This window comes from Echiichthys vipera (genome assembly GCF_963691815.1).
Source record: "Echiichthys vipera genome assembly, chromosome: 11".
Taxonomy (NCBI): domain Eukaryota; kingdom Metazoa; phylum Chordata; class Actinopteri; order Perciformes; family Trachinidae; genus Echiichthys; species Echiichthys vipera.
In genome coordinates, this window is record NC_139836.1 from 9390485 (window position 1) to 9526831 (window position 136347).

The 136347-nt window shown below is 40.7% G+C and overlaps 1 protein-coding gene across 1 annotated transcript; it reads right to left on the reverse strand.

The window, feature by feature from the left end:
- Positions 1 to 25374: 25374 nt before the first annotated feature.
- Positions 25375 to 117089, reverse strand: dntt (deoxynucleotidyltransferase, terminal; the record flags this gene model as incomplete). Its single annotated transcript, XM_083923493.1, has 11 exons — positions 25375 to 25461; positions 55464 to 55547; positions 55893 to 56141; positions 69965 to 70067; positions 78016 to 78148; positions 81192 to 81315; positions 81520 to 81591; positions 86310 to 86480; positions 105713 to 105814; positions 108723 to 108897; positions 116896 to 117089. 11 exons carry the CDS (start codon positions 117087 to 117089, stop codon positions 25375 to 25377), a joined length of 1494 nt encoding a protein of 497 aa, XP_083779619.1.
- Between the last annotated feature and the right edge of the window lie 19258 nt (positions 117090 to 136347).

A 136347-nucleotide genomic window follows, 5' to 3' on the forward strand; every position in this document is an offset into this window, starting at 1 on the left:
TGCCCAGGGCTAATCCTTTGCAAAAAGCAACCTAGAAATGAACCTTTATATCATTATTATTATTATTATTATTATTATTTACAGAGTTGTGTCGTAGCACAATAATACTTGAGACAACATTATTTACCAGTCCACTGTGTTGCTCTCCAATAGTTTTGTTTTTACTCTCGTGTGAAACTTTCATCATTCTTGCTCTGCAGATATGATTTGTGTTCTTACTCCTCACAATCGTTCAGTCTTCATCAGACGAACAGTCAGCATGGAAATGGAGCTGATGAGAATGGGACCAAAATGACTGTTTGATTAATGTAATTATTTCTTTTAACATACTTTGCTCATCATGAAATCGACAGATTAAGCTAATCTTAACCGCTGATTGAATGTAATGGAAACTAATGATATCCAGAGAAGTGCTTATCTTTATTCACTGTGTAATCTTAACCTAATGTTTAATAATTGCATCATTACATGCCATCTGTTATTGCTAATGAAAATCAAGAGGGGTTTTAAATTCTTAGTTGAAATCATTTGCACTATAACTAACTCCCTTATAATTCCCCAAAAGCCCTTACTTGATACAGCTCTTTTCAGATAGGATTAGTTTAACAGGTAGAGGCGTGTTGATGTAATCATTACCATGACTGCAATTTCAGTCCCCTCTGAATCTGCCACGGCTGTAATTTTCATGTGCTGCTCATGCCCGCACCACTTAAATGTCTGTCCCCTTTTACTCTCTTCAGAATATCCAGTGCAAATAACCTGAGTCCATTTCCGACATCTCTGAGATTATTGCCAAATATTGGGTCATTTCCTTTGGGAAAGCACTCATTCTGTATGCTCGTGGACCATCTGCTCAAACTGCAATTGGCAGCAGGGTTCAGCCCAAAGAGAGAGCTGATCCAAAGTCTCAACTCTGGTTTGGCCGTGACTTTCCTCTGCTCGTCTTCCCCTGCAAGTTGGACATTTGATTGTAGTGGGTTAGCAGCTTAAGTCTGGCTAGTCTCGTATTGCCAGACCTCCACAGTTTTCCACAGAAAAGTCTGGCTGCACAAGTTAACATTCTGGGAGAGGGGAAAAGACGTTTTGGCATCTTAATCGTCTTGAGTGGTGCTAAGCCCCGGACGCAGGGATTCTGCCCTTGCAAAATATCAATTCAGCCGGCATCAAAATAGATAACTATATAAAAATACAGTGGAATAACAGTGTCTTGTTTTTTGTGATAGCCATGAAAAATATTGGTATTCCATGTAGTCTCCATGTGTGAGAGTTGTGCGGAGGCAATCCCAGCCTATATTTTTTTTTTTCAGTATTTCAAATATAGCACGTTTAAACAGCTGAGATTTTATTTTTCAATTTGTTTTATTAATTTTGTTACACTCGAGCTGACTCTCAGAAGAAACAAAATTACTACGGGGGTTTTAATGACTGTAGACAGCAATTTGATCAGATAAATTCAAAGCAAACAGGGGACTTTTAAGAGGTTTGAGGCTATTTTATCTCACAATGTTTGCTGCACAATGTACAATGTAACTTCAGTAAAGAGATGTCCTTGTTATCAAAAATACCATGACCTGCCATCTTCTCGCCTTCATTTCAGCTGTAATGAAGAGTCCCAGACGTATCCTAACAAATGGCTGTGGACAGCTTAATGCCTGTCAGATTGGAGCCAAAGACGTAATTATTTTACTTACAGAGCATATTGCCATTATAATTGAAGTCATAATAGACAATGACTTTCCTGTCACACATTAAGATCAGATAAATACAGTGAGAGACAGCATTGAAGTGTTTGGTGTTAATCATGTTTATTACTACCTCTTCTGGGAGGTAGGTGTCAGCTACAACAGAATTATAGTCATTTTTCTTATTTCAGACAAGAAAATGTAGTTCATTTAGTGATAAGGTTTAGATTATGTATGATGACCTCATAATAGTCTGCATCGTTTCCCCTGTCCTGTATGTCAAAAGTAATGGATTTGATCTTTTTGTTGTTGTTTAGGATTTGATTAGGTGCTTGCTGCCAACAAAAGTGATCCAGGCAGCAGTATAAATGTAATTTTTAGGAGACATGTTTTTTTGATCATGGATATAGCCAGTAATAATAAAGTTCCCCTAATCAAATGTGGCTACACCAATCTTCAGATGTGATTTTGCTTTTTGCAGGTTATTAAATTGTTTTACAGCAAAACAGGAAACAAGAGAAGACCATTTGATTCATCTTTTATCACAGACTAAGCTAAATTTCTCATAGTGGTTGAAGATGGCGGCTAGACTGCTCATTGTTAATCCAAAAGGACAAAAAGAATACACAATGCAGGGACTTAAGAGAGCTAGGGGCAGCATCTTCTTCAGGACAGGAAGCAATGAAGTTCATGTAAAGGCAACACAAGTCACAAGAGACACCACTAGCCTTGTATTTATTTGTTCATTATACCATACGTAATCTCATATGTATTAGAGTTATGATACACAATTTCCGCTGTGGCTATACAACTGCTGACTAGCATGTTTTTTAAATAACCAAGGCACTTCACACCTATTTTGTGTTAAAAAAAAAAAAAAAAAAGAACTGTGAGCAAATTTAGAAAACAGTAACCACTGTGTTAGAAGAGAAGATTTCAACTGTGTGGACCATGTATCGAGTGTGGACTGGTGGCTGGAGAGGTGCCAGTTCATCTCCTGGGCACTGCTGAGGTGCTGTTGAGCAAGGCACCGAACCCTAACTGCTCGGGCTCCGGTCACTGGCAGCCCCCTCGCTCTAACATCTCTCCTTAATTGCATGTATAGGTCCTGTCTGTGCATGTGTGTATTTCGGGCCTGTGTGTGTAACATGATTAATAATAAGAGTGAAAAAATTCTATTTCCCCGTTGCGGGATAAATAAAGTAATTCTTCTTCTTCTTCTTCTTCAATGTTTTCTTCTATAGGATTCAAAAATGAACAGGAAGTGTAGAGGCCACAGCTTTGAATGACTTCAGCACATCTGCGCCCACAGGACATCACTAGTTTCTCACTCTGCTCTGGTTTGATCTTGGTCCATTCTGACTCAGTCTCTTCCACAGTTCACTAACTGTAGTGGGTTTCTTAGCCTTCACTTTGTTGCCAAGGATTTTCCAGAGATTCTCTATGGGGTTTAGATCTGGATGGAAAGCAAGGGCCTCTACACTTCCTATTCGTTTTTGAATCCTATAGCCCAAAGAAAACATTGTGTAAATCTTCTCTTCTGACAAAATTGTTACTTTTCTTTAATTTTGCTCACTGCTTTTTTCAAAAAAACTTTCATTTTTTTTCACAAAATCATGTGTAATGTAATAACTTTTATATTTTTTACATATCTATATCTATTATATATATATAAATATATGCCTATCTAACTAGTTATGATAATCCTGGCCTGCTCTCTTCTATGTGTTCGTATTTAAAAGATGGCTGTTATCATATGGTGCAATTTCATGGTGCAGTTCATGTATTTTGAAGTAGAAAAAGTTCATTATTTGTGTAACATAATTTACACAATAAGTAAAATTAACATTTTCCTCCAGTGTTTATTAATGTAATCTAGTCTATACCCTCAGTACCTAAATGATAAAAGGGACATAAAATAAAATCTTTAATTTCTATACTAGAACACATTCAAAAATACATATATGCATAAATAAATAACTTGATTATTCAAAATAAACTAGTTAAAGAAAAACAGGAAAATGTAAAATAAAAAAAAAACACATCATGTACATTTCCTGCATCTGTCATATATGTCCAGAAATGTACCGTCAATATGACGTCCAACTTTTATCATGGTGGGACGTACAAATAGTGGACCTAGTTTGGAGGGCTAATAGATGACCAGAATTGGTCATGCGCCGACAGACCAAATATAAACATGATGTCTGAAATGCTCTGTTTTAACACTTGTCTCTTTAAGAAAAGGCCCAGCCTGATTGGTCAGCTTTTCAGGGTCTTCCATATCCCTGCTCCATCATTGCAGCGGGGGAAGGACTAATGATCGCAAAAAACATGGAAATCCCACTTTTTACAATATGTGACTTTTAACTTTTTCAATCTTGTTGGACGCCTGATAGAATAGTCCTGACGGTCCACATTTTACTGCCACTTATAATATCACTGAGCCCAGTGACGTGCAGTGAGGGTTGGGGTTGGGGAGGCACTGACTCACAAGTCAGATTTACAAACATACAGTAGAATGCCAATAGGATAGGATGAGAGAATAGGAGAGAATAGGAGATAATAGGATGCTGAAAACCATTTTAAAACACCAGTGCCACTGTATATTGCAGTATGTCTTACCTTTACTTGTAAATGACTTCTTGCTTTGACTGAAAGTCCAGCTTTGGAAAATGTCTTAGTATATTTATTATTTTCAGGGCGAGAAATGACACCTTGTCGCTAAGCTCTACAGCGTCGCACAGCACACTTGTGTTTACTTTTTGCACACAGGTTAGAGTTCACCGTGACCTGCGGGCTATCAGGCTGCTCACTATCGCCGCCTGCCTTGAGGCAGAGGTACTGCCTGCCTCAAGCCAAGCATTTTCCCTGTGGATTTATGTCTTATCAATAAGATGCAAATATTACACACATACGTAAAATACATTACTGAACACCATGGAAGGGAAGACGTATACTTTTATTACATAAAAGTGTCCTCAACCATCATATTGGAAACATACACAGAAATGGGAACAAGCACGCGCCGTTTGCACGCGCTCAATCCAGTTTGTGAGCGCAATCTGGAGGGAGGCACGGCTGTCCGGGCCTCACCTCTCGTCTCCGAAGAGACTCCGTTTATTTAAGCAGGAAATACAGAATTTTCTGCAATTTTTACTATAAAAATGGTCAAAATACATTAAGAACCACACCAAAATCATAGTCCAGAGGACAAATATTAATACTTGTGTTATTTTATTATTTTGTTTCTTTTTCCTCTCATGATGACAGGGGAGGCACAGCCTCACCTGCCTCCCCTGACTGCACGTCACTGACTGAGCCAAATGTTTTTAGAACATCCAGTTATAGGATCAACTTTTCGGACCAGGATTTATATAGTTTCTCCTTTAAACCGTGTGACGTGCGAGTCAACACAAAGCAAAGTCAGCATCCTCCTGTGTCCCAGACACTTTTGTAATGACCCTGTGTTTTTTTCATACCCATTTTGTGCCATTTCATGTGTAATTGTTAAACACTATAGCAGCAGAACAGGCAAGACATCAAGCTGCACAGCGAGTATAAAAAAAAAAGAAATGCTTGAGTGGAGCAGAGATTTGGCAAGCTATTGGCCAACTAATGGGGTCAGGGCACACATGTCCCCGGCTAGACATGGACAGGACACAGCAGCCACTTAGTTGTTATCATACAAGACAAGACAAAACATCAGATCAACAGCAGGACTATAACAGATATTGGGTGAAAATGTTATTCCACAGTGCTGTTCCATTCTGCATTCTTTATTGGTAGATTATTATTAGATTGAGTTATGAACTGACCTTCATGTTATTAAACGATATTGACGGTTCTCCCTGGTAATATAAGGGCTTATTTATCCAGAGCAGTGTGCACACTGGGAGGAGCAGAGGTGTGGGCGTAATCTGGATAAATATTTGACTTGCCGAGTTTACACTGTTTACTGAGAATTATGAGTTTGAGAGACCAAACACTTAATTCATCACTCTACCTCTCAGTGGGCTCTCTTATTTCATAAACAGGGCCATGTAAACACACCTCTGCATTCCCAAGTCAAAGCGTGAGCCTGCAGGGGTGTGAATGTGTTTGGATGAGACAGTAATGTGGGAGGGGTTTGATTAAGATATGAGGAGCAGATATGTGTCATTCAGTAGCACAGGCACTACAGCAGTATTAATTGGCAACATGCAGTCCCACGGGAATCAGACCGCAGTGACTCACTAGATGTGATTTGATTTTCCAACTGTCAAAAAAAATATTTGTATCTTCTAACCAAACAAGTACAGGCGCAATTTATCTGCATCACCTACATGATTATCACAACTACTGTTGTTGCAAATGTGCCATGTGTCAAAGATCTCACAGCTTAGGTGAAAGTTATAATGATGTGATTAGAGTGTAACCTTACAGACTTCATAGTAAGAAAGTCACCTCAGCACCTATGCTCTGATTCTAAGTGTGTTTTCTCTGGCATAATATAATATTTGACTTAACTGAAGTAATTTTGATTGTATATTTGAAAAATTATATATCACATAAATAGTTAAAATCTGCATTAGAGGAGTTATTTTTATCACCTCCATCATTGCAGCGGCAATGCAATGTAAAAACTTTATCAGTCATTATTCAGCCTAGGGTACTAAGGGGGTCAGGAGTCATATGCATGTGTGAATATTTTTCAACTCATTTAAGAAATAAAAAGAAATTACAAGTTGCTCCTAATGACTGAGGGATTTCTTCCCTCATTTTAATTGTATGGGCATTTTGTGAACTTGAACTCACTGCCCATTAACTTCTGACCCTAGCAATAGGTCATTATCATTTATTTCAGAAGAATTAAAATCCAAACCACTGAGCATGATACGTTTTTCAAGGGTCAGATCGCCATATTAAAAAATGTATCACTGAGAAAGATAGATATATAAAATAAAGAGAAATAAAGACTTACCCCCCTCATTCCGCTGCCTTACATGGACCCCACCTATCTTTGAATTCAGCCTTCATTTTGATCTCAATTACACATTTAGTGACTGTATTTTGCATGGACACTACTGCAGCGATAAAATGTGTCCGCAGACAGACAGACATTATGTAAAAACCAGGCAAATCCTCTGTGGTAGTTCCTGCTTCAGTAGGTGTTTCCTGGAACATATTTTTCATGATGACACACCAATACAAACACAGACACGCACACACACACATACACACCTACTCACAATGTGAAATCAATACAGCTGGTAACATTAAAAAGCTCACAAGGAATTTACTGCAAACATTACAGCAGCACTAATCAATATTTATATTGACAATGGATCGGATTTTGTAACTATGTGTAATGTGAAAGTGTTGTCAGTGGTGATGAACCTTTAGAGAATTCTCACCAAACTTTGAAACTCCTGCAGCAGGCAGCTGTTTGTAGCAACAACAAAAAAAAAAGTATCAGGCTGACAGAGTTGACTGACAAAGCTCATGCACATAGTGGAACATTAAGATGCTAAACTCTCTCGGGAGCTGAAGTAGAGCGAAAAGATGAACAAATGAATGCTAATGTTGCTCTGTGTCTGCCGGATATGTGAATAGACAACTGTTTCATATCAGTTAGTCATATCAACTCTATAAGGCTGTAATATATTAAAGCTGAGACAGCAAGGCTGAGTGGTTAGAGCAGTCACCCCGTGCAAAGAGGCTGAAGTTCCTCGAGGCAGCGGCCGCAGGTCTGAGTCGAACCTTTGCTGCATGTTTCCCCCTCTCTCTCTCACCCCATTTCCTGTCTGTCCTATCTAATAAAGATTGATTGTATTCCTAATGCCTTCTTTATCCATTTTGAAATTTAGAGTTTCTTCTAGTCAGATAAATTAGTTATATGGTAAGGATGTCCTCTTACCTTTTCTTTGCTGACAGTTTCGGCTGCACTCCAGTCTTCCTCAGAGCTGCTGTTTTCTTCTGGGTATGACGTGCTTTATGAAAACAGCTGACGTGTCCTAAGTGTTTTGTACTGTTCTAGTCTTTCTGTGACTATGTGTAAAGTGACGTCTACAGGTGTTTTTGTTAATAATGATATAACGTCATGTGATTTTCATCCTTCTCCACAGTTATGTTGTTGATTTCTTGTCATAGAAATAAGGAGGCGTGAGGGCAACACCATGAACAGGGATGAGGGGGCATACTTGCTCCCACACACCTGGGACACCATACTCTGCCAGCGGCACCAGGGCAAGGAACGTGCACAACAGGGTCCGGAAACTTTAAGGTTAAAAAAAAAAGGTTGGGATAGCTACACTTGTACTTGCCACTACATTGTGGCCAAATAAGCAATTCATTCAAAATGTGTCAGATGTTATCTAATTTAGAGTGACCGTATTTGATGCTTCCTCAATTCCCTTGTAGTTAACTGCTTAAACTGACCATCCCGACATAAAAAACAACCTCATTCAGTAAGTTTATTTTGCATGCAGCTCATGATATTTACATTTATTAGTAGGCGACAACCTCTATTGGCAAACGAGGACGCAATTATATACATATATATGTATATATAGAGCATATAGTATACTGTATATATACTGTATGCTGTTTATGACTCTGTCCAAAATGATTAGAAATGTGTTGCTGGCATCAAATTCTATATTAGGATATAATTTGCAAAATCCATAAAATTGTTATGTTTCAACATTTGAAATGTTGTCTTTGTACTGTTATTATTAGATTGGTTTAGTCTATAAAACAATATAAAACACATAAAAAGTGTTGGTGCGGCAGAAACATTTATAGGCTTGTATGAAAACCACACCCAAAAAAATCTTGAATATTAGAATACAACATAAAAGGATCAAGATAATCAAATTAATCTGTTTAAATCTATAACATAACAATGAAAGTGTATATATACTGTATATGTTAAATAGCAAAAAGCCATCTTGAACATATGAACAGGATCAATTTTGTTTCTAACTACTTGCTTTTGACGGCAGAGCATTTCAGTCTCTTTTTTACACTCAGACAATAAGACAGGAGAGTCTAGTAAATAAATTGTAAACAGTCCATAAGAGAACTCGGTACTTAATAAAAAAATTGACTGCGGGAAGATTTATACAGAGGGAGATGAAGGTAAAGTAAAACTTTAATCTCATATCTTGTTACTTGAAATGCATTCATATAATATGATATGATATGACATTCTATTTAACGCTTAGGGTTAGGCATCAAGATGACTTTGTTAGAAGTTGTGGTGTGGTTTTGTACTTCTGGAACAAAAACACTGTCGGGACACAAACACCGATCCCCCTGGTGAATGCTCCCTACACAGAATTTGGAAGTCTTCAGCCATTTTCAAATGTGAACCCCGGACAATATCAGGAGAATCGGGTCCAGAGATAGTCCAGGGTTTCTTATTTGTCAGGTGATTTGGGCCCTTACAGACAGAAGTTCCCAAATCTCGTTGTCCCTACAGTGAGACAATTTAACTGCCGTCTTTGTGTAAATCACCTTTCTTCTTCACCTTCAATAAGTTTGTTTCGCTCCGCTGTTGTTGCGGACGCATATATAAACGTCATCAAGGCGCCCATTCAACTCTGTGAATACACCAGAGAATTAGTGACTGTATTCACACGAGTCCACACGGAGATTACCCGTACTTTGTACTAGGAAGATGGCAGGGTAAACTCTGTTTGTTGTCCAGTATTGGATATTTGCTTTCACACATATATCAGCTGATTTCTGTCTTTAATCCAGGCGTGATTTCTACAGTAATAAAAATGTGGATTATACAAGAATTGCAGTGCATTACTTTTCCTAGTTATATATACAAACAGTGAATGAGGACAGCCTTATTTAACAAGCCTTGTAGTAAACAGTGCGGGTTCATCGTTGATGGGCATGATGTTGTAGGAAAATAGGGCTCAGTTGTGGCTTCATGATTATTTCCACTACCCTGTTTATTAAGAAAAAATGTGATAGAAGAAGCATTAGCTAATTAGCTTTGAAAATATGCCTGTTTAACACGACTGATATACTGATGTACTGATCTCCACCTCTGATAAAATGTTCCCAGAACTGTGTGCAACAATAAAAAAGAGACCATTTTTCATTAGCTGTGGGTATTGACTGTGTAGGCCTGTCTTCAAACATGATCAATAATAGCAATGTATAATGTCTGCTCTCCACCACACTTAATAATAAGCCTCAAACAGCCAAATTCTCATTGTGTTTGGCTTTGAAAGAATAACAAGGTTGTTAATTACAAAGGTTTCATTAATTAATATCCCTTCTCGCCCATCAATGGATGAGTAATTCTTGGTAATGGAACATGCTCCGCTCGCATAATCGATCAGGGTTCATGGAAGTGATGAAAGAATATCTGGCTGATATCATAGAAATTAATTGAAGGACAATCACAAGGTGATAATGAGCTCCTGCCTTTTTCAGACATCTTAACTTGATGAAGTAGAAACAGAGATAACAGGAAAAGGGACAGGAAAAAAATCATGCATCAACAGTTGCAAATTTTTGCAAAAACAGCAGTAAATCTACACAACAAAAGCCTCCCGAGAAGCTTGATGTACGGAAATCTACTGTATGTGGGCAGCTTGCTTCCAGCCCACACCCTGCTTGTGGACAGATTTATAATGACTCATTTGATATGTAGCCAGAGGTAATTATACATATGGCAGATAATACATGCTGTACCTTCAGATAAAACCTCTACCACACATGCTAAGTGAGGCATATTTCGGTGTATTCAAACAAGAATTGCACTTGTGTGTTATTTTTAAGTCCATAAAAAACATTATTTTTTGGCTTCCATGCGGCAACTGTCTTCAGTTAAGGGGAAGATGTCATTCTGATCATCTAATCCCCAAAGCCTCCTCTTCTATATGCCACTCCTGCCTATCTCTGTGACTGAGGCAGACACCAGCGGAGGGCCAGATGGTGTGTGTTACACTTGTTTTGCTGTCTTGCGACTGTTATTTATACACCACAGAGGAAGCAGCAGCGGACCCCCTAGACGAAAGCTTTTGTTTCGGAGCTTAAAGAGGAGAGGGGCGAGGAATGAGTAGAAGACGAAAACAAATGTCCCTATTAGATTATCACCTCAGCCCCTGTGGAAGAACTCTCTCCTCCTGTCTTTAGTGTGTATAAGCTCTGCTCGCGTGGGTGTGTGCGCCCAGCTGCCAGGAAACAGAAAACAGCAGTCTGATATCTCAATATCACTGGTATTAGCCCTGGAAAGAGGCTATGGATCATTTTAATGCCACCTCGTGTACAGGAAGCCCCGAGTAGCAGATCGATGATACATGTCCCCCGGCCATCCATGACACCCACCAACCACACACACACACACACACACACACACACACACACACACACACACACACACACACACACACACATCCCTCAAACCAGCCCTGCATTCCTGCTTTTTTACTCTGTCACGCACACACACACATAGCCCTCCCCTACCCACTCAATAAACTGTGTGAAAAAGCAATATCTCTCTTGAAGGCAAAGGAATATGATTAAAGCTTTCGTGCTGCGGCTATCATCCCATGAGGTGTTAACAGCGGGCAGAATGAAGCAAAGTGAATTACCTCCAGCTGTCACCCTGTAGCCTGCAGACCCAGAGACAAGGGCCTGTAATGTTCAAAGCATTGTTGAAGCTAGATAGAAGTAAAGAAAAGCATTTTGTGGCTTTGTAAAAGAAACCATGTTATTGCAGTGAAAAGTTTATGCCATTATATTCGCTGTCTCCACTGAGAAGTTACGGAGATTGATAATAATGCTTTTTTATTGACATTGAAAAGTAGCCATAACCACCTACACCAATGCTGAATAGTGGAACATTTCACAGTTCTCAAACAATGACTAGTGTTTTCATTCACATTACAGTCATCCCCATTTTGCCTTTTTTGATCACTGTTGAGCTACTGTTAAAAAGAACAGAGTCTTCCAGTGGCTAGAATAGCATAATCTCTCCCATTCCTGGTATGCTTTTAATGTGAAGGTGGCAGCAGGCTTATTAAGGTAATCCAGATGTCACTCTTCTGAGCTGTTTTTCAGATCCTTCTGGGGGATCCTGGGGTGTTCCCAAGCCAGATGAGATATACTCTCCAGTTAGTCCTTCCTTGGGGACTCCTACAGTACCAGTTGGGCATGCCTGGAGAACCTCCAAAAGAAGGACCACAAGCTCTTGACCCTATCTCTGAGGCTGAGCCCAGCCACCATACGAAGGCAACTGATTTTGACCGCTTGTAACCTTGATATCATTTTCTACCCAGTCACTACCCAATGCTCACGACCGTAGGTAAGGTTTGGTTCTGGTAAGTCCAAAGCTTTGCCTTCCTGCTCAGCTCCCTTTTCACCACAGCAGGCCAGTACAATGCCAGCATTACTGCTGGCACATAACCAATACACCTCACCACCTTGGTCTCATATTACGTTTTACCTCCGGAAACTTGAACGCAGATCTGATGATACAACCACAAAGCTGTTTATCGATCTTGGGCCTACAGTAAGGGGTTCTGGTAACAAGTACACTTGAATGACTTTATTATCAAACATAATGTTTGTTATGGCCTATTGTTGACTAGTACAACATCCTCCATATGTAGAGGTGTGCCCACGTATAGCTAGCTGGTACCCCTCCACCTCCTGCATTAGCTCTGGTTTCTTCTCCATCAGAGAGACATCATCATCTAGAATCAGTCTGCAATGCGAGGGGCCAGAACTCCCAAAGTTACTGCCTGCTGGATGGCTGACAATGCACCCAATGTCTATCGCTAAGGATTGTGGACCCAAAGGGTGGTGGCTCCATTTAGTTCTCTCACACTGTGATTGTCCAGGTCCAATGGATTAAGGCCACCAGTCACTCACCAGAAAGTTTCTGTCTCAGGTCTGACTCCATGGGAGGAGGTACTAAAGGTTTTCTTGGTTGATTTCTTCTGAGGTCTGTGATTCCCTCTTTCTGAATCTGGCCCCTCCCTTGGGAGACCCTAGCACATTTATCCGTAATGTTCTATATAAATCTAACTGCCTTGCCACGTCAAGTACGGTGGTCCTTTGGGATGGTTAACTCAAATTATTTTCTCATTTACCAAGTGGTATCCAGCCATGCTGACAATTTCATATTGTGTTTCTTAGTAATCACAGCATTTAAAATCACTGTTAAGAAATTTGCTAAAACAATCTCCCAATGACCACAATTAAGGCATCAATCTCTCAAATGAATATCTCAAAACCTGGGCCAATAAGACCAAAGGTATTTTTTGTATTTTGTATCTATTCTGGTACTGTTTTGTCAGGAGCGGTAATTTTATGACACAATGATTTCCATTCTCTTTGCTTGGCTGATTGTCATCATCCTGGGTAGGAGTTTAACAATAAGTCTGTAAGATCTGGGTGTAAAGGAAAGTGTAAATTATTAGTCCTGCCATTCCACAGATATCTGTCTCTCATGCCTTCTGTGGTGTGTTGCGTTGTTCAATATCCATGTGAATAAAAAAGACAGCAATTTAAGGGAAAACAATTAGTAATTTCCAATTTACCATTTACTCTTTTTATCTCATCCCTGATGGGTTTTCTTGCTATTTCCAGAGTGGGGTGGAAACATTGCAGACAGTGGGATTGGTAATAAACACTTAATTGTCATTAGAAAAATGTTCACTATGTCCTCTTGAAAACCAAGGATTCTGTTATCGTTTAAAGATAACATTATGGCTCACTATCAAACAAAATTTCTGCTCTAGCTGCTACGCTAATCGGTATAGCAGCAACAGGATGAGAGGAGACTCGGGCACAAAGAAAGAAAATGAGATGGAATGAGAGGAGTAAAGTGTGAGAGAGTGATTGCAGCCAGCTGTCTGATCCCTGTCAGTCTCTCTGTTTGATTGCAGGCCTGTGACTGTGCCTTTGATCTGCTTTTTTTAAGTCACTGGACAATGAAATGGTTTACTCTGGGATCAGTACTGAAATGTAGCAGATCGGTGTCTTGTCAAACCTCAGGAAGCATTAGCATTAACAGCAGTAGTTAGGCAGTGGTCGTCATTTAGAACGAATTGTCGACTACCCCCCCAGCCAGGCTAACGTTACTTACATGTTCAAGGTGCTAGGTCATGTTCGTTGTGGGCGAGTGATAGACAAAGTTTCTCTTGTAACGTGTGCAGGTGACCTTCTTGGGGGTTATCCTTGTTGTTTTCAAAGTGATCCCACATTTTAGATGTCTTTCCCAACATGATTATTACTATTAATTAATTGTCTAACCGCAATGTTGAAGGAACCTGGACCTGCCATTTTACAAAAGAAAAACACTGACAGTGAGTGAGTTTCACAGCTTCCTGTATCAGGCCCTTCAACTTAAAAGCCCTCCAGCCTTTAAAGCCCCTGAACACCCACACAAGTGTTTTCAGTTAATCCGGTTGATTAGACCTCTTCTGAGGACTCTGATTGATTGACATCGTCATGAGTCTCCTGTTAGCCTTGTTTTACCTGTTAAGGTGGGACAAAGTACTCCTTTATCATTCTTAGTGGTAGACGGACAGTTATGACCTCATAAATTCCCATCAAATTCTCATCAAAGCCACGCCCACCTTCAACCCAAGCAGAGGTCTAATGAGCTAGAATCACTAAAAACGCCTGTGTGGGTGTTAAGGGGATTTAAGGCCCAATACTAGCAGCCAGTCACATAGATTGTCACTTAATTTAGACACGGCTCCAAATGTTCTTTTTGTTTTTTTCCTGCGACCAATGGACCAATGAAATTTTGCTCCGCTAATGATTTTTTGGTTGACCAGTGCTTGGTCGACTACTTGGGGGCAGCCCTAGTAGGAAGAAATCAATACAGCGTCCATTACAGTGAGCTCCCGTGTGAATGGAAAGTCAGTGTGTTGATAAACTAAGTCAAATAAATTAGGACAGGGACTCATTTTGTTCCAGACTGACAATTAAAGATGTCTTGGGATTAACCAAGTGATAACATCCATCTCTTCTTTTACATCCATTTAACAGGAGCAATCATCTTGATTGACACAATGAGTGCCTATGGGGGGGGTGGGGGGTTATTATACACCAGCATAACTGGACTTTTCAGCTACAGCTACAGTGTTTCTCAAATGAAAGACGAATAAGAGTGTCCCAAATCAGGACTTGAGTAGTATTGTGTTCACACTATGACAGTGACAGAGTATTATCAAAAATTGCTTCCTGTTTTAAATTTAAATTTCAAATGTAGGGTTGTGTTCCACATTTGTATGTTGTTAGGTTTTCAGGGATGTCTGTATTATTAAGTGCCAAGTCAGATGTATCATCAACATTGAGGGGGACCATTTGGCTTGATCCAACACTAAAGGGCGCTGGGGGGAGACGTATTTAGAAACTTAGCAGCTAAACTGACCATTTTAAAGCATTTCAAAACAAAATTGTAGGTGATTTAAAGTGTCATTCCGGTGCAAACAGCCGGACGTGGCTAACACTAATTAGCTCAGGGTAGTACAGTGAAGGCATTAAAACAACTTTTTTAACCACTAATACTGCACAAAATAACACAGAACCATGAGTCCCTACACATAAAACGAAGCACCAACAGCGTAGTTAGCTAACCTGGAGTTCATTAAAAGAGTGTTTCAAAAGACACGCCCATTCAAGTTGTTTACCAAATCCAACCCAAAAGGAAGGAACCCATTGGTGGAGACAACTTTGCATCCTCAAGTGGCACTGATGGTGCTACTGCAAAAACAGCTAGATAAGTTTTACTTTCTGTTTTCCTCAGAACTAACATTACCAACAACATAGGACACACCGCATTTGTTTACAAACAAACTGTAACGGAGAAAGTGATAATATATTTTCTGTCATTGAATTTTATATGAACATGTAGAACGAGCTAGTTAGGCTGACCATCCAGTCAGGATCCATCGATAGCAACATGGCTACCACTGGCAGACTGGACACTGTCCAAAGCAAGACCCCAATTTTTAAGAATCCCAATTTGAACCAAAAACCCTTATCCCAATGCTCTGATAAAGGCACAATGAAACCAATCCAAACGTCGATGGTTTAATTTTTCCATAGCCATAACACTGTGCAATCAAAAGTTACTTCATATTGATAAGGTTAAAACAGAAAAGTTATCCATTGGAACTTTTACATAAGGGGATTAGCAGACAGCTTTTAAACAGAATATCTAGAGGAAAAGTCCACATCACCTCTCTTCCCCCATGAGGTCTTTCTATCAATTTAAACTACAAAACAGATTGTCACTGCCTTCCAAAACAACACATATGAGTGTGTTTTGATCTGGTGACCCTATAGTCAGGAAAATATTGTAAAAATGCATGACCATTACAAATATGGCATATTTGGATCCTTCACAGATGGTTAAGGTTAAATTTTTGCTACTACTAGATTCACACCCACGGATAATTATCACTCAACTCTGCAGTTTCCCACAGCTCTACGAAGTGGTTTAGTGTCATACAGCTAATTGTGTCGGTTTTACGGCCAGCAATATTAATGTCTAGGTTCACTGCTACCGCTCTCATCAGCTCTGCTTCCAGGCGAAGCAGGCAGCTGTTTTCAGTGACAAAGCTCCAAAGACACACTATACTCAGCCAGTCCAGCACCAAACAACAGAATAACAGTTAGCAGCTAGCTGGTGAATGTATAGTGGAACATTAAAGAGACAGATATGTCCTTCAGGGGGTGATTGTTGCAAGCAACAAATATACCTTGTTTTAAGTGTTTGACCAAACAAGTATTGCTTTTTAAATACTTTTTTTCAGGACTCCATCAATCTTACCATTTCGCTATAAAGAGGAGATGGAGATTGTACAGCAGCAGTTTTTTATCATGATCAATTTGCACTTTTAAGCTTATGTAGTCGAAATGGGTCGAAATTATGCAATTATAACAGTGGAAATAGACTATAATAGAAATACTTTATTGATCCCAAGCTGGGGAATTGTAGTGTAACAGCAGCATTACACACAGACACATTAAAAAAGTAATATAAAAATACAATATAAAAGATACCTAAAAATAAAATGTATAAATAAGCGAAGAAAATTGCTAATTGTAGTGCAAATGTATACATATAATAATCTAAGGTGCAGTGGACGGATTATGAGACAAACATAAGGTGCTTCCGATTGTATTGTTCTGAAAAGTTGAACTGTTATTGTACAGTGTGATGCATGTGGCAGCAAAGATTTCCTGTATCTGTCCCTTCGACAGTGAGCCCCTTCTCACACAGGCTGCTCCAGCTCCGCTGTCTGACCACTGTGTGATGGAGAGGGTGCTTATCATTGTCTATGATGGATAACAGTTTGTTCAGCGTTCTCCTCTCTACCACGGACTCAAAAGACTCCAGCCTGAGACCAAGTACAGAGCCAGCCTTCTTGATGATTTTATCTGTTGTCTGTTGGTGTCACTGGCTCTGATGCTGCTGCCCCAAAACACAGCAGCAAAGAAAATGGTGCTGGAAACAACAAGATCTCCAACATCTGCTGCACACATTGAAGGATCTCAGCTTCCTCAGGAAATAGAGTCTGCTCATCACCTTCTTGTACACAGCCTTGGTGTTAGATTTCCAGTCCAGTCTGTTGTTGATCACCACTCCCAAGTATTTGTAGTCCTCCACCTCCTCCACCACCTCCTACCTGATCCGTAGAGGCTATGAAGGCACCCTCTTCTTTCTGCCCAAGTCGATCACCATCTCTCTGGTCTTGTTGACGTTCAGCTTCAGGTGATTCTGGTCGGACCACTCTACAAAGTTGTCTACCAGTGTCCTGTACTCACCCTCATCCCCTCCCCTTACATACCTGACAACAGCTGAGTCGTCAGAAAACTTCTGCAGGTGACATGACTCAGTGTTGTACTGAAAGTCAGTGTTGTAAAAGAGGAAGAGGAAGGGAGAAAGCACAGTTCCCTGTGGAGCTCCTGTATTGATCGAATGAAACTGAGTTTTACATTAATGAGGAAACCAAAGATGTTTCAATTATGTGTCCAACAGTATTCAATCAAATTTCACACCTGCTCTCACTCCATGGAGCAAAATGTCAAATTAACTGAGTCGTCTTGACAATGGTTTACAGGGATTACCCTAAGAATGATGATTTGTTGATGTTAAAACTTTATCCAACCATCTTCAACTAACAACAAATGTAAGATGTAATACAAACTAAGAAAACGGTAATGTGACATTCCAAACAAGGCTTCACTGTTGAGAAAGGTGTGTGCTTATCCAAAAAGTCTAAAGGTAAGACTTTACTAGACTGTCAAAGAGTAGAAGACCGACTGTAGAAGAGCGATGGATGATGGATTTTTGCTCAATCCATCCAAATGGCATGTATTTTGGCCTTTGAGAGTGGCCAGACGAAGGTGTTTATGCAACGTGAAATGAGGTGACGCCTAAAAATACATGGGGGTCAAGGGGGGTGCTGAGCGAGGTTAAATGGTTGGCCCCCCATTCAGAGAACCACAGCATGAACAGGGAACCTCATTAGCAGCCTGATATGGAAGTAGGTCCATCTGGAATTGCAGGCAGAGGAACTGGTAAGACCGGGACTCAAAGAGAGACAGAAGGGTCATAAATAGCTCAAAGATGAACAGACTTATCACAAGACACAGACACACACACACAAACACACACACACACACACACACACACACACACACACACACACACACACACACACACACACACACACACACACACAGAATCAAACAAAAAAGAAGATATGGAGAAGCACACACACAGATGATCACTGTTAAATTCAGAAGAAATGTCAAAGCTATATAAGGAATCAGACACATTTACACCATCACAGACCCACAACCACGAACGCATTGTCAGATCTTTAAACAATTTCCACCTGGGATTATTAAAGTATTTCTGATTCTGATTCTGATTCTGAATCTGATCTACTATATTTTAAGCGCTTGTTGCATCTTTAATTGTTGCTAAAGAGCCAGGGTATTAGTTCCCCATATTTTTACAGCTTATTTATTGCTTGATGTAAAAATGCAGACTGGCACATAACTTTGCTAATGGGTCTTATCATTGGATCAGGACAGATGTCTGTGTTTCAATTTGTACGGATGCATGTAAATGTCCATAGGATGATAGTAAATGTGAATGCTGTGTATGCAGTACGTTGGAATGTTACTGAGTGGTCATGTTTGTATTGGGGATGCAAACACTTAAGCAAACATCTCTTATTGTGGTGGGTTTGTATGCATTGCCTGAAGGGTTACTCCAGTTATTAAATACTGCACTTCATTAAGTTGGGGGACTCTGGATCCTACATTTCCCATAATCCATTATGTAATGTATAAGTAGATTTTCATAAGGCCCTCAATCATGGGAAAACGTTAAACTTTCTAGCTAATTGACCCGTTTGTAGGCCTGTGTAATGGCAGGCTGTCCTCATTCTCTGTTCGTATATATGCCAATGAAAATGAATGCACTCTAATTTGTATACATATCTATACGGAGCAAAGAATGAATGTTATAAGAGCACCAACATCCATGGGTCTGAAAAAACAGGACTTTGACCGGGGGGACTAGAGCTTGTTTCCTTGAAGTACTTAACCAGAACCTTAATGTAACCAGGCACGTCACGGTAGATTTGGTGCCTAAACATAATGGCTACATTGGCCAACTAGCATCGTTAAATTCATACAAACCCATTGATTAGAATCTGTCGATGTGTCGAAAATGTGTCATGATACAGGGGTAACAATTCAATATATTGTGATATACAGTTATTGCCATATTGTAATCAAGTTGGTGTATTATGATTCTTTAAATCTTTAGTTCATCATATCAGTAATAGTATAAAGAACACACGACCATCTGAAAACAGTGTTAGAGTAGAGTGGAAGAGCTAAATGGTTAGATATAGATATATATCTAAGAGATATATTTCAACTCTGCTATCTAGTCTGGGATTTAAAAAGCACAAAACAAACCACTGCTTGTCCAGCCTGTTCTTCCTCTCAGGGTGTCTAATACCGCCATTTTGTTTCGGTCCTCTGCCTTTGCCTTTTGGGCTTTCTACTGTAAACCCATCCGCAGTGTATTAGTGTATTAGTGTATTAGCCGCTCAGTGCAAGAACTACAGGATTAAGAGCACCACACTGTGTCCTGTTCATGTCATGTGTACCATTATTTTCATACAACCCTACCAAACACGCTTTACAGTGCTAAATACAATATCATATTGCTAAGATATCATAAAAATTGTTGTGCAGAAGTTTTCGTAAGATATCCTACAAACCTGTTGATGAGAATATGCTGCATTAGCACAGACTTTACTATAAAGAAAACTGTGCTCTCATTCAGAGATAAACAGATCAGATTCTCTCCCCGTGCCTATAAAGCGGAGGGACGAGTGAAGTGTGGTGACATGTTGCACCAGATGGCTCATCTCCTCCTTCTCATCATCCTCCTCCACTCTTCCTCTGCCACCTGTGGAGGATGACACTGTCTGAAACAGTCTGCCCTCCCCGAAATCAAGGATGCAGGTCATTTATCATGAAAGGAGCAGGTCACCTCAAATTAAAGTTTGTTGTGCAAGTGCATGATTCCTCTTGTGTGCATCACTCCGTACTTGTCAGACTAAATGAGTCTGAAAGTCACAGTGACACAAATGGGAGTTTGTCTTCGCGAGCAAATTATCTCTAAGATCCATTTTGAACATCTCGACTGATTGCATAGATCTTCAATTTCAGTTCTTACTTACTTTCAGGCTAATTCGAAGGGCTTGTGTTTTGGAGAAACTCAATCAATGGGAATTAAACTCCAGTTACTGTATAACCTTTATTTTGCACTCATATGTATTCAATATAAAAGTGTTTATTTACTTTGTATATGTAAGAAATGTCAGCTCTTTTAAATATGACTAAATGTGATTTGAACAAAAGAAGATCTATGCAGAACTTCTAGGTGACAATGTTAGGATGAGAACCTTTTAAAAGATCCTTTTAAGCCTTTTTTTCTATTTATGCGGACGTCTGGCCGTGCAGTGTCTTCTCTTCACTCTCTTTTGTTTCAGAGCCGACCAAAGCCATGCATCGGCTTCACTTCTCTCCGGCTGAGTTGACGTCGTGACAGGCCTTGAGAGGCAAGGATACACAGTGTCCTTATTCTGTCACCTCCCCCCATTGGCTTTGACTGGCCTCAACACATGCATTCAAGCCCTTACAGCACAGCAAATAAATCACTGTCTCCTGATAGAATACAAGAGAAAGTTTGCTCAAGGAGCTCAGCACAGACACTATCAGTGTTTGGTCCCAATCTATTTTGGTCGTCTCAATTTCAGTCGCTGAATGTCTGACATGAAAGGATAGACATGCCAGTGGATCACACTGTGATGAACACTTTGCTGTATTCATGGTTTTGGATAATAATCAAACTGATCTGGATTTAATTCACAGATGCTCGCTCTAACTTCGGAGGAATGTGTACACACTGTTAGTCACACTAATTACACACTTAACTCATTCATTGTTCATCATGACCTTTTCTCACGTAACTTTGAGAGGAAAGTGACACTTTATGTCCTGCCTTCAGATCATCTCTGGAGAGGCATTGTGGCTGATGCATGTTCCCCCGGGTACATGTGTCCTCCTCAAAGAGCCTCCCATTAATCTTTGAGCACTTCCTATCAATGCAAACCGTGCCCATATCATTGGCTCTCTCAATCAACCTCATAATATCTGCGGTGACAAATTGACAGAGCTGCAGAATGACCTTATGTCATTTTACATTGCCATGTATCCATGGATGAATTATGAGACAATGGGTTCAGTGGTCTCTCTGTGGTCATTTTGCATCTCTTTTTGGGCATTTCTTTGTCTCTTTGTAATCGTTTTCCAGTACCTTTGATGACTTTTTGTGTATCTTTGTAGTCATTTTGGGGTTTATTTTGCATCTCATTGTTGTCATTTGGCATCTGTTCTTTAATTTAGCATCTGATAGTGGTTGTTTTGCTCCTCTTTTTGGTCATTTCTTAGTCTTTTGTAGTTGTTTTGCACCTCTTCATAGTTATGCATCTCCTTGTGTTCATCGTCAATTTGCATCTCTTTCTGGTCATTTCTTTGTCTCTTTATAGACAATTTTTTTTTCTCTTTGTGATCATTTCGCATTTCTATGATCATTTTGCCTCTCTACCATGTATTTGTGATTGTTTTGCATTGCTTTGCAGTCATTTTGTATATCCTTGTGTTGTGATTTTGCATCTCTTTTCCGTTGTTTTGCATCTCTTGTAGTCATTTCTTGTGTTTGTGGTCGTTTTGTGTCACTTCAGTTGTTTGGCTGACTTTCCAGTGAGAAATGTTAAGTCAATTTAAACAGAGTCTCAGATCCAGGGCTTCTGTGCCAGAAAGTAATCCATCCATGACTGTACCATAGTGCACATGCTTGTTAAAAGGTCAGGAGGGAGGCTGCAATGTTGCAGGACCCAGAATGAATGAGACCTGCCTGGTATATAACATCAAGGTGTCAATATAAAGCACCTGTGCCATGATGGATCTGGCTATGTTAAAAGGATAGGTGTCAGACTGCAATGATTGAAGGATTTTGGTGCTGGAATGTCACTGAGAGAAAACTTGGGTTTGGAAATGATTGCATAGGTAGAAATGAAAACTGATTGGATGGCAAAATGCATTTTTGTCAGCAAATCAAGCACCTTCATGCAAATTCCTGCAAGTAATTTTCCATATATTCACACATCTGTCACCTCATTCAGACCTCAGACATCAAGCATGCAAAAATAGTGTGAGTGCGAGGAGCCAAATGCAGTGATTTGCATAGAAAATGGCCACATGTGATTGGCTGAAAGTGAAGACTAAACAAATAAGTTAGATCTGGGGCTTTAGAGTTGGATATAAGCAAAAAAACATTTCTCTGGGCGAGACTGAAATTAGAAGAGTAATGAGTTGATAGAATCTGTCAAGTCATTTCTCCTCCAAATATTTAGTCTGTGTAGAACAACAACAAGTATGCCGAATCTAATAACTGGATGGAACTCCTTTGTAACTTTGTTTTTTGCTTTAATCATATGATAATAAAACTCAGTGGGCTGTTTAACTGAAAGAAAACAACAATGTAGGTAAATAAATGGTGTGTTGCAAGTGGGAAGGTTTGGTTTTAACTTTGGTAGGAATATTTATTGTCAGACAATAAAACATGCACAGTTGTGTACTTTTCTCTTTCACATACACACTCTTAAGGAGCATGCACTGCTGTTTTCCATATGTATTACCTAAAACAGGATGTTTTTTTCTCTAATCTTAAATATATTTAATATTTTACTTTCTATGTATGAATATAAGCCTAAAATAAGTAGTTAATATTTGGATATCATAGTTTTTCAAAAGAAATGTTAACATTCATGTAAAATAAGCAGTAAATAATGTGCTACTGTTTAAATCAATGATGTGCTTTGTCCTCTCTTTCTGTCTGCTCATTTGGAATTTGTGTAACACAACTCAAGCGATTACCCAACAATAGTAGATTCAAGTTAAAATTAGCTCCACCTTGCATAAGTATTAACAATCCAATAATCTAATGTATATTAACACTCACACTAAATCAAGAGTACTTTTACTTTGAATACCATAAGTACATTTTGCTGATAATACTTCTGTAGGACTTTTACTTGTATATGAGTATTTACATTGTGGTGATCTTCCACAAGTTGAGGGGTTGCCCGATCATCAGGTTATACCCTGTTTCATTCTTTAAGTGTCCATCAAAATAGCCCACTTTTTGCAGAAAATACCCCTCTGCATAGACCTTACCGGTAACACTAAGAGAATGACAAGAGCGATTTGTAGGAACGCATCCTTAGTGTCAAAACCTAACCTTTATGTATGGTTTGTTGATTGATCCTTAACACGGGAAGTAAAAGTCTGTGATGAGTCTTAAAATCCATGCACATGCTTTCCAAATTCATTGTGGTACTGTTGAAATGCTTCAGTATAATCAGATGCATTGTTAGGCATTTACAGCTATCGCCTACAGTTTAGTCAGAAACAGTTACTAAGAGAAAAGATGGTCTCACACACCAAAATCATAAGAGGGTGCTAGAGCAGATAGTGTAACTTAATTATTTGCTTCTCATCTTTGCAAACAGTTTAAAGCTCCCTAAGACCAAAATAACAATGTGTGAATTCTTAAATTGAGGGCTATAGCCTTTTAATCCCTCTACACTGGTGAATATTTAATATGGAAGTAGAAAAAGATCCCATTCGCACTAGGAAAACAATGAGGAAAAAGAGAGCAGGACAAATGCAATTTTATTGAGGTCAGCTTGATTTTTTTTTTTTTGGGGGGGGGGTAAGAATCCATCTATTTTTCTTTAAAATGGAAACATTAGATAACCCAGGAGACCATGGTGCCAGAGCTTCGTTCATCTGGTTAACACTCCAACTGAGAACCTTTAGAGTTTGTTCTGTGTCGGTGAGAGTGAGAGAGCACAGCGGGAGAGAAAGAAAGACTGAGACCAAAAGGGTAGAAAAAAAGGAAAGGTGGTGGGAGGAGGCCCGGGTCAAGTCCGGACTGTTCTACTTAAAGGTCTTTAAATAGGGTGATTCACTAGAATGCCTGGCTTTCATCTGTCTCTGCTCTTGTTGAGGCACCATGGGAGAAACTGGGGGCTGAGCATCATGGGAAAGTGGGTTGGGGTGTGGACTGCAGGTCAGGTCAAATCACCATCAGAGGAACAAGTCAGACTCACCCAAATTGCCAACAGGGATCAAGAATGTTTCTTTATTAGTGAATCATTGTCCTACAGGACCACCGTACAGAAAAATAAGGACACAAACCTTTATTAGTAAATATCATACATAAAACATAAGCCAAAGTCAAACCAATAAGATAACGGATGCCTTATGCACTGGAGCCAGAGTTGCTTGAATGCCAATACCTATTCATGTGGCTAGTGGACTCATTTACCTTCCGTCTGAATTCTTCATGATTTCCCGGTGCAGCTGATTGCCTCTAATTTTAGCTGAGCATCTGGGGAAGGGGATCCATTGTGGGACAAGAGCAGAGACTGTGGGTCTTTGGATTACCGAAGGCAGCTAGATGATCTCCAGTGGACATAGGCTTAAATGCAGGCTAATGACGACGTTGAACGCTCCTCTATCTGAAGCTCATTACCCGCCTCTCAATTCCCCAGAGACCGGGCTCAGCATCACGTTGAGCACTTTCCTGCCAGGAGGAGGGTGATTACAACATTTTGTTTAACAAAAGCTCCCTTCCCCCTTGCTTTTCTCATCATTTCCTGTCTTCTCCCTCACCCTCCCTTCCTCTCAGTGGTCACCCCCTTCCCTCTCATTTCTTTCAGATTCCCTCTCTCCTGCACCTCGCAGGCACCCAGGCGATTCATACTCATACTGATTTGTCTTTGTGTCCTTCCTATGATTACAACACTTAGAGACATGAATGGTATTGAGAGTGTTTATTCGCTAACAGACAACAGTGAATAAGCCTCATTATGAATCATACCAGTCCACAAAATAACAACAACAACCACAATGGAGGTAACAACGAAACAAAACTGTATGGAAATCAAAAGCTGTTTGAAAGTGAATCACAGGAGAGCTGCAGAATGGCAAGCAGATGGGATAAACACTGATGTACGCACAGGGTATCATCCAGCCAGGGAGGAGCGGAGGCCTAGGCATTTCTCTGCCAGGGCTCGATGTACTCGAGACCCAGATGGGCAAAGATGTCCTTTTCCGTCGTAGCTGCCAGGAATTCTTTCTAGAGAGAGGACAAACAAACAGAAAGTCAGTGACTTGTGCAGGAATTTGTCTCGGTCACACCAGTGCGAAGCCATAAATCCACAGTTTCAAGCTTCACTATTCCTGAACATGTTCGTGTCTTGTACTCGCAGCCTTGACTATGCTTGAATTTGGACTCTTATCTCCACTGCAAGCTGTCAATATCAATTTAGGATTTTATTCACCCAGTTTGTGCCAAGGCTCAAACATGCAGTGACTGAGCAGATTTACATTTGACCACCCATCTCCAACCCATAAACACTCTAACCTTGCTCTAAGTGATTACACTCTTCAGCAGATGAGTATTTTCTCTGACAAATTACGACAGGGCTATTAACTGCTGGCTGTCCACCAACGCCATGTGATAGTTTATGTCTCTATAGGAGCTGTGACGAGGCCTGACTCACCTTGAGAGCGAGACAGCCTGGGGAGAGAGGGCTGTGATTCTGACACATCCTGCCTTCAAGTGCTAAACTGGACTTGACACGCTGCGAAGAGATGGTAGAAAAAACCAAGAGTATGTCGGCTCCCACTGCCAGCCCAAGGCAGAGATAACTGAGAGCAACGAGTTGACAGTCAGGAGAGGTAAAAACACTACAAGGCACGTCTCCCAACATACTGGCTTGTTATTTATAATGCAAATGACAGGTTAGCCATGCAGCAGGAAGGTTTTGGTGAGCACTGCATGAAGCCCTGCTCATATCACAGATCTTCTTAACCACTTTATTTGGAAGTAAAAGTGATAGCACTTGAGAAAGTCCATAAAAAATCTCCCATTGAACAGGGAAATAGTGTGAATACAACTATGGAAGTGCAGTAAGTCAATGTTGAATCAGAGTCAGTGATCTAAACTGTGATGGTTTACAATGGCCTGCTTGGGTGATCATTTCATGTTCATCATGTTCACCTTTGTTTTGGCTTTGGTTTCCAAATAACTCTGGCTAACCTAGGGGTTGTTAACTCTTTTAACAACTGGCTGTTTTAGCTTACACCAGTATTGATTTAGAAGATTTTAATTTAAACAAACGTCTGTTAAGTCACCATCACCAAATGAGGTAACATAACAGTTATTGATGGCCCGCTAATGAAAGCCCTTGTATTTGCAGTATTACAAACTGGGTGTCTGTGGAGACAGTGCAGAGATGAATCACAAGCAATGACGCGCTTTTTCGTGTGTCATGGCCCTTGGCACTAAAGGGTGATGATGCGTGGGGCTACCCAGTGTGTTGACAAGTGATGCCAAGGGGTTACAAAGTGTCCCTATGTAATGAGTTGGGATGAGTAAAGTGAGATCAAAAAATATTGCTTAGGTGCAGACAAAACAAAGGTCTTTGAGCTTGTTAGTTTAAGGTACTAATGTCAGTGGTACTATACATGTTGTGGAACAAGTTGTTTTTTTTTTAAACACATTTCAGTTTTGTCATGTCTGTGTCCATGCCATGTTCTGTCCAGGGACATATCATCGCTCTTTCAGAAAAAACAGTGTACGGTTACTGAAATGGTATTATATTTGAGTAAAACCATCCAGAGGCCCATTATGTGGTCCACCACTGCCTGTGTTTTTCATTATGCTCATAACCGTGAACCCATTTATTGCTCTCACCACTCAAAACATATGAAATGCAGACAGATCGCTGCAATTTATGATGTGGCAAGCTATACTGTATTAAACACACACAGGTGATAAAAAGTGGAGGCAGGGAGGGAGGGAGGAGGAATTAAAGAAAACAGAAAAGAAAAGAGACTGCTGGAGATGTGATTTGAAATAAATCCCCATTTCCAGCAACACATAGCAGGGCTTATTGTTCAGAGGAAACAGAGAGCAACACAGGAGAAAACAGGGAACAGACAAGATTCTCAAATTTACCAATTTAGCCATTATCCTGGATCCAGACTAAAGCCTTTTTCTGCTGCACTGTCCACTTTCCTCAATTCCTACAATCCGTACATGCCCTCAGGGAGACACTGCTTTATTTACTTAGCACAACACAGTGAGGGAAAATCCAAGCCTTATATACCTCTGAGTTCTCCCCTTTAGGCAAACACAGAGAAACTATACTTGAAATGGTAAAAGCAGCGGTTTGGTATATCAAAGGAGCTTAGAGTTTAAGAACAAAGCAGCGGATAATTAGAAGGGGAGGTTATCTATCTGAGACACCCAGGTTCTCAGTGACTGGCAAGCCATCAGCACCACAAGCCAGAATGGAAGCTGTGTGTGTTAATGTGAGCCAGTGTCCTTGACTTAATAAGCCGCTAATCAGCTACATGTTTCTCTGTCCGTCGCGTAATGACATCCCTTGTGGATGTGAACACATATCAGTTCCTGCAAAACATCTGCCCCTTCTCTGCTGCCCGTCATCCTCTCTCTGCCACCCGGCCCACTGCTTGATGGATCGAGCTGATGGACATGGCTGCCTGCCCGGCTCCGGCCTGACTCAACTGACACATCAAAGTGAGAGAGGGAGACAGAGAGACAAAGAGAAACCGTGGATCGCTGTTCAACACTATCCTGCCAGCAAGCATATGAAGGACAGAAACACGGAGGATGCTCGATGACAACCCAAATGAGCATAACCACTGAAATACAGTATGTAATAATAATAATTATCAGGCCAGTTATATACATATGGCTGACCTGATGGCTGAATATGTGCATTATAAAAAAGGACAGACGAATGAATGGGCAAATTAACTATAAAGACCAGAAACATGTAAAGCTGGGCATTTTAACATAGGGGTCTATGGAAATAACTTTTGAAGCCAGTCTCAAGTGATCATTCAAGGAACTGGAGGTTTGGCTTCTTTTTTTAATTTTGTATAGCCCTGGAAGCTGTAGCTTGGTTGCATCTGATGACCATGATAACGGTTTACATCAACCTCAATCAGCAGAAGTCTATTTCGTTTATGAAAGATTGGCATAGTGGATGGCTTTAAATACTAAAATACCCGTTTTCCTCAGCCACTGTTGCTTTGCAGAAAACAAATGAGGCAGGGAGCAGAGCTTTAGAAAACGTACTTTTTGCCATGCAGCCAAAGTGGCTGAATTCATACTTAATCTGAAAGAGGGATTTATATTCTCAAACCTGGAGACAGAAAGAAAAAAATATGTGATGAATTATAAAGCCTGCAGACTTGTTACAGTGTCCGACAGAGAGTGATATCTTTGGAAAAACTGCAGGACAAAGAAAAAAGAAGACTGCTTTGAGCTAAAGGTCAAGTGGAGTATGTATGCAAACACAACTTAAAATCCATGCAAATTCACTCACAGCAACTATCTGGTCGTAAAATGTATCTGAAAAAAAGCCTCAGTACGTGTGCACTGAGCAGTCATCTCACTAAGGGTACTGACTGTCTACTTGGCCACATGTAGCAGCAATGACTGTGTTTCTAGACCTAGAGTATTGAGGCATACTGAAGGACAGATGCACATAAAGCTTTCAAATCATTCTCATTTTTCATGAGTCTAGGTATATTATGTTTGATGACATCAACCTTCATATAAAGAGTCCAGGGTACACTTCCAATAAATAAAGCAGACTCAAAGGGAGAAATGAATGTGATGTTTTTTTCACCTGAATTTCTGGTTAGTAAATCAGCTAATGTTCTTAGTCTCCTTTTTTATTTCGACTTTATTCTTCTAACTGACAGTTAGATATAGATTTCTGCCAAGAGATCAAGAAGAAATATCCTTTGATTGCCTTTAAGTTAATTTGTCTTTATTGTAGCACACAGAAAAGGGCTGACAGGGGCAGAAAAAGTGGAAATTCGATTATGCCCCTGTGTCTTCCTCCTGCAACGATCTACCGCAAACCCACACTTCCCCTGTGCTCCGGTCTGTGAGAGCTCAGTTCACAGGACAGCCGGAGCAACGAGAGAGGGCACAGACACCTCACTAATCACACCAGCAATTAGTGCAAGCATCATAAAGCACTGTGGCCTATAAAACAGCTATTGAGTTTAGTGTTATCGCCATTACCTATCCGTCACCAGCTTGCTAATCAGCCCTTGCACTGGGCAGATAGGCAGATGGGTAACAAATAATAAATTCCTAATCAGAAACAATGGAATCCTCACTTGACATCCCTGGTGTTATGGCTCTTTGCTCCTGTGGAGGAGTAAACATTTGCAAATCAAAGTTATTTAGTTGATTAGGCTGCCCAAAGGTAATGAACAGATGCAGCAAAGAGTCTGAGAGAAGTGTCATAAAAGCTCTATGTTTCCCCACTGTCCTTGCGATATTGCTAACGTAGAACTTCTAATTTTATTTCCCATTTGCATATCATTGTCATTGAGTAAAGGAAGCAGAATGAGGCAATGACAATTTCCGACATATTTGTTCAGTATGTTAGGATGCCCGTAAGAGCCGTGGCAAAACCGCTTCTTGCTTATCATGAATTCATTTGTTCACACTTTAAAAGTTATTTTTGTTTGCGACACACATATATATTTATATTAAATCCAGTGGTTTTAAACTTCAATAGAAGCCTTCAAATTTTCTCAAGTATCTGTCTTACTCACTCTACATCCACAATACCGATGTTAGCACTATACTGTGTATACATTATGGTACAAAGTCATGTCACACAAGTTGACAGGCTTGAGAGGAAGAGCCAACCGAAGGATTTTTCTAAATTTAGTTCTGATACCGTTTTACCTACCAGAGTCTCAGATCATCTTGTGTACCACTTAATTCACAAAAAAACAAGTACTCTACTGTCAATTTATGGCCATGCTGGGTTCCTGACTCATTTTTAAAAAATACAGAAAAAAGTAGGGACAAATCACAGGAATGGGCGGCACACTGAACTGCAGGCTGCTGAGACTAGTGTCAAGCTGGGGCAAGTGGGAGTGTATTTACCTGCAACCACCAGGAGCCCTCATCCCGTTATGTTTATTTTTTCTACGTCAGTGGACTAATTGCCTAATCTTCAGGGGTCTTTAGACAGCGATGGAAACGCAGATAGCAATGAGTCTGAAGGAAGCGTTTATTTCCATTAAAAGTTGTTGTCTTGGACTTAAAGTCGGTGGAAACACAGCATAAGTCAGTGCAATTTCTCCCTGCAACTTCAAAACAGGAAAAGTATTTCACGCAATCAAAATCAAGAATCAAGTTGTTAGCAAATTATTATTGTAGTTACACATTAAAACGGATCATGAATCTAGTTATTTTCTATATTTTCAGATTAAAGTTCAATTTACAGTAACAGCAGCTGAAAATACTCTCTGTGCTGAATTTGAGTAGTTTGACCTTTTGTCTCATGGGGTCGACTCAGTATGTATACACAATGAAAAAAAAATGATAATCTTCAACCTTTTCACATCTGTAACTACAGTGAAGATGACACAGCAACAAATATGTTAATTACCGAAGTTAAGTTAGAGCAGTAAATCTTCCATTATTTTATTTTTTTACAAACAGATATAAAAACAACGTATTCATTTAAAGGCATTAGTTTAGTTTTGATCCAAAGAGGACAGGTACTGAAATGTCCCTTTTTAAGTGGATACCTGCTTAATATTCCCCCAACATACAGAGTGTCAACTTGGGCAATTCTCCTTGCAAGATTTGTATTTGTTGCCCTCACCCTATAAATTTGCATTTATTAGCCAATCATCTTCCTGAAGTTCATCACTGAAGTTTGGAGGCATCGTGTGATGGCTGTCTGCTGCAGTCGTATGAAGTTCTCTCTGATCTGTGGAGCCTGTAATTGTAGCTCGACTCTTCCTCACATGGACCCAAAACAGAACACTCTTCTAATGATAACAATAAATTAACTTTCTCTGCTCCGCTGAAGCCCATAAATAATTAATTGGTTTGTTGAAGAGGGGCTGGTTTTGCATGACCAATTTGCTTCCTGCTCCAGACAATGTGATCGGATGCTACTGCCTCAGCACTCCTCTCATTCTGCTCAATTAAAACGGCAAACTGGCAAAATATGAGCTTTGTTTTGGATGTTTAACGACACATTCTTTTGTACTAATATGAGCTAGGATCTTCCCAGTCATATGATCAGTCACACCACAGGAAAAGCAGCAGCTCATGGGATTGGGCAGCAATATGCTATACCTGAAGGCTAGATTTGCAGGCTGTAACCAGAAAAGAATTCAGCAACAAATGAGTTTAAGGGCGTCTGCACACCAGCATTGTTTAGTCCTGTTGGGCTGAACCCTGGAGCATTTATCCTATCGGTGTGGTTCATTTGGGTCGCTGTGAACGCCAGACTAGAACTCAATTCAACCGCCCTCTGGTCCACCTCGAAGGAGCGGTCTGGGACGACTCTCAAGTGAATTCTGGAGTGGTTAATTTCTCTGAACACCATTTGTCTTTTAAACTTGTTCAACCCATAGAAATAGAAAAAACATTCCCATTTAAATCAATGGAGCAGGATGTTCAGAGGGGTGGTCGTTTGTACGTGTACTGTTCCACGGCAAAGAACTTGTGGAAAATAGTTTGTTTTCGCTGCCACCAGTATTCTGACCTATGGCCCCCACTGACGTGTGTTGTCACCATTACACTAACAACAATCAGCATTTAGTCTTGAACTTGTCAGATGACCACATCAAACAGCTTAATTTCCGTTCTATGCAAGAATATATTTTTATGTTAGAAATAGAAGCCATTACATGTTAAGAATATTGTCATTGACATGTTGCATATAATGCAGAAAACCGTGTCTATCTGCAGTGTGTACCTGCTTTCATGCAAGCTGGGCAAGGGACACTCTGCCTATTATAAAATAAAAGAATACATTATATTACATTAAAGAAAAAAATTTCTTTGTGATTACAATGCAAGAAATAGTTGTTTGAAATGAATTGTTGATTTAAAATTATAAGCTAAGTAACCTTTTCCCCCCAAAGCTGTCAAAAACTATTTCAAAGTGTTTTGAGACTGAAAAACGTCTACATTTAAACTTTCAATTGTCAGAGGGGGCGACGGCTGACTGCGCTCAAAAAAATATCATCAAAACATCTGTGCCTCCACTGTCAGTGAAAGTGTTCAGTTTGATCCTGCAGTACATAAATCAGCCAGCGTACTTATCTATAAGAGCTCTCAGGATTCTATTTATGTGACAGTGCATTGGTGGGCTTTGTGTCGGCCTTTTTTGCCGGATGCACCTGGCTTATTTTCCTTGATGGCAGTCATTTTGTATTTTGATAACTCACTGTGATGGTGAATGTCCCACAGGGGAACCAAAGCCACAATATATTGTGTGTCAGTAATAATCAAGTCCTGCTGGGTAATTTTCTGGACTGTGTGTGTGTACAGAGTGACTCGGTCAGTTTCATGGCAGAGGAAGCAGTCCTTTTCACTGCTTTTTCAAGCAGTGGACATATCAAGAGATCCTAAAACTTTAAAATAAAACCAAATGTTTTTATTCTAATACTTTATCCTTCATGCCTTTGCTGGAATTGTTATCACCCAACACAGAACTGCTAATATGCCTAATGAGTTAAAAGGCTGACAAATACCACTCTTCTTCTCCATCATTGAACAGTTTCCTACATTGGAAAACAATTCTCTCATGTTTTCAAATGTGCTATCCCCTCACACGGCAGTTTAATCTAAGGTTTCATATATTTAATCAGGGTCCAGTTAGAAGAGGCTTTTGTGACAGAGAATCTTTTGTGGATTTTTGCTCTGAACTGTTCTCTCCATCACCAAATGGTCAGACGTTGTCGCTCAGAACATACTGCTTTTTAAAGTAGGGCAAATAAGTGGATTCACTGCAGCTTCTTATCTATCTTTAGTTCACTAGAAGCCTACATTCAGTCAGTTGCTGGTGTAACCTGTTACTATTAATTCAGTACAATACCAGCCCCATTCATCCAATGCCCGGGAGGCAGTCTCAGATACTGATCTTCGTCAGAGGTGGAAAGGTTAACAGAAGTAATTTGTAACAACTCGAGCAAGCAATTCAATATTCGTTCAGGCTAAATAATGAAATGCTGGTAGCGAAACGTTTAGTGAAACTTTTAACTGTTCATAGCCACTCCACCAAGTGCGAAAAGGGCAGCCATGTCAAAGATTTGTCTCCAGTGCCTTATATTTATGTTAATGTAACACAAAGCAGTGGTTAGTTTGTGACTTTTTTCATCAAAGTCACAAAAAACAGTAAAATTATTTAAGAATGTCTGCAAAAAGTGAGCTAAAGTACAAAAATCAAGTTTTCCAATTGAACTGAAAATATTAAATTGACTTCTGTTTCGTGTAAACATTAAGCATAGTTGTACAGTGTAAATAAACGTGATTCTTGAGTTTTCTACTTAGTTTTTCTAATTCCCTGCTCATCACATAGCTCAATTGTGGCAGGCTCTGGAAAAGATTGTGGTTTAGGTTAAAATAAGTAAGTTTGTTATGTAATTAAGATTCACTTTCACATGGGAGGGAACATGAACAAGACACAAACCACGGCTTCAAGGCTGACATTCTTCCCAGAGAATGTCCTCAGTTTGGCCTCAATATGACCATGATTTGTGACTGTGTGGTTGCATTCAGATACATTCTTTAGAAAGGCACCTTTTCCATATACAAAAAGCTAGGCCTAAACAAGAACTGTTTATAGCATAGAGTAATCTGAGCTGACACCAGTTCTTAAGTGGAGTCACTGATTTGTTTAGTAACAATGATGATTCAGTATGGTCAGTTTAACAAGTCTGTGGTAGAGATTTGTTTGTACTGAACAAATCTTGGGAGATGACCTGCATGAGGTACTGGATTCTGGTATTCTACGGTGAAACCAACCATGTCTTTTGGAGGGCACAACAGCACAGAGACCACAAGATAAGCGGCAACCACCCCAATGATTGTTCAGTCGAGTGTCCCTTTTAATAAATCATGGCGTAAACTGAAACGAGAGCCCTGGTCGGATGGGTGCCTGTGCCACCGCAAGGGCTGTGTCAATTAATGTTACATGACAAGGGGACACGACCCAACACAGGGCATTTCCTGAAACCTTCTGCCATTCACTTTTATCAATAATGGAGTGGAATATGTCTCCTGAGTGAGCCGACCCCCTGGTTCAGCCCCCATCTCCAATCACCCATCTTTCTTATTATATCCCTTCCTTTGTCCTCTCGTTCCTTAGCAAGTTCACAAAGTCATCTCATTGCTTCTCTTTACACTGTATTTCCAAAAAAGATTGCAGGTTGCAGGAGGATAATTGCCTGCTGATTTTACTGATGTAAAAAGCAGGCTCGCTAGAATGTGCAAATACATCCTGTCCTTTATTTTCACCCATTGCTTGTAGCAGACACTGTGTGGGTGGGTGGGAGGCTGGAGAAGTTGAGGTACAGGTGACAAGGGGTTCTTGAAAATTCAAGTACAGTATGCGAATGGATCATTTTCATGCAATTATCCCAAATTACCCCTGTCTTTCTCCTGGTCACGTCCATCACTCTGCCCCCCCCCCCCCCCCCCACCCCCCATTAATTCCCCTTTAATTCAAGTCTATTTTTCAACAGTTCCACATTCCCTCCTCTATCATTACCCCCCTCCTGTCAGGCAATAGCTGTCAATATGATTTATCTTTGATTCTAACTGATGTAGTTTTCCCACTGTGAAGGCTGATTAGATGACCATCCTGCTGATACAGCCTCGTCAGGGATAACAGTCTCCGGGAATGGCAACAAAACCTTCCTGTCTCTTTCCTTCTCTTCATGTGTCACTTAGTCACTCTACCTCTATCTTTCTCTCCCCGGTTTCCCCTTTGCACATTTCCACATCAAGCATCACACGATAGCCTCTTAAAGCTGCACTAGGCAACATTTTTATAGGAAAGTAAACTTGTCCTGTCAACATACATCACAAATTGCAGCTAAAATAAATATGTCCCCTTCCCTGGGATGTTGTAGAGTTACCCTATTTGCCCCAGAAAAATTGTGTTGTCAGGCATTGAGTGTATCTTATATGAAAACAGAAAGTGATGAACTGAAACATAAGACTAAAGTACAAACTATCTGCCAAACAGCAGTGAGACGCACTGATTCCACAGAAAGTGGAAGTCAGCACATTTTTCTTTTGCCAGTTCCATCCCTTTGCTATCCTTTAGCATGAAGCATCACATGCTACCAGTTCACTGATGTTTTTTTACATGAAACTGTTACAGTATATAAACCATTATGTAGCTTCCCAAATGCAGCTTTATTATTGTTTATTTATTAATTGCATTTGGTTTTTTTGCAGTACCATGTAGGTGTATGTTCACAAATGGTTTTTTTTTTATCATTTATTTCTTACTGCTACTCTGTTTTGGGGTAATTCATTATTACTGAGGAGCCTGATGGAAAATAAAAAATGTGGAACCTTCTTAATCACAACTTAATGTACAGTAAATGAGGCTGCTTTACTATAATATGTGAAATGGAAAAGAATCTCAAAAGAAATGAAAACTATTTTCATCGTACCAGTAAATCAATCTGTAAACCAAATGCTGGTGAAGCATTAAACTGGCTCTGTACCTCTGATTTTGTACACCATCACTGCAGCAGCCCTTCCACTTCCCACTCCCCAATCATTCCCATTAAAGTCCCTTAATTGTTTCTCTGACCTCAATCACTCAGTCACGTGGCAACTGTAACCTGAAATAAATGTCCATATTTGCATTTTTCACCTGTCACGGGGGTGTCATTACTTGGGTGGTTAGAGCGAGCAGGCTGCTTGTTCAAGGGAAGGGAGGACAAAAGAAGAGCGCTCACATATTTTGGCTCATGAACATCTTGATTTTGTTTTAACGACTATGCCATCACATGGAAGGACATCTTGCTTGAGATTTTCTAAACTAAAATGTTGCAAGTAATGCTAAGGTTTTGTATCTGTTCTGCACTGCAGCAAACACCTTCACAATGAGTGCTGTCACTGTATAATCCATCATACGCACATGCTGATTTACCTGTCTGCATCATTCCACTCGGCTTCCGTCTTAAAGTCAAAGCCTTTCAAGACCAACTCGGGGACATAGCAGAGAAAATGTCCAAACTGGCGTGATCAAAGCAAATCCCCGAAGTGAAAAAAATCCTTGAACCCCTTTTTGACTGGCAGAAGAAAAAGAAAAAAAAGATGGAAATATGTGCAGGCTTTTATGGCGAACTAGCAAACTCCTGTCTTTGTAATGCTGAGTGGCAGCTCCCTCAGAGGAGAACAGGGTTCTTAATCAGAATATATGCAAGAAGACACTCAGACCTGTAACATGGCTATGGCATTAACATGGACAGAGAACCGACTTTCCAGTCATGCGATTCTGATTACAGCACCTGCACACAGACTGGAAGCAAATGAATCAGTGAAAGATAACAAGCAGGCCAAAGTGCATCAATACATGATCAAACCAGGAGGTTTCCATCGTGTTTAAGGATTGTATGAGCATGAGATGAATGCCAAAGTAGGGGTTTCCTCCTATCTCTATTACCAGATAGTGCCTTTAAACACGGAATTTATATTGTTCCAATGGAACTGCTCTCTTTGCAAGAACACAAATATCTAATTTGCATTTGGTAATCTGGGTTTGGATATACAGTAATATCCTGATAATTAGCAATCTGATGGATTTATCATGATCTGTATTTTATCAGTATTAATTAAACCTTTTCTTGGCTGAGCTCTGCACAAGGCAGATGCAAAGGTGCAGGAGTGACAAAAAAGAAAAACAATTTCATATACAAAGCCCATCTCAAATACTTTTCCTTTTCCATGGAGGAGATAGTTTTTTAAACAGGATTTCAGCAATTTGCAAACTAATCCATTATACTTACTACCTTTACCTTTTTTTCTGAGTGGGAGAAAATATAATTTTCTCGGATGTGATTTTGAAATCTCATTGTACCATGGTCATTACAATGACACAATTACACACAATAACAAAGTAAAGAAGCCAGTCCGTTCTCCAAACCATTCTTGCTCATCTGTGGAATGCCCAATAAGGGTATATGATAAGCACTCAGTGAAAAAGAAAGAAACCGTTTTCAGTACCACTTTTGGCCCTGACATATACTGCCACACACCATGGCAGTGTAAGGGAATAAGAGTTATTGTTTAAACCGGTCAAATTCACTCCAGGGTGTGCAATGGGATTTACATCATGGGATTGTGGTGGCCAGGTCAAAGTGATTTTTGTATCCCACATCTGTGTTGTGATGTTATCTTGATTCTTATGAGCTGAGTCACCCGAAATCTACCATGTTCATCGTCCAAAGGCGACCAGGCACAAAACCAACTATCACAGAACCTGCTATCTTCAAAAAGCCAAGCTCTGCAGTATTGTGTTACTGAGACTCCCATTTCTGTCCCACATGTTTGTATCTGTTAGATTAAATTGGTAAATGTAAAGGTGCCCTCACTTGTTTGCAGGGTTGAGTGTTGACACTAAGTATATATATCTAAAACAAGAATGAAGCTGGTTTTAAATAGACCATGTCAGGAGGATCAGGTGCGGACATTGTCTGAACTACAGTAAGTGTGTCATGAGCATGTAGGAGGCATGCATGACAGGGATTATACCGTGGTAACGGAGCCTTAATATGTTAAAAGACAACTGAGATGCTTGTAGTTCCTTAAATTTGTCGGCCCTTAGCGGTGGAAGTTCCCGAACCTTGTCGCTTATTCAGTTAGACATTTTAATTGACATCTTCATGTATATAGCCCTTCTTGTTCAACCTCTGATGATGTTTTTTTTTCATGGTATAATACACGGCAACTTGCTCGCTTGAATTCTCAGCACAATGAGCGGCTCTATTCACACATGGGTTCAATCGGAGATTACATGGACTTTGTTTCAGGGAATTGACAGAGTAATCTCTGTTTGATGTCAGGTTCTCATTTAAGGGGCCCACTGCTCCTCTGCCTTTTGGTCAGCACTAGCTTGTTCCTCCTAAATGCTCACTGCAGGTGGACTGACCTTTAAGGTGGACCAGCTATTCTCATTTTAGTGAAAAGCTTCTCCTTCAAGATTTGCTCAGCTGAACTCAGTATGTGCGGTCCTGACAACCAGAGATTAGGATTGCTTATTGTTGTTGGACAGATATGTTTTTTAATTATTTTGTTATTTATAAAAAAATAACTGCACCAAATTATTAAGAGTAGTATTCATAAGAGTATCAAAAAGTATCGGTATTAAAAAAAAATGTAGGAACTGCCATTTTAGGTACTTCTTATTACACTAATGTTTGTTCAAGTGTTTATTTTTTAATACATTTTATATATGTTAGTTATGTGATGTTGCAATAGGGTGAAACGTCATGAATGACAGCTGTGATTGACTCGTGGCGGGTGTCTTCGATACTTACTGATCACAACTGCACAGACTTTGGTTGCAAAATTACAACATGGTGTTGCCATGGTATTTTGGCTTTACTGCTGTACAGTGGGAGGAAGTGAAAACATCCTGCATCCTTATGGTTGAACAACCGTCCATTTTAAACTAACTGTAGCATTCTATCATTAAGTAGCAAAGCAAAAAAACAACTAAAGAAGGTCACGTCAACAGAAGCGAATCCGGCTTGAGCGGGCAATTGTCTCAGCAGTAAATCCAAAGAGTGCTTCCTGCTCTTGCTGCGCGACAAAAAGCTACTGGTTTTCTTACTTATTTTCCTTCCACAAATTATGACAGCAAAGATTTTACTGCTGGCCTAGCTCCATGCTTGTTTTGAGTTTTCTCACCACCGTTTGTAAGAATGCACATGTTTGCAATATTTACGATGGTCCAATTTTCCAAATCCTATTTGCAAATCCAAATTAATCTTGTAATCTGTAATTTCCCATCCTTATCTCACTGCTGGTAGGAGCGTCTCTTGGAACGTACGACAAGGTTTTATGAGAGAAATCTCGAGCCGGCGGCCTGTAAATATGAGCTATGTTCAGATTCTTTAAATCCTGTAGTCTGATCCCAGCTTAAAAAGCAACTCCTCATCCAGCTGAGCTCTGCGCCAAGATGGCTTCATGCAGTAATTTTTCCTGGACAGCGCTGTCACATCACTGTCCAATGTTTCTGTGAGTTTCACGTTGACTCCAGGGATGTTAATTGCCCATTTTAATGATATAGGGCCAGGAATAAGGGACATAGTGAGTGTGTTATTACCTGAGAGGACGTTTCTACCTGTTGTGATGACATTGATACCCATAGTGATGACATTTCTATCTGTTGTGATAATGTTTGCACCCACAGTGACAACTATTCTACCCACGGTGAGGATGTTTCCAGCCATGATGATGGCATTACTACATTACATTACGATGGAAATTACGTTTATTTATTTTCTAAACAGTGATCCATGATCCAGAACAGATGATTTAACTTGGATTGGAGCAGAGAAGAAATTAGCAGTTAAGTTGTATGGTAGTAAATGTACAGTGTAGGTTTCAGTTTGTCCCTGAATAACTATCGAAACATTGTAAACAAGCAGATGAACAAAGACAAGCACACTACAAAGCTTGTTCAATCTACCACCGTATACCTCCCCATTTAAATTACACTGTTTAGTTCTAAAACTATGTTCCCTCAAAAAAACACTTTGATGCACAACACTTCTGGTCACATCTGATCACTTCTAAAGGTGACTTACATGTCTGAACAGATTCCATTCACAATGTTTTATGTAAACATTTACACTTCACATTTGCTGTTTATGTCTAACCTTCATATTGCAATTTCTTGACCAATTGATAAACAGCTTAAAGCGAAAGAGAGTACAATCCAATACTGAGTGTGAAATCACCCACAAACAAACCCCACATAGGATATAGCAAAATAGACAATCCACAAACCAGACAAAGCCTAGAGGAAGGAAGGAAAGAAAAAAAGCTAATCAATTTCTGTTACTGAAAATAGAACACCCAATGTAGCAATTACCAGTGTAATGTTGCTGGAACACTCCCACAACAATAATAAACAGTGATGATGATTCCACTTGTACTCCACTTGTAGTGAGCTTAATTAAATGCTAAATCTTGTTCGTACCCATGTAAGACATCTGCAAAAATAACTTCCTTATCTGTCTTCAGCCCTCCTCCATGTGAATATTATGAAGACAGAGCAGAAACAGCTGTATTCTTATTTACAAAGTCAATTCTTGCACTCGTTGCTATTATTCAAACAGGAATAATTCATGTTCTTTTCTTGCCTATTACTGTGCTTAAGATTTGTAATGGAAACAGAAATGGTAATATAGTAGGATGAAATTGCTGCATGCTTTTAATTGGTATCGGATCATATTTGTGAATGTATAATCACAGGCAGGGGGTGATGGTTAGGGATGTTACCTTCATTGTGAACCTGTAATTCTCATTTCTTCTTCATATTATGTCTAATAAATAGGTGTTTTCACTATTGCATTAAAGACAACTGGTTTGACTTGGGTTGAAAGCTTATAACCACACACTGAATGCACTGGATAAACCTCTGACCATAAAGACAAAGAAAAAACATCACAATTTATCCCTCATCATTCACACTATTCATTTACCACTGTTAATTAGAATTCATAAGAACAGACATGCCACTAAGGTCAGGAAGAAACGTTTGTAAATGTGAATGGTAAGTGAACAACCTTCCCCCACTGACTCCACACATCGCTCCATTTAAAGAAAGGCTACTTTCCCAGCTCACCCAGCCCGCCACCAGGATGTTCGGAGGACAAAGGCCTTTCTCGGCTAACTTGTCTATCACAACGAACGCTCAGGTATGTGTGTGTCTTACAGCATGTGACACCCTGAGGGTCCATGTGCCACCATCCGCTAAATTAAACCTCTCCTCCCCTTCCTGTGCTCGCTGAGAGGGACCTCTTTCCAGGCGGCTCCCATTCTCCCCGCTAACTGTGTGAGCACCAGCCAGCCAGCCAGTCAGCTGTGGGAGCGTTGGAAACCACCGCTCCCCAAAGCCCAATGCAATTGCCCTGTTATTGTCCACTCATCCACTGCTCAGAGGGTGGGGGGTCGAAAGAGCTGTGAGCACTCTACATTCAAGATATCGTAATTTGACAGTGAGCTTCATATTAAATTCTGCTGTTACCCCGGTGGACCGGCAGAGAGAGAGGAAATAGTGGTGGAGCACATTTTAGAAATGGAGAACTATCTTTTAAATGAATAATTTAGTGCTTGTCAGGGGAAACTGGGAAAGAAATCTTCAGAAGGATGTATGTGTTTTTAAAGGTTAAAACGAATCTCCTATTATGTTGGTATCTATCTGAAATCTATTTGAATTTATATTTTCTTAATTTAAAGCCACTGAGTGTAGTTTTTTTATGTGATTAGTATCAGTATGTATATATATATATATATATATTTGCTGTTTTTTCGGTAAAATCCCCCCAGTGAACATACTTACTATATACACATGCTGCTTTCAGCCCAGATAACACCTAACTCGAACTGCTATGAATAAAATTAAATTAAACATTTCAACAGTTTTTTTGAGACATAAAGAACCTTATGATGGAAAATTCAAGGGATCTTATATTTCTTCATTCATTTTAACATTTAATGCAATTTTGAGGTTGTTAGATGAGAACAATATAAATATGATTAATTCAAAATAATATTGCATTCAATCTGTTTTGGTCAGGGCCTGTATAAATCAAACTGTTAAAAGTGAATTAAAAGAACAGTAAATGAATAATCATTTACTATTACTTCTATTTAGAAAATAAAAGCTATTTATCCCATTTCTCATGACTTGAAATGTTAAATTAAAGAGGGCTCTTACATTAGCGAACAGTTGATGACTTCAGAACAGAAAAACATTGTACAAAAAACAATAAGTCATGAAGAAGCAATATGTAAGAGTCAGAAAAGTGGTATTAGCCTATTATTTGCATTTGAACACTTCATATGATGTTTCTAGTGCTCCTCCCTCTTAGTCTATGAGTCGACAAATCCGTTGTTTTGGTCTTAGTCGATTAAGATTTCTTAAATCAGTTAGTCATTGTTGTGCTTCAGTCATTCTGAATGACTTATTTCCAAGTAACTTATGAGTAAATTCGGGCAAACACAAGATTTAAAGTGTTTCTGTTGCGTGACTCTTTGTGGAGAAACTCATATCTGTTAATTAAATCAACTAATCGATTAGTCAACAAAATCGTACGTAAGTGTTAGTCGACCAATATATTTTTTTAGACAACTCTAGATGTTACGTCACTTTTTCCTTTGCATTTACCAGGGGTGCAAACAACAACGATGAAGACCACTTGGGTTTTACTTGCAATCACTTTTTATATCTTCATTGTCTGCACTTGTCATTGGGGTATTCAATTGTTTTATTAGATATTATTAACTGATATAACACAGGCAGATTGCTGTATTATGGATAACATTTGGTTACTTGAACTCCACATTAGAGTGTGGTGTAGAGCTGTGTCAGGTAGAGAGAATATGAATCTCATATCAGTAACTGTGCTTCAGGACCAAAGCCAGGACATCTATGCTCGCTGCCTTTTGACCAGAACCTCATTAATCACACTCCCACAGATGACATAGAGTAATGACCCTCTGAAAAAGACACATACTAGTACACACACTCCCACACACAGTATATAACACACGTTATGCAGACAGCATGTGAAAGTATGCATACAAATTACAATGAATTGCATTTACATTAGCACATTTTTAACATGTGTACTGCCTCACCGCTGAGTGTTCACACATATGCATAGACACAGACTGAGTTTCAAGGGTAGATCCTTCCACACAAAGAAATCTGTGTTTTTTTTCATGAGATGTTGGGCAGGTCATGGATCCCTCCTGCCCAGGGAGGGAGTCAGTCTGTCTAGGCATGATGAAATCCTCCACCTGTCCTCATTCATCAAGCCCATACACATATTAATTATCACAAACCTTCAGACTTACAGCAGAGGACATGAAAACACACACACACACACACACACACACACACACACACACACACGCACACACACACACCTCCCCCAGCCGACACCACTTCCTCAGACCTTCAGTTAAAATTCACCTGTGGTGGCCGGATACTGATGCTGATTGCAAGTGCCTGTGGCACTACAAGTCAGCAGAGTATTTTCAGAGGACACCTAGATGTTATTGCTAAAAGGGTGTCCCAACCCAAACCTGACAGTGGAGGTTCACTTATATAGATCACACCAGGGTGTGAAAGATTTCCTGGTTCACAGTAACCAATTGTAAGTAAACCCAACTGACCCAGTGGCTCCTTTATTTAAAAAATGCTCTTTTTTCCCCATATCAGCAACTTTTCCAGACTTTTCTGATTAATGACTTCTTCACCTCTCGTGAAATGGATTTTATGTTTGTGACGGCTTCATGCTGGTGAGTACACCCCATTCTCCGAACTTCTTCCTTCTTGACTCCTGACTTTCTTTTTTTTTTTCTTCGTTTACAAATCCAGCTTTCAGTGTCGACAGATCCAACCTGACACTTACTCCAGCTTTGAGCTGCAGCTATTTGAATTAAATCTGTCAACTCCTGTGTTGTTTGCGGTTGTGTATTGTCCTCCAAAATTCAATAAGGACTTTATACATGACTTTGCTGACCTTTTGTTGAAGGTTATGGTGAAATATGACCATCTCTTAATTTCTGGTTATTTTAATGTCCATGTGTGCTGTGAATCAAACTCTCTGGTCAAGAATTTCTTAAATCTCATTGATTCTTTTAGTCTTGTTCAGTCTGTGATTGAACCAACACACGAAAAGGGTCACACTTTGGATCTGGTTTAATCATTAGGTCTATCAGTTTGTGTAAGAGCGATTTGTGTATTTTTTGCCTCTTTTATTTACTGTTTTAATACTTTGTTTGAGGCCTAGGGTGTGTGCTCCTATACGCCGCTCACGTAAATTTAACCCTTCGACTGCATCGCAGTTCTCAGTTGTTTTTAATGAATGAATGATCTCAGATGGAAACTGTGCTCTTAGCGCTGAGGAGTGTATTAGCAGTTTTAGCTCCATATGTAAAAATATCTTGGATTCTGTTGCTCCTCTTAGATCCAGAGGGAATAAAGCACTTTCTAAGCCTTGGTTGAATGACTCCACCCACTCTCACAGACGCTCATGTCGGCGTGCTGAGAGAAAGTGGAAGAAGGACAAACTCCATGTCTCCTTAGGGCACACTCACACTGTCCTTCCGCGCCGGGCCAAAACCGTTTTTTTGGCTAAAGCCTAGTGCGTTTGACCAGAGTGCACCCGCTCCGCGCATAACTGCGGCCAGCGGGCCGTCCACGGCCCGCCTGAGAGTGGTGGGCTTTTGTAGAGCGTGTTTGCACAAGTACGAGCACGAGCGTGCCTAAGGCGGTTCTGACGTCATTTATGTGCGCCTGTTCGGACATAGTAAATAGAAGGACTGACCATGCGCGGACATTTACAACAACAACAATTGCGGCGAAAGGTTCACGTTGGTGTGAGGTGGAGTGTTTACTGCAGATTTGGTCGATGAAAATATTCAAAAACAGTCGACAAGACACACAAAAACTCAGAGGTCTATGGAAAGATTTGGAAACAAAGAGACGCATCGCGATGACGTGTGACGTGTGACGTGTGACGTGTTACGGCGTGATGACGTATGGACAGCAAGAAGCATTTGCGCGAGGCCCAGGCAGTGTGAGTACAAACGGGCCTTGGGCGCGGGGGGAGAGTGAGGGGGGAAAAGTACCCTAAAGCCCGGGGCGCGGTGCGGAAGGACAGTGTGAGTGCGCCCTTAGAGGCCTTCAAGGTCTCTTTATCCGACTATCAGACAGCTGTTAAAGAGGCTAAAACAAAGTATCTATCTAATCTTGTCCTCACAGTCACAAGCCTCAAGTTCTCTTTAACAATATTAACTCTCTTGTGAATCCCTGTGAGGTTCCTTCCATTCTGCCATCAGCTTCCCTTTGTGAAGACTTTGTTAATTTCTTTATCGGAAAAATCTCTGCTCTCAGGTCTGAGGGCCAACTCACACTGTCCTTCCGTACCGTGCCCAAACAGGATTTACGGGTAAAGCCTAGTTCTTTTGACCAGTGTGAGTGCAACCGCTCCGCGCCTAGCTGCTGGCCGTCCACGGCCCATTTGAGAGAGGTAGGCTTTTGTAAAGCGTGTTTGGACATGTACGAGCACGAGCGTGCGCACGTGTATGAGCACGAGCATGAGTTCTAGGGCGGCTCTGACGTCATTTTATGTGAGCCTGTTCGGACATATAAATAAAAAATAAAAAAAAGACGGACCTTGCGCAAACATTTAACAACAACAACAATGGTGGTGAAAGGTTCACGTTGGTGTGATGCGGAGGTGGAGTGTTTACTGCTGATTTGGTCGGATGAAAATATTTAAAAACAGTCGGACAAGACGCACAAAAACTCTGGAAAGATTTGTAAACAAAGCGACGCACCGCGATGACGTCATTTTATGTGCGCCTGTTCGGTCATATAAAAAAAAGACAGACTATGCGCGGACATTTAAAACAATGGCGGCGAAGGTTCACGTTGGTGTGATGCGGAGGTGGAGTGTTTACTTCAGATTTGGTCGGATGAAAATATTCAAAAACTGTCGGACAAGACGCACAAACTCCGAGGTCTATGGAAAGATTTGTAAACAAAGCGACGCATCGCAATGACGTCAATCAATGCGTGTGACGTGTGACGTGTTACGCCGTGATGACGTATGGACAGGCAAGAAGCATTTGTGCGAGGCCCAGGCAGTGTGAGTACAAACGGGCTGGCCAGCGGGGGGAGAGGGACAAGTACCCTAAAGCCCGGGGCACGGTACGGGTGGACAGTGTGAGTGCGCCCTGACATACACACCCTGGCTGCCCCCGATTTTTTTGTTACACCACTGTGCCCTGCTGTTTTTGACCAGTTTCAGCCTGTATCGCTGTCATCACTTTCAGATATAGTGAAGGTTCTGCGGCCTACAAACTACCCCCGTTCCCCTTCTCAAAGAAGTTTTTGATACTGTTGGTTCAAGTGTTATTGTTCTTATAAACACTTCTTCAGTTCAGGCTGTGTCCTGGCTGCCTTTAAACATGCTGTAGTACAGCCTCTAATCAAAAAGACAAATCTAGACCCTTCCCTTCTTTCTAATTTCAGACCCATCTCCAAGCTACTGTTTCTGTCTAAAGTTCTGGAGAAGGTAGTCTATGTTCAGCTGCGCTCATTTTTAACTCTCCATGGCATCAATAAAAAATTCCAGTCTGGCTTTCAACCGCGTCACAGTACCAAATCTTATTTTAACTATTGATGGAGGTAACTCTGCTGTCCTTGTGATCCTCCTGACCCTTCTAACACTAGATAGTGCTTTTAAATTTGACAGACAGGTTAGTTCTGTCGTCAAAACAAGTTTCTTCCAGCTTCAAATCTTAGCCAAGATTAAGGCCTTTCTTCCTCCCAAAGATCTAGAGAGAGTGACCAAGCTTTTTTTTTCTTCACGGCTGGATTACTGTATCTCTGTATGTTGGTGTTGACCAGTCGTTGCTTCGTCGCCTGCAGCTCGTGCAAAACGCAACCGCTCATCTACTGACTGGTAAAACAAAGCACGACCACATTACACCAGTCTTGGCCTCGCAATAATGGCTCCCTGTCCGCTATAGGATTGATTTTAAACTTTTATTTGTTTTTAAAGCTCTAAATGGACTGGCACCGCTGTACTTAACTGAACTCTTACATTGTCACACACCAGCCAGAGCGCTGAGATCAGCAGATCAACTGCTGCTGGAAGTACCCATGACCAGACTGAAAACCAGAGGGGACCAAGCCTTTGTGACAGCTGCCCCTAGGCACTGGAACAGCTTGCCCTGGCATATTAGATCAGCCCAGAACCTAGAGGTTTTTAAATCCTTATTGAAGACCCACCTCTTCTCCATGGCTTTTAATTCAGGCTGAGCATGAAACCTGTCTACTGTGTTTAATGTGCATTTTTTATTCTAGTTGTGTTGAATTGTATTGTCTTGTCTTGCTGAACTGAACAGCACTTTGGTTGACCGTTGGTCGTTTAAAATGTGCTCTAAATAAAGTTTGATTTGAGTTTGATTAGAAACTTCACCTTTTACGGTTATCATAGAGTTGCTTTTGGCCACAGGAGGCAGATGTTTTCAGTAAAAATCTCTAAAAACCTACTGTACACTCCCTGCTCAGAACCACACTGCAGGCAGACAAAGTTAGCTGGTTAGCTAGCTGGTGAACACAGGCTAGTGGAACATTTAGCAGGAAAAGAGATATTTCTCACAGGTGTCTGTAGGGACCAAAACAGACCTAAAAGATTAAATATTTGGACTTATATGTTCAACACACCCAGTTTATGTTCTCGTTATCTGGCTTCGCTAACAATAACAACTGCAATCATGCCAAGCGGTCACATGACTGTGGTTATCAACCCAATAAGTCTATATATAGTTATATATATACTGTTTTATATTTCTGTTTTTACAAATATACAGTATGTTATCTGTATAATATTGTTTTTGTTAAATATAATGTTTGTACAGTATAGCTGGAGTTTGAAACAAAAACAATTTCGCCCTGGGATTATTAAAGTATTTCTGATTCTGATTCTGATGCCATTTTTGCTTGGTAAACAAGTAATTGATGATGAAAGTTGTAGTTTTCTGTTATTTGATTGTTACATACAGAGGTGGACAGAGAGAAAACCCCAGAATATCTAATCCTAGTGCTTCTTAACATACATTGAATGAAGAAGCACTAGGTAGCACTTACCAATTTGTATTAAAATTGATGGTTTGTGATTTAGATCATTATTTCCTTTGACTATCTTGTAAATAAGGGGCTGATGCTTTGGTAACCGGTCCCTACCACTTCACAGAATTTGGTAGCAGAAGTCAAAGCTCAGGAGAAAACGGTGGAGGCAAAATAAATGTAGCTTAGCATCTCGATACAGCTGTGTTTTTATTCAGGGAGCTGGGAACAGTGCACCTCAGCCCATACTCTCAGCACAGGTTATAGTCTGTTCATTTTCCTATGTGAAGCTTTACGAGCACGAGGAACTCCAGCTGTCAACACCCTCTCTTGATACCCATAAAGCCTTGTGTTGTGGGGTCATTCACTGTAATTGGTTTGGAAAATGTTCCCACTATGGACTAGAACCTGCACTTTCAGCCATTTCACCGCTGTTCTTCTGGTGTCACCTGTGTTCAAATTACATCACTTTCACCTGTGCAAGCAATATGAATGACAGTAAATGCTTCAAACTGGAAACACATTTGGGGTGCATGAATCTTTAGTCATTGTGTCTCTGTGAGACAGTTGTCCAGCTTCCTCCCACAGCTATTCAAAGATTCCTCCTGAGCCTTTTCTTAATTGGGAGATCATTAGCTTGAGTATAGCCTTCTAATCTTTTTTAAAGCATTTTATAATAAGACAGAGACCAGCTTGTATCCGCTGAGAGCCTCTCTGAAGCCCGTAAGATTAAAGTCCTCTAAATGACCGGCTTTGGTCCTTAGCTGGGATGTCTCCCCGTTAATCAGACATCAGACCTCATCGAACCCCTGTTTCTCTGACACGAGAAGCTAAGAATTGCTCCAAAACCACTTTCCAATTAGAAGTGACAGAGAAAAGATGAAAGCAACATTACTGCACCCTCCTCATCTATACGTCGAACCAATTAACGTCGGCGAGCACGAACAAAAAGACGCAGGGGGAGGGGGGCCCGGCTCCACCTTTAATGCCCATGGCGAACAGGAACGAACAGAGGGAACAGTCAACGTTGTGTGCAGGCAGTGACAGGACAGACACTGGGACAGTTAATTGATCTTCATTACGTTAATTACGACTGTGATGTGGAGCGGAGAATGAAAAACGGGTCTCAGTGTTGTGTGATTTTGTCGGAATGTACAACGTTAAGCTTCCTGCTGACCTTGAAACTAGTCGGGTAATGATGGCGCTGCTTAAGGGAGCGAGTGTGCATGCATAAACAGGTTGGCCTGTTTCCTGCACTTTTAAATCTCCAACAGGCTAAATGTTTGTGTTGTAAATCTTCTGTTGAGTTCACATTTCCTCACCATGCTCACTTTATAGAACTATAGAAGTGCTCATCAAACTCCAACAAACACATGCCAGATTTCTGTAAGAACTAGTGTGTGTTGGTATGTGATTTCCCCTTGTCCACTCCAGTGCACGGATGGCTGCACTGTCAGCAAGCCGGGCTCTGCCCTTGCATTTGAATAAACACCATCTGAGTTGGCTGGTTGTTTATAATATCTGTCAGGAAGCTGCCACCCAGTGATCCCCGCGACTCTGACCTTTGTCCCCAGGGAGCGGCTGACGGAACACTGCGGTGACAGAGTGTCTCCCTTGTCGATCCGCCGCACTGATACGCCTTACACCCTTCTCCCGCACTGCTCGCAACTCAAATGGCTTGCTGCTCTGCCCCATGCATTGGAAATGAGCTGGGACTGCCTTACAGGATGCAATGAATAGTCGCGAGGATAGGATGAACACAAGCTTCGGAGATGCCTGTCACAAAGATTGATGGTTCTCTGGACTTTTTGTTGTCGTCTTGTCAGTACTATAAACTTTCCCAAGCTGAATAATTGAGTCCTTCAGTTGAGGAGTCGTGTCAATCTTTTTTAAGTTTACACTTCAGGAGTGTATCTCAGTGAGAGCTGTAAATCAGAGTCATGTGGATAACAGAAAGCTGAGGTTGTGCAATTCCAGCTGATGTACGACATACAAATGACTTGGATTTAATACAAACACTGCAAGTCAGTTCATTGATCAACATATTTCAAACAAACAAACCTTTTAGCATTTGTCTGGTATGGTGGCTCTGAGAGATCAACACACTGCAAATTTAAAAAACACATGCAAATAGAGACAACACAAGCAAATGAAAAAGCATCTTCACCAATTTGATGACCCACTCAGAATTTAGAAAAAGTGCTAATATGATAAAAAGTAATGTGCATGGCTGGAACATGCAACACTTGTTGTCACCATTTGTGGATTATGAAGTTACTGAAGTCTAGCAGGCAGTGGTATCTGAAAATGAACTATGGTATGATCCAGATATTATCGGTGATATCTGCTGATAACCTAGCGTTAGCCTTTTGCTCTTTATAATATCTAAATCATGTGATCACAATGACGAAAAGTTTACCTCGATAACTTTATAAACCAAACCAAATCACGTCAACAACAAGCATGTCTCAGCCATGTTAATCACCTTTTAGTGCGCCCTGGAAACAGTTTCCGTCGTGTTTTGAGCTTATTGCAGCACTTTTTCTAAATGTGTTGTGAAATTAGTGAGGATGTTTCTTCATTTGCTTGTGTGGTATGTGTCTATATACATGTTTTTTCTTGATTTGATGACGGTTGAACTCCAGGGCATCACCTCCTCATACCTAAACGACATGCTAGGTCAATTGTCAATGACTCTCAAAATGACATTGATGACCGCGCTAACGCCGTGAAACAGCCACATGGTGGCAGTTATAATCACGTGACCATTATATTTGACGCAAAGGTCGCAGTTTAAACACATACTACTTAAGTTTAGGCAACAAAAAATTCTTGCTTAAGGAAAAGATCATGGATTGGATTCAAATGTTTCAGGGACATAACTACATAACAAATGTAACTAAGTCACATCCGTAACAAAAGACCTTTGGGTCTAGGGTCTCGTGGGTGAAAGTCCTGTGTTTGTTTGACCCATGCACCACCCCAACCTTTATCCCTATACAGGCTTAGGGGTTGTCACCTTATACCCCGTAATTATAACTATGGCCATTAGAGGTCAACGACTAAGAGCGAATGTAAATATGAGTCGTTATATGCTGCTTGCACAATCAACCTACTTGGCCTACCTACTTTTTTTTTGGTGAGGACGATCTGCTCAGGGCCACTGTAGTTCTATTTCAGTCAGCTAAATTGAATTGTGAATTATATTACACAAAATTCAACCTCCATGACTTGTTGCTCTCTAATCAGAAAATGTAAAAAACACTGCCAATTGCCAGTTATTCTCTGATTTTCACATGTGGAAAGTGATGTCTCTACATCATTATTAATGAATCATTTAGTCTATCAAATGCCAGAAAAACTGTGAAAATACCAAATTGCAAGGTGATGTTTTCAAGATTCGTATATAGCTGAGACAAGAGTTACCCTCAAAGGTTTAAATTATTAGGGATATAAACCAGAAAAGTACTAGGTGGACCAAGCCGCCACCACAGCGAATTTCTGGTGGATCCAATACGGAAGTGCCAAAAACTGCAGTTCTCCGACTGTTCACTAGAGGCAGTTTGCACAATAGAGCAATTTATCATTCACCCCCATGTTAATAAGGCCGTTTTCACAGAAAAATTAAACCTACTTAAGGTCTGGTACAAAAAAAATTCTAGTCTGTACGTTTAGGTCATATCTCTATGACAACACTGAGGGAGGTGAATTTTTTTGGACCAGGCTAGTTTTTGTTTTATTGGAGGTTAAAGTTTATGAATAACTAGGGGCGCAGCTTCTTGAGTAGCAGCTAGCGGCTGGCCCTCACTTCGCCTCGGAGGTATACGTCAGCCAGATCGATGTATGCCCCCCCCCCCCCCCCCCACGTCACATACATGCCTTTTTTGGTAAGAGGACATTAGGAGGAGTCAAAGTCTGACAAGATGGTGACTCCCGTAGGCGGGTACGATTGGATCTAGGTAAGAGAACAGACCCCGACAGGTATGCTACGTCCATTTTTTATACAGTCTATGAGGTGTACATATTGTGTGATGTGTATTGACGTACAGAAATATATACCCATAGTGGACTGAATGATCAGCACATTTCAAAGTAGAAGGGCACTAGGAGAGCACAGACCTACGCACAGACCAATCTGTAAAATGTACAGGGATCTTCCTTGGCCCAGGCTAATAGTTTTTTATCTCACAAACAAACAAACAAACAAACAAACCAAAACAACACCTCCTTGGCAGAGGCAACAAACTTGCATTCTTGCATACTATGACAATTATATCAGACCACATAATAATCACACTCCCTAAACTGTTGCTCTGTTTATGATAAATGTAAAAAATCACTGCCATCTGTCAACTCTCCGAGCTTATCACACCCTTTCACAGCTAAATGTCACATACGGAAATTATATCTCAACATGGCTTAAAATATCTCATGTGCCACACTAAAGGACTGATTTTGTCATAGGTTACCAATTATGATACATGATCTTAGCATAGAATTATCATCCCCACATATAACGTCTATGAAAACACACCTACCCACTGCTTTGTCCCTACTGAAGTCAATTAAGTACATGAACTAAGAAAAGGTATTTCCAAACAAAAACTAATTAGTATTGCAGGCAAGTAAATCTAGTTTTTTTCTAATTGTAAATTGCATGAGTTGTGCTATACAAATGTTTTCTCTACTTTACTTTGTGCTTTTCTTTCACTCTGAAAGGTAAGATGGGTTTTATTTAATTTGGAAAAGTGTAAATGACCTTTCGGCTCCCCAGTGCATTACCATTACATAAACACGCTTGTGCTTTCATATATTTAAAGCAGAATTTTGTTCACTTCACTTGCTCTGATGTAGTCATGTAAACGATGCATTCGTTTGTGAGTGTGTGATGGAGATTTGCACGGCATGTAGCCCACCAAACCCTGCCCACCTCCCACTAAGCACTGTATAACTAAAAATGTTCTCGCTCCAGTATCAACTTTCTGCTGGCTTAGAGTGGAAACACATACCGTATTGAATAATTTGAGATCATTTTTCTCATCACTTTTTCTTTACCCATGCTGTGGTATTGCAACACACCTGCCCTAATGTTTCCAAAAACCTTTCGAGGACCAAATATTTGTCATTAATTCACTATCTGGATTCATAACACAAGCAAACCCCACCTGAGAGTATAAACTCCATAGAAAACACTAATCAGATTCTGATTCTCTCTCTCTCTCTCTCTCTCTCTCTCTCTCTCTCTCTCTCTCTCTCTCTCTCTCTCTCTCTCTCTCTCTCTCTCTCTCTCTCTCTCTCTCTCTCTGTCTCTCTCTCCCTCTCTCTCTGTTGAAGAGGAGTTTGTGGTTTTAAAGTTTCACTGGCAGTTACTTATCGGTCAGCGGATATCTGGGTAACGGATATCTGGGCGAAGACTTGCTCTTCCATGCACTGAGTTCGATTAGCAACTTCAAACGGGAGAATGGAGTTGGAATTAGGGCTGGGCGATATGGCAAAAAATGTTTACAGTAAAGTCCCGATCCCGATTTTACATCAATTTTTTATTATTATATTCCAGAAGTAGAATGGGAAGCAGAGCCTTCAGCTACCAAGCTCCTCTCCTGTGGAACCAACTCCAAAGTGTTATTCGGAATACAGACACTGTCCCCTTATTTAAGAGTAAACTTAAAACTTTCCTTTTTGATAAATCTTACAGCTAGGGCTTACGAGCCCTTAGCAATGTTGTTATTTTTAAGCTGATTTTGCTCTGCTTAATTATGCTGCTATAGGCCTAGTCTGCCGGGGGAGAATACTTTTCCAGATACTGAGCTTCTCTCCTCTCTGTTTGTATCATTCATGTCCCATTAATGCATGTTACTAATTCAGCTTCTTCCCTGGAGTTGTTTGTGCTTTGTCGTCTCGCAGGTCTCTGCTGATCCTGGTGGTGCCTGCTGCCGTGGTCCTGCATGACGCTTCCTGCTACTATTATAATCTATAACCTTGGCTGTGCTTGTTTCTACTATTCTGCTGTATTAACTGCCATAACATATAAGTCATATTCACATTCTATAGATATTATTATAGTTACTGTAAGTGTGTCTGTCTCTGTCTTTGTGTCTGTCTTTGTCTTTCTCTTTTCTCTTTGTCTTACTCTGTTTGTTTATCATAGAGTGTGGTCTTTACCTAGTCTGTAAAGTGTCCTGAGATAACTTCTGTTATGATTTGGCACTATAAATAAAATTGAATTAAATTGAATTGAATTATTTTGCAAGTTACTGAACAGTGCAACCAAAGTATTTCCCTATGTAAAAACAGGAGTTTGCGGCTGATGCTTGCATGCTGTTAGGACACGTTGTAACTCCTGCGTTCTGTTTATATTTTCAGCCATCACTCTCCGCTATGGATGAGAAATCCCCGTCACTGCCTGTAGTTTGCTATGATTTGTTGATCTGTGTGTCTTTAGGGTGGTGCATGAGGCGGCCAAAAGTGTGATTTGGATGAGGAAAAAAAACCCTGATGCATCTGTGCAGAGCATATAAGAGCAGTGGATAGAATGTACCCTGTAGACGATACTATAATCTCTCTGCTTTGGCAGATCGTCAGCATATCTAATCGCCTTCACGATCTACCTGTATCATCGTCATATTGCCCATTCCTAGTTGGAATTGAGAGATGATGTCCCTATAAAAAGATATCTGCATTTAAATGCAGATAAATAAAAATAAAACAAGCAAATTAAATGATAAATCGTCATCAAACAATAGACTCTGGGCATGGATGGATTACTGAACTGAACTGCAGCACTGTGCCATCCATCCTGAGCCAAGAACGAATAATCGTCTGAACGGGTCATATCAGCCTGCTAGGTATGAATGTAGCATGTGCACATGTCCATGATTAGTAATGAGCTTTGATGGCTAGTAAGCGGAGGTAAAATTAATTCTTTAAAACCATTGCAATTGTAGCTCCAAACAATGAACTATTGGGAAGAAAAGTGCAGATCAGGAGAAAAATGTTTCAAGCAGCCCTGTTGAAAGTAAAGTGAACTAAGTGCAAGTGCTCAGCACCTGTTAGTAGCAGACAGTGCAAAACAATAAGGGGACAGGACTTGAGTTACTTCAAATTTGGATTCAGTTGAGTTGGATGGAGGAAGTAGTGTGGCTATGGTTGAAAACAGTCAACAGTAAATAATCTTATTAAGAATAAATCTGCCTCCTTCGTGGACTGTCAGTAAGTGAATAGGGTAGGCCTATGCTACTTTATTTTAACATCGGACATAGTGGTGGTAGAGCCAAGCATTTTCTGAAGTGGTACGTGGTGTAAAAAGTCCTTTACTGAGAAATCTGTTCCAGTTGTATGTATGTGTATTAGTTACCTTGGTTTTGTCGTACAGGGCGTGGTTGTCCAAAAGCATCTGCCGCTCCATACGAGCGAACCTCCTCAAGTCTCTCTCAAACTGCTGTGTAAGAAAAGAATGAGTCTAAATCCAAATCTATTTTTATGGCACTGAAAGGAAATTAATGCATTTATTCTTCCTGTTGTAATAAAGAAGGTAATTCATATCAGGCATATTGTACACAATTGTGCACACAGGCTTATTTGTCTTAAATGTTATCTCCTTAGAACCAGACAAACTAAGACTAAAGACTACCTGGACCATAACCTTAATGATGTCCTTGTGTCCAAACAACATTTTATTGATGCGAAATTATTGATCATGAAAGGCAGTCATTTCTGCTTTTTACCCAAGGATTCCACCTGCAGCTACTACTCAATGTCAGTCAGAATATATTATCCTTCATACCCTGGAGCCGGTCCAACCCAGGAGAGCAAAGGCATACCGATCCACAGGTGGTGACACCAAGTCCACACGCACTGCCCTCCAACCCCGGCTGTCCCCCTCAGCACTGTGAAGACCTCCCTCCACCTGACTGTCCTCCAGCCGCAGGATCAGGAAACACTTTGCAAAGTGGTCCATGGCCTCGAACCTGTGGCTGGGAAGCTTTGCTATATCAAAAGTGGAGGCCTGGTATTCACAGTACAGCAGAATGCCCTAATGAAGAGAGAAAGATATGTTTTTTTCAGCATGGATATTGGTAGGAATTGATAGTTTTACTGGGTCTTATATATCTTTTTTCTGTATAAAATGCTTGCTTCTATGCATCAGCCTTTCTGTTTGTCCAAGACAGTCTGTCAAATATTCTCTACAACAATTAACAACAGAATTTGCAACACTCATTTCCTAAATATAAACATTAAATTAAGTCAAAGTAATGCAATTGGAATTATGAAAAAGCCTTTTTGCATGGCTATTGGCAAGCAACTGTAAGAAGGCCAGCCAGTCTCTCCTTCTAAAGAGAGCATCCAGGGGCCCTGACAGTGAAAACCTGGCTGCCTTTCATCTTTAGCCCAGACTTCAGTGCAGCCAAATAGAAAGTTAAAAGGACTGAAGAATTATCTGTAAGCAAGGTGTTAATCAGTCTTAAACATATAAAATTCCTTAAATCTTCATCAACTCTAAATTTGACACCAAAGTAAGTTACACATTAGGAGTAATGTGGTCTCTCCTGTTTAAAAGCACTGGGGATTTTACCCGACCTGAGTCATGCCTTGTTAGCATTACAGTAATCAAGATGAGAGGATATCAGAAGCTTAAGTGGTTAAAGTTTTTAAGTAACTGGAATACTGCGTAACGTTTGAACTTGGATTGAAAAGCGAAAAGAAGTAAAATGTTTCAATTCATGGCTGGATATTACTGTATTGGTTAGGGGACCATCTGATTTACTTTTATCTAAGCAATTAAAACAATTTCTCTATTGTTACATATAAGCCGCAGAAATTTTGATGACATTCATCCCTTTACATCTGCTAAAAAGTGCCATTTATATATCTTTAAGTAAACAAGAAATTTGAAGAATTTGCTGAATTGTCAGTGTAGCAATGATTGTCAGTCTGGAAGACAAGGACAACTGTTGCTTCTGCTGTCTGACCTAGAATGAAGCCATTAAACAATCCAGAGCCACTTTATCTGTTATCTGACAGGTAGGATAAGAGTACAGCCACAGAAAAACCAGCTCTTTATTTGAAGCCTGGTGAAAAACCTTGGGATCATTTGTGGCCTAATGTTGTATTCACAGAGCACTTCCCAGTTTCTGGATTCAACATTGGATCATTTAACCCGGTGTTGAGGTTCTAACAGAAACCTGACTGCAATCCTTGCAGCATTATATTGCTTCCCATTAGCGAGGCAACTTTCTTCACAAAATTGTATAGATAAAAGGCATCTTAGATACAGGGCTGCAGGTACTGAAAATAGTCAAGGTTAGATTTATTTAAATTAAGTTGGATATTTGCCTTATTAAAATACTGAGTGGAGGAGTTTTCTAGGAAGGATGTGATTTTTTTCTTTTGATAATGGTTCATAGTGAAGAGTCTGCTCCCGCCTGTATTTAACAAACTGACAACCAGTAAATAAGTTTTTAGCCACGCTACCAGCATGGTTCTAGGAAGGGTCTAGACTGAAATCGCTACAAATATTGGATGTACTACTATGACATTTGGTACAGGCATTCATGTCCCCCCAGAAAAAAAAAAAAATTCATTTTGGTGATTTTCTGACTTCTGACACCCTCTTCAGGTCACAATGAAATCTGTACTTAAATTAATTAGCAAGATAAGCAGTAAGTGGCGTCAATTCTCCAGTCAGAAAACCATTATACCATTAAAGAAGAAGAGAGTGCAACAAGATAAAGTCATTAAAAGAGTGCCAGTCAAACCCCTAACAGTGAATAACAATGTTATGGCATTTGTTTGTTTTTATCCCTCTTGTCCCTCTCTCTGATCATCAGACAACAAATGAGATCAGAATTAGCTAGCTCGTGCAAGCTAAATGCAGGCCCCACAGCTGGGGTGTCTCTTTCCATTGCATTTTTCTTTGATCGATTTGCCGAGTGATATTTCAGGACTTTTTCTAAATGATGGCTTTTCCATTCAGGTTGTTTCGTGTGCAAATTGAAAATGTACATCCAAACAGTTGCACATTGATGTTAGCATCTTGTTTCAAACATCATCGATACCTTTTTAATATTAATCTAATTGATAACTCTTCCCATCGTTATAAAGCCTTTACCGTTAGTGCCAAAAATGTGGCGCGTTATTATAATTATCAGCTCATTGAAGCTGTTTTCATCAGACCAATTCTCTAAGCCAAGCAACAAAGACTGTTCTTCCTTGCTGAGAGGGGACGAGACAACCGTATGATGATTGGTTGAGGTAAATTTCATGGTAACCCAATCAGAGGTAGACCCTAAAGCCTGGGGCGCGGTGCGGAAGGACAGTGTGAGTGCGCCCTTACTCCTCTTTCAAATCATCTGTCCTCTCCGTCCAGCATGTGGACGTTGTTGTCATCAAATGAGTGGGCTTCCTCCTTGAGAGTAAGTGGTCAGCAAAGTTCAGGCCTGAGGAGTTAGCTCTCCTGTGTTGGGCCATGCGTTTATGGAGTGGTTGTTTTGTTTCTCCAATGTAGAGATCTTTGCATTCCTTGTTGCATAGAACAGCAGGAACCAGATTGCTTTTGTAGGTGTGTGGTGTTCTGTCCTTGGGATGTACTATTCTCTGTCTGAGTGTGTTACTGGGTTTGAAATACACAGGGATGCAGTTTTGTTGAAGATCCTCTGAAGATTATCGTTTACTAGTTTGCCATTTAATAATTTTTATCCAAATCAATCCTATCCTCCATACTTTAAGGCTTGCACAGCACTTAGCCTTTGTAGGGCAGCATACATGGTTACATTATGCTATATAAGAAATGAGACTTTTTTCATGAAACTTCTTTTCATGAAAACAGTACAACTACTGTATAATATCGCAATTTGCTGCAGAATGGCAAGTTATTTGCCAAGATGAACATGGGATTTGAAAAAGGGTTTTGACAAAATAAATATGCTGTGAAGGGGGCAGGGGGGGGGCATCTTTGTCTGGCCCAGTGTGGGCCCAGTGCCCATGGCTTGTTTTCACTGTTATTTATTAAATTTTTCACCAGAGACTTGAGACTGCTGTCTTAGCTAACGTTATGTGCCAATGACACGATGCCTCCTTCAGCAAGCATTAATTCTTCTAGTGATATATTACTTCTAGCTAACGATAAGCCTGTGTCAACAGAGCTGCTGGGTAACTTAGATATACCAGAAATCTGCTCTGCAATTTCCCAGCTTGGGATCAATAAAGTATTTCTATTGTATTCTAAATTATTCGAATTATTGAAACCATCACTCACCAAATTCAGTCAATAATTAACGTTAGCTATTCCACTTTACAAATCGGCGAGGCATCTTCTTTTTAGGTTCCGAGTGTTTTGGTCTGCACGAGCGTACTGCTTGTGTCAAGACTGGGTTCTGTCAGTACCCTCCTCTCCCTTTTTTGTGAGTTTGTCTCCCCCTGTCTGTGGTTCCCTGCATGTTTGTGTTTTCCTCCTGTGTCTCTCGTCTAGGTCCGGTAGGCGTTCCCCCCAAGCTGCAGCCTGTTACGATGATCACCTGGATCAGTACTTATACTCTGAGCGAACAGGCATGCAGCGCCGGACCGTTGTATCCCTTCGTTGGTAACTATTCCCCCCGGACCGGCATTCCCTTTCTCGTTGTGGTATCACGCTCCCCGTCGCTGAGTTTATCTTATCGTGTTTGTTCTTTTTCTCCGTAGTTTCCCGTGTTCCTGTTTCCTCGTCAGTCTCCCTGATTCGTCCGTCATCTCCTTGTTCCCGTTCTCCCTCGACCGTCTCGTTGTTTGTATTGCTTGTTTTTCCCTGTAGTGTTTGCGTTTTGTTATTAGTTATTATTAAACGTTTGTTTGTACTTTTACTCCGTGTCCGTGTCTGCATTGGGTCCACCAGTTTTTGTGTGTTATCTCTGTACCGTTCATGACAGAATGGTCCGGCCATAACATGGACCCCGCGGACATGGAAATCGACCCCCCGGGTTTTTCCGTCCGTCACGTGGTCACTTCCCAGGGAGTACTTCTCGGCAAACATTCACAGACGCTGCAAGGAATTCTGGAGAACCTCAGTCAGTTGACTGCCTGCGTAGCTCGTCTGGAGTCAAGACAGGTGGGACCTTTCCTTGCTGCTTCCGTGAATGCTGAGTCACCCGCTACTACCGTGAGTACTCTCCTCCATCGTGAGCCCTATGTTCCGGCACAAGAGCTTATTGTGGAACATTGGGTGAATGCAGGATTTTTCTTTTCCAATGCTCTCTGGTTTTCGGTCAACAGCCCCTCACATACGCTAACAATAGCACCAGAATAGCGTATGTGCTAGGTTTGTTGTCTGGTAGGGCTCGAGTCTGGGGAGCTGCGTTTTGGAACCATCCCCTGACTCGGCAGGCAACGTTCCAACAGTTCTCCAGTGAGATTATGTCTGTGTTTGATCATCCCGTCTCTAATAGCGATTCCAGCAACCGGTTGCTGGATTTACGCCAGGGTTACGCTTGTGCGGCAGATTACTCTGTTGAGTTTCGCACATTAGCGGCAGAATTAGGATGGGATGATCGGGCTCTTCAGAGTATTTTCTTTAAGGGACTTAATGAGGAGGTTTAGGACCGTTTAGTGGGTAGATCTGAGACTGCTAATCTCCAGAAGCTCATAAGCCTCGCTATTAAGATCGACAACCGTCTGCGTGAGAGACGCTGTGAGAGACGCCGTGAGAGACGCCGTGAGAGACGCCGTGAGAAACGCCGTGAGAGACGGTCAGTTTTTCCCGTGACTCCTGGTCCTCCTACCAGTATCCTCGAGCAGACCGCTCGTTTACCTGTGAGCAACTGGTTTCCCCTGTCCTCCGCTCCAGACCAGGAGGAATCCATGCAGCTAGGTCGTAGCCACTTGACTCCTGCTGAACGTGAGCGGTGCTTTCGAGACCGGTTGTGTATTTATTGTGGGGCTCCCAGTCATCAGTTAGCAAATTGTCGCAGATGGTTAAACTGTCAGACTCACCAGTCACAGGCGGGGTCCTGGTGAGTCGTTCAGTTGTCCCAAATAGTCCCCGTCAACGCATTAATCTGGATGTTGTGTTGAGTTGTGAGGCAGGGAATTTTCCCTGCAAGCATTAATGAGCTGACACTAATATCATTGATCTTGAGTTTGTTAGGGCTAACGTAATTCCTGTGAACCAGCTTGAGACTCCCTTTAATGTTATTAGTCTTAGTGGGAGCGAACTCGCTCAGATTTCCGCGGAGACTTTACCTTTAACCATGTCTCTGGCTGGTAACCACTCGGAATCCATTGCTTTCCACGTTATGCCCTCCACTAATGCTCCCATGGTTCTTGGTCTTCCCTGGCTCATCACTCACAACCCGGTTATTGATTGGTTAACAGGTAGAGTAGTGAGCTGGAGTAGCAATTGCCATTCCTCCTGTCTTCACTCAGCTCCTCCTATATCTGGTGCCCCCAGTTCCTCTCTTCCGGATCCTCCTGACTTGTCTTCCGTGCCTATTGAGTATCATGATATCGCTGAGGTATTTAGTAAGGCTAAGGCGTTGTCCTTACTTCCTCACCATCCGTATGATTATCCCATTGAGTTGTTGCCCGGGGCAACTTTTCCTACTATTTGTCTCTACAGCCTGTCTGGTTCCGAACGTGAGGCTATGGAGACATACATAAATGACTCACTTAAATCAGGGATCATTCGTCCTTCCTCTTCTCCACTGGGAGCTGTTTTTTTCTTTGTAGCCAAGAAGGATAAATCGCTACGCCTCTGTATTGACTACCGTGGTCTCAACAATATCACGGTTAAAAACAAATAACCCCTTCCATTGACCAATTCCGCATTCGAGCCGTTGCAGGGAGCAACCGTCTTCTCCAAGCTAGACCTCCGCAACGCATATCATCTTGTGAGGGTGAGGGAGGGGGACGAGTGGAAGACAGCCTTCAACACTCCACTCGGTCACTTTGAGTATTTGGTCATGCCGTTCGGACTAACTAACGCGCCAGCCATTTTTCAGGCCCTAGTGAACGATGTACTTCGTGACATGCTTAAGGGCTCCGTCTTTGTGTATCTGGACGACATCCTAATCTTTTCCAAGGACTTGAATGAACATGTGGTGCACATTCGTCAGGTTCTCCAGCGTGTCCAGGAAAATCATCTTTTTGTAAAAGCCGAGAAATGTGAGTTCCACGTCTCCTCCGTGGCATTTTTAGGATACATTGTGGAAAGTGGACAAGTTAGGGCTGACCATACAAAGGTCACAGCAGTGACCAAATGGCTGACACCCACTTCCAGGAAACAACTACAACGATTCTTGGGTTTCGCTAACTTCTACCGTCGGTTCATCCGTAATTACAGCCAGCTAGTTTCTCCTATGACCAGATTGACGTCCCCCTCTACTCCTTTTGTCTGGTCTCCTGCCGCAAACCACGCCTTTTTGACTCTTAAGAAGCGTTTCTCGTCTGCTCCCGTGTTAGTCCAACCTGATATTGCCCTTCAATTCATTGTCGAGGTTGATGCCTCAGATCTGGGAGTAGGGGCGGTTCTGTCCCAGCGGGCAGTGTCCGACAATAGGGTACACCCATGTGCATTCTTTTCTAAGAAACTGTCACCTGCAGAGAGGAATTATGTGTTGGGAACCGGGAGCTACTAGCAGTAAAGCTAGCATAAGAGGAGTGGCGACATTGGTTAGAGGGGGCTGAAGTCCCATTTGTGGTCTGGACTGACCACAAAAACTTGGCTTATATTCAGACCGCCAAGAGACTCAATTCCCGTCAAGCCCAGTGGGCTTTGTTTTTTGGGCGGTTCAACTTTACTCTGACTTATATCCCTGGCAGCAAGAACATCAAACCTGATGCCCTTTCTCGGCAGTTTGGACCAGCCGAGGAGGAAGAGACCAGCATGGATAACATTGTCCCCGCGTCTTGTGTGATGGCAGCATTAACCTGGACCACACTCAGACAGGCTCAGCGCGCTCACCCCGACCCTGGTGTTGGACCACCAGGGCGCCTGTTCGTCCCTGCCAGCATCCGCTCCCAGGTGCTCCAGTGGGGTCATTCATCTCGTCTCACCTCTCATCCCGGAATCACCAGAACACTATCCTCGCTTTGTCGCCACTTCTGGTGGAAGACCGTGGGTACGGACACTCGAACGGTGGAGCAGAATCGTTGGATGGCGGATCTCCATCGCATTCCTACGCCAAGGTTCAGACCTGGACAAAGGGTTTGGCTGAGTTCTTGGGATATTCCCCTGAATGTCGCTTCGAAGAAGCTCGCTCCTCGCGTCATTGGTCCTTTGAAATTGAAGCCCTCATAAACCCCAGTGCTGTCCGCCTAAAGCTCCTTGCATCCCTCAAGATTCACCCGACTTTCCACGTTTCTCAGTTTAAGCCAGTAGCGACCAGCACGTTGTGCCTGCCCGCTGTCGCCCTGTATTGTTTGCGTTTTGTTATTAGTTATTATTAAACTTTTGTTTGTACTTTTACTCTGTGTCCGTGTCTGCATTGGGTCCACCCGTTTTTGTGTGTTATCTCTGTACCGTTCATGACAGCTTGTACACATCACAAACTAACCAGGTCGCAGTATTCCCCTGCGAATGTTTTTATAGAATTCAAGGCTCCCTTCAGGTGTGCGCACATGTTCTTAGTTCACTGATAATCTCTGGTATACCCCCATTTCCTGTCCATCTAATCAAAAACAGCCTCTTTGGGCTGAACCATCATGTTGATTAAATACATGAACGAAAATAGCTTAGTTAATAAATTAAGAGCAAAGTCAATCAAACTTGATTGGTTAAATTAAGCTTTAAAACGACTGAGAAAAGATAGCGATAGGACCACTGTGTGATCATTTGCTCAGACTTGTCATCTAAACTTGTCATCTACTTTGAGCACGGAATGGTTAAAAAAGGGAGCCAATAGAGAGACAAGCCTCCAGTCAGCCATAGTAGATGGCTAAAGCCCATTCCATGATAAGTGGTTCCACTCCTTAGATAATGGAAATCTCTGCCAAGTAAGATGTCAGTGTGTTGAAGAGAAGAGAAGGAGAGAGGGTCACTGATGAGAAACAAAGCTCTAAGTGTGGCAAGGCTGGAATTGAGTGAGTGCAAAAGAGTTAGAGAATAAAGCATTCAACCTGTGAGGAATAGGCGAAAGAGTAGACAGCGGGAAAAACAGAAGAGGAGGGAGGAAAGAGACTGAATTGATTTCCTCCGAGCCATGGCCTGGCTGATTGTGCCTCTCACTGGATGCAGCGGTGTTAAGGCGATTAAGATTACAAATTGTCAATTTAATTCCAGCGCCCAGCGTAATTGTTGGGATAGTACTCTCCTCTCACTGGCCATAAATCTGCCGTGCTCTCCTTAAAGAGCAATAATTGGGGGAGCGAGTGCAGCAAGCAGCCTCTTTGCTCGTCCAGCCAATGACTGAGGTTAATCACAAAGCATTAAACACCTAGTCAGCACAGCCTGAATAACCGCCACTAAACAGTCCTGCCTCACCGCCGGACTGTACAAGATATCAGATGAGGACAGCACTTTCCAGAGGGCACTGAGAAAGAAGAAAATCCAAGGTGGTGAGGATAAAAAAACCTTCAGTGACAAAAAAAAAAAAGAAATGGCCAGCCCCGTCCTCCTTTTTCCACTTCTAATTATCTTCAGGGGTGGACTCGTTTGACGCACAATTGCAGGCAAAAATTTACGATGTCAGCCTCTGCTGCACCCCTGGACCGCTTCACCTCTGCAATTACAGATAACCACTCACCTTCCAATAATAAGTAGGTAGAGGGCTTCTTAAAGTTCCCTTTACGTTCCATAATAGCTTTGCTAAAGGCAGTGACAGTCTCTACTTATAATGAGGCCAGAATGACAGCATAAAAGCACTTAAACACTGACTAATCTGAAATTAAAATCCCCACGAGCCAGACTTGAGACAGGTTGTGGGAGACGGTCTGCAACCCATCTCATGCATGAGGTCATGTCTTATTCTGGCAGATATTTCGGTCCCTCCTGGCATTGTATTTCCTTAAGCCCTAAAACATTTTGATGCCTTTAGAGAAGAGTATTAATGAGATATGGTGACAGTTGCACAGACCATTAAGTAACTGAATATGAACGCCCTTTGTGCAATGAGGTTTGCGGCCCTCCTGCCTACACACACACTGCAGTAGCAGTGGCTTTCTCTCAGACATGCACACACACTCACAAATCCAACATAAAAACAGGTTGTCATGAAGTTCCCCGTCTCAGCATCACCAGGGGCTGTTTAGCCCAATAGCACTCTGTAATCATCTCCCACGCAGCAGGTAATGTCAGCAAGCATCTGAGAGTAAGCTTTTTCCACCAGAACTGTTTACAGAGGGAATTACAGAGGAGGACAGCGGGAAGATAATCTTTCCCCAAAGCTTCGCCTCTGAGCGATGAAAGAAAAAAAGAGTCAAGTGAACATCACTTTTGAAATTGGGAAAAAAAAAAAGTAGAGCTTTTATTTATTCAATCCGATTATTTACCCAGGGTCTTTTCTTGAGAGCGAGTGATTAGTGGTCGCAGCAGCCAGCGCGGCCACCTGCGTCCCAAGGAAGAGTAGCATGTTGTCAGGGATGCCAGGAGCCCTGATCTCATCTCGCCATCTCTCTGACTCACAGAAAGAGACTTCAAAACCTGCCTTCAAGTCACAGATTGGCGCGTATTAGCCAGAACCGTTTGAACTACACTTTGACTTTGATTCGCAGCTTCGGCGGAATGAAAGAGACTGATTGCTGAAATTAAAGTCCGGCGGTTTGTGCGTCTGCATATGTGTCCTCTCAATGTCAGTCAAAGTAGCCTTTACTGCTCCGATTTGAAAATATGTGACTGGAAAAATACCCACAGCTCTCTGGGCGGCTCTGCCAGAATCACTTATTCAACCAAAGGGAAAAGTCTCCGATCCCTAATCACATCGACCCAGACCAAAATCAGAACAATAAAGCCAGAGCTGAATGGCATTAAAATGATGGCAATGCACAAAGAGCTCAGCCTTAAAAAAGCAGCACTTATTCAGTATTTAGATACAGAGATGATAGATGGATGGAGGATGAAACATGGCCCTCTCCGTCTCTCCATTGCAATTACCAGGGCCAAGCTGAATCTCATCTGTCTGCCAGAGAAGCTGGTGGCTGACCTTGCCTCTGCCCCCAAGTTATGCTTTCAGAATATCAGAAGGAGGAGGGGTTGGGGAGAAAAAATGATGAACCCGTTTTTACAAGGACGTTTCTGGATAGATGTATTTTTAACTCCCTGCAGGCTGAGTAGGGGTGCTGAAGGGGGGAGCAGGGACTGCCCGTGATATTAGGCCTGAGTGAAGACACGTGGGCCCCTAGGGGTTGATTGCAGATGACAAGGTTACATGACTTAGAGTCAACCTCTGCTACCTCCACTTAATCATAGTCCCTTGTGTCCTGGCCCCTGCAGACCGGTCCCCTCTGCATCCCGATTCCATCCAGAAGAAAGCTTCCGGTCATATCAAGTTATCTCTTCTTCTTAAAGCCTTTTAAACACCTGCCCTACCCGCCTAATTCTGTCTCACATCCATTTTACCTCCTTATCCTCGCACATTCACACATACTTTCACACCTTCACCTCATTCCATCTACCTTTTGTGAACGTAAGTGGCTGCAAGAGCAGAGAGCACCACGCAATAGCAGGAGTGGAGGCATGTAGATGGATTGGAAGAGGGAAGGTGGGTTTATTTTTAAACCCAGTGATAACTAAAAGAAGCAGACAGCTAGACTATACAGCGTGGCCCTACTCTTCATCAAACACTTGTCTCCTCTCATGACCCTCTCCAACTACACATTTATCTGAGGGAGAAAACTGTGTTGACAAATGCTCTCCTTGGTTGTTGTTTTATAAAATTCTGTCCCTACATTAATAGAGACTTTACTTACACAGATATTTTAACAGGGTAAAGGTGCTCTGAGCTAATCTTAATTGTGGGATTGGCACACACCTCTATTTGTTGTGTTATCTTAAAGTATATATTTTTTATACTATAATATATATATATATATATATATATATATATATATATATATATATATATATATATATATATATATATATATATATTATTTAAATATCTCTATAGGTCTCTTTGGGTGGCAGTAGCTCAGTCCATAGGTGACTCGACAGGGACGCCGGTTCAAGTTGCTGTGTGGCCCAGTGATGGCAGTGCCCAGTTCATCTCCTGGGCACTGCCGAGCCGAACCGAACCCCCAACTGCACCGATCCATTGGCAGCCCCATCGCTCTAACATCTCTCCATTAATTGCATGTACATAGATCCTGTGTGTGTATTTTGGGCCTGAGTGTGAAACATGAATAATATAACAGAGTGAAAAAATTGAATTTCCCCTTGCCGGACGAATAAAAGCATTCTTTCTTTCTATCTTTCTAGGTCCCATGTTATCCTCATTTTCAGGCTTACAATTGCATTTTGGGTTTTTACTAAAACATATACATTCATTAATGTTCAAAAAACACATTATTTTGCTCTTAGTCTCCTCTGATTGGTCAGCGTTTCGGGGGCTTCCGCATCCGTGCTCCAAGCATCTCTGCACAGTCACTGCACCCACGGAGTGACGGCACTTTGGTTGCACTTTTTACCTATTTACGGTATAGTTTAGTTGTAACTTCACAACTGTACAGAAGTCCTGACAGCCCCAGTGTGTCATCTTGAGGTACAAAAATGACCTGCCACTATGCTAGGAGAAAACCCTACATTACAAAAACATTGGAAAACATGAAACATTGCCTCTGTTATAGTTCCATGAAAACTGAACACCATAAGGGTACAAAGACTGCCATTTTTTAACCCAACAGTTCAAGCCTATTTTTGTGTACTCCATACTCCATGTTAGCAAATCCATGCTTCTATGGTTCGCTCCAGCTTCTCTCCCACGCAAGGATCAGAACGTAACCATTGTCCAAATGATGTACATATTGTCGCAACTTAGCAATAGGAACAGTATGGAAAAATATATTTACGATAGACATTTTCAGATTGTTGTAACGATATATATCGTTATATTACCCGGCCCTACTTTAAATCATTGTACTAATGGGGAACACAGTCAGAGGTGGGGTCATCTGCTATAAAGGTGCTGCAGATGATAGTACCCCTAGAAAGGCTTTTGTAACCAAACACATTTAAAGAAGAAACATATATATAAATATATATATATATATATATATGACCAGGAAGAATATAATTACTTCTAATGCACTTCACACAAATCAGTCAAAGCCTGTCTTGCTCTCCAATTCACCTTGTAGTATGTTTTAAGTTTTTGTATATAATAAATATCAGAAAATAATGAATAACGTGGGAAATGTCTTCCGCTTCAAGGGGGGGCACAAAAGGTAAAATTCTTATAATCTTGTAAAGCACAAATCTGGGCGAGATAAAAAGCAGTGAGGTGAAACATTTAATATGCTGTTTGCACAATTGTGATTAAGCCCTCAGTTCAATGTAATTAGGTCATTTTGTTAACATGCATTGAGTTTTAATAGTACACTTCTGTCACACAACTGTGATATTAGCAGCAAATAATTATTATCATTTGAGTCCACCCAATAATTAAACCATTATGTATTAGTAAACATAGAGTGCCATTAACAGAGTTTTATCTCTCGCTCACATGTTTTCTGACTACGGTACATCCTTTACTTTACTTTCCTCATTTTTCCATTGAAGGATCCATTTTCCATTATGGGGCCTCCAGTGCTGCTGATGGTCTTTGAAAGCCCAGGTAAAAGTTATTTAAGCAACCTACTTAATTGTACTACTTCTCTTCACCAACCATTCCCCAATCCCTTTTCATTAAAGGCAGAATCAGCAGAAGCACAGACCATCTTTCTCTCTAAGTTTTATAAAAGGCGGCTTTAAGTTTAAGGACATTTATGAATGACAGTAAACTGACCAACTCTATTCAATTATCAAAATATAGTATATTATCAAAATATACTGCATGTAGCGCAGTAAGATATGTGTCCTTATGGCCTCTGAATACCCACACAGGTGTTTTCAGTTCATCTGGCTGATTAGACTTGTTTTCAGGACTGTGTAGGCATCAGGCAGCCTTGAGTCACCAGACTAATTCAAAAATGCATATTAGTCTGTAACCTCTCATTTCATTTTCACTTTCCAAGGGGTGTTATCACCTACTTAACAAGTTTATGCTACCCATTTTAATTTAGTGATAATAATAAATAAATATAGCAGTTTTCTCAAAATAAATTTAAATTCAGCTCAACGAGAGGGTGAGAGTCACCATTTTTGGCATGACAGTGATGTGGCCATGAACCAAGGCATTCTCTGACTGAACAGAGTCAGAGTTTTAGTAGATATCTTAGTTACAAAAACTGGAGCTAGCTAAGCAGTTTTATGTGTGTGGTTTTTATTCAGTTTGAGAAATCTACAAAGCTAACGTAAACTTGGCTGACTCAACAGATTAGAAATCATCTATGTTGCTTATCTGTCCATGGCAACAACAAACAACTTCACTAGATATCTTAGTTACAACAGAATTGAGCTAGCATATCAGCTTTTTATTTATGTGTGGAATTCATTCAGTTTGAGAAACCCAACAATCTCTACAAAGCTAGCAGTAGCTCAGCTTGTTGCTGTTGCTTTTTTTATTTATATGAGTACATTTTTATTATTTATTTTATTTTATTGGTAAACATTGCATGTATTCTTGTTTCCGGTGTGAGATAACGATGTAGGAGCTCGGTTGGGACCTCATTGAGACGGCTAATGTTAGTGCTAACATTAGCTGCTCTTCAGCTGCCCCAAAGTCATCTTAAACTTCACATACTGACTTCTAATGGCTGTAGTTTCATTAATTGCAAAAAAGGAAATAACATACTTACTTGCTTTTTCAGTCCATCAATAATGATCGGTAGCAGAATCTCCTCCTTCCCAAACTCAGGTGTGGTCACGATAAAGTCTACGTCATGACCAAACTCCTTCCCCCTGGAGATAAAGACATAGCACTGTTACCCACTTTCTGTGTCCAGGAAATAAAAATAATTATCTTATAGCCACAGCCATTAACTGATGAAGAGGGAAGATGGCAGGCATTTGTCCTAAATTATAAAGTGAAAATGCTCCCTTTTTGTTGCCTCAGCTGTCAGAGCTTTAACTTGAATGAGAATCATAATTTTCTTTGTGGATCCGTATCATCATAAAGCAGACCCATTTGGTGCATGACTGTGCTTACTCAATGTATTTTCTCCATCAGCACAACTTGCACTGTAGTGGAAGTGATTATGAAGTGATTATCGGGCAGGAACACTGAACACTGAAAAGCTTAGCAGAGAACCACTGCATGCACATAAGATATGAATACAAAAGGCATATTAAAGCTCGTCTGGAGTCAGCCCATGAATCACTTATAACACATAGTTTTCACTCCTGTTATTCAGGATAGTGATGTCTCCATTTCTAGAGATGCAGCTTAAGATGATTTATATATAACTATTGAGTTAAGCAGTCATTTCATTTAAGTTCAAGTAGGTTTATGGTATAAAGGTTGAGATTTGTTGATCTTTTGGAATCATGTCTTCACTTAACTTTGAGGACAACACAGTCAGAGCATGTAATAAGGAAGAGTAAAATGTAAACTTGTGACATTTGGTTATTAAAAACGTATTCTGAGGTCACACTCACACTGTCCATCCGTACCGTGCCCAAACAGGTTTTACGGGTAAAGCCAAGTACCCCAATGCACGGGGCACGGTACGGACGGACAGTGTGAGTGTCAAATAAGTATGCTTGCCATCCACGGCCTGTTTGGGAGAGATGGGCTTTTGTAAAGCACGTTCGCACACGTGTTCGAGCACGAGCTTCCGCAGGTGTACGAGCACGAGCCCGAGGCCTACGGTGGTTCTGACGTCATTTTATGTGCACCTGTTCAGACATAGAAAAAAGGAGGACGGACCATGCGCGGACATTTAAAACAATGGCGGTGAAAGGTTCACGTTGGTGTGATGCGGAGGTGGAGTGTTTACTGCAGATTTGGTCGGATGAAAATATTCAAAAACAGTCGACAAGACGCACAAAAACTCAGTGGTCAATGGAAAGATTTGTAAACAAAGCGAAACAATCAATGCGTGTGACGTGTGACGTGTGACGTGTGACGTGTGACGTGTGACGTGTGACGGCGTGATGACGTATAGGCAGGCAAGAAGCATTCCGCCGAGGCCCAGGTAATGTGAGTACAAACGGGCCTGGCCCCTGGGAAAAGGGAGGGGGGGACAAGTACCCTAAAGCACGGGGCACGGTACGGATGGACCGTGTGAGTGCGCCCTAAGAAGCCTGAGAATCAGTTCTTAACCACATAATAAAAAAGATTTACTTGGAGCAACAAATGTCACAAGTTGCTTCACAATGAAGAAAAATGTATTCTTAATAATAAACAAATGCCAAATGTGTATAATGCAGGTTTAATGAAAATAACCCAATCAACAAAATAAGCTTGTGACTCGTATGCAAATACTGGACAGGTGTTAATATATAATATTTAATATTCACTCAAGCTAGTTTTCAGATTTAACAAAGCCCCCCTCGACCAGAAAAAGCAAAAGACAGAAAAGAAGTCTCACAAGCGTTTCTGGTTTACAGTAACTGTTAAAATGAGGTCTGCATCAAGAAGAGGAAGGATCAGAATGCCCCGGGTGTGCAATTCCCCACCTCTTAAGAGACCTCCAAGGAAAGGGTATCGCCACACCCTGATTGGCCAAGAGGGGGAATGCACCAAGCTGCTCTCAACTGAATACACTGGGAAAAGGAAAATGACAGCTAGTACCAAACTAGAGACCACGATGGGATCACACCAACTGCAACTCTGCTTTTATTTTGATCTTAACTACACGTGTACATTTTTGTGACTGTATCCTGTATCACTGTTGTGATGATACTGCGTTGAAAAACACTATCCACAGGCAGACAGACACAAACCTGGCGTAATACTTAATACCTCTTCCGTGCTACTTATTTCTATAGTAGAAGTCTCCAGGACCACATTTTACCACACACACACACACACACACACACACACACACACACACACACACACACACACACACACACACACACACACATACACATACAAACACACACACACAAACACACACACACACACACACACACACACACACACACTTGTCGCTGTTATAGCTGGTAATAGTGAGCGACTGTTACAATTAAAGCACACACCAACTCCAACTGCTGATAATGGATTTCTCCTGGCAAAATATTCATCCTGTTCCAACAATTTCTCCAGATTGGTCCATACTGTACCAGAGTTGCACCTCCAATTAACATTATTACAAAAATAGTTGGCTGTACCCACGTGTGTCTACACTGTGAGCTTGTGTGTGTGCGTTTCTACTTACACCCAGATTAACAGAAATATAGTACAGCTGCATGACTTTTTTCCATCCATCCATCATGCAGCAAAGGGCCAGCATTTCGGCATTTATCTGTTCTTTTTTATTTGGAAATGCAATTAGTGCTATAGCTGCTGATGCTGAACTGGTGCTCAGGTGGTAGAGCGGGTTGGCCAATGTTCAGAGGATCGGCCCTGCCTTGTATCATGATCGTTGTGTCCTTAGACAAGACACTTCACCCACCTTGCCTTGTCTGAAAGCTGTATGTTTGAGGTTGTGGTCGGAGGGGCTGTAGGCGCTAAAGTCATGCAGCTGTACTATATTTCTGTTAATCTGGGTGTAAGTAGAAACGCACACACACAAGCTCACAGTGTTTTGTAATTATGTTATGACCACCATAAGCTCTGTGACCCTAGAGAAGTGCCATGTTATTATTATTATAGAGGTAGTCTAAAATGAGTCTAAATTTTGCTGAAAAGACGTCTACAAACGACCACATTTGAACTCTAAATAGCCCATAAACGGAGGACCCACGGACTGCAATATTGGACGTTTGGTCGAAAATTGACATAGAAAATAAGTCACTCCAACATCACATTGCGCAGTGGGTGTTAATGTTCATTTTCAGGTTCCTACTTGTACTACTTACTTCCATACTTGTCAACCTACCCACGTAGTTTTGTTAACCAAACACTTTCTGATTTCCGATTTTCTGAACCTAGTGGTAGGTTTAGCAGCTTTCAGATGTAACACCTTTTAACCCATACGTTTGATGCCGATGACCACTGATTACAGCCATTTAATGAGGTTATAACATCCAAAGTGGGCTTTATTTGTGGTTTGGTCTGCTTGTTGGTATCCGAACGAGACAAAAGAAAAATGGTGACCTAAAACAGTGACAAACCCAGCTGAATTGGAAACTATACATATGAGAATGAATGTGATTAGTCTGTGTGTGAGTCCTTTGACACAGACACAAAAACATGTGCTATCCACAAGCTCTGAAGTTGCCCCTCAAATTATAAGAGCTTCCTTCTGCCAGGCTGTGATCTGCTCAAATTGGCCTCAGCTTTGGTAGATGCTGGTGATACCTGGTGAAAGGCCAGGCGACATTTCAAACGGATCATTAACCAACACCCACTGATACACATGCACTCACAAACCTTTTGAGAAACAATAGGCAAAACCATACAAACATAAATGCAAAAAGGCGGAATGATAACGAATGTTGGCCGCAAAGAAGGCTCAGCTGCAGCGAGGCTCTGTGTTTGATCTCTCCTTGCCACCTCTAACAAATGAGTGACGCCAGTGAGAGCGAGGGACATTAAAAGCGGCCATGAATGGCTTGTGGGAAAGCTTCAAAGGTCACTGTGGCTAATTCAGGAAGCAAGGAAGTATTAGAAAACAGCCATTAGAGCTCCACAGGGCATGAGAATGTTCATGATTAGCGTTTGTGGCATGTACCTCTGTGGCATAAACAGAATGAATGCTTGGCTGAAAGGTTTGCTCAGCAGATGCTGCTTTAATCACAGCCATTTAATGCATTATTATTCTCTCTCTGAAATAATAGAAGATGTGGGAGTGCTGACTTTTACACTTGTGTTTACGCTCAGTGGTATTTATGTAGGCCTTTATGTGAAAAGTTGATACTTCTTTAATGAGTTGACTGGTAGGACACAGCTATTTGAGGCTGCATCACAGATTTCCATCTGCTGAATGAGCAACTTTCCTCCAAACCTTCCAACACTTAATTGGCAGAGCTGAGATTCCACAACACTTCCAGCTTGTAGAGTGTGCTCAAGTTTTTAAGTGAATCTCACTGCTAGCCTCTGCTGCGCTAGCAAAACTCACTGGAGTGCGCTGCATAAATGTGTGCCATGAATAGCAAAAAAAAAAACAAAGTGGGAGAAAGACAGAGATCATCAGCATAAATTGAGTTCACTCCAATCAGAGCTCAAAAACAACCTGATTTCATCAAAGCATGGGAAACGTGGGGGTTTATTTGAGGAGAAGACACCATGGCATTACACTTTTCAGTTCTTTCCTTATTGCACTGGAGCATTAGTATGTGTCAGGTCTGTGCAGATACCTTTTCTAGTTTAAACGCAGTCAGCGGAAAAGGAGAGGACTGCATGCCGGGCACATTCTCTCCAGCAAAGAGGGTGTTTTTCTTCTTCTCTGCCTTTAATGGTGCATCTTCAGAACACTGTTTTTATTTAGCATGAGGCGTCCACTCCTGCTCAGCGGGAGATATGGCTGGGAAAGGTTCGGCAGAAAATATTAGCTTTGATAGGTTGTTAACACACTGTGCAGAGTAACACCGCCAGTGCTTCTTTAAATTAAGTGCAACAAAGAGCAGAGCAGTTGAATTCGCTATTTTATTGCGTGAGGGAAAATGTTTAATTATTCATCCTTTCAGCACAAAGCCTATAAAATATACATAGTTATTTACAAATTTGTGTGGATGACACGGCGACATGTATAAATAATAGAGAAGTGGGAAGTGTAGCTGCCGCTGGACATTTCACAGAATGCATTTATCTGCAGGAAGGAGAGTTTTGTGGCAGTCAAAAGTGGCTGGTCAGGGAAAAGAAACAGGTTTGTGCGCACTGATGCATCATTTCACCTTGTATCTCACTTGTTTCTTGCGAAGACAGAAAAACAAGGCGATAATCCAGAAACTATAACATAAAAAACAAGAAATAGCACTCAGTTCAAAGCATAGGTGGGCTATACCTCATGATCAGACAGCTTGTTTTGCTCTGCAAACTGATAATAGAGTTGGTTTTAAAAATCATGACACCCTGAGCTAAGGATTACATATCTCGGTTGTTGTTCAAGGGAAACAATGCTGCGGGACTCGTTTGAGGATATGAGAGCAGACACCATCAGACCCCTCATCAGTGTCACTTTAAGTCCTATTCCAGACAACCTCATGTTAAATAAGATCCACAGCGGGGACTTGCCAGCTTCACACCGAAATAAATACACATTCCGTTGACACCGTGTGTGAGCCTTTCACACGCAGTGGTGGTAGAAGCTGTATTTTCAAGCCTAATCTATTTTTAATCCTCCCTCCAACAAAACCGCTTTAACACTTGTCACCCGCCTTCCACAGCTGTCCTTTCAATAAGGCTAATGTCAGTGGCATCAACAAATCCTAACCATGCTGTTTCTCTCTGAAGTGGATGACAGCTTGAGTCTACTGGAGCATGGCGCTTATTTTGTGGAACTTTGTGCATGTTATCCAGAGATGAAAGATTTGAGAGCTGAGTACATCTATTTAAAGAGGTATATAGCACAATGTGCTTCTCTGTTTTTGACAGGGGCTATCGGCTGTAAAGATGAAGCTAATAAGAAACTATAAATCACGCTGGAAATTATAGGTAATTAAATTGCATTTTGACAGGACTTTAGAAGGGAACATTTTCAAATATGTCACACTAGAGAGAATTAGTGGGTTATTAGTGGTGCTGCTGGCATCTTAGAGAGCATATGAACTATTTTGGTGTAATAGGCCTTATAGCGCCTCCCGCTGTGTTTAAACCATGTCAGGAGAATCGGCTTTTCAACAAGATAAAGGAAAATTACTGACTTACTCACTGATAATGTACAAGTCATCATTCTTCAATTATAGCTCTGCACAATTCCAATTAGGTGTCACATAATACTCCAAAAGCCTGCACCATCTATAGAGGAAGTAAATGTGTGCTTCATCTCCCTGAGTCATAAAAGCTCCCTCACAGGCCCCTTTACACTTTGCGGTAGCCTACTAGCCCATTAATCTTGTGCTGTTCCTCCGCTTCATTCTTGATGTCAACTATCCATGATGCTCTAATCACTTTCCTCATCTCTTTTGCCACATTATCCTCTTGGGGAGCAGTTATTTACATAATCAGATATCATACCAGCTGTCATTTATCCTTTCGAAGATTAGGGCTTTTGGATTTATTTTTTCTTGTGCTGCTTGATACCGTCTTTACTTCTGGACCTATAACTACCGAGACAAATTAAACATACACCAGTCATTAAAGCAAGACTAACTTTTCAGAGGAGAAATAACATTCTTCCTCTTACAAATGAAAAGTTGAATTCATAATCAATAAAACACACCTTATCTCAATTCAATACATTTAGGGGTTTTACTGCTACAGCCTTACTTGGTCTGGTAAGACTAGTAGCTTATCGTGGAAAAACAATAGTGAGTCAATTTGCTGACGTTAGCATAATTAACTAATTGCTTTTGATATAGAGTCATTGTTAATGTAATGTACAATTATATGTACTGTGTAAAGTATTACATTTTTCAAGGAACTTGCCTAACGCTGGTTGGAATTATTGGAAAAACACTTTGCTGTGTTCTTTTTGTTGTCCTGTTCTGGCAGCGACAGTGCAAAGTTGCAGTTTGTCGTCTAGCAGCACAAGAATTGTATCACTTCCTGTTAGTACAATACCATCAAATATGTTGATTTCTTGATGACTTCCGCCAAGGCCAAATGCCCTATCTTGCAATGTTTATGTTTAAAAAAAGCTTTTTCGCATTCCGCCCTGTAATTCCAATCTGCTCCTCAATGTAATGGGATCTTGTTTGGCCCATGCTACACCCTTTCACCAAGTTTCATGACAACCAAGTCAGTGTTTCTGTAATCCTGCAGACAAACAAACAGACCTGAAACCGTAACTTCATTGGCTTTTGATAAATTGTTGCTAATTGGTACTCACCACTATTTATTGTTCAGCAGAAGTTTATTTATATCACTTTAAAGGTTAGTCTATGATAATTCAATACCAAACTTTCAAAGATTGAAATATGTTAGAATAGAGCAAATAGAGAAAAGTGAAACTTTCTTAAGATTTTTGGAGATTATATAGAACTCTCCCTGGCAACATGTAATGTTTGTAGCCTGTGCACTATTAAAGACCTTCAGCTAAGCTGTGGCAGCTCTGTCACCCCTGTTGAGAGGCAAGCGCCTCCTCACTGCCAGACTGCTTTTGAATTATTTACCATACACACCACTGGTTATGGCGGGATTTTTACAACACCACAGAGCAGAGTGCTCCACGCTTACTCAGGCAAAAGGCATTGCACATAAAAAAAAGTGCAGCACAAAGAGGTGACAATGGAGGGAGCCGCCAGCTGTGAGCAAATAGTTGCACTCAGTAGGTAGCTTTACAAGAGCTCTCACCATGCACTTTGAGATTGATGTAATGTATTTCAACAGCTTAATGTAAATGCAACTATGTTTGGAGTGACCTGTCTGTTTTCCATGGCAAAGAACACGGAGATGGTGATTGTGGGCTGAGTTTTCATATTAACACATTTGATCTACTATCAATCAATTGCAGGATGCATTTAAGCACCTGCAGCTCTTATGTGTCCAACCGTACGCACTCTGTGACTGTGTGACAGTAGTTGGTAATAAGGAGACCTCTTTTGACTTTTTAATATATTTGCATTGCCCTCTGCATAACTGTAAGTGCTGTTCTATTTCAGCTATATCAACACTGAGAGGAGGAGACAAGTCATGTACCTGCGAAAGCCACCTGTCAGTGCTAGTATGGCGGTCGGTGTGATCGCATGGACAGCTTCGTCAATAATATTCCTCAGGGATCGGGCCTCTGCTGCACTGACAGCCCTGGAGATGTCTCCATAATGCAGAAAACCTGTAGGGAAAAGACCACGTGGTTATTAGTCTGGTAGCCAGCCATCAATCATAACCATTTTCTCTGGAGAAGTGGGGAGTCAGGGTGAATTAAAAGTAAGGTAATGTGATATGTTCTGCGGGCTGATAGAAGGTGACTAGCGGTGCATGCCTGCTGCAGCCAGTGTAGATACTGAGCTAAACTATGATTGATGGATTGATGGGTATCTTGCTGATGTCATGCATCTCCCTTTGTATCTTCTATATTTTCTGTGCCTCATAAAAAGCATTTCATCTCCTTTTCTGTACCGAGAACAGACAGAGGTACACCGTCAATTCGTTATGAAATCTTTAATGACATATCTGTCTGTACTGCAATAAAAAAAATGGGAGAAATTGATGTTTCTGCACTTTCTAAGATTTACAGAATACAATAGAGAAATCAAGGTTCAACCACATTTTCCATGTCAAAAACTGACATTATTTCTCAGCACGTATTGGAGACTGCAGTGTTTCAAATGATGGATTATGACCAGTTTGATGAAGATGTCTGTCAGCATAATACATCATGGGATGGGGTTTCAAACTGAATGGAAACCTGTAAGCAGTGTAATATAATGCTTTGAATTACCACCTCATGCAGTGCTACAGTATATGCATCCAGCACCATCCTGAGCAGCAGAGGAGGCAGACAAATGAAAAGTGCTTCCCTTTGAAAAATTTAACCACGTACATGAAATGCTCTGTGGGATTTCTATCACTGACAGCAAGTGAGGCTGATGTTATCTACATTTCTGGATGATCCTATATTGCTGTATTTCTGTTCACTCAGCCATTTCTTTTTCAGATTTGAGCATTGCATCACCTCACAGAATATTTACTGCAGATACTCGCTAAATTACAGCTTTTTGTACTGCACTTCCTGTCGTTTCCTTCCTGTCAGTGTGACGGCCGCTCCACCACTTTTGGTCTAGACTGACACCCATCATAAAAAATGATATAAACATTCATGGTTTCGAGAGGATTAAGCCTACTGACCCCTGACCTTTCCGGTATGAGGTTGGAATTTGTGTTAAAGACTGAAATGTCTCAAAAAAGACATTCAGTCTTTGTAAACTTGTGAACCAGTACTGCCATCAGATCAAAAATCTAAGTAGTCTAACATTGTTTTTTACCAAATATATTAAATATTAATGATATTCTCATAATCACCTTAGAGCTGACCCTTGTGTTAATTATCAAATATTAGCATGCTAACAGGATCATATCTATGTTCCAAAGCTTAACATCCCCTTCATTAAGGAGACCTTTCAAAGGCTTTTCTGTTGTCAGCAATGCTTTTCCCTAGATTAAATGGTCAATGCATGTTTCCCTGGGTCAATATGTTAAAATCAGCCACCTACAGCTTATAGCCTATGTTATACTCCTGAGCCACCTTTTCTACCGTGCCAAGGTAGTTTTCTGGATAACGGCCCATTGGGCTGCTGTGCTTTCGGTCCAATGGAACATTTTTCAGACTATTGGACGCCATCGGATCACTGGAGGTGGATTAAATTGGTGAATTCTTGGCATTCATTAATTCTGCTAGCTAAACAGCAAAAGTATTTCACCTGAACACATCTTAACTTAAGTTTGTTATTTAGTTCCAGTGTGGCTTTTATAAGTTACAGGAGTCTGTTTTTGTGGGGTGTGGGATAAATGGGTTAACAGAGGTGCCATGCTATGTGCGTGTTTTAGAGAAATATTGCAGGGCTAACAGCTCAATAGTGGAAGAGCACATGGTTTTTGGTCTCCTGGCTTGTGGCCCAGGGCCATTAACACCAGCTGGCCAGAAGATAGCCCTAGCTTGCAGTAGCGCGGTAATGGAAAGACAGAAACCTACCCCCTAAAATTTGAAGTTTTTTTTACTTTAGACATTGATATCTCCACAATGGCTGAACAGATTTTTACATCTGAAACATCTATCTCCCTTTGTTGCAATTTGAACTGCAAAGATATCCCTTACCAATCTTACAATATTAGTTTATATCAAGAACATAAGACCTTGGGAACATACGGATGAGCCCCATGCTAACATGCTAAACTAAGATGGTAACAGTGGTAGGCTAAGCATTGATGAAAACGACGACGATGATGATGATGACGATGATTAAAGAGCGATTTTCCAATAGTTGCTGAGATATTTCAGTCTGGAGCAAAGTGTTGGAACCACTACCATCAGAGCAATGCTGCAAGCAAGGCTAAGACTATTCTTCCAGCTTATCGCACAAGTGACTTAACATGATTACCTTTCTGCTTACAACACTCATCTCTTAAATCTCCTGATATAGCTTGCCAAAGGTCTTTATTCTGACACCTCCCTCCGGACAGTTACATGACCAAGACTGCTAAAGGCCAAAACAAACTTTTTTTTTTCTTCCCACTGAACATTAGAGCCTCGCAGAGCTGCTAGCTATGCTGTAAACTCTTAGCTTTTCAAACATGTTTTAGAACCAAATTAATTTACTACTGCTCTGGAAACTGTCCAAACACTTTCATCCAAAAGTCAATCTGTAATTAAACTGAAAAGCAGTATTACAAAAGCAATCAAGGATGATTCCCCACAGAAACATGAACCTAAATCTTCCTTTACAAATACTTCCAACATTTGAAGCAAATCCTAACTCTGCCACTGTAAGTCAGCAACCTCTCACGGCCCTTGATTCTGTGGACCTCTCTGCCCAGCTGATTGATGAGAGCTTGTGGGAATTCCACAGCAAGAGTTCCCCTTCACAGTCACTGTTCATTGATTTTTATTAAAAACACCCCTGCTGCCTTTTCCATTGTGTTTAACTGTAAACTCCCTGCTGGTCACATCTCATCTCACTTTAGAGGAAACACATTACAGTCAGCGCCTTACAAAAGGAGCCTCCTATGGGACCTGAAAATTCAGAATGGCATGCACGCCCCCCTGGAGAAAATTGACGATTAGGCCTTTGAGTCTTTCTTGGAAGCAAACTTCAGCTGTAATTTTCAGTCTATAATGTATGGAGTGGAAGAGTGGAAATGCTGAGATGTTGATGTACCACTTTGTTGCATCCGGTTTAAATGAATGCTGCGGTCTGCCAGAATGTCGCTGAATGAGCGCAGCCCTCTTCGGTACCACTTCTCAGCCGTCTTAGGTCCCACCCCAAACACACTTGTGAACAGCTGGCAGGAAAGGGGGTAAGGATGTAATCAAGAAGACATGCTGTGAAATGACAGGCTCTTCTCAGGGAGGGTGGAGGGTTAGCATTCAAAGTTTTTAAGAGCTCAAAAAAAAATCCTAAAGAGATGGTAAATGCAAATCAGCAATTTCAGATAACCAAAATGGAGCAAGCGAACAAACGTTGGAGTCGTTTTTCGTCTACTGACCTTAAGTGTTTGAAACCTTTCATCAGAGAGTATTTTCTCGACTTCAAACGAACGTCCACAGTGAAGGACCTCCTGTAAAATATAAAAGTAGATGATATTGTTAAGAAAAACAGCCCCCACCCCTCTCCCGGTTTCTGTTCCATCAGCGATTCACAAATGGCCTCAAATTGCTGCTCATTTGAAAACAGTCTCCACTTAAATCAGATGCTCCTTGTGTTCTCATTTGCATTTCTTTTCAAGAAATAACGACTTTGTTGTTGTGAAACCTGAGATTAATATCGGTTTTATGGCATTCATAAAAAGCAAGGTAATGTTTTCCCCAGCTTCTATTGTTTGCTCCGATACAACTTTGTTCCACGTTTAATTGTCTGCCGCTCTCAGCAGAGCACGGCTAATTTGCTGGTCACATTTTAACTGTCTTCATTATGTGAAAGCATAAAATGAGGCAGCAGTTATCTGGTTAATATCAGCCATCTTGTTCAAGTTGTTGAAAATGAGCCTGTATACTTGTGTTTTAAAAGAAGCATATGTGTGCATGTTAAACTTGTGCATAAAAGGATGACATTGAGTATCAATGGAGCAGTGGACCTATGATCCACACTGTGAATACAGTGCAGTTTAGGCAGCCTTCACTGCTCAATGATGCATCCACCCGTCTACCTTTGCTTTTCAACCCTCAAGCAAAGGCCAACCTCAAACAGGAGGATAATGCTTCAACACTCTCCCTGCTCCAGGGAGGACACCCCTCTTCACATGCACACAGATAACACATTCTGACTATGCATCTCCAGCTCTGCCTCAGTTCTCCTCGACTTTCATGTAAGTAGGTTTATTTCTTTTCCCCACTTTGGATGTTCAGCTTGCTGTTCAGTTGCTGCTGACAGTGTCACTCCAATGTTCACAGGCACATCAAGCGTTTTGTTTTTACTCTGTTTGGTTTCAAATTGTTTTTCGTGTCATGTCATTTTCTTGATTTGAGCCGCGATCTGTTCAAAGCGACAACCTAGTTGGAAAAAAAAGCCTCACCGCTGGGTGTACGTCTGAATTGTGTAAGAACAACAACAGGGAGAGGTCATTCACAGGCAGTCTAATCTAGTCTCCTGGGACATTTATCTTCTTTTGGTTAATGAATCTGCCTCAGTGCTGACAGGTTTGACAGATTTGGAAACTCATTCTGAGGCCTGCCGTGTGTTTGTTTGGTTTCATGTGTCAGAGAGTTGGACTGCAGAGCTCACCTCTTTCTCTTACATAGTCTCGGCGTTCTCTCCAAGAAAACATTTCTCGACACTTTCCCTGACAACTCGCCATGACACCTGCCCTGAGAACAACTGTAGGTGAGAGAATTAATGCCCAGGGACCCAAAAAGACTTTTTTCCCCCCAAAGTATAAATAAAATGGTGTGATTCCTGTCAGTGTGTGTGTTCGTGTGGGGCAAGCTGTGTGTCTGTCTGGGACTTGGAATTTCAAAACTATTTTTGATATCTGTTTGAAAGATTGATATTTTTTTTAGCCTTCAATAACTCAGAGCAAATGTGTTCTGCATGATGAAATTCCACTTCAGAGTGACCTGAAAGCAGATTTGTGCAGATTTGTATTGTTAGAGGAAGAAAGATTCAGCTACATTCTTTCTTGACAGCACATTAAAATAATCACTCCATGAGTATGAAGAAAAGGTTGGGTCTTGCTCCTTCACAGAAGACAGCAGCTTACTTTTTTTTTTATCTCTTATAACATCAAAATGTGAAATGCTCAAGATGAGTCAGCCACTGATGAGTATGAAATTGGTGGGTAATGATGGTGATGATGATTTAACCGCTGATGATTGGGTTGAAAGATAATGACTGGATGTGAGCTTGCATGGTGGATTTTAGCATTTGTTTTACATATTTTTATTATATGATTTATGTTTTTATTTATTTCATGTGTCTGATAGTTCACCTTAACCTGACTCTCGCCAGATGAATTGTTCCGCCTTGACCCCGCCTAGCTCCACTCAACCATCTAGGATCGTTTCATAGGAATGTGATTTCAGGCGGTAGAGCCAATCAGGACCGCCGGGCGGGGTTTTATAGATGTGACGTAACGTAGAAGCGACTGTTTGTGATTCAGACAACAATGGTGGCTCGCATCGAGGAAGCAGGCGTCTACAGCGATGCTTCTATTTCATCCGTGTTGTCCAAAAAGAATGAAATTCATCTGGCGAGACTCAGGTTAAGTTCACCTAGCACCGAATTTAAAATTTAAAGGTTTCAGTAAGTTTCAGCATATGGTCGGTTTGTCCCAAATATCCATTTAGTTTACATCAGTGTTGCGAGTAACGGCATTTAGGTATAACGGCATTACTAATGCCGCTATTTTTTCAACGGGGTTATCAAACTAATTACTGTTTCCGCCGCAAATAGTTCTTTTTCCTGGTAACTAGTTAATTCAGTTACTAACTCAGTTACTTTTTGGAGCAAGTAGTGAGTAACTATAACTAATTACTTTTTTTAAATAACATTATCAACACTGGTTTACATGCACATCAGAAACCCGAAAATGGTCTTTCCCTGGTTAACGGAATAATCAGAGTTTCTCACGTATACATGAAAGGGGGTTACAGCTGGTCGAAATACTAAAGGTAACGCTCTATTGTTGTTGTTTTTTTTCACATAGTTTTCGGCACCGTTGCTTTCTGGTTTATTCTATTTCCAGGTCAAAAGCCACTTCTGCGGAATAGGAAGGGGGGACAAAGCATGCGCAGACGCAAAACCCAATAATAATCCGGGAATGCTGTTTATATGCACTAATAATCGGGGTACTGAAGGAGTTCTCTAAACTCTCGAACTCAGAATTTTACCTGGGGTATGGTGTTTACATGTTGTTTGAAAAACCAGAGTATGCCCTGAACCCGAATATAATCAGGTTTTTAAACTGCATGTAAAGGAGCTGACTGATGCTTCCCAAATAGGCAATACTTGTCCCCTTTTACTTCTGACAGTCCAAAGGAGGTTATTTAGAGATAAGGCTGGTGTTCTGTATATGATTCATATTGACAACAAATCCAATGAAAACACCAAAATCATCTCTCAATAATGTCTGACATCCATGTGACGCCCAACCTCAAGCCCATTGTTTCTGAATGAGGATGTAGGTCTTTAAAAAGAAAAAAAAAAAAGTCAAAAATGCATAGTGGAATTATTTTTGAATGTTCAATAATTTTCTAATACAACTAGACTCACTAGCTGGTTCGTGTTATAATAGTTAAATGTTTATATCCATCATCCCCAGCCATCTTCTGTCAGCCAGCCTGCAGGAGCACTGTAAATATAATACCGAACATATATTTAAGAGAGGAGAAGTTGAATATGATTCTGTGGATGTTTGGCATGTTTTGACACATTTTTACTGTGACTCTTGGTAACCGTGGTAACTTCTTGTGAATCCAAGCTGACTAAAAAAGATGAAAAAACCTAGGCGCATAATAGGGCTGTAGGATTTTATCAATCCTGCGATATAAATCGCTATTTTGTTTCCAAAGAAAGTATTGATTTTTTGGCCAAAAGTATTGATACATTAATTCCCATTCAAATCCCCTTGGTACTCTGCTCACTACCCATTTCCTCCCCTGTTCGCTTTGCAGGAAGAGCTATTAGGTCCGCCAGCCGCTAGTGTCGCTGTAGAGCATTTCTAGTCTGTTCAGCAGAGATGGGGACTCAAGATTTGATACAAGTGCACAACTTTTTGGAGCATTAACATCAGGAGCAGAAAGTCATTCTCACCCACAGAGATGCGCGAGCGGAGAATGATGAGAATGATGCTATAAATATGTATAGAAATAGCTTTTATTAAACTACCACTACAAAGTAGTCCGTGATTTCTATCGGACTCAATATTGTTGCATGGATTAATGCACAGGCTGACCTAGGCTGCCGCCTAGGGCCCCCAATGTGCGAGTCCCAGATTGGCCCGACTATTTTAAATTATTTAAATTTACTGCACTGGCCATCACTGCTACTATACAGCATAGCTGAAAAAAATATGACAATATGATAGCAAGGCGCAAAAATGAAAAGTACACAGGCTGAGAGAACACTAAGATCTGCTCTAGAAAATACCTAAATTGACAACAAAACATGGTGCGCAGGGTGTTCTGTACTGTTGTAGATGTTGTACCCGTCTGCCTAGAAATCTAAAAGTTGTTACCAGCTTGCAGATGCACCATGAATGCCTTTTTTGTTGTAAAGGCTCGGCCAGGTACTATTCCTAGCACGTATAAGCATGGCACTAAATTACTAATGTTTCCGGTGAAGCATGATGGTAAGAAGGGGCCCCGCATAAAGAGTATCCTCAGGGCCCATGACTACCTTAATCCGCCCTTGCACTTATTAATAAATAAAGGTTTAGCTCATCAATCACATCACATATACTTAGCATTACTGCTCAAATGCATTTCCCAAAGTATTGACTTTCTCCCTTTAAGGCAGCCACCAATTTTAGATCATTTCACAACAGTATGAAAATCAAGTTCAAGAGACCTGTAAGTTGCCTGGTGAGAGAGGTAATCCATCACAGTAAACACTGCATCATGTATTGTTTGCACACACAGACTGATTTGAAAATTCTCCTTGTTTGGAAATGTGAGAGTCAGCTTCTGAAAACTTTGCATTCACAAGCTACGTACTGAGAAAATCAGACCCATACAGGCTGCCCAAATTAAACACTTTTATTTCACAAGACCATTAGTCTCAAAACCTAATACAGATGGATAGGCTGTCAGGTTGGCTCTGCATGCCGACTCTGGCCCTTACCTCCATGACTGCCTTAGTGTGCTCCCCCAGGCAGGGTAGGTCCTGAGTGGCCCCCAGGCACAGCACTGCCCAAGGCAGACTCTTCAGGACGGACGCAGCTCTCCTGAAGGCCAGGCATGGACCCTCGATCTCATTGAATTCATAGCTCTCCGCCAGTACTTCAAAAGCATCCTGCAAAGAGAGGAAGACAAGGACAGGAGAAGGGAGTAAGAGGAAGTATTTGGAGAAGATGAGAGGAAAAAATACAAAGTTTTGAGATATTGTTCAAGAAGCTTAATACACAGGCTTATCACATGAATCACCTATTCTTTAAATGTCCCATATTGTTAAATTTAGATCTCCACATCCTGTTTGATTATATAGCAGGGCAAGATTCTATATGAATAAATACTGTAAATACCGTGAAAGTATCAAAACGCTCAATCTACGGAGAGATACACACAGCCTGTATTCCAAAAATGTGTCTTTAAACGAGCAGTCAGGACTTCTGTACAGTTGTGATGTCACAACTATACTATACATATGTAGAAAGTGCTGCTACAGTGCTATTACAGTCATTCTCCAGCTGCAGACACACAGAGAACAGAGATGCGGAAGACATGAAAACGCTGACCAATCAGAGCAGACTGGGTGTGTTTCAGACAGAGGGTGAATACAGGTATATTTAGACTACAGCCATCAACTAATATTCTTAATCATAATATGTATTTGAATATTTTGAAAAATGACATTTGAATATGCCCAAAGTATTTTGCTTTGGGGATAACGATGACCTGGACAAATGAGAATGTTCACAGGCGGACATTGGAATATGAAAAAATTATATTAGATTGTGAAAAAAATAAACTTGCCCCTGCAGAAGGCGGAAGCCATGGACAGACAAGGTGTGCATCTGCCAAGCCACCGTTGACCCTTTATGGTGAAACAGTCTACTAGGGGCAGGGAGTGAGGCAGAAGGACCATGGCAGCCAACACCCACATCTCCGCATTCAAATAAGCCAATGTTAAAACAGTAGTAGACGCATATACTGACATTTATGGTAAATGCATTCAACATCGTTAGCTGATGTGACCAGGGACACCAGCCCAGTCCAGTAGTAGTAGTAGTAGTAGTAGTAGTAGTAGTAGTAGTAGTAGTAGTAGTGGTAGTAGTAGTAGTCTTATTGTATTGGATTGTCCTTTTGCACACAGATATTCAAATACATTCTAACCTATGTGTTTTTCCAATTTTGACAGCCCAAATTGAGACAGACATTATAAGAATCATAATGTGTTGTAACATGATAGCATAAAAACATGAAAGTGAGCATGATTTGGCACCCTTGAAACATCTAAACAAAGGAAAGACAAAGAAAAACCTGGAAAACAAGACCAAGCAAAGATGTGTCAGGTGTGCATTCACATGTGAGATGCACTGACCCTTACAGGAAACCAGACAGGGAACGGAACTCCCTCCGGTTCCTTCCTCCTCCTGTATCACTCTTCTTTCCTCTGTCCCTGTCACTGTCACTGTACAGTAGGATGTGCTGCATGTTGGTTTTCTTCTGGATGACCGGACAGAGACATTAGAGGCTGGCGAACACCAGACAGGAACCTGTCATTTTCCACTTCCACAGGCTCCCCAGGGGGGATCTCCCTTTACAAAGGCAACATGTTTGAACACTCAAATAGGTTGCTGCCATGAATGAATGAATAGATGGATCTATGAGAACAACACAACTCTGTCAACAATCCATGCTTCTTAATTCTAAACTTGTTTTTTTAAAAAGCTGCTATAATCATTTTTATATGTATAATGGATCAAGTGACTAGTGACAAGCCAACACTGACCCTTCAGTTCCCTGAAGCCAGCGCCAAATGACAGACAAAGTCAGCAAATAGCTGAAGCATTTAGCAGCGCAAGTGCTAGATATTTCTTTAAGGAGTCGATGGATACAAACAGATCTAAACGGAGACTATATATCGGATTGCATTTGTTGGGTGGCTAGAAACACAACTCTAAATTTATGCCAATAGGCTTTTTCACAGAAGACAAAAACATAACCCACGACTCTGTTCTATGCAAGCATAAAGTAAGCAATGACAGTGTGACAGTGAACCAGCATGTCTGTTAGATGTGGAAGAGACCGCTTTTGCTAAAAAAAAAAAGTTTTTAACTTAATAAGGGGATATTTCAATTTTGTATGGTTTGTTCAAAGTGGCCAAAATAAATCAGTTAATGATCTTTTAAAAAGCATTATATTATGTGAATCTGCAATAAAAAAATATGTGTAATAATGCTGAAAGTTGGAGATTATATAAATAGGATATACTGGGAATTTTAGGATTTACAATAATGAACTTTAAAAATGTTCAAATGAGTCACACTCTTGACCACATATTCCTAAACGTAAGAAAGTAACTTTCTTGAGTGCTGTGTGACTTACTGTCCCAGGCGAGTCACCCTTTCTCTCCCAGGCAATCATTTTGGTCCATTCTAACTTTACCTGGCTACACCCCTTCCCCATGACATTTGGAGAAATAGTGGTGGAGAAAGATGGACAAACATAAAATGAAAAAAGATGTCAAGTTGCTGCTAAAAGTGGATAGAAAAGAGGTTGAAGTACCCTAACGCTGATGCAGCAAAATGTTTTAAAAATAACAAATTATTCATTTGGCGCCATTGCAAGTCAATCATCTCAGTCTAGTGAGCCTGAAGAAACTTTCAACAGAGAGCAGAGACAGCAAACCAGTGAGCCCAGCAATAGCTGATTCAGAGGACAATAAGATAAGCGAGGATTGGTTAGCCTATTATTAAAACATGTCCAACTATTCATACGGTCTATGTTCACGTCAATGTCACTCTTTTTCCATGAACTGACCAATCACAGCCTGGGACAGTCAACAAGGCTGAAGTGCTCCAGCAACTTTCGACATGTTGAACGCTTTGTTATGCATGAATGGTTAGGATTTTTACATAACTCATTAATATTAAGGCTTAAAGTTATGCATAATTAAGGGAACGGCCGCCTGAAGTGAAAGTTTTTTGCCATCACTGCTGGCTAGAATGGACTGGAGGCTTCATTCAGCCTGCCTCAGCCTAATCCATGTTCCACCTCTTTGCCCATTTTTGGATAAGCCGGGAGTTGACCAAATTTTCCAGGAAAAAATTATTTAGCCTCTCCGTCTCGTATTTCTGGAGTTAAGGTTGAAAAATCTATCTTCACCAAACCCAAATTAATTATTGCACTTCAAGAAAATAAAGTGAGAAAGAACAACTCACCGTCACACTTTGGGATTTTGGCGTGAAGCTAAACATTTGTGGTGCTGCTGAAGTGATGAGGTACTGTTGCGGAACCAAGTGGAGGTAAACATGTCACCATATAAGAGTTGATTCATCAGTCTAGCTGTTCATTAGCTTAACAGGAAATATTTTTATGGGGGCTATGAGAAGACATTTGAAATGAGACTGCTCTCTGAATGTTTCTAAAGCCCAGTTCAGACCAAAAATTCCAGGTGAGACAAAACCATACTTCCTCTGCTGATTACTTATATTAAGGCAGAAAATGTATATTTTATATTTATATTTATAAATATTTATATATTTATATGTTATATTAAGATAGAAATGTATGTTTAAATATGCAAATGAGGCTAATGCTAATGTTATCTAATGCTAACTCTGGTGAATTTAGGAGAATTCTACAGACATAAATAGCAAAATAAACAACCAAATGTGTATTTTTGATGTTTTCATTCCACCAGTGTGAAAGAATACATGTTAAGGAAGGAACCAAATGCCCCTTATGTAATGTTACTTTAAAGGTTTTGCTGTTACGTTTAGCATTACAAGGTCTAGTCACATACATTTGCATTATCGTCAATGGATTTTTAAAGATAACCAGCAAAACAAGGGCCTTGAAATGGGAAAGTTTAGGAACCCTGGCTATAACTGTGTTTTTCTGCTCTTACATAAGCAAATACAAGATTATGTATTACTGAAAATACACCAAGCAGTGGCATAGAGCTGCCTGTGAAACAATACCTGTGGAAAACTGCTGTCCTTTCATTCTGCTGAAAGCTAAAAGTTGGGGATAGTATAGCTTTACGTAGCGAAGTCAGATAATAGTCGCAGCCACTTAGACTCCTTTGACATATTGACATATCTTACAAAGAGGTTCTTCCCACCTGAAACACATTAACACACCTTCTTGCCATAGAAAATGGGATAATTACGTCAAGCTGCACTTTGACGCTGCTTAGTGTGAATTTAGCGTTTTAGGCTGTGTCAAAGTGCTACCGAGAACAGTGAAATGCTGCGGCTGAACTGATACAGCGTAGACACTAATGGAGGACTGCAGATGACGCTAAAAGCAGACAAGTGATTCTCATTGGGACCAACACTGCAAATGACCCTTTCATATTTCAAGGATTCACGTGATTCTACATTAGTAACAAAAATATTGCTTGGTGAAGCTTTAAGAAAACTGGCAACTGAGTGTGTAGCACCTTTTCTACAACCTTAGATAGCACAAGGAGCTTAGTCGTTAATAACACACGGCATTTGGGTCAGCATTTCAGATTATGCTAACTCCAGCATGATGCTACTCTGCCCTTTATGGAATGCATGAATCATTTATGTTTAAGAAGAAGACAATAATAGAAATATGTGTCAGTGAAATACCATACAGCTGATAATACATATGGAAAGCCTCTATAGGGACTAAAGCTGAGGAATTCTAAATCCAGGACCTGGAATTGATGCAGTTTAGTGTGAGCAGAGCTCAGGGCAGATTTAGGCATATTCTTCCTTCCTTCATTTCCTCTCCCCTAGACAAGCTGCGATCTGAGGTCACTGCACCACCCGCAGTAATGTGCAGACATGCTGCCTCAGGTCAGTGAGCAGCAGACTTTAGTTCAGCTCACCCAGGAGATGCACTGACCCGTTTACTACTGCACATGGGAAGGGAACAACCCTTTACAGCCCAGCAAACACATATACAAGACACACACAAACACACATGTACAGCTGCGCTCTCTTCACAGCATGTGACAAATAGAAGAAGCAAGCTTGTAATTGGGTAGGTGATGGGGCACACTTGTGTTATGTAAGTGTTTAGTGTGCAGGGTGTGTTACCAGTAGTTTGTCTGGATGTTTTTAGGCTATTGGTTAGGGGTTCACAGCTCAATAATAATAATAAGCATGTACACTATGGATAACTAAAAATTGATAACTCATAGTACAACATACAGTAGTGCAAGGATGTCTCGTACTGTGAGCCCAACACAGGACTCCCTATGTGGACAATAAGCTACAGTATATCAAATTTAATCAACATACTATAATACAAACTGATTAGCATCCACACCCTTCCATTCACCTTCTTTGGAGGTGGGTATAAAACCTGAGAATTTATGGAAACAACATGTAGTAAATTTGTTAATGTATTAACAAACTTACAGTACATGGTGCCTTCAAATGAGGTTGTTTACCATGTTCAAGAGCAGAGTCCATATGAATGCTTCCCTCTTGTTGTATTTATCAGTGGAATTTTTTTTCTGAAAGCTCCAAGTCCACAAGTTGTGACATTTTTGCTGACATTTTCAAAATATATCTCAATTGTTAGCCTCAGTGGCTTCTATGTTGCCGTTGGCTAGCAGCAGTGCTATCACATGACGTACACATGGCACGCTAGCAGCAGGCAAATATGTGGATGTAAAGCAGAAGCTAAAGATGTTCTTTACACCAAAAAAGAACATTCAGTACCAGGTGTATATGTTTAGAAAGACATGCTTGCTAAGAATTCTGAGTTTGCCAATGTGGATCAGGGGATCAAAGCACAACTGATTAAAAACTGCATTTAATCCAGACTACGCCAACAAGCCTGAAAATAGCCTGGATGACCTTCTCGATCACGTGAGATCACTGGAAGTGTCCGAATAACAAGCAGCGGGCATGGAACAGGGAGCAGCTGCATCAGTGAATGCAGTTCATCAGAAGGGATGGCCAGCCACCAGCCAACGCGCCATGCCAAACGACCAGTGCAGAAACTGTGGAGTAAAGTATCCACATGAAGGAGATTACCCAGCAAGGGGCAAGGACTGTAAAGCATGTGGTAAGCTGAATCACTTAGCGAAGCAGTGCAGATCAAAACAGAAGCAGCCTGGAAAAGACAGTAAAACTTAATGCAGGGATAATAGTAAACAACACAATATGCACATGAAAATTAACCATTTAACCAGCACAGCACATAGTTACAACATTCAAGACTCATCTAGCAGTGAAGATGCATATGTGTTTGTAGCCAATAGCAACGACGGTAATATCCAGCAACATACATAGCTTAGCCTTAATGATATCAAGATCTCAGCATTGGTGGATTCCGGAGCTACAATGAATGTTATCGGTGAATCAGCACACTGATACCACGCCCCCAGCTCGTTTCAACGACATCAAAATATTCCCATATGGCTGCACAAACCTACTGAGCATAGCTGGTGCACTCACATGCAACAAAGAGGCAGGAAATAAAAAGACTAAGAGCAAGGTCTATGTGATGAGTGGTGATGGCTTTTCTCTGCTAGTCTACAAAACAGCTAAAAAGCTGGTCCTCATCAAAATAATCAACTGTTTGTACTCTACATTCAGTCCAACAGTACCGGATAAGCTAGTAGACAGCTACCCAGAGCTGTTTAAGACAATGATATCATCAAGAAGTTGACGGGCCCTACACCACGCGTTTCCCCAATTGGGACACCACCTAAACCAAAAGGTGAGAATTTGCATTGATATGAGACAAGCTAACACCGCCTAATACTGTTCAGCGTGAACATCACATCACCCCCACTATGGATGCAGTGGTGTTTCTAGGACATTTTGACTGGGGTGGTCAAAGTGGGACAGAGAGCCAGGGGGTGGCCATGGCAACGCAAAACTGAATGAATGGCATGTGATACGCATTATAAACCTGTGTAGAGATGATTCATAATTGAATTCCAAATATCATGTTGGCATGCATTGTCATGTTCTTTTATTTAAGACCGGTTTGATGCAACCTAGGACAGCACTAACATGCAGAACTATTTAGAAACACTAAGTCTCTTGGAAGCCTTGATTATTTTTATTAATATTTTTAATCAGTAATTATGTTAAGGACTGGCCATACATTTGATCTATTTCCAATTGAGTAAAACCCTCATCACTTATCACTCATCATTTATTATTTAGCTTGGATACAGCATCTGCAGGAACGTTCACAGCCTGTTAAAGCTGTATCGGCCAGTTTATATACTTCTACGGCTGTTTTAATCTGAATCAAACAGTCATAATGTGCAAATAATAACTTTATATCCATGGTAATAGCTAAGGTGTGTCTTTGTAGTTACAGCCTCTTAAAAATACTATATCCACATGAAAACATGTGCAGTACATATTTTCAAAACTAATGACATAATTTCATTATGATATTACTATTTTCTCAGACAAACATTTGTTATAAGTAACATAAATACGTTTACAAAATAATAATAATTATTATTATGAGCCCATTTAACATGGTGGTTCACACATGTTGTAAGAATAACTGTATAGTTCAATTGAACACACACCTGCATGAACCTTTCAGACTCTGGCCTTTCGGAAAACTTTCATTACAGTCTCTGCGTGACGACAGCAAAGCTAATAATAACTGCTGGTTGGATTCTAATTTGGCTAGCAAGCTGGTAATGTGTACTTGGTCTACATTTAACTGCTTTTATGTGCTAAAAAGAGTTTTCACACCCTCCGCAGGGAAGTCGACATAACTAAAAACAAAAAAAATGGCCATACCTCTCAAAATGTTATCTTTTCATTGCTGTCCGGACAAGAGTCCAGAGTCCTGAATGCCGGTGTGCACAGACTTTTGAAGGGCAGGGGCGAAAAGAGGGAAAAAAAAGGCACATAAAGCGCGTCCTCGCTACTAAAGAGGGCACTTTAGACATGTTTTGGTTCCTAGAGGAAACTTTAGAACATGTTTTTCAACGCCCTTTAGAAGTGTACATAAGTGCCCAGCATACCTTGATAACTGTGGGTAAGGTGCCAAATACGCAATGACAGGACGACTATACGCTTAGCAGGTTGTTTTGTGAAAAGCATACAAAGACTGTTCTGTTCCAAGACTGTTTTAACACAGTATGTACAAAACACATAAGATTGTGTTCTAAATAGCTGTATGCATGTCTTGACCAGAGCATGTTCGGTGAACATCATTGATAATTCAGCTTCAGTTGTCTGTGTTCTGTTTGGATATGGAAACGTCACACTTCCCATGTCATAACCATGACCTTATGATTTCCATTCAAAGGCAGCAACATACAGAAACAACAGACTAAACAATCTAATGACAGATAATTTATATATTTATACAATCTGTCAGATGAGAAATATCACTTAACTCTGCCGTTTCCCCCAGCTCTATGGAGAGTTTTAGGGTGCTTTCACACCTGGCTTGAGTTTTTCCGAGACAGGGAATGTTTCCCTCTGAAGGTTGCTTTGTTAAGGTTCAACCTGCCTCCAGTTGATCACTGGAGTGGTTAGTTTTCCGTGTGAAAAAATCATCTTCATAACTGTTCAGACTCACATGTTCATAGCGGACAGCAGTTAACTAAAGCATAAATTGTTGGATATAAAACTAAGAAGCTAACAAAGAAGAGTTGTGTCTGGAGAAGTGATGAAGTATAATGTCTTTTTTGAAATTGGAAAAAATAAGTAATCTGGCGTGAGGTGCATTCTTCCAGTACAATTTCTGGCCAATAAGGGAACAACTTTTGACCACTTTGGACAGCTTTTGAACGTTGCCATGTGAACACAACCGAACCAAGGGACAAAAGCAACAACTATATGATTTTAGCCCCTGAATCGCAACAAAGCAGAGAAAAAGAAAACACCCATAGCATCTTTTAACTACTTGTATTATTATTACTTGTTTTCAGCTTTGCACAGCAGGCAGCTGTTCTCAGGGGGAAAAAGCACTAATAGATACGTTGTACGCTACTTGTCCTGTGCCAAAAGTCAGACGGATAAAGTTGGCAACAAGCTAGTGAACAAAGTGGAGCATTTAGAATATTGGACTTACATTCATAAAGAAGCCATAAACACGACTCCATATGAATACTAATGTTGCTCTGTGTTTGCTGGATGTGTCAATGAGCAACTGTTTGCTAACACATCATATAAATTACAGATATGTCAAATATTAATTATTACAGGTGTAGTGCAGATCTTGATATTAGCGGAGTGACGTCATTGCAATTATTGTTTCTTGTTGTAAACTCACACTTGGCAGAACACCCAATTAGGATGATCACACCTGTAGAAAAACCGGATTTCAAAACCTTACACACACACATTCTGCAGTCAGTCTGTCAACTGTCATGTTGTTCAAGCAGCTGCATGGAGTCAGCCCTGCAGGCTCAAAACCCCACCCTGCATATGTGCTCATCTAATTAATGAGGAGTTAAGGCTGGTAGGGGGAAATGGTGCGGCGGGACGTTGATATAGCACGCCGATTTACCCCCCGCCACTGAATATTACGGACATGCCTGCGAGTCATGTTCGCACAGCGGCCCATCTCGCTGCATGCGCAAAAAGACACCATAAAAGGAGGTCAGGGGACCCACTGAGAAGAGTTTTAACGGGATGAACAGCTTGGAGATGGATATTAATAATAACCCATATCTAATGAATAAGTAGTGGATATAATTTGTAATTTAAAGGTTTAGCTCAGATGAGGAAAATTAGTTTGTTCCACTTTTCTTTCTACGAATGTCTTCGCAGCAAAGTTGGAGGCGCTTTAATGTGAAATCCAACAAGATGTTGTTATGGCTAAAGTATTAAAACCCTCATAAATCTTTCAAAAACTGCTAAAAACTAAATACTTGATCCATTTCTGATCCTTATGGCCTTTTTGTTTGTAAGTTCTTTAAGTTGTGTGTGTGTGTGTGTGTGTGTGTGTGTGTGTGTGTGTGTGTGTGTGTGTGTGTGTGTGTGTGTGTGTGTGTGTGTGTGTGTGTGTGTGTGTGTGTGTGTGTGTGTGTGTGTGTGTGTGTCTGTGTGTTGCCATCAGAGAAAAGGCATTCGATGCTACACGCCAATCAGCCAGGACACAATGTCAATTTTTGTGTCAGCGTGCGTCAGGCTTATGGGGAAATTATGACAGCAGAGGACTCATGGCTAAGCAGATAAAAAAAAGAGAGGGTGTTGGCTTGACTTGTGTGTGTAGACGGTGTGGATTTTCAGTAACAGCAAGAGACAACAAGAGTGAAAAAGAGCACAGTAAAAATGGGTGGACCGGGGGGGTTGGAGGGGGGTGCTAGACATAACAAAAGGGCAAGAAGAAGCGGTATGGGAATGAAAGAGTGTGAGGCAGAGATGCTGGGAGATAAAGAGGGAGCAGGGATGAATAAATCAATAGCGCATGGGTGTAGAATGAAGGAACGCTTGCTGCCAGTGTTTGATTGACACCTCACTGGGGTGCTGTTGCTGAGATGATGCTCATCCTCTTTTCCTGATCCTGACACCTCTCTGCACCACCTACTTCCTCCCCCTTCGCCGGCACACCCTGCTGGCTCCCGGATGCTCCTCTCCTCCCCACCATCCTGAAATCTTTGTGATTGTTTCCTCCTACACTTCCGAATCCATCTACACGTACACTAAGATGTACAAACAGCATACATCAAAATGTGCTCAGAAACACAGCAGTGCACGTACACATGAATACACGTCATTTAAAGACCCTGGGATTTTGGTTCTCTACACTATGTCTCTGTCGAGCTAATTGGTTTGGTTGGCAAATTAATTGTTTTTTTGTAGCGGTGAAAATGGGTCAGTGTTATGTGTTTAGTCTTTGTCCTACCATTTCAAATGTTGCTTGTTCACACAAATCCAAATGATGTACAGTATAGACTTGCTGTGCTCGGGGTGTGTTTCATCATGTTGCAGTAGTTAAAAGGAATTGTTTGACATTTTGAGGAGTACAGATATTTCCTTTCTTGCAAATAATAAGAAGAGAAAATCAATACTACTCTCACATATCTGGGCATTGAGTGTGAAGCTGGAGCAAGGAGGTAATTACCTTGCTTTGCATAAAACCAGAAAGCAGGGGGAAGCACCTAGCCTGTCCATACCAGCACTTCCAAGGTGCAAACATTTTAGCTTGTTAGTTCTAAGGTCCCATAGGATGCTAATTTTCAGGTTTATACATGTATTTTAGGTTTCTAAGAACATGTTTACATCCTGTAATGTAAAAAAAACATGTTCTTTTTTTAGTCATACTTTGTGAATATACCTGTTTTATTGCTTGTCTCTTTATGGGTCTACTTACACACACCAATCGTACCGTGCCCAAGCCCGATTCGCGGCTGCGGTCTGGTTGAGAGAGGTGGGCTTCTGTGAAGCACGATTGTACGAGCACAAGCCTTGGCGGCGGTCCTGAGACTATTTAAATAGACTTTTCCCCCCTCAATAGTCATTTGCAGCCAAATGGATCGCGGTTGTCTGATGCAGAGGTGGAGTGTTTACTGCAGATTTGATCAGATGAATATATTCAAAAACAGTTGGACAACAAAAAATCTTCAAGGGGTAATGACGTATAATCAAGAAGCAATCGTGCTGCGGCCTGGGTAGAAAAATATGGTGCAGCTTGCAAAGGTAGTTCTCAAGCAGTGGGTGGAGATGTTCAGATGGGGGCTGGTATATTCTAATGAGCTTGAATATGACATAAGAAGGGAGCCAAATCTGCATGGCTGGTTAATGTTTTCTGATCTGGGCTTGTAATCACTCCAGACACCGAAATGTACTGTATGTGCACAAGCACTGAAAAAGTGATTCTTTTTTTGAACAGTATGTCCCCTTTAATCCGTACACAAACATAATGTAAAAACCAACACTTTATTCAGAGATGTGTGCTGTTGCCCTTTTTTTCCCCTCTAATCTCTGCCATCGAAAAGTGTGTATACTGTTAGTCCTGCTGCGTTCTGCTATAAATCCAGTCATGTCGGAAGAAACCAAATAGAGGGTAAAGCCGTATGGACACTCAACCATGAATGTATCATTCACCCCACACACACACACACACACACACACACACACACATGTTACTGCTCCTGCCAAACCGACTTTACATTGGGATGATGTCACACACTTTAAATCACTTTTCTGGACTCTGGGCAGTATTACAAATGTAAAACATTCATGGTTTCAATTCATAAATTCAAATTCATAACACAGTGAGTGCTAGATGACTTTGTCAACAGTTTTACAGATGTCTCGTTTATAATGGGTCACTTGGACAAACTGGTAGCAAAGCTGAGTGGCAGTGCCATTTCCAGCTCTCTTAATACATCCATCCTTAATACATCAACTCAACCGCTGACTTGCCCTATTCTGTAGAGCTGGTGACATTTAACATGCGGTGGTCTAACTTCATCGCCTCATTAGCTCTGTGACATAGAGAATGACAATCCTGGCAAAGAGAAGGTTTGCACTGGGAATAGCTCTGCTATGTCACAAAATGCAAATGTGTCTCACAGTACAGACAAGGTGAGGATAACTTCACATTCAACGTGCTCTTTCAGAGGAAGTTGGTCAAGTTATTCATGTTTAAGATGAACAACCACTGTTACTGGAAATATATGAGACAGCATGCAGCTGCCACAGAAGACCATTCATAGAAAAACGATTGACAATAATGGTGAATTTTAAAAGAAATCATCAACAAAAAAAAACGAAAACAAACATTCACTGGTTCCATTACCTTGAATGATAATTTGTTGCTTTTTTCCCCCTATTATTGGAAAGTGTTTGTTTGAAGACATCACCTTGTGTTCTGGGAAATGGTGAAGAGTTTTACAAAATATGCAATTAATCTATTAAATTAAAAATAACTGGAAAATGTTTTAATCAAAAAGGATTAAATAATTTTTATTTCTTGTTGGTTTCATTTATTTAAAACAATGGAGGAATGATGTCGGAATAGGTTCATGAGTTAGGAGGTCAGACTGAAATCAGTTCAGTATCAACTGTTCAGACAGGAAACCCAAAAACACAAAGAGAAATTGGTTGCTTGGAATTTCTAAAACCTGTCGTAAAAAACATGTCCTGCAGTCCTGCAGTCGTCACGTCAAACAGGTGAGAGACTGAACACACCAACATGGGCCCACGTAGACTGCAACAAGTAACAAAACTTTTTTGTCATGTTTGGCAAGGTCATGTTATTTTGGGTTGAGGTTGGTTGAGCCACCAGGTTTTTCTACAGTCATCTGTCAAACCTGACCATGACTAATCTGATGAAAGGTGCTGAATGTTCCTCATTTAAATTATCTGGAAATCCTTTGATCTGATAGTTGAGTTGTGTGTTAGTGTATGATGTGTTGGCTCAGTGTACATGACACATTTTCTGTCTATCTAAGGATCTGACGACTCAGAGATTAAAACGTGGATGTGCTGCACAGCCAGCTCAGTTCATACAAGCTTCAGCACTTCTGGTTCATCAGCTGCTTCAGTAACACCACTGTGTGTAAAGACACGGAAACCAAATAAGAATAAGCCATCAAGATCTTCATAGATAGGGCCGATGGTTCCCAGAAACCCAACAGAGAGGTAGGTCATCTGAGTCTTTGAGTAGCAAATTTCATTACTAATAACTTTAACTGTTACTTAGATGTATACCTGCCTAATAACCTGCCTTGTGTTTTCTGTCCAGTTGGCCATGCTGGAAAGTATCCGTGGTCTCGACCCGTTGTTTGCTTCTTTGAGCGCTTTGAACACAAAGGGTACTCTTGTCTTGAATTTGAAATGATGGACAAGAATCTGCGAGATCTGCTGAGGGAGAAACTTGGCAACCGGCTCTCTCTTCCGGAAATCAAACCCATCACACAGCAGGTATGTGGATTACATCATTCTTTCACTGAGTAACGGTAACATGTTGGGTTTAGCATTTAAGCTGCACCACCCATGACTGACTCGGTTGAAGCTGCAGTCAAAAGTCCCCCTGCCATTCTGTGACAGTAAGTGCTGGAAATATTTAATGCATTGTAATGTAAAGAAAGCACTTTTTCAAGTGACACATATCAGCCACTGCTATCAAAAAGCAATGCTTAACACGAGCCAGTAGAGCTTCTTTTAATTGAGCTGAGAGATTCCAGATTGACTGACTGACCTGTTTTTGCTCCTGATGATTAGCCTACATCTCTTGCCATTGAAGAAATAATTATCCTTCTTATAAGTGGTTGCCCCAGACAGCTCAAGGTCCCCTGTTATAGAACTTGTGTGGGTTTGTATTCCCTCTGCAGTCTGCGGTTTCAAATCCTACAGGCAGAAGCTTTAAAACTATGGGAATCTTGAGCTAAAATCATGTTATTTTCTGTTTCATCTCTTGGTGTGCTTGGGTTATGTTTGTGTTGTATTGTACAATGCTTTTGAAGTTACATAAATATCAAATAATTGTGTAAAGAAGTCCATAGAAGAGTCCAGATTTTGAGTGAAGTGTAAATGTTGGATTGGCAGGAGCTTTCGTTTTTGTAAATAATATAAATGTAGCCAAATAAATAATGGAATAATATGGTTGTGGTTGCTAGGTGACAGTAGCACTGGCCAGCCATGACACACATCAGTGCATGTACCAAAATAATATTGCTCAGACATATACTGTACTTTGCTGCTGTGAGTTTGAGTCAGAGTATTCTCTGTGGCCACATGGTAGCTCAACAATAGCCAAATATAATTATTTCCACCGAAGTGAGGGTATTTAACAATGGGGTTTGAAAATTTGGTTTTGTCCTATTTGTTACAAAAAAATGTGTATGATGCAAAATTCTCACTAGTGTCTATCACCATTTCTTTGCTTCTCTGACAGCACTCGTCACTATGATGCTGTTCACTGACATCTAACAGGCTTAAGAGTGAGCATGAACATTTTTAGGCACATGTTATCAACGGAGATCATGAAGGAGCAGTAGCAATCAATATACATGTGACATACATGACTTGACAGCGCGGGCACCAACCAACTAATGTCAATGAATTGCATATTCAAGGTTTCCCCAGTGTTAAAGCTGCAGTTGGTAACTTTTTATAAATAAAAGTTAATCTGAAAAAGTGATTTTTGTCATCCGAGCAGTAGTACAGAGACTCCTCCTCACAGGGCTCCTAATGGCATCCGCAAGATACCTTTGCAACTGAAGGAAAACAACCAATCAGAGCTGAGAAGTCTCTAACGTGTCACTCACTGCACATAAACTGTGAAAACTAGACAGCGCTGTTCAAATATGAATCAAGATTTTGTCCCTGAATTGTCTATTTCTCGCCTGAAATGTTTTCAGAAACATATTTTATTGAAAAAGTTGCTCCAATCGGCGGGCGGTGGTTAGTTTCTCTCGACCTTTTTCAACATGGTTGCCAGGTCCCAAACTTTTTCATTTGACAGCTACAATAAAACTACATTAAAATATATTTCATAAATGATCAGCGGTGCCTAGTTTCACAGTTTGATCAGTTTGTTGGAGTTCAAAGCAGTCACTGACCCTGGGTCAGAGTCTCCTCCACGCTGACTGTTTTTTTTTCTACGGGCTCTGTGAAATCTTGCAGATGCCATTTGGAGCACCAGGTGGAGGCAGAGGAACATGATTTTTTTTCACTGATATATGAAAATAGGACAAAAACTTCGTTTTATAAAAGTGACCAACTTTAAATCTGAATTCTGAAAATACTCCCCATTCTCAATGAATGAGAATCAGCAAATTTGAAAACAGCGGTTTATGGTGGGAAGAATATATTTCACTCTCAGTAATTTGATCACTGAAACCGATCACTGAGTTGTCAACCGTTCAGTTTCTAGACTTTCTACTGCATCGCAAAGACATACAAGCAAGTACTGTATAGCAACATAAAGACCTCCACAGAAACACACAACATAAAAACAGACATACAGTATCTCAGTCCCTTTAAAAGCATTTTCATTAGGCATGTATTTACAGGCATCATTAATGTACCTTGCAATAAAGCAGACAGCAAGACAGATCAAGGATAGCTTCACGCCTGTGGATCAATCGCTTGCTCCACGGCCCTGCGATACAGTAGATCATATGCGGTGTCTATTGGCTTGATTAGTCTCTGTTTAGATATGTGTGATGAAACTTTTTTTTTTGCCATTTCTCTCTGACTTAAATATTTAAAGTATAATTGCATTTTATCTACCTCACTGGAGTAATTTACCTGTGGCTTTCTCCAGACCATTTCAACAATAACCTATCTCTCTAATCAGAAAGTCCTGTTTGATGTGGCTTTATGTGCAGATAATGAGTTAATCATGGGGATAGAGCAATTGAGTGGGATTGCTAATTATGGAGTTAATGCTGTGGAAAGAAACAGGGGATAAGAAATTGAACCTCCCCAGGTAGGATGTGTGTAGGTGTGCACATGTACGTGTTGTGGACAACACATGCATGCGAGCATGTGTGGGTGAATTGCGGTACACGTGTGTGTATTTATTATGTATATTAACAGTCACGTGAGGTAAAAAGTCATTATGTCATAACAGATGCCTCACAGGCTCTCGGTAAGCTGTGCTTAATAGGTCTAGAAACCCATCAGCGTGTCTCCAGACTCTCACATAAATACACATAGGTTTGTCAGTCACAGGGAGATTTCACATCTCAGACCTGCAATTTCATATCCTGTGTCAAACATGACATCAAACAAGACAGTGCCACAAAGAAGGATCACAAAAAACAAAACGGAAATTAAATTAAATGCAAAGAGTATATCAAAGTTGATGCGTTTGTAAATTCTCCATTTCCTCTTATAGCAAGATTGTGAATATCCCTTTTAAATGTGCAGGTAATTACTGTTTTAATAATGAATGAATTAATCTGCCAATTATTTTATGATGAGTTATTTTCTAGATTAATTGGTCAGTCTAAAGGCTGTCAGACAATAGAGAAAAATGTCCATCATAAAAGCTGAGAGCCAAAAGTGACATCTACAAATCGCTTATTTAAAGTGTAATTCCGGCGTAAAATCATCCCATGGTCTTTTTCGACACTTGCACACATCAAATAAGCCATCGAGACAGTTTTTCATGTTTAAACTATTATGGGAGATATCCCTGAGAGTTGCTAACAGTCGCTAACAGCCGGCCATGGCTAACACTGATTAGCTCGGGGCAGTACGGTGAAGGCATTAAAACGGCTTTTTAAACCACTAATATTGCTCAAAATAACACCACATCTCTGAAGTAGCATGAGAAGAGTCCCTACACATAAAACAAAGCACCAGCAACGTACTTAGCGAACAAAGAGTTTATTAAAAGAGTGTTCTGAAAGACTTACCTACTGGTCCCGGTAACAGCTCCTATCGTAGTAAAGTCCATTCAAGTCGATCCAAAAGGAAGGAGCCCATTGCCGATTAATTTAGGAATCGGTCGCCTCTTTTAATTTATCCTGGGGACATGCAAAAAATATGTCCAGTACGGTGTGGTTGATGAGAGATGGGGAATCCTCAATAGCAGTCACACAGCGTGTTGTGATATTCTTCCAGGTCACAGCGAATAATGTCATTCTCTTCGCAGCATAAACATTCTTCTTCAGTGCCCATGGGCTCACAGTACCCAAAGGTACACATAGATGCCCGCACACCGAGACTGATGCTATGTCTGATGGCACTCTACCTGTAGCCCCTTTTGGCAACACACGCCCCCACCCCCTCAGTGCTGGGAAATTTGCTGTCCTGGACTTTTTATACTTATATTTTATACTTATATTTCACCAAACTGCCCACAAACCACAAAGTTTACATGTTTTGCTGGAATAAATCATCAATGGGCTCCTTCCTTTTGGATTGCATTTGGACTTTGGGCCATGGATTTTACTACGAGAGCAGCTGGCACCGGGGCCAGTTGGTGAGTCTTTCAAATCACTCTTTTAATAAACTCTGGGTTGGTGCTTCGTTTTATGTGTAGGGATACTTACTACTTGAGAGGTTTGGTATTATTTTGAGCAGGCTGGCTGTTAGCAACTCACTGGGATATTTATCTCTATCTAAAAGGAAGAAAGCATTGTTTGTTTTTGTTGCATTCCTAAATGGAGAGAAAACAAAGAATCAAAAAACTGAGAAATAGGGGTCCTTACTTAACAAAGGAGTTGTCTCTAAAACCTTACTACAGGTATTTACAACACTTAAAACACTGCTTGCTCAAGCGCACTACTTGCAAACTACGAGCAAAACAAAGTTTTCTTCACAATTGATTTACAAATGGTGATTTTTAGGGTGAAGTATTCCTTTAATTATTAATCGATTCAGCACTATAATGGGGGGGCTGGCTTGACAACTGGAGAGTCATTGGTGCAGCCTCCGATATTGACCAAATACCGAATGTGGACTGGTAGCTGGAGAGGTGCCAGTGTGGCTCCTAGGCGTTGCAGAGGCATCGAACCTCTTGGTGGGGGGCTCTTATCCATGGGCAGGCCCCTTGCTTGGACATCTCTCCATTAATGCATGTTTATAGGTGGTGCACGTGTGTGTATTTTGGGCCTGTGTAAAATGAGAACAGAGTAGTCTCACATGTGTATGATCTGGCTACACCATATATCATTCTGGGATAAGGAGAAAAAAGCTGTGGCTTGTTTGTATTTTTTTAGACCAATCCCAATCATCTTGGCAGGCGCTTAGTCAGCGGAGCCCTTGTGAATTAGATAGCGAAGATAGCAGAAGAGGCATGACATCCGTCGCATAATAGAGAAAAATAAAAATAAATGTCAAAGGACTAATAAAGGTAGGCTTTCTTTCTTTCTTAACCACAAATGTTATTTGCTTAGTAATTGCATTGACCGCATGTAGATGCTACATTGATCCTATTTTCTGACTGGTTTCTCACTCTACACCTGAAGCTACATTTTAGTTCATATCAATGTAACATCTTTTCCCTTTTCTTTCACGCTCATCAACACCTAAGCCAATTAAGCACTTCCCCATTCTGTGTGGAACCTGAGGTTCAGAGGCCCACCTCACCCCTCCCTCTCACACTGCCCACCAGATGGCAGTGGGACAGATCCATCATTGCTTGTGAGGAGTGTCACGTCTGTCGTCCATCTTGGCGTAAAGCACCGCGCCTCAGGGCGTGTCCGTGCCAGTCCCTGTGCCAGGGATCGCGGGCATGTCAGCCGTTGCAGCTCCAACGCACCACAGCTGCAGATGCTGCTCATTTGCAGGTTAATGTATTTTGGGGAGAGTTGTGTCAGAGCGCTTGTGAGTGAAGCAAGCCAGCCATCCAATTAGAGCTGAACAGATTAGGAGGCTTTTTTACATTGGAAAGTCAGAGCGACAGCCTCTGGTGGGTGAACATGTAAAAGTGCAGTTGTGTCCAGAGTGAGGTTAGATAACAGGTTCTTACTGTGAATATCTTGTTATTGTTGTCTATGGTTGTCCGTCTCTGGCAGGCGTACTTAGAAATGGTGGACACAGGAGTGGGTGTAGAACCTTCGATCAGGGTGTCCTGTGTACAAAAATAACCTTATGAACCCACACATACAGTCATACATTACCTTAATTTCTGAGCTCTTGCAAATTGTTGACAGGGTTAAAAGTGTAAATATGTGTAAGGCTACAGAGCCAAGAGTTGAATTACATAAAAATGTAGCCATTTGCCTTGGAGAAGTTATTTTTATGACTGTGTGTCTCCAGGGCAACAGGCTAATGACACTCATCTCACAGTCTGGTGGCATCCAAATCCATTACGCTACCTAACCCGTGGCATTACAAATCTGCTTGCCATCATCCAATTTGCCTCCTGTAAATTGCCTTTTCATTCTATGAAGAAATGGTTCCCCCATTTGTAATATATGTGTCAAAAGGATTACCAATTTAATGTTAATATTCTTGCAGACAATTAGACATCACAAAAGGGAACATTGTGTCCATAAAATTACCCATGGATTGGGTGGGAGAATGATACAGGAGAGGAGGAGAGGAAGAGGAGAAAGAGGAAGGTGGAGAAATTGTAACCATGCAGTGTTGACTGGAGCTCATGCTGCGGAAGGAACAGGGGTGTCTCAAAAATAAAATGAAAAGAGCTAATGCCTCTCATACTGCTTGGGTGAATCAATCAGTAAGAGATTCAAAAAAAATGTTCATCATTTATTCTCTGCCAGGAGCCTTTCCTGTTCTAAAAAAAAATAGAATAACTTTGAATATATTTCATGGCACAATTTTTCTGCCAATCAAAAGTAAAACTCCCTAACTGTGCTGCTCCTTCCAAATATAACAGGGGGTTCTCCATCACTTATCCACCTTAGCTGCAATTTGTTTAATCCGATATGGGAGTGTGGGTCTATGGAGACAAACCTCTGTGCATCAGCATGCAGAGGTTGGTTTTCCCCATCTGGGCTGCGTTATTATACAGGCCTATAACTCTGTGGAAGTAAAATCTCTCAGACTCATCTCAAAAGCAACTTATCCCCGCCTGGCCTTCTCTCTGGTGTCCTGTCCACCTTTGGTGTAGGGACTAGATATAACTAAACTGATGTGTGTAGGCTACACACTGCAGTTCCATTTCTCCTCATACCATCTGCTGAGATTAAAAGGTACATTAAGCATTGCAGGACCTTGCTCACTTCTGCGCCCTCCTCCAAACCGTAGAGACACTCCTGTTCCTGCCTCCATGTTAATGCCTTTCACACAGGCAGAAACGCACCCACTCTTGTGGGTTGATGAAATTCTCTCGGGCCACTGAGCAGGTCAAAGGTCACTTAGGTTCTACCTCCTAAGGGAGGCGCACCTACACTCACCCATAAATATCCTCTTCAGACACTCAACTCACCTGTCTCCTAACAGAAGATTGAAGGCAGACCATGGGTGGATTATGAGACGATGGGCCCCTGGGTACAGACATGCTAAAGGCCCACCAACAAGACTCAGACTTTGTGATGTTTTGTCTCCTTTTTTCTTGTTTTGCGTCTCATTGTAGTCGTTGCACATCTCTCTGCGGCTTTGTGGTCTTTTTGTTTGTCCTCATTTTGTGTTTCTTTGTGGGGTTTTTTGTCTCTTTGTGGTCATTTTTTTTCTTCTTGTGGTCTTCTTGTGGTAATTGTGTGTCTCTTTGTGGTCATTTTGTCTCTTTGAGATCATTTTGTGTCTCTTTGTGGTTGTGTTACCCGTTGTAGTTATTTGTGTCTCTTTGCTGCTTTGATCCTTTTTGATTTATATTTCATCTCCTCATGGCTGGTACTAGTCTCTTCGAGTGCAATTGTGTAGGAGACAGCCAGGTGGGGGCTTTGGTTCGGGTCCCTGGGCTGGTACCCAGTAGGCCCTTTTCGTAATCCATCCATGGGGCAGACACATGTTCACAAGTCCCATGCAAACTCTAAATCCCTGGCAATCATTTTTTTGTTCCTTTCAAGCAGTGTAATCTTACATCTTACCACCTCTCCACTTAAACAGGTTAAACAAGCCTCTCTGCCAGCCAGAAAGTAATGTAAAATATTACATTTCAATGGGTTTAATACTTAGAAATTCTCCCTGACTTGCTGTAGAATATTTATTATAGTAAAACACATTGCATTTCCAGACTATCAAGAAGAGCCGCAGGCAAATGTGCCCGAGAAGTGGCCTGTTTGGGGAATATTCTATCTCTACATGGTAGCTCCTTAAATGGATTTATGACTCATAAAAACAATCTACTGAAAGCAGTGGCTTCAGAGAGGAAATGCATCACAAAACAAGAAGAGAAGTTGGCTTGTGGTTACCTGGGGAGATGGGTCAATAAATGTCAGCATGGCATCATTGGCTTTGTCACTTAATGATGCAGCCGACCAGAAGCACGGCACTAATGTGCTGACTCACGTGTTCATATGGAAACAATTTTAGACAAGACAAAAGCTTTTTTTTGGATACTTCACATGATGGCACAAACACAGAGAATTTCATTGTGACCGGTGTCATCACAGGCAGATAGGAGAAAGTATAAATGGAGCTTGGCAAACGATTTGAGTGTTTTTCCCTCTCCTCTGTGGGAGCAACAGGAGACCACATATTTCTTTATTTTGGATCCATATGCTGCCAAGCCCTCATGGTTCCATCCACAAGGGGAAATACAGTATGTGTGTTTCAGATAGTATACCTCTCTGAGCCTTGACATCCAGCTGATGGGTTTATTTGAGTCTCCTGCGCAATATGGGTAATGTTTCTGTTGCTATCGGTGAGGTGAAGTGGGGTAATATGAGTATATGCAGAGGGAAGTTAGATGTGTCCCTGTCAGGAATTGACATTTTAGATTTGCTGGGAGAGGGAAAATCTCACTACATATCTAGACGCAGAGGAAATGCATTTACAATATGCATTTTCTGCATGAAAGAGTATACAATTATTGTATACATGTTTCTGTCCGGTTTGTGACACAAACAAACCTGAATGATGTGTCTGGTCTCCACAGCGACAGGTCTCCCCTCTCTCATGCTGTCAGTGAACCAGCTGATGTCCAATACATGCAGGTTGGGTAGATTCTTCAGGCCGTACTCCTTTAGCCACGTCCACAGGGATGAAGCCTGGTTGTCCTCTGAAACCACATGAGTGACCTTATCGCTGTAGACGGAAAAGATAGAAGCTGTCAGATGGTTTATTGTTTGTGACAGAAATATTATTATATATAGAAGCATTATTTACTGGGAGTTTAATCCTTACTTGTAATTTAAAGTTATAATATGTAGCCAATAACAATGTGCAGGATGAGCAGCTCTCTGATTCCCAGCTGACACTTTGTGATGCCCCTCCCCCTCAGTGTCAGATACTCAAGCACAAGGCACAACAGAGAAAAGGAAAGCTCTGCATTTACTCACAATCAGACAGTGCAGCAACTTCAAACTCTGTGGAGGTATGTGTGTATTAGGGCTGCCCCCGACAAAGGATGATCTTGGTCGACCAGTGGTCGACTAATTTACGTATATATAAATACCCCCAAGTATAGCCTCAGCTCTGAACAGCATATTTCCACATAATTAATAACCATTATTTTACCAGTGCGCACCAGAAAATTATTTCAGATTCTAATTCTGAATGTGTCCAAAAAAAACAGCAAGGAGACTGTCGGAACATGGGCAGGTAGCTATGCTAACGTTACTTACATGTTTAAGGTGGGAGGTCATGTTCGTCGTGGAGGAGTGATAGGCAAAGTTTTTCTTGCAAAATTTGCTTGTGACCTTCTTGGTATCATCCTTGATTCTTTTCAAAGTGATCCCATATTTTAGACTTCTTTCCCGACATGATTGGATTTTAATTAATAATGAATTAATTTAACTGTCTAACCGCGATGTACAGCCAAGGAAGCTGTTGTGTTTATATTTGTGCCTTAAACATAACCGCTGTGAAAAACAAATACCATTTTATTCTTCTGATTCACTGCTTTGTCCTCACTAAATTCTCTCTCTCTCTCTGGCAGTTGAGCACCAGCAAGGGAGGAGAGGAGGGGCCAACTCTGACTGCTGTGCGTTTCCAAACATTAAGCAATACTTACTGTATATTATACCTTTGACTAACTTGCTTTATCATGACATATTGGGTGTTGTTTGATCAGATTTAACTGCCCTCTAAGGCTACATTCACAGTGCAATTCAGTGACCTTAATTCCATTTTTTCGCTCATATGTGACCCATGTCTGATTTGCTTTTGACAGTGTGAACAGAACAAGTCACATTGAATCTGACATTTTCGAATCAGAATTAAGCCACTTTTAAATGTGCTACTGAATCGGATATGTATCAGATTCTTTTGAATGCGACCGTAATGTGAACAACCAAGTCGCATTTAATGCAACTTTGACGTCATTCTTACCCACGCTGCACTGTTCTGTAAATGAATGACAAATAAAAAAGCCAGGAACAGAATCAAAACAAACATGGAGGACAGCAGTGAAGCAGGCGGCCAGTGGAGGGAGAGTGAAGTTTTAGACCTCATAAGTGTTTGGGGTGCCACCACACACTGTTTTTAGCATGAAGCCATAAGGTCATTGGCGTTGCCATGTTTGCTTCCGTAAACATCGTTGTGGCGTGATGTCATCAACTATCAACTGCGGATTCTGGTTAGTTCAGGAGCGTGAGCTGTTCGCACAGACAGGCCAAAGCCAAACAAAAAATCTGATTCGAGCAATAAATCTGAATTGTGCATTAAGACCTGCAGTAAGAACGTAGCATAAGTCAGACCCTCAACGGCTATCTGATTTTGAATAAAATGTTGCTATTGTCTGACTGGTGGATAGAAGAACGTAACATCTCCTTTTTCCTACCGAGGCCTGCCCATGCCAAACCAGGGAGAAGATAAAACAAACACATAAATCAAAACCAAACTGCTCTGATGTAATAACGTGTTCATGTACAATCAAATTACTCATAACAAGAAGATGGTTGAAAATATGTGTTTAGGGCCTTTAAATAAATTACTTTATCTTAATGGAAAGATGACAAAGGCTTTGATCCCGTGTTTATGGATTTCTAGGATACATGGAATTATTTGATTGAAAGATTTTCTTCACTGCTCGGTTCAACAAAAATAACTTTCCTGTCTTTGTCTCAGCAGCCCTTGAAGAGCCCAGAGGTTCAAGTGAGGCTTTTGAAATGCAGCACAGATCTTAGCATCACGGTCTTACTCATGCTGTTTGGGGATGAGCACTGGGTGAACAACAATCAGCACAGACCCTCAGTGCCTCCCTCCAATGTTTGATAGCTGAACTCATTCAACCGGTGCCTTCTTCGGCTCCACCGAGACTTTCTCAACAGACTTTTTTAACACGGCCTCCTCCCCTCTGCTTCCTGCCACGGAGTCCAACTACCATACCCAATCAGGGTACCCAACCGTGCATAATTACCCTCAGCACGCTCCTCCTCTTCATCTCTCCTGGTGTGGGTAAATCAGTGGAAAGACTCTTTAAGGGATGTCCCAGCAGAGCTCAGGCTGAGGCTTAATTGGCCAAATCACTGGCGAAACTAATCCTCTCTCTGCTCGGCATACCAGTCCGGCCACCGATTGGATCATGTTTTGCTTTTCTTTTTTTAAATCCTTCCAAGATGTGCTCCTCAAACATACACATTTGAGGTATCTAAGGGACACAGCTATTATCTCTGTAAGCTTAAATCCACTTGCTGTGAACAATTTTTGAACTACAGTAATGGAGATTTGGCTCTAGGGAATGATTTACCTCTAAAATCACAAGGGGTTGAGTTACAGTGTTGAAACAAGATTAGGATCATCGAAGTGGCGAAAAGCTCTCTTCTGCCATGTTTACCTAGATATAATCCAGCATCTGAATCTGGATCCTTATCTTCTGCGTAGCCGCACAGAATGTAAAATGGCAGATCGACATGCAAATGAGCGAGAACGCAAGCCCAGCACCAGATTGTACTTCCCAGAGTCTGTGGGACTGTGGCCCAGACACAAGGACAGGCTAAAGTCAATAGGCTTTGATAGTGAGAAATCTCTGGTGTCGTCTCATGTCAGAAACTACCCTCCTATTCCTTCCTGAAAACCAACAGGCAGATCAAAGACACATATGTATGTCCATTACAGATTTTTACACCATGGCAAGGCTTCATGGGTTTGCCTTTTACAGCTGCTCACATGAGACATCTTCAGTGAGATATGCATGATCATTTTAAGAAGGAAATTAATCATAATAAATAAATATCTGCATTAGTGAAACCATTACATTAATGTATTATTAAATTCACTCAAGAGCTGCTTCCATGGCTAATCAATCTGGATGTCAGACCACAGTTAAACAACCTGGCCTGTCACGCTTCAGATTTCTCCACATGCTGTGTGCATAGGGCTGTAATAGAAGACAATAACAACAATATGTTCCTCACTCTAATGTAAGCTGAAAATGTTAGCATGTCCAGCTAGCTTGTTATGTAGTATAATGTTCAAAGTGAAGTCAAAAAAATGGCAGCCCGACCACAATAAGTTTTTTCACCTCAAATTCATAAACTTATGTGAATTGAGACCCGTGGAAAACATGGTAAAAGTGAAAAGTCCACCTGAGCATGTAAATGGAGTAGAGCACGAATGAGCAGGGAGTGCATGCAGAAGGATTTTGGATGAAGCATAGAGCAGATTGTTTTAAATGTTGGAGTGTCGCCATTAAACTGACTCATCAGATGGTTTGTTACACAGTACCATCTGAGAAGGCCTCATTGGAAACTGATTGGGAAAGGGCAGGCACTTCAATAACAAAACATGAACATGAACCATCTGCATATCAAACTCTCACCAAAGTCAATCAGGAGAAGAGAGAAAACATATTTTCCACTGAGAAAAGCCTTAGTGCTATTCTCTTCCCTCAATGACTAACTCTCCAGTTCTGATCAATCTGATAGCATCTAAGCTAACCTCTTTTGGAGGTTAGGTCCACCCTGCTCACATGCTCTAAGTCCACGTAGGGAGGAGGTTAAACACAGGACTCTCATCCAGGAGATCATAGTTTGTGTCCCGGCTGTACCGTGCATCATTGAGTTACAATACAACCCTAACCAATTAGTTTTCATCATAGTTGGATAAATTAGACAAATATATTTCCAAAAATGTAATTATTTACTCTAGTTAAACTGGTCTCATTACTGCAAGTGCCACCAATGGCAGTTTTAAATGTAGAATTATATAACAACATTAGTTAAAATGTGTTAGAATTCTTCTATCGTGACAAGTGTCAATGTTGAAGGATTCCTGATGACAAAATGCCACTGTATATTGGCCACTTTCAGAAATATTTAAGGGGAGTGTCCAACTCTAGGGACGCAGTGTCTGACTCTAATGTCTTACTGGAGGTATATATACCTTGCCAAGAATCACTATGATTAACTCCGCAAAATGTCACACCTAAACTATAATTTTTTAATCACAAATTTCACCAACATGGGCAAGGTGGAGGTGAGGGTACAGAAAGACATCATCATTGACCACCGGTTAAAGTGTAATTTAAGCACAAAATCATCCCATGGTCTTTTCGGCACTTACATACATCAAATTAGACATCAAGACAGTTTTTTCGTGTATGAACTATTAATGTAGAAATCCGGTAGAGTCGCTAACAGCCGGACGTGGTTAACACCGATTAGCTTGGTGCAGTATTGTGAAGGCATTAAAACGTCTTTTTTAACCCCTAATACTGCTCAAAATAACACGAAACCTCTGCCACAGCATGATAAGAGTCCTTACATATTAAACGAAGCATCAACAACGTAGTTAGCGAACCCAGAGTTTATTACAAGTGTTTTGAAAGACTTACCTACTGGCCCTGGTACCAGCTTCTCTCATGTAAAGTCCATTCAAGTCGATTAAACCAATGCAATCCAAAAGGAAGCAGCCCAATGATGCTTTGGCTAATGTGTAGGGACTATTATCATGCTACTGCAGAGGTTTGGTATTATTTTGAGCAGTATCAGTGGTAAAAAGTCCAACCACTATATATAACACTTGTTGTGTCTCTACATCTCACTCATGGTTGCTACAGTGTCACACTCACTCTCATTAATCCAGCCTACTAATTTTTGTTTAGCCTTCTATCTTGATCTAATTATTTTTATTCAGACGTTACATAACTGTCATGACCACAAATATAAAATGGCCAACGATTGAATTAGTTTTTTTGTTCATAAATGAATGTAGAATGATCGGAGCAAGGCCTCATGGGAAAGGGGAACTGTGTATCGCTCCAATGATCGCTCCACGTTTATCCAATGAAAGAATGGGGATGAATGAGCGGCTGTCAGACAGAGAGAAAGCGGGCAAGGTTGGAGAAGTGGATTTTCTTACAGTCGTAAAGGAATCAAATTTGCTCAGTTACATCTGATGCAGGGCAAGAAGAGAAAGGCGAAAGGAGGAGCTTAAAAGGCCAGAATGAAGAAGAAGCAGATGCTGAAGGAGAATGCATCAAAATGGTCAAAAATCACAGATTTATTCCGAAACAACCAGGCGTCACCTAGTGATGCAGGTGAGTTGACAGGAAAACGGTTAGCTCAAGCTTTGACATTGTTGCGAATTAGCAAAACATTTGAGCTGAGTTCTTCATAGTTCCTCCTCAGTGGGGCGGTGTCGTCATATCACGTTCTGCACCGCAAGTTTTACACACACAAACACACACACACACACACAGACAGCCCCCTGTCCTGGTGGAGAGGATGGGTTGGGCCCGTTGTGGGCTTAACCATAATGCCCTGAGCTAATCAGTGTTAGCCACGTCCAGCTGTTAGCAACTCTATTGGATTTCTCTGTTAATAGTTCATACACGAAAGAAACAATGTCTCAATGGCTTATTTGATGCATGTAAGTGCCGAAAAAGACCATGGGATGAGATTTGCGCCGGAATTACACTTTAAGCACAAGGGCTGGGAGGTTAGTCAACCGTTCCCCTACAGCCAACAGTGACACTCAACATAAGAACGCCATTGGATCCATAATGAATACCTGTCAAATATCCAACTTAAAGCTTACTTCACCTAAGTCATTCGTGAAAGAGCATTTACTGGTCATCAATCAGCCAGGACAAACATGTCGATATTTGGATCCATGTTCATGTGCACCAGACTTGAAATTAGGCCAAGACTGGTGTGTGAGTGTGTCTGTGTGTGTATGTGTATGTGTGTGTGTGTGTGTGTGTGTGTGTGTGTGTGTGTGTGTGTGTGTGTGTGTGTGTGTGTGTGTGTGTGTGTGTGTGTGTGTGTGTGTGTGTGTGTGTGTGTGTGTACCAGCACATTCCTCAATGCATAGACGAATGCACACAGTGCATCTAACCATATGCTCAAGGCAGTGTGCCTATAACTTGTGTAAGACTAGATATGGGAGGTGTTGCTATCAAACTTTAGCTGATATCAGTTTTGTCGGCTTCCAGAATTAATGTCAGTTTGAGGCAGGCACGCTCTACTTCCTGTTGTTGGTTTCAAACAATTGTATCAGCCCAAGTGTAACCGTAGGAGCGCTCAAGCTGTGTTTCTGGGAATGCTGCCATGGCCAAGCTGGCGCACGGCTGGCAGCCACACTTAGACACGCATTTAACACTTACAAATACACACACACACACACACACACACACACACACACACATACACACACACACACACACACACACACACACACACACACACACACACACAAGTAAGTTATACTATGCCTGTGAGGACCCTTTGTTAACCTAAATCACATGCTAACTTCTACCTTTTTTAAAGCCTTAAAGGATCATAAATTTGGAAAAAACTGCTGTCACTGTGAATTTCTACAATTCATATTGATCCATGCAACAAAAGAAGCAGAGAAACAGACACACACACACACCTTCTCTCCAGAGAGCTGAAGAGAGTCTTGTGCCCCGAAAAAATAAAATGGACTTGTATCACGGTATCACTAGCCTCAAATGAACCTGACTCTAAAGCAACTTTTGCCGTGTTCACAGTTTGGGATTTAAAAGATACCTTCAAACAGAGACAGAAAAAAGTGAAGAAGGCATGCTGCTTCCATAATTACCGCACAATAGATGATTCATCATAGACACACAAGCCTCTCTACTTAAGAGCAACTTCATGAAAAAAAACTTTCATCAAACTCATTAAAAAAGTTTGTCTGTGATGTGTTACCTTTCTTCCAATGTTTTTAGTTTAGACTACACTACAAGATGTAGCTGGGTTAGCCAATTCCTTCCTCTTCCTCTGTGTATTTATGTAGGAGCTGAGAGTTATGGCTCAGGGGGAAATCTACTAAGGTGTAGCAGAGACAGGATGGATGCCCCAACCCATCCTAATTAAGTATTCATGAGACAATAGTGGCTCTCTAATTAGCTAATTAGACCTGAATATTTTTTTAATACAGAAAGTCACGTTTTTTAAGAAAATGTAGCCAACTGACAATATTCCACTGGAGAACTGCTCTTTTTAGGTGCAGTCATGTGTCTTTACTGTAAACATCATTACATCGTTACATCATTTCCAGAACAGACTATAGACTATACACTATTGTTTATTTAAGCCTGAAAATAAAACTTTATTTAGCATTTATTCCTCTAAATGCTAGACAGTACAACCATGCTCCAACAGACCTTTAATTAGTATTAATATACAGCTTTCTTGGATATTCAATTCTGATTGCGCAATTAAGGCATTGTACTGTCTGTTATTCCTGTATAATAGGTCGCTGTTATGGATGCACTTCTGATCAGGAGGACCATGTCCATCAACCAATCAAGAAGTCTGGCAAGTTTAATGCCAGCTGTGACAAAAAAAAAAACATTAGCTTTCCTTTGAAATCAATATTTTGTTTCAAATAATTAATTTCTAGTTATTAGAGGGATAAGGAAGAGTGAGCTGGTCATTATTGTGGCCCTGAAGCAAAGTCTTCAATTCCATTAAAGTTACAATAAAGGCCTTGTAAGCTGACCACACCGCCAAACCGTTCTGGCTGGTGCCTAAGCACAAAAATACAGAAAATACTCCTGCATCCCTCTTAGCCCGACATTAGCACGTTCTCTGGAGCTTCACATTGAGAAAAGCTTTTAGGCACCGAGCCCTGCTCAGTCAGTGAACAACAAAATGGCAAGCATTTTCCAACCTGAGGACGTCTTCCACAATAAAGCCCTTCGACCTGGCCAGCCGGGTCAGAAAGCTTCTCCTGCTGCAGCCCATTTTCCTCTCCACCAGGTAAAGTCTGAGATCCTCAAACTTCACCTCTTCACACCCGGGAACACCGGCTTCCGCTGGTCTCGTCCTTTTCCTCATACGAGGCACAATAGGAGTGTGGAACATCTTTTCTAATGTGAGCCAAAGTATTTCTGTACCTCTAGGAATGTATGCTTTTTCTAAGCTTTTTGTTGTGTGCTACTTAACTTCCATCCAGGAAAAACACCCACTTTGGTAATGCCACAGTTGTTTATTTCACAGTTGTAGCTGTCTTTTTTTTTATTTACCAGACACAGGGACAGTGTGTCAGTTAGAGCTGGGTTGAGGAGAGTTGGCAGACAGGATGTTGGCAACAGGTGTGTAGGATTTGGTGTTTACCAAAAACCACCTGGTAAGATCGAGCGATTGAGGATAGGAGGAAGGAAGATAAAAACACCCTGTTGGCTTGTCATTATTCACTTCCAGTAAAATTGTTCTGTAAAGTAACATGTGGAGGAAGTAAACACTGCCTGATGCAGTTGCCTCTCAAAAGTTTTCATGCCGTTGTAACTCAACTCTCTTGGCTGAAGTAAAGCGTCACTCCTGGGAGATGCCTGAATTCTGGTCACCTCATGAACCCCTCACAGCTGTCCTGCCATGTCCGGTTCGTCTTGCCACTCACCGGCTCATTATGTCCGGACCAAGTCTGCACCATCTGCTCCACCGCTTTAATTAGCTTACTGCCTAAAATGAGAGACTTTGTGGGCATTTCCCCTGCGATCCCACAAGCTCATACACGGCCTTCACACACACAAACACACACACACACACACACACACACACACACACACACACACACACACACACACAGGTACTGTATAAGCAGGCCATTGATGATTAGGAACATTTATCGGGGGAACTGCATGTGCAGTGGTCAGGAACGTAAACTGAAAATGGATTTTCAGCTCTTTTCAACTTGTTTATTCCTTTTCTTTCCAAAAGAGGTAATTACAACATGAGCCATTGCCTCTTGTTGTTTTGATTTCTGTGCAACAGCAGTCTACAATGCGAAAGAAAAGGTTTAAGTGTCACTTTGCTGTAATTATCTACAATAATGCTTCAGTAGAGCAAATACGAATGATTTGTTGATTTAAGCGAGGGGGGGGGGGGCATCATTACAGGCCATGATTCTACTCGAATTACAAAGCTCTGTTCATTTCTTCATTTTAATAAGTACACCTTGCCTCTGTCAGCTAGACAGAATTTATTACACAGCTCCCATTAGCGTGCAGTTCTGAGGGTTAACCGGTGTCACAGGGTAGGCGTGACTAATTGTTTTACTATTTATCCCCCCAATCACTCAGCTGTATATGAGGGTGCTGGCCCCTATTCAAGCAGAGACAGATGAAATTCTACAATCACTAAGACAAATGGCTTTTACACTGCCAGCAGCAATCACTGCAAAGAGCAATGAACCCAATTTCTCATCTGACTTTCTTCAGTAGCTCTGTGGATGCTTTATAAAATTGGCAGATAATTGTTTAGAATCATCGTACAAAGTCAATTTGATTTGGACAATGTGACAGCAAGTGAGATTGTGAGGGCCCAGGGCACAGGACTATTAAATATGTCAGGTTGGAAATATGTATAAACATTGCTAAAGACATCCAGTGGTGGATTTACTCAATGTTGAGGTGCTTGTACTTAACTTACTCTATTTTATGCCACTTTATACTTTCTCCCTCATAAGAGATAAATATTGTATCTCAACCAGCTCCAACATTAAAATGCTACCTCTACATTACCGTATCAGTAATAATAATCCAGTATGTAATACTCTGAAAGGGGCTAGTCTGCATGAGTGGGCTACTTCTACCTGTGATAGTTAAAGTACACCTACTTTTTGCTGATAAAACCTATAGGCCTATACTTTGATAGCTGGACTTTTAAATGTAAAGGAATCATTTAATTCTTGTTTAATCACTACTTTTACCAAAGTAAACACATTTACTCTGTAAATACATTTACTTAGGTACATGGAGCACACTAGAGAATATACAGATGGCCTATGTGATACTGTCAGACAGTGTGGAACGAGATGAAGTCATAACCTTGAAGCCATAATAATGTGTTAGGCCCTTTGGAGGAAGCAGAACAAGCTGAAAACAAAGATGCGGTGTGTATCGCCTCACAACACTGATATGGCTAACCTGTGTTTGCCTTTTCAAACAAATCCAGCAGACAAAGACATGTTTGGAGTTGTCTTTCTAGCAACTTGACAAATGTAAGTTTAATACTCACTCTGCTTTTAGCTCTGTTTTGCTCTCCACCAACCCCTGACAAAAATGTCTTGCTCTTCAGATGCTAGTGCTTCACTTAGCTTACTAGCTTGTTGCCAACTTTGACAGAGTGTGTGCAGAGTTTATTAGCCTTTTTTTGCACACTCTGATCCTGCTGGAGGCGTGGTTGGTGAGAACAAAATCCTAAAAATAATTATGTAAAAGAAACATCATTCTCCGGACAGGAGCTGCGGAGTCAAGTAGGCTTATTGGGTTGGACACTTCAAAGACGCCCCTTTCTCATCCCCACATTTAAGAGTAGACTTAAAACGTTACTCTTTGATAAAGCTTTTTGTTAGAGCTGACTAGCCCTTAGTGATGCTGCTACAGCCCTAGGACTTCTTCTGATACTCTGAGCTCCTCTCTTCTCCTCTCTATCTGTGTTGTTTATGTCCCATTAATGCATGCTGCAATTTCACTTCTTCCCCGGAGTTGTTTGCTTTCTTGTCTCGCAGGTCTCTGCTGATCGGGGGGGTAGCTGCTTCCTTGGTCCTGCTTCCTGCTACTATTGTACATTAATATCATTATTAATTCTAATATTCGCTGCCATAATAATGTACTATTACAGCTATTATTGCTACTATTCATATCATTTTTAATATTCACCACCATAATTATTGTTATTCATTGAAAGCTTTCATTTTTGTTTTGCAGCCAGGAAAGATTCAAACAACAAACCATGCTGTCTCTCTTCACTTCAAGTTGCAGGGTAGTCGTCTTTACCCGCGCCTGTACTCACTGTGCGTCTTCCGGCAACAACACACGCCCCCTGACCCCTGAGATCGCTGCCGGGAAAGCTGTGTGGGACTTTTCTAAACCTTTTACCATCTATTATTAAGTTATATTTCACCGAACCACATCATTTACATGTTTTTCATTTTGGATTGTATTTGGTAATTAACTTGAATGGAGCAGCTGGTACTGGGCCAGTAGGTAAGTCTTTCAAAACACTCTTTTAATACACTCCGTGTTCACATACTATGTTGTTGGTACTTTGGTCAATGTGTAAGGACTTTCCTCATGCTACTGCAGAGGTTTGGCGTTATTTTGAGCGCTTTTTAAGACATCATCGCTTCACGTATACACCAAGTGGGGATGCAAAAGTGCACAGCTTTCAGAGATATAACATGTCATGCACTGTAATATAAGCATTTGAACAAACTTTGAGGGCCAACTATAGCAAAACTGTATGGCACATCAAAAATCTGAAAGAGTGACCACATCTATGAAGACACAAATGGGCGTGGCTTATATGGATAGATTCATCTGGAGCCACAGAATCCATATCCATATTATCCATATTTTACAGAATCCATATTTTCGTTATATAGTTTGTTTCTACTCCGTTCAAAGGTTACAGGCCAAAATATATAGTTTACTGTTATAGTGCAACCTTCTGGCCTAATTGCACCAATTCATTGGACACTGCAGTCCTCTGGGTACCCAGAAATATACCTGCCAAGTGTGAAGCAGATCGGATAGACATTTCTGGAGATATGAGAATTATAGACACACTGACACACACTCTCATGCACTGACAGACTCCCGGAGTTTCCTTGTTTTATAGTTAGATTTGAGATAATTGGCTTCATCAGAGCTCTGTGGGTGAGCTTTGTCTGAGCTGACTGACAGTAACCAAACAACCCACCAGCTATCATCAGATTCTGATTCAAAAGTTGCTAAATCCTGAATGGTGCATGGAAGTACATGACGTCATCAGCCCGACCACTTCAAACCAGTGAGATAAGCACAGAAAAAAAACAAACAGGGATCTGTCCTGTGAGCTGAATGGTTTGGGTCTTAGTTTGCGGACTGGGCAGAGCTCTGTTGTGGATTCTGTGCTACAGCAGTTCATTATAACAGTAGAGTAGGACTACATTTTGCATTCAATAACCTTCACCTGCTCTCCTGCTGCCTCAGGTGTTTGGAAACATTGAGCTGAATGAAGAGACCGCAATAAATCTCCACAACAACTTCCAGACAACTTCCGAGCTTATCCATGTTAGCCATGGCAAGCTGTTAGCGTCTCTCTGGAAAATCTACATTAATAGTTCATAAACGAAAAAAATGGTCTTGATGGCTTATTTGATGACAAAATTGGCCTTAAACGACCCTGGGGTGATTTTACACTGAAATTTCCCTTTAAGTGCCATTATTACTACTATTGTTGTCAATATAGTATATTAACTGCCTTAACTCGGTGGTCGCTTGCATCCCTGGGTCTGTTTTCATCGCCACTGAGGTTGCTGGAGCATATAGATATAGATAATATAAATATTATTATTATTATATTATAATTCTAGTTATATCTACGTATAATTATATCATAAATAAGTCACAGTGTCATCTAGACATACTCTTTATGTAAAGTGTCTTGAGATAACTTCTGTTATGTTTTGGCACATCAAATAAAATTGAACTGAAAAGAGTTCTCATTACACATAGTTGTTTAATATCATTGTTAATATGAACAGTGCAGCTTTGAATCTGCTTAAGGGAAAACATGGTAAAACTGGATGATAAAAGGTTAAAAAGTCTTCTATTGATTTGTTTTCGAGATAGATAGAATAAAATTGCCCCTTGTCCATGGCCTGCATTAAATATTTTCGAATCAATACTCAACAGAGCATCAAAAAGGGAGAAAAAAACAGATCCTGAAGGTCGATCTTATTATCCAGTTTTCTTGCTGAAGCGTTCCTGTTTTGTATCATCAATATTTCAGGTTGAGAATGCTTCCTAACAAAGTAATAGGCTGTACCGAAGAAATACCCTGCGAACACAACAAAGTGATATAAAAAGAAATAATGGTTTCCTTTTGTTTTATTGGATGTACTGTTCATTCATTTGCATGTTTTAAGGGAGGGTGTGGCTGTGCTTTAAAGTTGTATTCATTAGCCTATCTAGGAAGCATTCAATTTGCTGTTGGGTAATGAGAGGATTTAAAAACATGCAAAGTGCACACTATTGCTGGAAATAATTGGAAAATGTAATTGCAATCCGCCATCTAGAAAAGGGACGATTCTGTTTAAGATTAAAAAAAAAAAGATTTACACAAACACGGTTTCAGACCACAGAGGCTCATATACACCATAATCATCCTTAGATCCTGTTTTTAAAAAATGGTTTAACATTCTGGGAATTGTGCAGCTTTCATTCTGAGATAGATGAGGAATCTATTTTCTTATCGAGCGACAAGAAAGCAAATTAAGGCAGACTAAAATATTGACGTAAGACATTTAGGAAAATATTAATTAACCATGAGCACTGCATACACTTAGCTGTAACACTTGTCTGGAAGCAGGGACAAACAGATAGCCTGACTCTACAAAGTTTCTTACCAGCACCTCTAAAGACACAACACAGCACAAAAAGTAGTGGTTTTACAGGGATTTCCATGTTGTTACTGGTGCATCCTGAATTAAATCATGACATCAAGATTCTGCTTTTACTGACTTTATTGTCTAACCATGAACTATTAGAACTTCCTGCCTCCTCGCTATATCCATGTGTGTTCTTCCTGTTTTCCCTACCCATGTGATCTGTCCAACCCGTGCATGACAGTTACTGTTTCTTTTTTTAACAGCGGTCGCTGTGGACTCAAATTGGTGAACAATAAAGGTTAGCTACTCAACTTGTGGCTCAAGTTTCATATTAGGCACAAACAGTGTCTGTAAGGTAGCATGTATGTAGCTAACACCAACAGCCAGTTAGCTCAGCAAAGTACAGTGCAAAGACCGGAAACAGGGAAAAAGCTAGCCTTGCTCTGTCCAAAGGTAAGACAATTTACCCATTAACACTTTAGCTGGCTATCTAATTAACATGGTATGCGTCAAGAGGCCAAACAGGTTTAAAAACTATGATGGCGATGCTCTGGTAGTAGAGGTACTATTAGTGACAAGCTTAGTGAAGGTAAATCCTTTTAACATTTGTTAGAATATTTCTCTTACCAGGGTCCTATGTTCCCCAGCTCAATATCTTCTTCATATGACACATTAAAGAGACCTAAAAAAGGGTTTTATGCAAGCCCCCACCACAGCAACTTCCTGGTTGATCCAATAGGAAGTGCCAAAAATTGCAGTTCGTCGAGTGTCCATTAGGGATTCATAATAGAGCAGTTTCTCATTGACTCCAATGTTAAACAGGCCATTTTCACAGCATAATTAAACTTATTTAAGGCCTGGTACAAAAGAACATTCTGGTCTGTATGTTTAGGTCATATCTCCATGACAACACTGAGGGGGGTGAATGTTTTTCTTACCAGGCTAGTTTTTATTTTATTGGAGGTTAAAGTTTATGAATAATGAGGGGCGCAGTCTCTTGAGTGACAGCTAGCCGCTGGCCCTCACTTCTTCGTTCACACCTTAAAATGAAAATAACTGTGCAACAGATTACACACTATGCTTGCCCTGAGAGGCGAAAGTCAAGGCCACACACTATTATGACAGTTTGGTTTCTTAAACTTTTATATATGACTTTGAGGAAGTCCCTGCTTCCCTTTTGTGGATGCCTCAATGCAATCTTGGCGTCAAATTTAGATTTTTCGGAAATACCACGAATTGCCACATTACTTATGGATGGAGGCGAGGGAGGCAGAGAGTATGTGTTGGTTTTAATGAGGTGACCTCCCTGTGTGTACTTCAGCTTCCCTGTTGAAGCTGGCTGGTGTGCTGAAGCCGCGGTGCGTGACGGGTCAGTCTATAACTGTACTTCCAAAAGCACACTCCAGCTCAGAGGTTCAGTGTTGAGACAAAAATGAACCTGCCGTCCAGAGAGGAGTGTGAGGGATGGGACATGGCGCAAGTAGCCTTCTTTATGCGCAAGGTGAGTACAAGAAAAAAGTGGAGACAACATAAGGCATAAGACCTATTTTGTCATCATTTAATAATGGTTCATTCTAATATCTATCATGCAATCTTATATTTGGCTATTTCTCTTCATCCAGACTGTTTAGCTCAAGCGTGTGTTGAAACAGACCATGGCATAAGATGGAAAATAATTATTATGGAAATAAATTCAGTTAATCTTTGTAGTTAAATGTAAATGTAAATTGAGGTAAGTAAATCCATGTGTGTTTACTTCCTTCAGAACAAATTGCAAGAATGTGCTGCCACTGTAATCGGACTTAGAATTAATGGACAAAGACTTCTGGTGAGTTACTCCCTCACATTTTCTTTCTTTCACCTGAATTTAAATACAAAATAAATAGTCGTTCTGTCCCTGTTGCAGTCACATAATCTATTAATCCGCTCAGGATCATATCTGGGATGTGGTTGTGTTCAGTTCAGTTATTCTAATTACATCAAAACGGACAAATCCTCCAGAGCAATTATTATTATGTTTATGGCATTAAAAAACAGCAGAATGATTACATTTCCTCCAGCTATTTGTCTGTTTTTTTTAACATGCTCATTATTCCTTTAAAGTCAAATGTGTTTTCAAGAGTTGTGTTAAATTATGCTTTTTTTCGTTCAGATATATCATCTTAAATCTCAATCTTTCTTGAATAATTAAATAATAAACTTCACTATGAATGTTCAATTGTACTGCAGCTCTGCAAAGTTCCAATGTTGAAAAACAGATCCGTTCACAGGACATGAAGCATGACTAGTGTGAACTCACTCGCTTGTATAACTTCCCACCCTCTTTTGGTGTGTGTATAATCAATGGTCCTCCTAATATGGAAGTGAGCAGTGATCACTTGCAACTTCTGCTTTGAAATTGCACTGATTGCATTGTCTCTATCATCCACATTGTGTGTAAAATCTCTAAGGGCCTTCCAGAGTTTCTGAGAGGCACACTGACACAATGAGTGTCTATGTCTCCTACATAAACATAGAACTGTGAAATGGGACTCAGGGATAATAAAGCTGTGATCCCTGATTATTCAGTTAAGTATCATTAAATCAGCCTCAGTGTGTGTGTGTGGGGGGGGGGGGCTGTCTAACAAGGATTTTATGCAGTGAAATAACTGAAGCATGGGTTTTTAACTACCTAATATTTAGCATTTTTAGGATAATAATACCTCAATAATACCTCCCGACTTGTCTGTCGAAGCCTTCATAAGCATCTCTTTAGTGGCCACTTATAAACACTTCTTGCCACGCTAACAGATGAGAGCATCAATCTATCCTTCTATTCATTATTCACTGACTCTGAGCTGATTTAATTTTAGGTGGGATATTACATCATGGAAATAGTTCCCCTATATTTCCCAGGCTTATCTCCCCTGAAATATGCTCACTGTGAATTTTTACGAGTCAGAATGATTAATGTTTCAGAGCAGAGGCTTTGATGTGTAAGTTACCAGTGCAGATCTGAAAAATACACATACATATACAGTATGGGTATTGGCTGATAGATCCAATAGCTACAGACCCAGCCAGCACACCCGAGCTCTATTAAGCTCAGGTAAACCCGTGCTTGCATTGAACGAGAGTATTTCACCATGGCTGCACTGCTGGCTACACACTTTCAATTTAACTGACTTCAGGGCTGCAGAGTGAAATATTCAGTCATACATTGAGTGAGTGCAACCCATAGGTGCAATCAGGTTGTGTGGACTTTTGTTTGTTGTATTAGATTTTTAGTCTCGCTATCAGTGTGGCTATATGGCAATAATAAGGCCTGCTCACACTTAGCATTCATACCTTGCCTAAGCACAATACAAGGCCAATATGTAGTTCGTTTGACCAGTGTGAGTGCCTTGTTGCAAGAGGTGGGCTTCAGCAGGGCACAATTGCATATGTACGAGCACGAGCAAGAGCATTAATGGCTTTCCTGATGACTATTTATATGCGACTATTCCCAGCAATGGACATTTAAAAAAATGCCGCCGAATGGTTCACGGCTGTCTGATAGAGGAATGTTTACTGATGATCAGATGAAAATATTCATAAACAGTCTCACAAAACAAAACCTCCGAAGGGTGATGGTGAATTAGCAAAAAGCAATCATGCCACGGCCCTGATGCTGGACCGCATGTGAGTACACCAGTAGTAAGTCTGTCCACTACTTTGGTCCAGACTGAAATATCTCAACTATAGCATGGATGTAATTCTGTACAGACATTCATGGTCCCCAGAGGATTGTGTGATCCCATTATTTTTCCTCTGGCACCACCATGAGGTGGAATATGTGGTGCAGAGTGAACTGTATCAACAACAACAACTATTGAATGGATTGCCGTGCCATTTGCTGCAGATATTCAAGATCCCAAGATGATCAGTTCTAACAACTTTGGTGATCCCATACATTGGCCTATATCTTTTTTTATTCAATACTAAGACATAAAAGAAGGCCAAATCTTTCCTGTTTTTAAGGTTTTGGTTGTCACACTTAGTTCTTAAGTGACATATCTCAATTGTCTACTAGATATATCAGCAAAAAATCTTTTGACTACTTTTGACTTTTCCACTAGTGCAACCATCAGATCAAAATTTTTATTTGCCCAATAATTTGGTTGATAGTCAGAGACCTACAGAACTAATGGTCTTCTCTGCAGCTTTAGCTGTATTTTGTGTTTATTACCAACTAGTGCAATGGCCATAGAAAGCAAGTATTCCTATGGAAAAGTGGTAGCCCATGAGCCTATACATGCCCAAATGTAGTATGTCTTTGAAAGTGGGACACACAAAGAGGTGTACATGTAGGCACTCTCACATAGTCATACCACATATAGACACAGAAAAACATAGGAATATACACATTAACACTACATGCAGTACATAAACATACAGACTTGAATACAGTAGTTGATGCTGTTGTGAGTCATGGACATTTAGGTTTGTTGTAAACTGGGAGCATAAAAACAGGCTAACTTGTTGCTCAGTCTATTAAACAAACTGTGTTATTTAACCTTGTACTATAGGCTACAATGTCATCCTCATGGTCAGCTCATAAAAAACTTTCAGAAAACAGGTTCAGGACAGAGGTCCTCCAGGACGCTACTGAAGAGAGAGGAGAAAGTGAAAGGAGAAGTGTTGTGAGCAGCTGAAAGAGAGCCATCAGAGCAGAGGAGAAATCAAGTTTATCAGGATATATGTGAAGATACCAAGTGAATGTACAGTAGCTACAGTCCCGTGTCTTGTTTCTGCTGCTGAGTGAAGCGATGGAGACTCCGGCCAGAAGACAAATAAAAGCGTCTCCTCCTGTGATTTCTGACCACAGGCCGGCAGCTTGTTAGCTTAATGCAGATTGAGTTGAAATTGTTAATTTGTTCATCTTCTGAAGGTTGACATGACAGAAAAGGTTTGAGAGCTGGTGAGTTAGCTGATCAATTACCTGACCAGTATGGTGTAAAGAAATAGCCTTCTGAGTATATAAAGAGTGATTTTCCTCTTTGTGCTTGTTTGTCCTTGTATCTTATCCTTACCGCATACTTCACCATGTTTGTCGGACAGAACAGTGTTTATATTTAAGCTGTCATCTGCATCCTCATTTTGTTTTGACATCTTTAGCTCTGAAGTCATTACTGGAAAAACATTTGTCAGCATTAGAAATGTTTTATCTTAAAATTCAGTAGGTGGCACTCTTTTCCTCCTCTGTTATGAACGTTGTTGCTCTTTATAACTATCCAGTTCCTCTTCTGATTTTGACAAACAGCCTCTTGTTGCCTCTGGCAGTGAAATATCACTTCCTGCTGCAAGAGGATTTTACAACAGCAACTGTAAGCTTTGATGCTTTACTGTGGGTTGAATAACAGTTGAGCTATGAACAAGAGTGAAACAAAACAGATATTTACTTACATGCATATATACAGTACATATATTTTTTTGCTAACAATAAGCTTAGAGCTTCATGTTGCAAAATGATGGATGTGTACATTATGACACCAGAAGGCTTTCTTAAAGTTTACATTATTCGAAGGGGGAAAGTTTTTTGTGGTCACCTTAAATAAGATTTTAAGACATGTATGCAAAAGCATTATTTTGTTACAACTAGTTTGGAAGCCAATCACGGCAACTTACACAAATGTGATTTGGAAACCTAGGAGCCTTCTTGTAACTGAGCCTTTCTTGTAACTATTTATTATAAAGGTGGAGGTGCTGTATAAATACTGTGAAAGTATCAAATCACTCAATCCACAGAGAAATGCACACAGCCTGTATTCAGAAACGGTGTCTTTAAATGAGCCGTCAGCCTTCTGTACAGTTGTTATGTCACAACTAGACTATAAAGGTAGAATGTGCTGCTACAGTGCTGTTACAGTCATTCCCCTGGCACAGAGAGTGCAGATGTGGAAGACCCAGAAAGGCTGACCAATCAGAACAGACAAGGGTTTTTCAGGAGCTGGGTTTTAAGAGACAGGCACTAACACAGAGTGTTTCAGTCAGAGGGTAAATACAGGTAGCAACGTGAGACCATCCTGACCCCGCAAGTTCAATTGTATTTTCTCGCAGATCAGTCTCGTAACGTGCGATACGATAGAGAAAATTTGGAGCCGTTTGCCAAGCAAATGCCCAATCAGTGTTGGTTTTGAGGCGGGTTTAAGTGTGACGCAAAGAGAAACGACTGTTCAGTGTAAACAATATGGAAACTCCACGGATGAGCGCAGCTATAAAGCAAGTTTTATCGTAAATTTGCGTGACACAAACTGCAAAAATACTTTACCAACATGTTGTTTTTTTCAGAGCTTTGCCTTAATGCTCTGTTAGTATCTGATGGGTTGATTTGGCCCGTCTAACACCAACATAGGTGGTGATAGACAGATGGTTTATCCAATCAGCAACCAGTATCGCCCCTTCCCAAGAGAGTTCCAAGATGGATATATGCAAATCATGCGAAGCAATCCATCTGGAAAAGTCAGGTTAGAATACAGGTATATTCAGACAGACTGTATGAGAAAAATAATGTGTTTTTTTAACATTAAAGCATGTAAATATGTTCTAGTAGAAACTCAAAATACACGTATGAACCTAAAAGTGAGCATAAAATGGGACCTTTAAACCTATGTAGGGCAGCACTGCAATCAGTCTACCAGAAATGCAGCATATAAAGTGGATTTTTTTTCTTTTTTTGTATAAGTTCTGTTTGACTCATCAGTAACTCAGCATGTGTCTAAGGGCAGTGAGGGCCTGTACCGTGGGCTCTGAATGTCATCCAGTGAGCGTGCTGCTGCTAAGCATTGGCTTTGGCCTACTTTGCATATTCATATGATGTTTATAAAGTACAGAGCAAAGGTCATAAAAATCATACTTAAAAGTTAGTGGGTAATGCAGATCTAAAGAACAATCTAATTCTGTCTGAGTGGTGGGTGGCTGTATACTTCGGTGTGGAAGGGAATGACAGCATAGATAAAGGTATTCTCCATCTTCTTGATGCCATTTTTGCTCACACAGGTAGACGGGTTAAAAGAGATATGTAGTGGATCAAAAGAACTGTCAGCCTCTATCTTTGTGACGCTGCCTGTGTATGAGGCTGCTGTGTGATGACGTTGCACTCAAAGTAAAGGACAGCCCCACATGACATGAATGCTTTGTTGTTTGTAACATCTTCAGTGGCATGTAAAAATGATCTGTGCTTTGTAAGAAATATAATTTAACGTGGAAGATTAGGTCTTAATTTACATCCAACTGTAGCCTCGCAAAATATAAAATGAATGTTGACGGTCCCCTTGTAATGGATCATAGAGGAAACAGAGCAATGTATTAGTGTCCTCAAGGAGAAAAACACCTTAAACCAGAATTAGCTTGTTACACTTGTGATTTTGGAACATTTAGTGTAGATTAGTGAATGTGGAAAGTCTCTCACCTAATGACAGTCATGAGAATTTGCACAGCTGCTGTGAAAGAACCAAAGCTAATTTTGTGGGCATGTAGCTGCAAAGCTGTTCTCTCTATCGTGAAATGAAACTCATTTCAAAGGAAAGCATTAACAAATGTTCCACGCGTCAACACCTCCTCGTGCTGTTTGCCATTCCAACAGAACCGCCTGCCACATGTGCACAGAAACAAAAACTGGTCATCCATGTGCCAGTTTTTTGGGTGAAAACCCAGCAGTACTCTATAGAGCTGCAGAATGTGTGTACTTGCCAGGTTATTTGCTTTAAACTTAGGCAGCTTTACCCAGAGCTTTTTGATTGTTTGGGCCTTAGATCAGCTTAACCAACATCTGCAAAGATGTTCGACAGCAAAGACCTCTTTAAACCTCAAGGACATAGATCAACAAATGCAAATGATTGTACTAGCAGTCATCCCTGAACTTTCATTGTCAAGTTTTCTGCCATCTTAGGTCGTGTGTGCAAACCTAAGAAAACAGAAAATATTATTTTTGATCCAGGACATCTGGGGGATCATTCTCCTATCTAATTCACCCACTCATCTCACTTATCTTCAACCGCTTATCCGGGGTCAGGTCGCGAGGGCAGCAGTTTTAGCAGGGGACCCCAAACTTCCCTTTCCCGGGCCACATTAACCAGCTCTAACTGGGGGATCCCGAGGCGTTCCCAGGCCAGTGTGGAGATATAATCTCTCCACCTGGTCCTGGGTCTTCCTCGAGGCCTCCTCCCAGCTGGACGTGCCTGGAACACCTCCCTAGGGAGCCGCCCAGGGGCATCCTTACTAGATGCCAGAACCACCTCAACTGGCTCCTTTTAACGCAAAAGAGCAGCAGCTCTACTCCGAGATGGCTGAACTTCTCACCCTCTCTAAGGGAAACTCTGGCCACCCTCCTGAGAAAACCCATTTTGGACGCTTGCACCCGAATCCAATCCAATTCAATTCAATTCACTTCAATTCAATTTTATTCCATTTATAGTGCCATATCATTACAAATGTTATCTAAAGACACTTTACATATAGAGTAGATCTAGACCACACTCTATGACTTATCTAGACCCAACAATTCCTCCATGAGCAGCTACAAGTTACAATATCTATATATATCCAGGAATGAATGTCGAACAGACCAGTCTCCATGCTGGACGATCATCTGCCTTGACCTCCACTATTGTTTCATACTGCTTATATTACCCAAGTTCATTCTTCTAAATACTTTTGGTGTACTGTAATTGCTCTTGGAATTTCCATGTAAATTATGTATGCACTAGTATCCAACAACTAGTGTCTTTTCTTTTTTGTGCTAGGTGTTAGGGGTTGGTCAGAGAGTAATGATGTTATTTTCTCATGCTGTGATGGAGGGTATAATACGTTCCTGAAGGTCAGTTTGTTTGGTAATATATCAGTCAAGTTAAAAATCACAAGTAAACAGACTGGACCACACATAAATGCGAGTGATGCTCCAAATTCTCTTTGAGAAGAAGTTTACCTCGGACCCCTTCCATTTCCTGTATTCAGAACACTAACTGCTCCCATCAGACAGACACAATGGGGTTCCAGTTAAATACAGGAGAAGAAACCTGAATATATATTAAAACTCTTTTATCCGTCTTTCAGTGACTCATACTTTAAGGTGTGCAATGAGGGGCTTTGTTTGAATGCACGTCATGTCTGGACTGGTCTGGAGTATGTACTTTACATCTGCTACACTATAATTGTATAGTAGAGCGTATAACAGTAGGTTAACTTATGTACTATGATGGTGATGATTTATAGTTGCTATACTTGCAGAAGTTTTGCATGATTATAATGTCTTTAAAAGGATGTCAATTACATCATTTTAGACAAAAGAAACAATCCTGGCAATCAATGCTCCCTATAAATGTCTCATCAGCCATGCTATTATCATAGCTCTAAGGATAGCAATGTTGGTCTGCGAGTCGGTTGGTTCACCACGTCATTCCAGACTGAAATAATTCTATAATGTTATGAAATTTTATACATAGATTCATGGTGCCCAAAGGTTAAATCTTAATGAATATGATGAGATCCTGACTTTTTATCCAGCACCAGCAGCAGGTCAAATTTGTAATTTTTCCAGTACTTTGGTTTTGATATATCTGCAAAACTATTTGCAATATCTTTATGTAATATTATTCATATAATGTTGAGACACAGGAGGGGGAACATGATAAAACATTATACTTGCTAAGAAAAAGCATGCTAGCATTGTTAGAGCATGTTTACATAAGTATGCCCATGGTAGAGCTGCTAGCTTAAGGGCGCACTCATTCTGTCCATCCGTACCGTGCCCCATGCCCCGTGCTTTAGGGTATTTGTCCCCCCCTCCCTCTCCCCCCGCGGGCCAGGCCCGTTTGTACTCACACTGCCTGGGCCTCGTGCAAATGCTTCTTGCCTGCCTATACGTCATCACGCTGTAACACGTCACACGCATTGATTGACGTCATTGCGATGCGTCGCATTGTTTATAAATCTTTCCATAGACCTCAGAGTTTTGTGCGTCTTGTCGACTGTGTCAACTTTGAATATTTTCATCCGACCAAATCTGCAGTAAACACTCCACCTCCGCATCACACCAACGTGAACCTTTCGCCGCCATTGTTTTAAATGTCCACGCATGGTCCGTCCTTCTTTTTTCTATTTCCGAACAGGCGCACATAAAATGACGTCAGAACCGCCGTAGGCCTCGTGCTTGTGCTTGTACATGTGCAAACTTGCTTTACAAAAGCCCATCTCTCCCAAACAGTCCGTGGCCGGTAAGCGTACTGCGCCTAGGCGCCTTACTGTAGTCTTGTCGTCATGCTAATACTGCCACTAGATGGTGCTAATGTCAGATATTCAAATATTCTACATATGGTGGCTGTAAAAGAAAAATACCAATTAAAACATTTGCTCAAATAATCTTCATCTTAAAATTTTCCACACATACACATTGCTATTCACACAAATCATATCATTGCAAGCAAGAATTCAAGCTTGAAAATGGACCATGGAGACTCTAGTAAGACGTTAATTGGACTATGTACGTTTCTATAAACGTGTAAAAACTTGCAATGCCATTGAGTGCTGCATTGAGTGAGGGCTCCTGGTCTATAGTACAAAAGAGAGGTGCATACTTGTAGAGCTGTTGTGTCTCATTTGAACAAGCACAGACACTCCTATAAATAATTCAATGTGGGAGCAGTGTCTGAGTTTCCACTGGGGCGGACTATTTGATATTTTATTCGGTGTCAAAAGGCTAAGTCTGATTTTATACTGATATTCTCCTGTAAGCCAGCTGGATGATCAAGTTTGTATCTGTGAGGCCAAGGTTCAGTTCTTTGAAGGAGGTAAAGCCTTTCATATTAAGTGATCTCACTCTCTGATTTACAAATGATTAAATCACAGGCTCTGCTTAAAGGGCTTTCACAACACTATGGGCTCATTCCTACTAAAGGAACCACATCATTTTGTTGCACCATATTCACACACTAAGGTGATGTGAGCTACATTATCAAATCATAAACAGCTTTGAATCTACTATATAATCAACTGTAGGTATCTTAACAGTACATGATTACACTTGTTTCACAGGAGACTGCAGATAAAAGCCCGCCCATTCATTATTCATCTCTAAATTAACCAGCCATATTAGACTCATACCTCATACATTAGCCTCTTATCACAAGCATCTCTCTATTTCCTCATTTCACACCTTACAAATTTAGACACAAATTCACAAACATTTGTTATTCCGGATCTTCATTACATTACAACATATAAAACAGAAAAGAGACAGAGAAAGTAACGACCCTGAGTATTGAATTATGAATGAATATACATAATTTAGCGGGATTTTGTTGCATATTTTATGCTAATCATTTCCTTTCATTTGCAAATCCCATTGCCTTACTGCCAAGCAAAAATTAAATGCAGCCAAAAATCCCAGTGCAGCGGGCAGCCGGATACACTTTTTTAGAAATTTGTTTATGAAATTGAATATGGTGGTGTGTTTTAGTTAGAGGAGCGAGCTCTTCTCTTCAAGGCCAGCAGTTCTAATCTAGGCAACAACACACAAAAACACATCTTTTTTAATCTTTAGTTTTATTTTTTTAGAGATGTCCCATGTCCTTTATGATGTCTGTTCAAGTTTAAGTCTTATTAGTCGTATGCGGCTTAACATAGGGTCAACTATACAATGAAATGTAAGTTAAATAGTTAAATAGGGACGATACGTTTAACATAGGAGTACAAGGAGTTTATAACTATTGCTAAAATTCAACTCTTGTCCCTAGTGGGGCTTGTACTTGAACGACATAATAAGCATATAATTATATATAACGGGTCAACTTGGGAATAAATATAAGAAAATAAGGCATTGATAAGGTAGAAAGACAAAAAATAAGATAAAATAGGATGATAATACTAAGGTTAAAAAATGCATTGATATAATATAATAAAAGACAATTAGATAAAGTGACAATAAAATGGTTAGATGGAATGACATCACTAAAATGACAGTTTCAAACAGTATTGCACAAATGTAGTGAGTAAAAGGGAGAGGAAAAGGTTTAATGAACTGTTGTTTGCTGTTTGTTTGCAAATCAGTCTTGTTTACGATACTGTGTAAAATGAGCTACAGATGGTGCATCAGCACAATTATTTGATTTGAATCTGCCATCCTTGATCATCGTTCTGTCTTTAAGCCTTAAATCAAAGCATCAAACCCAGCAGCCTCTCCATTTCTGCAGTATCTGACTAACAACTCTGACTGAAGTGATACGCATCTGTGTAATGTATGTAACCATATCCTGCAGCTCCCATGTTTTATGTACACTATGTACTAATGTGGTGATTTCACTTCCTCTTGGTTTAGCTTAGAAATAACATGAGTGATGGCTGACATTAGAAAAAAACTGTGCTGATGAAAATAGTGAGGTGCTGCCATCTTCTGTTAGCTAAGAAGTGATGCATCACCTTAAATGTATTTGTATTGCAGCTCTAATATATTGACATGTTCAAAGGCATGTATTTAGTGAAGGTGACACATTTTTGTTATCACCTATGCTGTAAGAAATCACAGTAATGTGATGGCTCATTTATCTCTCATTTTCTCCCAACTTGTCACTTTGCTTTTACAGAGCCTGTCCGACAGTGACATGAACAAGTTCAGTCTCATCCACCAGCCGTAAGTAACACCTTTATACTGCTGTCATCACACACCTCAATCACGCCTTTTCTTCACATCTTACCTCCTCCTCTCATTCTTTGCTTCACTTATCTCTTTAATTGTTGTTATAAGAGTGAAAGATTTCAGGGCAGGATACTAGAGATCATGCTCTTTACGCCTGAATGCAAACCTACCTCCTTGAAAATAAGAAGATGTCTAAGAAATAAAATTGTCATGTGGTTAAGTGTCTTTGTGCGCGTGCGTGTGTGTGTGTGTGTGTGTGATTGTGTGTGGTGTGTTTTTGCAGTTTATTTGTACTTGTGTACACATACAGCCGGATGCTGTGTGTGTGTGTTTGTGTGTGTGTGTGTGCGTGTGTGTGTGTGTGTGTGTGTGTGTGTGTGTGTGTGTGTGTGTGTGTGTGTGTGTGTGTGTGTGTGTGTGTGTGTGTGCATGTGTGTGTGTGTGTGTGTGCACATGCACGTCACACAAACATGTCTGATAATATGAGTGAATTCAGTTTAACTGAAACTTAAAGGTTGAATACGGAGAATGAGCATCGCCTTCTAGTGTCTCAAGATCGTAGTCGCAACAACAAAATAAGATTCCAGCAGTTGGGTTGCCAGGTTTGTTGCCGAGTGTGTCAAGCGATCAGCCTGCGCCATGTTAAGTGATGAATCAAACCTTAGCCAGTCTGAGGGAAGTCTTTCTTTGAGTGCTGTGGAATCGGTTAGCTAGCTCTCATCTCAAAATGATTCTTTGTTTCTGTAGCCGAACAACAGGCAACCCTGGCAACCTGCAATGCCCAACGCTATTGGCTGGTACAATGGAAACAGAACATGACAGAAAGTAATTTTCAAACCTGTCAAAAATGTTTACGTATTAATGCAGACTAATATATTTTTTATGGAAAAGCAATACTTTCATTCTGTACCCCTTAAAACGCGATCAAGGTGTTTTTTTTTTTTATTTAAATAATTGGTTTAATAAAGATTCTACATATTCAACCTTTAATTTGCAATATGTGTCTAGTAATTTCTTTTTACATTCTTCTTTTAATATTTATAGAATACACTAAATATAAAAATTTAATAAAAAGATACATATAAATTGTAAATGGT